This window comes from Epargyreus clarus, unplaced genomic scaffold, assembly GCF_041222505.1.
Source record: "Epargyreus clarus isolate Ecla_fem2 unplaced genomic scaffold, WU_Ecla_fem_2.2 ptg000007l, whole genome shotgun sequence".
In the NCBI taxonomy this organism is placed as follows: domain Eukaryota; kingdom Metazoa; phylum Arthropoda; class Insecta; order Lepidoptera; family Hesperiidae; genus Epargyreus; species Epargyreus clarus.
This window is the reverse complement of record NW_027332215.1, coordinates 19655362-19758351: the sequence shown is the minus strand read 5'-3', so window position 1 is coordinate 19758351 and position 102990 is coordinate 19655362. Positions and strand designations below refer to the sequence as shown.

At 37.5% G+C, this 102990-nt stretch overlaps 3 protein-coding genes across 6 annotated transcripts; 2 read left to right on the top strand and 1 right to left on the bottom strand.

The window, feature by feature from the left end:
* Positions 1 to 22184: 22184 nt before the first annotated feature.
* On the top strand, positions 22185 to 43174 carry LOC140743797 (uncharacterized). Its single transcript, XM_073075384.1, has 2 exons — positions 22185 to 23175; positions 42987 to 43174. Exons 1-2 carry the CDS (start codon positions 22185 to 22187, stop codon positions 43172 to 43174), a joined length of 1179 nt encoding a protein of 392 aa, XP_072931485.1.
* Positions 43103 to 72325, top strand: sca (scabrous). Its single transcript, XM_073075032.1, has 6 exons — positions 43103 to 43393; positions 56199 to 56364; positions 57173 to 57340; positions 68262 to 68717; positions 69325 to 69525; positions 70643 to 72325. Exons 1-6 carry the CDS (start codon positions 43221 to 43223, stop codon positions 71357 to 71359), a joined length of 1881 nt encoding a protein of 626 aa, XP_072931133.1. The 5' UTR covers positions 43103 to 43220; the 3' UTR covers positions 71360 to 72325.
* A 3724-nt stretch (positions 72326 to 76049) lies between these two features.
* LOC140743610 (trypsin delta) lies at positions 76050 to 101323 on the bottom strand. 4 transcript variants are annotated; one of them, XM_073075028.1, is made up of 8 exons: positions 101276 to 101323; positions 100630 to 100736; positions 94487 to 94620; positions 92108 to 92269; positions 90631 to 90724; positions 89479 to 89601; positions 85259 to 85455; positions 76050 to 76751 (listed from the first exon to the last, which is right to left on the bottom strand). In XM_073075028.1, exons 1-8 carry the CDS (start codon positions 101301 to 101303, stop codon positions 76277 to 76279), a joined length of 1320 nt encoding a protein of 439 aa, XP_072931129.1. In that variant the 5' UTR covers positions 101304 to 101323; the 3' UTR covers positions 76050 to 76276. The 4 variants fall into 4 exon arrangements, with proteins under 4 accessions (XP_072931129.1, XP_072931130.1, XP_072931132.1 ...); XM_073075029.1 differs by lacking the exon at positions 94487 to 94620 and having other exon boundaries at positions 100616 to 100736; XM_073075031.1 differs by lacking the exon at positions 94487 to 94620 and having other exon boundaries at positions 101276 to 101308.
* Between the last annotated feature and the right edge of the window lie 1667 nt (positions 101324 to 102990).

Genomic DNA, 102990 nt, shown 5'->3' with positions numbered 1-102990 from the left:
AAGTGAACTATAAAAAGATAAGATCTGAACCGGACTAGATTGCAGTATAAATTTTTTTTATAATGAAAGTATAATATTAGACATTTCTTCCGTTATAATATAAACCTGCAGGTACTAATTAGCTTAGTAATTATGAGTCTTAGTTAACTCAAAAGTTAAAGTAGGCAGTACTAGCGGAAATGGTTGTAACTTAGTTTTAAGTTCACATCATATCTACAGTGAATTGAGATATTTTCAATGTATTTATACAAGAATGATGAACCTAAGTTCTCAAATTTGTCTTGTATTTTACTTGGTGCAGCTGAATATAAAACAGCATACCTACATCGTTTCATATTGATTATAGGCTATAGAAACTGTAGTTTTGGTTATACGTATTGGCAAATTTTCCCGTCACTAATAACATAAGAACATCATAGCGGTGCGTGGTACATTACACTAATGGATCCTAATTAGTGATTTGAAATGAAACGTGCATAATTAAATAGTAAGCTTTTCAGAGCACCCTGTGTTCGCGCGCGGCCCGTGCGCTACTTAGCGCGAGATACGACAGATGTGCGCAACATATGTCGGGAGCGCCACGATTTACCTTTGTAACGACACCGGCAAGGACTTTTGAATGTTCTGTTCGTTCGAGAACTAATTTGATTTTATATCTTATCTAGAGTCGTTTGATACTATGAGTGATGAATACATTCTGTTTTTTAATTATCGGGCCCACATGAGGCAATGGTCACCATAATCTGTCACCAAGGCTTGAATTTCTAATATCAGGCTCATATATATCTAAATATATAAAGAGTTAACGTTTTTAAACTTACGAAAACTCCATTCGATGACTTTTATACTATTTTATGAGTAATTCACCGCATCAAAATTAAAAAAGTTAGATTCACGATGCTGCTATATACCTACCCAATGATCTACCAAGACTCTAATTTCTGATACTAACAAAGATTATTTCCGATACATAAACAAAAAATATGTATCAGAGGTTATGTTTATTTCATGAGGCATTATTGAGGTGATTAGAGGTGCATTTTTACGTAGGATATGAAAGTAGACAGCATTTTTTATAATAGTAGTCAGGAGTAGCAGACGAGCATGCAGTCCACCTGATGGTAAGTGGTTACTGCCGCCCATGGACATCTGTAATCAACCCAAGCAAAGATTAGACCCTGAGAACTAAGCTGGAATACCTAGGAAGGTATACTTCTATTATTGTTTTCATGTTCCATATTACTGACCAACAGGCCAAGCAACTAAATAGGTAATTATCTATTGCTACATAAGCAACTGATTGCGTGAATATCGAAATGAAAAACCTGTAGGTACTATAATTCTTAAGATAATTATATAAAACAATACAAAATTGCAATATCATAAACGTACGTAGAAATTAATTATCAGTTGCATTGTAGCACATTTTAACCATTAAAATAAAATATTTAGTTGTGGGTATATATTATACCCATACATTAATAATGTGTGAGGTTGAATCACGTTAATATCTCGAGTATAATAGTCCTTTATTTTATCTGTAATTGCATTCAATCATAAGCTCAAATTCACACCCAACATCGATTGTGAAAAGTATTTTGTTCACACTCAAATTACGTTGGAATTCAGTCATACCTGGAATCAGGTTGATCATGTGGAAATGTTTCTGTATTTATATTTTACTTTATTAATTTCGAATTCCAATAAAGCAAAATGTAAAATTTATTGTTGGGATATTTTATTCCAATTTTAAAAATATGCTGCTTATTTCATTAAAGTATTTCCAGTGTAATATATGTTAAAAGAGAATATAAATATAATAATCTAAGTTTTACTGAGATTAGTAGGTACATACCTACAGGTATTAATGAAACATAGATAAGTAGCTATTTAACGGCAATCAATTTAATTTTGTGATAATATCTGTAATTTGTAAGTAAAAAGTTAAAAGTCAATGCAATAAAATATTCGTTATTATTTATGAATGAAGGCTTTTAAGTATTGAAGGTCTTAAAATGTATTAATACAAGTAAACGTGACCATGAAGAAACCAAAAAACTGCGGCTCAGGTAGAGGCGTTCGATTGTACTCATTTTTTAATAGGAGCGTGTCTTGCAGCTGTCTTTAATAACAATGTGTTTCAGCCTAAAAGTATCAGAGAGCACGCGGCACGCGGCAACTAATCTTTCTGCTTTTGAATTAAGAACAGCTGCACGTCGATCAATATTCAAAATATTGAAGTGGTTCGCACCTTCAGCCCAAGGAGAGGTTTCGATTCAACGTATTTTGAACTTTATAATTAATAGTACTTGCGTATTATATAATTTCGCTTTTTGTGCAATGTCACTCTATTATAGATACCTGTACTAGGTACTATCATATTATTACCATAGAGATTGACGTAATGAATAATGATGTAAACGTTGCTTTAACATCATCAGTTAAGTATTTTTAGGTATGAGATAAACAGTTTATTAAGTTTATAAAATATTGTGTAAAATCTTTTCAGAGAACGACGTATAGTTCAAGTTACGTTACGTTAAGTTACTTAACGTCAGGTAGACAGTGCAGATACGATATAGGTAAAAGGTACAAAGAGAGTAGAGTTTGAACTTCAAGTTTTCAAGAGGATCATACTTATCTTTGTAAACTTTCGATAACTTTCAATAGCTGAACTGATAAAGTTCTTCTGATTTTTTTACATTCTAGGTTAAAGTAATGTCTAAGTTCTAGATTCGTATCACGTCAGAATGTTGTCTTCCCACCGTCCTTTTTGCTTCAGTACAAGTAACCATAATTTTATAACTGGCAATAAATAATTAAAGTCGCCCGAAGAGGGCTTAATTTCACCACTATTTATACTGAACATATTTGTGTACATACATGTAGGTACTATACATATTTCAGCATCAACCCATTAGTATTCGACTGCTGGGCACAAGCTTCTGGACTGGGTTTCTCCTCTCAGAATGAGAAGGATTTTAGCAAAAAATTCTTACTTTTTTTTCTTTCTATTCAAAATACTAAACCAGAGGTTTCGTTACGCTAATCTACTTACTTATTACTGCGCTAATCGCTTAGTCAGAATTTCTTATATTTTAAAATTGCCTTTCAAACAAAGATTATTATTATCGTCTACTAGCTGACCCAGCAAACGTTTATATGGCAACATAAATAAAAAAATGTTAAGGGTGAACAACCCTTATCACGTAGGGGTACGAAAAATAGATAGTAGCCGATTCTCAGACCTACTGAATATGCATATAAAAAATGGTGAAAATCGGTAAAGCCGTTTCAGAGGAGTACGGTAACTAACATTGTGACACATATATTATATGTGTGTATATATTACGCGCTAAATTAACTCTATAATTCTTTTGTAACATTCCGTCATAAAACTATTACTGGTACGACGTGGATCTTTCATCATTTTAATCAAGAACAAAAATTGCTTAATCTACTTAAAATATATTATTAATTTATTCAAATCATTGAATATACTTGATCTACTGATCATAGTAGAGTCGATCTATTAAATCAGGTACTTCTTTGCCCTTGGTTACTAATAATGAATCTAATGTTTTGCCTGCAAAGTTAACAAAATTATATGTTTGGTAGGCAATGCATTAAATAGACTGCTTTTTAGCGGGTATAGTATTATTGTTCGCGGGCATAAGTATCTACTTAGGGTGTACCTATATAGGCAAGTGCAAGTTCATAAGTATCATAAAACGTTTCTTTCAGAGCTTGCAGACGACATAATTTCGTAAGAGCGAGCTTAATGTACTTTTTTTATTATCATACAGGAGTAGCATACGAGCATGCAGTCCACCTGATGTTAAGTGGACATCTGTAATCAACCCTAGATAGGTTTAGATATTCCTACCTGAGGTCGGCCACATGGTGCACCAATACCCCTGAGGACTAAGCGGGAATGCCTCGGAAATGTATGTCTCCCTTACCACACCCTTCGAACCAGAACACAGCAGTACTTAACACTGTAGGCAGAAATAGGTGTAGAGGTGGTGCCGCCAAGGTCGAACCACAAAGGGTTCTACCAGTTTCAAAACGAACTATGAAAAAAAATTCGAGGGTTCTTAAGTATATCTGTTCATAAAAGATCTAAACGAGAATAAAAAGTCGGTAAATAATAACAATTAACCTTTGTTTTCTCGTGTATACTAGTAGGTACATTATTAAAATTACCTATCCTTTTAGGAAAATAAACACATCCTTATAAATGTTAGATCTTATTAAATACAGTTATTAACGAATTATTTTAATAATTCACATATTTTTAATGGTTTTTTTTACGAATAAATTCATATTCAAATGACTCGGTATCGAGCACCAACCCATATAGGTGGCGAGTGACAGAGCATTGTAATGGCGCGGCTACACGTTACTCCTCGCATTGCTCCTCGAGTTGCCACGATTATTTGCGTTGTGGCCACACGCTGCATTATTCGCGTCGGTGGGGCTGCTACTTGTTTTGAAGAAATAGTATTTTTTACAAAAAAATAGTAGGTACACATTTGGATTTCGCCGAATAACTTTAATGTAACTATGGCCGTACCAGACATAATAAATATTTGAACAAAGACTTTGCTAACACGTTTGAACACTTATTTGTTTAAATATTTTATCCTGTCAGTCATGTCATGGTATCTTAGCAACTGGACTTTGCGCATGTGTAGCAGGCTCCACACATACTTGAAGTTTGATCGCTTTGATGTACTCTCGAAAAACCGACACCGATGGCAAAGTGCAAATATTTAGAATCTGGTAGAACCCTTTGCGGTTCGACTCCGGCGGTACCACCGCCACACCTATTTCTACCTAATAACAGCAGTGTTAGGCGCTGCTGTGTTCCGGTTTGAAGGGTCTAATAAGGGAGACAGACTTTTCTGAGGCGTTCCAGCTTAATCCTCAGGGGTAGCGGCGCATTTGTAGCCGACCTCAGGTAGGAATATTTAATCCTATCTGGGGTTAATTACAGATGTTTATGGGCGGCAATAGCCACTTACCATCAGGTGGACTGTATGCTCGTCTGATACTCCTATATTATAAAAAAAATATGTAGAAAGCTTTGAACAAATACTCAAATACCTGTACTTGACTGTGTTCAAATATGTGTTTAAATGTTTCTGTTATGTCTGGAACGGGCCTATAAGTACATATATTTTCTGATAATTTTGTTCTATAACATAAACTAAGAAGACATATTTTATATTTTCAGATGACCTTTTTTTGAAAATTTTATCATGAAACGAATTTTGGGGATGATCATGACATCAGGGTTATCAATGATACCATATTTTGTTTAATAATTATATCTTTATAATACAATTGACTAAAATATAATATAACACCTAACTAATGTATATATATTGTAACCAGTGGCAACCCTGAAAAACCGACAAAATTCGGTAACCGACCGGCAGGACGAGCGACATGACGAGAGCCCACACGACGTCCCTGCCCACTTCCCTCGCTATTTACCTCGCCACATGACGAGTGTCTGGCCGCGCGGTAAGTAGCCGGTTGCATAAATGACTAGTTTCTAAATGAGAGGCTCCACCTGGCCGCCCGCCATCGCATCTGCTCGCCAAGGATTGGATCGCGCCATTTGAATTTTAATGAAGTTTATCATTCATTAGAACGTTTATGTAACTTACGTAGTACTTACCTGTAATTAAAATGAAACTAGGTATACGTATTATTACGCTTTTTTTAATAACGGTCATCTATTTTTTTATAAACTATAGTCTGATTCATAATTAGGTGTCCAAAATGTAAACAAAGAAATGTCATTGTCAAAATTCGATTACAGGTATTGCAAACCTTAACAAATTAACAAGAAACGAAAAATTCACAAAATTCAACATAAAACAAAAACGTAATAACTGCACACAATTAAAAAAGACGCGCTAAGAAAATTAGAAAAAATTCAAGTTCGATCACGATCACAAAATGAATAATATCAACTACGAAACTTAAAAATGCCGACACGTTGAACATCCTAACTAATATATTGTAAGTTTGTTTGTCTGCCACACTTTCACGCTTTAAGTACATACAGACATGAAATTTTATATTCAGCCAAATAACGCCAAAAAAGTGGCGTGCATTTGCACATGCAAATATGCAATTGCATATAATCCGATGTCTAATCAAATCAAATCAAATCAAATCAATTTTTTTTATTCAAAATAGGTTCTTTACAGAGCACTTTTTGAATGTCAATACAACTACCACCACTTCACAAGGTATTTCGTTATGGAGACGAAACGGCGAAATAAACTCCATAACACACATCTTTTAAAAAAAAGTTTTTTACAATGTCAACTTAACGTAATGGTACATGTGGAGCTGGAGCTAATTCAGGCAACACCGTTTTGTCAGTCAAATAATAACTTAGTTAGTAATTATCATCTTACTGCCCCTCTGTCGGATATTGTCTCATTTTGAAGTGAGAGTGATTTAAGTCCATCACGCTGGCCAAGTGAGACTCACTTCACACGACTTTGAGAACTTTTTTTAGAATCCTCAGGCGCGTAGGTTTCCTGAGGATGATTTGCTTTACTGTTAGTGAAAACAGTTTTTCAAAACATGCCACAATTTGACGTTATGTTTACTCAATCCATTATTCTGTTCCGTTTGCTTCAGTAGACTGAGTAAACGTTACAATAAGTAAGTGCTCAAGGTTTTTTGGCTGCCTCACATGTTCGCAAAAAAGAGAGACAAAACATAAAGCGCCATTTTGTCAATTTAGACATTTAATGTTACGTTACTGACACTATAGTTCTAATACAATCCACTAGGGGCGCTGATTGAAATTTGTATCGGCAAATACATAAACAAATCGCAAAACAGTCATATTTGTCAAAACGTAAAAACTTATGGTAAGGGTACTGAACCTCCGATCCCACGGCTGCCTGCATTGTCATTAAGCTATGTTACATAATTTTGCAAATTTTTGGAAACCAGTTAAGTGGTAATTATTATAATATTAAGTTGCAAGGGTCAATACTAATAAAACCAGATAAGCAGTGAGTTAACTTGGGTGGAGAAGGTTCCGTACAAAGTTAACACTAGAAATGAAACACTTCATAATACGGTAAAAATCCCACATAACCCGGCGTCGCTCCCACGTCGTCGGGTACCTTTTGAAGGTTTCCCCCTCGTTAAGAAAAAAAAGGTCCGACGTATAAAAATCGTAATGTTTGAACGCCACTGTGTTACATAATGTGTTTTTATCCAATAATCCGCGCTCGGTGGTCGTTCTCAGGACTTCATCATTTCCAAAGAGACGCAAATGCAGTCTTCTGAGTGAAAGATATTCGGGCTCTCCTTGCACAGTGCTTGCGCTCATGTCACACCTTTACGTGTATGGGACAAATAAATGGTAAATTTTGAACTCACCTAAATATTAATATACCTACCTAGCTAGCGTGGAGCATACAATGTATACGTAGTAATTTTCTTACAAAAATGCAACCTGCAATTTTTCCCACGAATCACAGGAATCATCGAAACAGTACCGATCGTTTTCGTTTCAATGGCCTTCCATTTGTATTGTACACCATTCGCACAACAATTTTAAACAAATATTTTCTGTTCAGATTTTTCAGATATTGTAATATTGTTTCATGAAATCTCTTAAAATGTACATAATTTAAAATTTTACGCGTAATAAAATACCTTAATTTAATTTCGAGAGCAACATCGGACAATCAGTATCGAACATTTGTATTGTAAAGTACATTTTCATTACTTACACACTTTGATAAGTAAAATAGAAAGATACTTCACCGCCTTGAATTATGGATTGCCAGAAGTTATATATTTAAGCTAAGGATAGAGAAAGATTAAAACTTTAGGATACTTTTATTTTGCGAGGCATTCAAAGTAGCCAACCTCAAGTAAAAATCGAACCTTATCTGGGAATGATTACATGTCCATAGGCGGCAGTAGCTATGTACTTACCATTCGTTGGACAGTATGATTATCTGCTACTTCTATAGTCCGATTCATAATTAGGTGTCCAAAATGTAAACAAAGAAATGTCATTGTCAAAATTCGATTACAGGTATTGCAAACCTTAACAAATTAACAAGAAACGAAAAATTCACAAAATTCAACATAAAACAAAAACGTAATAACTGCACACAATTAAAAAAGACGCGCTAAGAAAATTAGAAAAAATTCAAGTTCGATCACGATCACAAAATGAATAATATCAACTACGAAACTTAAAAATGGCGGCACAAAAAATGTTTTGGATGCCGATTGTGTGACCATTATCACAATTTAATTTTCTCTCATAAATCTTGTTTTTTATTGTTATTACTGTATGAAATGAAATTGAGTTAATATAAATATTGGAAAATGTGAATTGATTTTAATTTATTTAGATTATTATTTTATTATCGATGTATTAATTTAATATTGTCAAAAATAAGAAACCGCCATTTGACACATATTTTCTTGATAGGTCAACATCTTTGTTTACATTTTGGACACCTAATTATGAATCGGACTATAGAAGTAGCAGATAATCATACTGTCCAACGAATGGTAAGTACATAGCTACTGCCGCCTATGGACATGTAATCATTCCCAGATAAGGTTCGATTTTTACTTGAGGTTGGCTACTTTGAATGCCTCGCAAAATAAAAGTATCCTAAAGTTTTAATCTTTCTCTATCCTTAGCTTAAATATATAACTTCTGGCAATCCATAATTCAAGGCGGTGAAGTATCTTTCTATTTTACTTATCAAAGTGTGTAAGTAATGAAAATGTACTTTACAATACAAATGTTCGATACTGATTGTCCGATGTTGCTCTCGAAATTAAATTAAGGTATTTTATTACGCGTAAAATTTTAAATTATGTACATTTTAAGAGATTTCATGAAACAATATTACAATATCTGAAAAATCTGAACAGAAAATATTTGTTTAAAATTGTTGTGCGAATGGTGTACAATACAAATGGAAGGCCATTGAAACGAAAACGATCGGTACTGTTTCGATGATTCCTGTGATTCGTGGGAAAAATTGCAGGTTGCATTTTTGTAAGAAAATTACTACGTATACATTGTATGCTCCACGCTAGCTAGGTAGGTATATTAATATTTAGGTGAGTTCAAAATTTACCATTTATTTGTCCCATACACGTAAAGGTGTGACATGAGCGCAAGCACTGTGCAAGGAGAGCCCGAATATCTTTCACTCAGAAGACTGCATTTGCGTCTCTTTGGAAATGATGAAGTCCTGAGAACGACCACCGAGCGCGGATTATTGGATAAAAACACATTATGTAACACGGTGGCGTTCAAACATTACGATTTTTATACGTCGGACCTTTTTTTTCTTAACGAGGGGGAAACCTTCAAAAGGTACCCGACGACGTGGGAGCGACGCCGGGTTATGTGGGATTTTTACCGTATTATGAAGTGTTTCATTTCTAGTGTTAACTTTGTACGGAACCTTCTCCACCCAAGTTAACTCACTGCTTATCTGGTTTTATTAGTATTGACCCTTGCAACTTAATATTATAATAATTACCACTTAACTGGTTTCCAAAAATTTGCAAAATTATGTAACATAGCTTAATGACAATGCAGGCAGCCGTGGGATCGGAGGTTCAGTACCCTTACCATAAGTTTTTACGTTTTGACAAATATGACTGTTTTGCGATTTGTTTATGTATTTGCCGATACAAATTTCAATCAGCGCCCCTAGTGGATTGTATTAGAACTATAGTGTCAGTAACGTAACATTAAATGTCTAAATTGACAAAATGGCGCTTTATGTTTTGTCTCTCTTTTTTGCGAACATGTGAGGCAGCCAAAAAACCTTGAGCACTTACTTATTGTAACGTTTACTCAGTCTACTGAAGCAAACGGAACAGAATAATGGATTGAGTAAACATAACGTCAAATTGTGGCATGTTTTGAAAAACTGTTTTCACTAACAGTAAAGCAAATCATCCTCAGGAAACCTACGCGCCTGAGGATTCTAAAAAAAGTTCTCAAAGTCGTGTGAAGTGAGTCTCACTTGGCCAGCGTGATGGACTTAAATCACTCTCACTTCAAAATGAGACAATATCCGACAGAGGGGCAGTAAGATGATAATTACTAACTAAGTTATTATTTGACTGACAAAACGGTGTTGCCTGAATTAGCTCCAGCTCCACATGTACCATTACGTTAAGTTGACATTGTAAAAAACTTTTTTTTAAAAGATGTGTGTTATGGAGTTTATTTCGCCGTTTCGTCTCCATAACGAAATACCTTGTGAAGTGGTGGTAGTTGTATTGACATTCAAAAAGTGCTCTGTAAAGAACCTATTTTGAATAAAAAAAATTGATTTGATTTGATTTGATTTGATTAGACATCGGATTATATGCAATTGCATATTTGCATGTGCAAATGCACGCCACTTTTTTGGCGTTATTTGGCTGAATATAAAATTTCATGTCTGTATGTACTTAAAGCGTGAAAGTGTGGCAGACAAACAAACTTACAATATATTAGTTAGGATGTTCAACGTGTCGGAAATATCGGCACGTCATAAATGTAATGTGAAATGTTTGCTATAGTAGGGGAACCCGCGATGCTAAATGTGTACAAACTCGAGCGTCATTGGGACCTATACGAGTGTGTAGATTAGACCTTAGAATAAAGAAAAGGTTATATGATTTTGTTCGATTCAGCGGGAGGTTTTCATATTCTAACGATTTGAAAAAAAAATAGTATGAAAATGTATGAAGAATAATGTCCTAATCCGAAAAATTAGCCTTTTACTTTAGTTTGTGATACATCATTACTTCCCACTTACTATTGATTACTAATAATTGACACTATCAGATAATACAGGGTATTTTTTTCAAAATGACTATTTTTTCCTACTTAGACGTGTGGCAATCGGCAGATTATGATTTCTAGCATTATTTCCTTTATATTAAAAAAAATAGTTGACCGCGCTCGAGCATGTCCAGTGATCATTTTTTTTTACTAATCTGACGGGCTCCCCTGTGCATGCCCCCCGACATAGAAAGCTTATTTATGGTTTAGGATACTCTACAGGGTGTAAGGTATCTCCTATATCTTAGTCTGCCGCGCTCGAGACACTCCCGAAATCCCCTCTTGGGCTCCCCAACTACTAGTGTTGTCAGAGATAAATGAAACGTAAAATGTTTGCTAGTGTTGTCAAAACGTCATGCAGTACACTAACTGTCGTGGAAAGTCGCGCGAGCACCACACACCGTGTAAAGCCCGCTAGTAATTAAAGTACTGCCGCATCTAAATGCAATTTCCGCACGAATGTCAGGCTGCGGCTGCACGTTGCTCCTCGCACTGCTTCTCGCGCTGCTTCTCGTGTTGCCGCGACTATTTCCGTCGTGGCCACACGCTGCCACTTTTTTTGAGGAAACAGTATTTCTTACAAAAGCATTGCAAATTTAATCAATACTCTAGGAAAAATATAGTACCTAGGTACACATTAAGTTTTTGCCGACTAACTTTAATGTAACTATTAGTACGAGTACCATAGATAAATACATATATTTTTCTGATAACTTTTTTCTATAATATACGCTAGGAAGACGTGTTTTATATTTTTCAGATGACATTTTTTTGAAAATATTATCATGTAACGAATTTAGGGGATGATTACGATTATCTGGATTATCGATGATACTACGAGTATAATATATTAGGTGCCAAATGATTCATAGTATAGTTATTTCTCTACAATATACAATTACAGGGTATAGTACAATTACAGGGGAAATTCGGTTAAATAAAACTACTTTTATCTATCGCGTTTTAAATATACATTTTAGCATTTATTGTAAAGTCCGGCGTATCCTCTCCTTCACCCCGCGGCAGAGAGGAATCCATGCAGGGCTTCCCCACGAAAAAAAAGACCAAGTACGAGTCGGTCTCGACGGTTTTGGGGGGATCATGACCCCTGTGACCCCCCGCTTAGGACCGCGCCTGCCGATTGTATTGCACCCGCTCCAAATTTGGCAGAGAAATTATTCATTTAATCGATTCTATTTGTCGGCGAAGGTTCAGCTCAATCATCCACTTGGCATCAAATAAATTTGGCTAGATATCTTATATTCTTTTTTTTCGAACTGGTGATAAAATTACGTTAAGTCTAATATTACTATTTACTATAAAACAAAAACCCAAGTGTTTAATAATAATTAACTGAAAAAGGAAGTAATGTAACCTGTCACTCGATTCGATTTCAATTTAGACGAATAAATTGACACCTCATATGTTACAATCCATTTAAGTCATTTGGGCTGATTATACCATAGATATATTATCCTGCTAACGTAATATATCTATGGATTGTACCAAGAATGTGACATACATACTTTTTAAGAAGTTTTCCATGTCACTGCTATAGGCCAGCGTTAGACATGTGGTTGGCATGACACATATACGGCTTGAATCTTCAAAACAGGCCAGGCTGGCTGTGACAATGAATGCCTACACAATCCTTGCCATTACAAATGTAACTAGTTTTATATATGTAAAAAGCAACAAGAATACATATAATTGTAAGGGGTATCTCCAATTAAAGACTTGAAACCAGCGAGGTGGTAGAACCCTTTGTGGTTCGACTCCGGCGGCACCACCTCCACACCTATTTCTACCTAATAACAGCAGTGTTAGGCGCTGCTGTGTTCCGGTTTGAAGGGTGTGGTAAGGGAGACAGACTTTTCCGAGGCGTTCCAGCTTAGTCCTCAGGGGTAGCGGCACATCTGTGGCCGACCTCAGGTAGGAATATCTAATCCTATCTGGGGTTGATTACAGATGTCCATGGGCGGCAGTAGCCACTTACCATCAGGTGGACTGCATGCTCGACTGCTACTCTTATATTATAAAAAAAGAGTAATTTATAATTAACTCCAAAACCTTCACGTTCACGTAGGTACATCGGCATTGTAATCTGCCGTTTCCCGCCATAATCCCCTTTTTTTTCTTTTTTTTAATCAAGAATACAGCGTTACGTCAAATTAAATATGTGGCCAGCATTTTTTTTATGAAAGGTTTAAAACTATTTTTAATTTAATTTATGTTTATGTTGAACTAACGCAATAAAGTATATCTAATAATAAAAATAATATGACCCGTACACAATGTAATTTACTCGTACTCTCAATTTGTCACAATATAAATACGAATAAGTACTTATTTATTATTATAGTTAGTACTATACGCTGATAATGCATTCTTGACAGGTCGTGCCTGACTGAACTATGTTATTCTGGAGTGGCATCGAATAACGATGGTTAATTTTTCATAATATAGATAGGATATTATGATAATTTGACCATCGTTTATTTGCCGTAACTACCTACAAACAAAAAATATTATCAGAAACATTCATATTTTCTGAATGAATATACAGGTTTAATTATATTTCATTCATAAATTAACCGTTAATTAAGCCGTTAACCCTGAGGACTACACTGAAACGCCTGGAAAAGTATGTCTCCCTTACCACACCCTTCAAACCATAACACTGCAGCGCTTAACATTTCTGTTATTAGATTAGGTAGATATAGGTGTGGCGGTGGTGCCGCCGGTGTCGAACCACAAAATGTTCTACCACCTTTACTTATTTAAATAATGTGTATATGTGGGACTAAATTTAATGTTAAGGTAATACAAAATTAACGAAATAATAATAAATATGCTACTTATATATTTACTTTGGGCATTATAACAATTGGTGTTACATTTCAAACATTAAACCTTTCCTGGAATACGGGTCTGTGATTACAAGTAGATATAGACTTTACAAGTAATATTTGCACAAACTATTATATTAATTTGTTCTATATATATTTGTTATAATTATATGTTGTTTGCGTGCTATATATAGTTAGTTTTACAAATTCAAATGTATAAATTTTACTATTACACCACCGTAGATTAGTAAAGATTAATCACTCCTAACAAGAAAATTTACCCAGTTTTGAGAATTGCAATAGTTGCGTAAAAAAGTTATGCCACGTCTTCGTGCTAAAATGTCCCTAAAATATATGAAATAATTATTTATTTATTATGTAAATTACGCAGTATTCCTTATTTATTCGTAATTTTTCTCTGAAAATGTTTTTATTTGTCAAGAATTCAAAAAAAAGAACTTACTAATAAGCCGTTTGTGGCCGCCATTAAATTTCAAGTATTTTTACTACTCTATGTACATCACATACACAAGTCAATTTTGGTCATGAATTCAATCTGACATTGTGTATCTTTGACATTCTATATCAACGTTATTAGTGCCGCTGGCTAGCTATCGGGTAGTTATGCTAAGTACCTGCGTATAGCAATACCTATTTGTTGCCCTAGGGGCATAAACCTCATGCAATGTGCACCTATTGTGACCCATTCTACACGAGCCGTTCTGGAATCAGGCCAGGTGACTAATTTAGAACCATGCATATGCAAATCGAAAGGCTTAATTTATGTAGGTATTGTTGCTATTTACGATATTCGGTCTCGGCACAAGAATAGGGACGTCTGCAAACTTTCAAAGTCGTAGATGTCCAATATAGAGTTAATCCAGTTTCTGAATTTAAAAAGCATATTATTATGGGTTTTTAATATGTAGGCATATTACCTACGCTATATTAACACATCAGAGCATGACGAGTTAATCCAAAAACACGAGTTAATAATAATAATGATAATTATAACCATTTATTTCAGACAATATAAACAAAGATACAAAAGTATAATTGAATACAGAGGTATTCATACACATATCATATATACTTTACAGACTAACATGCATATTAATATATACCTATAACTAAATCATGTATTTGCGGCGACGTGAGACGCGGGTCTGGTGACTGCCGGGGGTCCTCTCCGTCCACGGAATTTCCGGAACATAACTCCCTTCGGCCACAGCTCCTCCTTCAGGAAGGACGACAATTGCTCGGTTGGGACGCGTATAACAAATGAACTAAAGTTCACTGCGTTACGCGCCCCCAACTTCTCGACCACCAGTCGGGTATTGGTGTTAATCTCCAAGTACTCCACTACGTCAGACGGCTTAATAAGTGACAAATTTGTATACTTGTGAACAAATCGGTCTTCTAATGCATTAATATTTAAAAATAGGCCAACTTGTATCCAAAATTTCATTCTCAATGAATAATGTACATAATATCAAACTCACCCTAGTCTCTGTCTCTAGGAAATCATTTCTTAACATCCAAACACACCGTATTTGTGCTAAAAGCTAATATAATTCAAACAGCTGATCAGGTTTAATTCAAATAAAGCTAGGATCAATCAAATATAAAATCTATCTATCAAATATAAAAGTCGCATCCAAATAGGTTATTCACAGAGCTACGGATACCTTATACTTAAAATACCCGTATTTTGGTATTAGGACTCAAAAATAAATGCATTTTCGCTACACTGTACGAATCGTTAAAATATTTTTTTCTTTTGAATAATTATCTTGTTATTCACAAGCACAACATGGAAGTAATAACAGGGTAAAAAAGTTAACAATTACAAAGGGCGCGCTTTTTTGAAAACATTCCTGAAACTGGTGCAATTTTCAGTTTTTTGATAGATATAACATTTCAAAGTAGTACAAGCCAGATAAGCGACAGTATTGTAGTCATACTATCTGATTATTCAGAGAATGCGGGAAGTAAATGTAGTAATTAATGCCTCTGTAAGCGGACTCCATTCTCGTCGAAATGTCTCTTGCAGGCGTCGCAACAAATGCGCCATCCAGACCACAATGATATACATGGAACTCATCATGAAAGTGCTCCTATCGCGTGTGCTGGCTACACAGAAATAATTCGTCAAGTACGAGTCGAACTCGTACAACGAGGCTTCCGTATCACCAAATGTCCATTATTTTTTACTTATTTTTATTCATTTTTTTATTTTCAACAAAACTTAGTTATGTAAAACAACAATAGAGGGCGTTGAGGTGATTATGAATAATACGTAAACAACGTGTAATAAAATTAAAATGACTATATTAAAATATGTTTTATTGTTTTTATTTGTATTTATTATAATAGCAGTTATAGCAGTAAACGGATTGTAAAAATTTCAACCGTCTTCTTAGTACGGTTTAACAGTTAGATAGAAAAATGCCAGTTTGTTGTATGGAGACCCCCTTTAATACTCAATTTTATTTTATTTTTAGTATTATTTCTTATAGCGACCACCGTTATGCATCTGTAAAAATTCCAAGTTCTATCTATTACGGTTCCGGAGATAGAGCCCTGTGACAGACGGACAGACATCGTCTTAGTAATTTACATTTTTTGAGTTCCGTTTTTAGCCTTTGGGTGCGGAATCCTAAAAATGTGCAAAGCTAACGAAATCGCTAAATGAAATTTGTTTACAAAGGACGCCACTGGTTTTACCGGACGGGATGTCTTTGTGTAACCAAGCTTTGTTCTCCAGTGGTAGTAGGATCTAATGAAAAGTGTTAATCCTATTTATTTATTTTTAAAAGATACCAACAACTCAGTTAGTCGCAGTCGGACATGTTACTTTATAAATGTTTACTTTGTTTTACGTTTTGAGGGCTAATTCATTTAGTTTCGTATCTTTAGGTTTATTTATGGAATAGTTCACTTGAGTAAATATGTCATAAGATCGAAATAAATTTGCATAAAATATACATGTAGCCTACCTATATAATATATATTAAAGGTTTTTTATGTTTGATCGGCGATTACTTCGTCGTATATGAACCGATTTTGATGATTTTTTTTGTTGGAAAGAAAATTTCAAAAGTGGTCCCATTATAAGGAAACTAGGGTCTGATGATGGCAGACCAGAGAAATCGAGGGGAACTTTCAAAAATCGTAGGGGCGACCACTTCGTTTGTAAGTTATTTTCATTAAGTATTTTTGGTTATATTATTTTATTAATATAAACGTTAGCATGTCATGACTAAAAAGGGTGAAAAATATTTTTAACGCTCATATTGGACACGCTGTTTACGCCGTTATCCAACTAGATATGATGAGCGCCGACTTCAGAACTATGTACTAAACCAACATTTATTTCAAATATTTTTTACTTTGTTGTGACATAGAAGTCGTTTGTGTTTTTTTTGTTAAAAAATATTCTCACGAGCGATATTTTGGGGAACGTTTCTTAAAAGATGTCTCATTTACGTGGATTTATTTTTTACTTTTTGAGTAAAATATATGTATACCTACGGCTAAATATATAATTACTATTTTTAATTTGATATCTAGTTCATATTTTAGTTACGTAAACTCATTAACTTAATGGATAATAATTAAACGCTTTCTACACTCACAGCCCCACACTAGGATTCCCTGTGTCGTGGGTGCCATGGACACACACATAGACAAATACACAAACACGCAGACCCAGAAACATAACATCATTTAGATATCTGTCTGGCCGGGGATCAAACCCGGGACCCTTTGCGCGTCAAACCGGTATGGTGGCCGCTCCGCCACGCGGGTCGTCACTCTCTAAGTAACTCTTTAAGTATTGAGATACTCGTATACCTACAAAGGTCCAAAAAGAGATTATTACAGCTGCTCTGGTGTTTCTTAAGATAAGAAATAAGTTAGGGACAGAATTCAAAGGTTTTGATTAAAAATGAAGAATGTGGAATAAATTACATACTGCAAACTTAGTAGCCTATTACCTTCATGCATTTTGCGCTCCATTAATACTTACTTACTTAATATGTAGAAGATTGCAGGGCATTGTAACGTGTGGCATTTTTTTAATGATCATTCGGCTTTTGCCAAAGGCAAAATATAGAAAAATGTCTCTGTTTAGTATCGGACTGACAAAGCTACTAAACAACTAAAGGGAATTATTAAGGGAGTTTAAAATTAAAATTGTAACGTTACACGCTATATCTAGTCAGTTATAAATCAGTATTTGTCCAAAACAGTTCCTTATTGGTGGTCACGGGACCTTTGGACCTTCGGACGCAAGAATAGAATAATAGTAGAAGAGTAGTAATTCATCAGGCTGACTGGTCGCCAAAGCAAACGTGCGGCACCCTCATATTTTCACCTGCCTTATACTAGTACCCGAAAAGTATTATTGAACCAAAAAAAACCTTTTGGGTAAAAAGTACCTTTCGGGGAAGAACCAGCGACACATACAGTTCATTCTATATCAACACTGGTATTAACTTTGTAGTTATACAGCATATGGTTAAGCCTTACTCTTGACTGTATAAAATGAATGAATGATATCAATATCCGGTTGTAACGAGGATTATATTAATAAGCCAGGACCTCGTTGTCGAATATTAGTCACCTGTCCACTTATATATCGACTGACTTACATACAAATTGGTCAGTCACGATGAAAAGATAAATTTAAATTATCGACTCCCATTCAACCCCCACTTAGCACGCAATCTAGTAAATCGGGCGAGTTAAGATAAATATTGAAAATCTTTATCTGTCAGCGAGTGGATTATAATTGTTATAATCCCGGTCAATTTATTGTATGCTCAGGTTGACAATATAATCTGAACAGTAATAAATATACGCAAAATTGCCGACTTCAAAAATAGCGCAAGTATCGTGTTTCTTTTTCTGCAACGTTCGCCAGGTGGACACACGTTGCTCAATGAAGATTTAATCCCACGACAAGTTGCGTGATCAGAACACCAGAACGCATTTTTATGGTTGCCGCGTTTTTCACAAGATATTATTACATTACATTCCTCGAAAAAGCTAAACGTATTAATATTTTGAGGTATTTCTAAACAAACGTAATATAAATTGCTTTAAATGCTTACTACTTTAACTTACTACTTGCTTGGACGACCCGCGTGGCGGAGTGGGCAAAGGGTCCCGGGTTCGATCCCCGGCCAGACAGATATCTAAATGATTAATTTAGATTTTTGGGTCTGAGTGTTTGTGTATTTGTCTATGTGTGTGTCCATGGCACCCACGACATATAGGGATGGGGAATCCTAGTGTGGGGCTGAGAGTGTAGAAAGCGTTATTTATACTAAGCACATAATTTTACATCTTGTATCTCATATATAGGTATCTCGTATAGTCGAAACTGTACGTTTTTATGAGAAATAAATTTATTTAAACCTTAAACCTAAAAAAATTGAAACATAAAAAATATGAATTGGAAAATAAAACACGAGAAATAATTCTATGATAAAATTATTTGTACAGTTGAACCTCCGATAAGACACAGATTTGATCCCTGTACATAATATCTGTGATTTAAAGTTCAGAGTTAATAAAAATTATACCTACTTTATCATTGATCATTAATTATACCTATGATATATTATACCTATAATTAATTAAATAAACGAAATATTTCACATAAAAGATTACCTTAAAATCTATATTTTTGTTATTTGTACGAAATGTTGTAATCAAAATATATTAATTATTTAAACATGACGTGGGTACATATAACCAAAATTATACCTACTATACTTTTATAAATTTTAACGAAATAAAAATTTTCATAGGATAGATAGCAACTGATATTCGTATACCACATTCTATAATATAGAAACATTACATAGTAAATACGTATATAAACAGCGAAATATATGTCTTGGTAAAATTTGAAATCCTGAACAGAAAACTAAACAATCGTTTAATGGGAACAACACCTTCTATTTCATAAGCCAAAAATGACACCATGGAGTACCTTTTTTATTATTTTTTTGTTGACGAAGGGGAAACCTTCAAAAGGTACCCAGTGTCGTAGGAGCGACACATGGTTATGTGGGATTTTTACCGCACTCAAACTCCCCCGGTGGCCATCCTCACCGCTGCAAAGAGGACTCCGGGATCTCCAACGGAACGCAACCGGAGTCCTCTGAACGTGTTGCCCCATCAGGCTCTGCCCAGGAGAGCCCAGGCGCTCTCCACACCGTCTGGTGTTTTCGAAGGTATGTGACCACACATACCGCCGTCCTTCCCGGGGTAACTTGCTGGACGGTTCGAGCTCCCGCAACCCCGGAGCCTCCTTTTAGTCGTCTCCTACGACAGGCAGGAGATACCGTAGCCCTATTTTGATCCCGGTACTACAGGGACAACCATGGAGTACCTACTGTTACATCTATGGTAGTGCTACAATATCATTTTAACCTGCTTTACTCCGTGTCACACTCGCACTCACATCGTCCCAAGGGTCTTTGATCGCTTAGAACTTTAATCTATACGCCAAGGGAGTGACATAGGCTCCCTTTGCATATTCTATATTGATGTTGATGAGAGAAAAGATAAATGTAAAAATATGAAAGAAGAAAAATAGTTGACTTTAGTACGATAAGCTCCAGGTTGGAATCGAACCACCGACCTTAATTTAAAATCCGAACGCGCGCTAGTTATTGCGCCATGAGAGTTATACAAGCAAAGAGTGAACAATTCTTACACTTAATATTCCGTTCATCATCATCATAATCAACCCATTATTATCCCACTGCTGGGCACAGGTCTTCACTCAGAATGAGAAGGATTAGGCCATAGTCACCGCACTGGCAAAGTGCGTATTGGTGAACTTCATATACCTTTGAGATTTTTTTTCATATAAATGTCTCAGGTATGCATGGTAAGTTTCCTCACGATGTTTTCCTTTACCGCTTAAGCAAGTGATAATTAATTTCTAATACGCACATACTTTTGAAAAATCAGAGGTTCGCGTGAACCTCGGACCCCTCGATCGAGTGGCTGAGTTTCTTAACCTTAACTACCCTATCACTGCTTTTTAATACTCCTTTAACTGTCTTAAATTGATTGATCATGCGTGTTAACCTGTAGAGCCTCACATTATATAGCACCAGCTTATTTCAAGTGCTACTTCGTGCACACAATTTATAAAGATAAAATTTTTTAGAAGTTAGTAGAACTATTCTGTTTCGACAATGTCGGTAACATCAGTGCTTTATTTAACAAATACAAGTGTGTGGTTTATATGGATGGAATCAATCAGTGAGTGTTTGAGTGAGTGACCTTTCGCTTTTATATACATCTTTATATATATATTTCTTATGTGCGTGTGTATGTCACTGAACTCCTCCTAAACGACTGGACTGATTTTGATGAAATTTGTTGTGTGTGTTTAATGGGACTTGAGAATGGTTTAGATTCACAATTCATTCCGTGGGAAAAGGTTTTTTTAATTAATTTTTAATTCGTAAGTAGTTGTTGATTTTGGAATGTTTCACATAGGATTCGACAGACTTCGCTATCATCGCAGTTTCAAATATTCTATCTATTTTTCAAACCCGTAAGTAAAAAAAATATTAAGGGTTGTTTACCCATAACATTTTTTTTATTTATATGGCAACACAACGTTTGCCGGGTGAGCTAGTAGGTATATAGATATTTTATTATTTTCTCTATGGATGGAATGAATTTATTTCACCAGCGATGCTTAGCTTGCGTGGATTATGTAGGAGTTATTTCTAATATAACTTCCCCTCCTCCTGGGTCGGCTGACACCCTGAATGCCTTCAGGCATTGCCACCGCTGCACAGTTCGACCGCGGTGCGCTGCAATTCCTTCCAACGTGAACTAAATCATATTACTGCTAACACACAGGGCCGGATTGAAGGGAGCCCACAATAGGGACGTCGGATTTTTTTTTAAAATTCCGACTAGTAAACACTATTAAAAAAATATACATATGTCAGATCGCCGAGCCTCACGTCTGACCGATATAAAAATGCCAGATGGCGTTTCTTCATAGTGCACCAACTGCTTTCGGTTCCAACAAAGAAGCACACAAGAAAATAATAAATTCGGAGCCGATGGATTTACAAGTCCACACGCCATCAACGTCAATTGTCAACTCACTCTCAAAAAACGAAACAATAATCATAGTTCCTATAACAAAAAGGCGACACTTGCAACCCCATCCGGAGTTACCCGCTTCAAAAATATAGTCTACTAAAATAATTGTTAATGAAGTAATTTGAATGGAAATCATAAAATAAGATTAAATAGCTTCAACTCAAAATTAACTAAAATTAATTGAAAATAATAGCTCGCGCCGTTATATTCGGGTGTTGTATGCGCTCGGTGACGGACGCAAACACAGCGCTTCCGAATATTCATATTTCGTATTCGCGATTTGCGCGGCGATCGCCGCTGCACGGAAAATGGCTATGAGATCTGAACAACTCATAGCCAATGAGGTGTTGGCGTTTATACAACACGCCATCGACACCATGGATGAAGTCAGCATCATCCAAATCTCTAAGAGCAACTTTACACGCGAGGAGATCGGCAGTGCCAAGATCCTCCTGTTTGAGTCGCTAGGGATGAGCGACCGGATGCCTTCCCGCAGGAAGGATGAAAAGGGAGAAAAAGGACTCCAGGATATCATCAATCTATTGAAGGTGATTGATCCTGATGACCTGCCTGCTTTTGTGGCGAAGAACATCCACAAGCTGCCGCCCGTCACGTACGACCATGTGGATGTAACCAGGCTGTTGAAGGACATCACAGCACTGAAGACAAGCCTGGCGGAAGTAGTATTGAAGCTAGAAGCCTCGCAAGACACCATCAGCGACCTACGGGCTGAAGTTGCTACATTACGTAATACTGTGGCAGTAAGTAGGTCGCCAGAGGTTACTAACATCAACACGCGTCGTGGGGCATGTCACACCTCGTCAGCAAGTTTCGAGTCTGCGAAACTTGACACGACCCCGACCGCTGCGCTCGCATGTGGTGACACGTGCGTCACCCGCCCCGCACCTCCCCCCGCCGAGGTGTCGCCGTGCGTCGTCATGTCCACGCCTCAACGTGACTACGCTGCAGCTGCCTCCCGCCAGCTACCCGGGAAGCGGAAGACAACGAGGCCAGAGAGGGAAAGCGGGAAACCCCGCATCGAACGCCCTCGCAGTGAGGTGTCCAACCATGTGGCAGACAAGGATGGCTTTATTAAAGTCGAGCGGAAGAGGAAGAAGCCTCCTTGTCGTAACCAATGTGGCACAGCACCGACAGGAGCGGATCATGTACTGCGTCCTGCTGTTCCCGTAACGCTCGTGTATGTCTCGCGGCTTCACTACAACACGAAGCCGTCTGACGTAGTGGAGTACTTGGCGACCAACACCAATACCCGACTGGTGGTCGAGAAGTTGGAGGCGCGTAACGCAGTGAACTTTAGTTCATTTGTTGTACGCGTCCCAACCGAGCAATTGTCGACCTTCCTGAAGGAGGAGCTGTGGCCGAAGGGAGTTGTGTTCCGGAAATTCCGTGGACGGAGAGGACCCCCGGCAGTCACCAGACCCGCGTCTCACGTCGCCGCAAATACGTGATTTAGTTATAAGTATATATTAATATGTATGTTAGTCTGTAAGGTATATATGATATGGACCTCTGTATTCAATTATACTTTTGTATCTTTGTTTATATTGTCTGAAATAAATGGTTATTATTATTATTTATTATTTATATATATATCCTTTCCTTTGATATTTTTTTTCGCTGTTTTACCTTTGTCTACAAGTACTTTGTACAAACATGAATACTCGAAGAATATACCTGCGTTTCACACTAAAATATTTATTGAAAAACTCAACTGAAATCATTGTTCATTTTATTCGGAAAATAATTTGGGGCCAGGGAGCCTGCACTCCTTTGTTGCCCCAAGACCTCTAGACCTCTAAATCCGGCCGTGCTAACACCTTAGTATTATACGCCCGTACTAAAATTGGTACTTATTACTTACTTATATAAAAATACTAGATGACCCGGTGAACTTCGTACCACCTAATTATGAGTGACTATCTGTACCTCGTGGTTTCACTCGTGTAATTTATGTATTATGTCCATAAAATAATGGTAAATATTAGGAAATGGCCACAGGAGAACAGGAAAATAAAAAATACAATTAAATAAAATTCACTCTACCTCTCTGCACTCTGTTATTTTTTTACCGACTTCAAAAAGGAGGTGGTTAGCAATTCGGCCGGTATCTTTTTTTTATGTATGTACACGAATTACTCCGCCGTTAGTGAACCGATTTTAATAATTCTTTTTTTATTGTGTTATTTTTTATTGTAGGTTCTAATGAAATTACAAAGTCAGTTCATCATTGACTATTTAAGGGTCTGATAATGTGGCTCGGAGACAAAATATGTAACTCCTCAACCGATGGGAATAATTGAGTCGTGTTTGAAGATATTTGGTGTAGGAGGTTCTAATGAAATTGCAAAGCCAGTTCATCATTGACTATTTAGTTAGGTTAGGTTGGAACACATAAGACAATATAAAACTAAGCGGGCAGGGCGCCGCAGCGCCCTGCGAGCGGGCGGTTCCAATCAATGTAAATTCAGACCTTACCTTAATTCATGATCACGTTTATACAATTTTATATCTATGTATATAAAAGAAAGTCGTGTTAGTTACACCATTTATAACTCAAGAATGACTGAACCGAGTTGGCTGAAATTTGGTGGAGAGGTAGCTTAGAACCAGGAGACGGCCATAGGATACTTTTTATCCCGTTCGACCGCGTTTCCTTGAAGTCATTTTATAACTCAAGAACGGTTGAACCGATTTAGCTGAAAATTGGTAAAGAGGTAGATTAGAACCAGGAAACGGACATAGGATACTTTTTATCCCGTTCGACCGCGTTTCCGTGAAGTCATTTAATAACTCAAGAACGGCTGAACCGATTTCACTGAAAATTAATCGCGAGGTAGCTTAGAAGCAGGAAAAGGACATAGGATACTTTTTATCCCGTTCGACCGCGTTTTCGTGAAGCATTTTATAACTCAACAACGGCTGAACCAATTTGACTGAAAATTGGTGGAGAGGGAGCTTAGAACCTGGAGACGGACATAGGATACTTTTTATCCTGTTCGACCGCGTTTCCGTGAATAAATAAGAGTTGAAAGTTTGTATTAAAGTCCCCCAGTTTTGATGCAAATCTATATGAAAATTGGTATTTGGGATTTCGATAGAAAGTAATTAAATATCTATTTTACGATATTTGCAAAATCAACCCTTAAGATGGTTAAGTAGGGGTTGGAATTTTATTTTAAAATCCGTTAATTTGGAAGCAAAGACTTAAAATTTGCATTTGGCTTTAGAAGACACTTCGTTTAGAAGTCGGCAGATTTTGAAGCAAAGTCTATGAAAATTGGAATTTAGCTTTTTGGTCCAAAATAATAGAACACATTTTTCACCGTTTTTGGAAAATCAACCCTTAGGGTCGTTTAATCGGGTATGGAACTTTAATTTAATATCCGTTAATTTGGAGCACTAAGAAAATTATCATAAGACATAATGAAGCATCTGAGTCACTGTTTGTTTTTTTAGATCAAAACAAAGTAAAAAATAATTCGAACGAAATATATAGAGCGCCGACTTCAGAAATATGTACTAAACCAACATTTATTTGAATTATTTTTTACTATGTAGTGACATAGAAGTCGGTTGTATTTTTTGTTAAATTTTTTTTTACCCTTTTTAGTGATGACATAATAACATTTATATTAATACAATATAAAATTGTATAAACGTGATCATGAATTAAGGTAAGGTCTGAATTTACATTGATTGGAACCGCCCGCTCGCAGGGCGCTGCGGCGCCCTGCCCGCTTAGTTTTATATTGTCTTATGTGTTCCAACCTAACCTAACTAAATAGTCAATGATGAACTGGCTTTGCAATTTCATTAGAACCTCCTACACCAAATATCTTCAAACACGACTCAATTATTCCCATCGGTTGAGGAGTTACATATTTTGTCTCCGAGCTACATTATCAGACCCTTAAATAGTCAATGATGAAGTGACTTTGCAATTTCGTTAGAACTTACACTAAATATCTTCAAACACAACTCAAATATCCCCATCGGTTGAGGAGTTACATATTTTGTCTCCGAGCCACATTATCAGACCCTTAAATAGTCAATGATGAACTGACTTTGTAATTTCATTAGAACCTACAATAAAAAATAACACAATAAAAAAAGAATTATTAAAATCGGTTCACTAACGGCGGAGTAATTCGTGTACATACATAAAAAAAAGATACCGGCCGAATTGCTAACCACCTCCTTTTTGAAGTCGGTAAAAAAATAACAGAGTGCAGAGAGGTAGAGTGAATTTTATTTAATTGTATTTTTTATTTTCCTGTTCTCCTGTGGCCATTTCCTAATATTTACCATTATTTTATGGACATAATACATAAATTACACGAGTGAAACCACGAGGTACAGATAGTCACTCATAATTAGGTGGTACGAAGTTCACCGGGTCATCCAGTTGTATTAATATAAATGTTATTATGTCATCACTAAAAAGGGTAAAAAAAAAATTAACAAAAAATACAACCGACTTCTATGTCACTACATAGTAAAAAATAAATCAAATAAATGTTGGTTTAGTACATATTTCTGAAGTCGGCGCTCTATATATTTCGTTCGAATTATTTTTTACTTTGTTTTGATCTAAAAAAACAAACAGTGACTCAGATGCTTCATTATGTCTTATGATAATTTTCTTAGTGCTCCAAATTAACGGATATTAAATTAAAGTTCCATACCCGATTAAACGACCCTAAGGGTTGATTTTCCAAAAACGGTGAAAAATGTGTTCTATTATTTTGGACCAAAAAGCTAAATTCCAATTTTCATAGACTTTGCTTCAAAATCTGCCGACTTCTAAACGAAGTGTCTTCTAAAGCCAAATGCAAATTTTAAGTCTTTGCTTCCAAATTAACGGATTTTAAAATAAAATTCCAACCCCTACTTAACCATCTTAAGGGTTGATTTTGCAAATATCGTAAAATAGATATTTAATTACTTTCTATCGAAATCCCAAATACCAATTTTCATATAGATTTGCATCAAAACTGGGGGACTTTAATACAAACTTTCAACTCTTATTTATTCACGGAAACGCGGTCGAACAGGATAAAAAGTATCCTATGTCCGTCTCCTGGTTCTAAGCTCCCTCTCCACCAATTTTCAGTCAAATTGGTTCAGCCGTTGTTGAGTTATAAAATGCTTCACGAAAACGCGGTCGAACGGGATAAAAAGTATCCTATGTCCTTTTCCTGCTTCTAAGCTACCTCGCGATTAATTTTCAGTGAAATCGGTTCAGCCGTTCTTGAGTTATTAAATGACTTCACGGAAACGCGGTCGAACGGGATAAAAAGTATCCTATGTCCGTTTCCTGGTTCTAATCTACCTCTTTACCAATTTTCAGCTAAATCGGTTCAACCGTTCTTGAGTTATAAAATGACTTCAAGGAAACGCGGTCGAACGGGATAAAAAGTATCAAAAAAGGATAAAAAGTAAGTTTGCGACAGTGATGGGTTACTGATGATGATGATGATGATGATGATGATGATGATGATGATGATGATGATGATGATGATGATGATGATGATGATGATGATGATGATGATGATGATGATGATGATGATGATGATGATGATGATGATGATGATGATGATGATGATGATGATGATGATGATGATGATGATGATGATGATGATGATGATGATGATGATGATGATGATGATGATGATGATGATGATGATGATGATGATGATGATGATGATGATGATGATGATGATGATGATGATGATGATGATGATGATGATGATGATGATGATGATGATGATGATGATGATGATGATGATGATGATGATGATGATGATGATGATGATGATGATGATGATGATGATGCTGGTGGTGGTGGTGGTGGTGATGATTTAACGTCGTAAGCGGCGATGAAAAGGTAGGAAAGCGAATTAAGGTGAACCGACAAAACGCATATCGTCGTAAACATCAATACCAGATCAAGCCCTGTCTACCTTCTGATTCATATAAAAACATTCCACTTCATAACTGTACCGAATAATAATAACATACGCTAAGTATGTCCACAACTTCAATGAACCATCAGAATTGATCAGAATATGCAAATAAAGCGACAGTCGCGTCGTGTCTATCGAAATTAAACAATGGCATTATGAAAGCTTTAAAATGTAATTTTAATACCGAATGAATCGGTCGCTTAACGGACGAATTTTCACACGGTGACGAAATTGTCGGCTGAAATTTCAGAATTTAATTTTGAAAATAATTTACAATTCTGTAAGTGAATTCGCTCCATATATTTATTAACAGTACTTTTGGCACCTATGCTTTGACTTGCCCTTTTCTTCTCACGAAGTAATTTGAGTAGTTGCTTTAGAAATCAAAGTACTGATTGAGAAACGCTCTCGAGCGCGTAGAAGCTCTCACCACAAATATATTTTATTTGCGACAGCGTCATCCAAAAACTACCGTCTCTTCTATCTAGAGTTGACGTAGCAGCAGCAATAAGCAGTCATAACCTTTTTTTTTTCTTAACGAGGGGGAAACCTTCAAAAGGTTCCCGACGACGCGGGAGCGACGCCGAGTTATGTGAGATTTTTACCGCACTAAACCCATGGTAGCCGTCCTCAACGCTTGTTGGAAAACTCCGGGATCTCCGAAGGAACGCAACCGGAGTCCTCCAAGCGCGATGCCCCCATCGAGCTCTACCCTGGGAGAGCAGTTTTCGCTCCTCCCACACCATCTCGACGTGTTCACGACGGTATGCGACCACACATACCGCCATCCTTCCCGGGGTCGCATACTGGACGGTTTGAGCTCCCACTTTCGCCGCCCGCAACCCCGGAAACCCCCTTTTAGTCGCCTCTTACAACAGGCAGGGCATACCGTATCCCTATTCTAGTCCCAGAACTATGGCGACAAGCAGTCATAACCTAGTGGTTAAGAAACTCGGCGTCTCAATCAAGCGGTCGGAGATATAAATGTCAGGCACGCATAGTGAGGCACTTTGAAGAATCAGGGGGATTTTCAAATTTAGATGCGTATTAGTAATTAATTATCACTTGCTTAAATGGTAAAAAAACATCGTAAGAAAACCTGAGAGTCCTTTACAATAACTGGATCGCAAGGGATTTACTATTTTATAACTATAAGTCTTATAAAGAAAACTAATAAATATTATAAAACTGCGCATTTAACAATGCGCCGGAGTAAAGGATTAAAAACTTGAAGTCTGCAAACGCAATTACAGAGGATTATGCACGCTTACCGTAAATCCCTAGCGACCTAATCTTTATGGAAAAACGGCAACAGACTTTTAATGAAGATATCTGGTATGCATATGTTGACTATTTGTAAGCTTTAAGGTAGAAACGGAATACTATTACTAAGCCCCCGCGGTCTGTCCGTCTGTCTGTCGCAGGGCTCTACCTCTAGAACCATAATAGACGGGCAATTGAAATTGACATGTATAATGGAGGCCGCTATAAGAACAAATACTAAAAGTAAAAAACATGATTCTTAAACGGGATATTAATGTGTCTCCTAGTTGTTCCACGGGATACGGGGACAGAGCAGCTGAAAATGGGACAGTCCCGTTCAAATCGGGACGTCTGGTTAGCATACAAAACATGCAACAACCAACTACTGTTCACCTCTGAGTTCCGAGGTCTTAGTGTAAGTAGGGTCTAAGCCAAAGGGTTAAGTCCAAGTTGGCTGAACGCAGATTTTTTTAATTTTCATGTCTTGAAAGCTTCACGAAAAACTGAGAATGTTTCTTCGCCATAAATGCAAGTGAATATTCTTCATGGTCTTCTTCACTCACATTTAAAAGGATTAGAGGTACCAAGGATTCGGATACTGAACCCACATTATCACGTATTATTTACGTCTTTGGACACAACGCACTACTGATTTTAAGGGTCCTTTTATTATTTTCTGTAAGCAACTCCATATAGATTAACAGTCCTACTGGAAATCGATCACAGGTGACCTGAGAGCTTAATAGGAAGCCAAATATAATAACTTCATCCCTTATTTCTTCTTTAAAACCAGTAATAGGTTTCTCTAAGGTGTCGCTTTTGAACCTCGCAAATTACCATCTATTTGGATCAATCAACGATAAAATCGCCAGAACATCAAAAGTTGTAATTGGAAAAATAATGAAAACGCAGATGTAAATACCTAATTCTAACCAAAGTCAATGACCCCACGTATAGGGAGTGTCTATCTGTTATTCTGGGCTTTGCAGAGTAGCTATTTTTTGCGTTGATGATTCCCGTTTTGGCCATTGCATCAATTCTGTATGACGTTTTGATGGATTGGCATTACCACTTACCATCAGCCGACAACGAGAAGGATTATGTCATAGTCTCCCGTGAGGGCCTAGTCACTAGGCCCTAGTGCGTATTGGTAGACTTCACATACCTTTGAAAACTTCTTTTTTAGATTTCGTAGGTGTGCATTTCCTCACGATGTTTTCTTTCACTGTTTAAGCAAGTGATAATTAATTACTGGTATTCACATAACTTTGAAAAATTAGGTGCTTACCTAAGATTTTAACCTAGGACCCCTCGATCAATAGGCCGAGTTTCTGAACCACCAGGCTATCACTGCTGCATTCGGTTGCTGTATCGAAAACGCGTGTTCTGGCGACTGCATTTTTTTTTTATAATATAGGAGTAGCAGACGAGCATGCAGTCCACCTGATGGTAAGTGGCTATTGCCGCCCATGGACATCTGTAATCAACCCCAGATTGGATTAGATATTCCTACCTGAGGTCGGCCACAGATGCGCCGCTACCCCTGAGGACTAAGCTGGAACGCCTCGGAAAAGTCTGTCTCCCTTACCGCACCCTTCAAACCGGAACACAGCAGCTCCTAACACTGCTGTTATTAGGTAGAAATAGGTGTGGCGGTGGTGCCGCTGGAGTCGAACCACAAAAGGTTCTACCACCTTTTATCATCGTAAGGATTATTATTACATTATTGCTGCATCGCGTTTTTCGTGTTCAGCTCAGCGTCACGCGTCCGCTCATAAGGTATGCAGGGTGCAGCGTTTGATCCCTGTATCTAGCTTCCGAATAGCTAAATCGATGGTCGTATAAAATTATCATGTTTGCTGAGGCTCATACGAATAACCAAAAATCGACTTTAAAAAAGTTTAAAAAAGTTATCTTCACCTATTTTAAAGATAGTACCTATATATTGCGAAAGGCTAAAAACAGATTATATCAACATCATTTAAAAAAATGTTTACAAAATATAATACGTCAGCCACAAAACTTAGCTCACTGTGCTCCTGAAATCAAATATTAACCCGGTTTATTTAAAGCCTCCATTGCAAAGCCTGATGTATTGGCAACTCGTCTAATGTTTTAAAAGCCCAACGGCGATGGGAATTACTTTCCATCATGTAGCTTGTCTGTCTTATCGTTCGGTCTAACAACAATAATAAAACAATACTCAATAGATTCAAGCTATTCGAGCCGACTTCGATACAGATATACGTATACCATTGATTAGATTGATTAGATGGATTGCCTGAATAATAAAAAAAACTTATTTACACAGCAGATATATATTTTGTTCAAAGAATTGATTCTGATGAGTTTTTTCATTTCTCTTTTCTCTACGTTAAGCTAGAACGGCTCAGGCAAATTCAGCGTACTAAGTGCTACTTCTATCGTATGCAAAGTATCAGGTATCAGGTTTAATACAAACACAGATTGCTTGTTGTTGCGCACAACAACCAACTACAACTTAGGAAGTTGCTACTTATGCGCGAAAGCTTTGCTCTAAGCTAATCAAACTAATAGAGTGAGATGGTGTAGAGTCCGCGTCAAACTTGTAGTCCGTTCTGAATATAGAAACGCGTCGCGTCCCAACAGCAAATTGTAGACATTACGGGACGAAGACAGCGCGGTACGCTCCCCGCAAGTATCCGCTGACCGCCCTCGCCCACGTGTACATAGCGGCGTTAGTATGCCCTTGCTATTGCTACGGAGTATTTCCTTGTGAATGTGTTCGACTCGCACTCTGACTACTCCTGCGTGCCAAAACTTCACAGCGGCCTAGAAGTTTGGTGCGGACTATACCATCGTATATTGACTTCTTGTGAAACCTTAACTGTCTCACTGGTGGGCACGTGGTATCAGAACGAGGGGTGTGAACCACTGCGCAAGTGATAATTAATTTCCCGTCTCACTTACACATAAAAAAATTGAGGTGCGTTCCTAAGACTCAAACTTCGGCCCCTCAATTGAGAGTGTATTTTAATCACTGTCACTTTCTATACTAAGTATAATGAAAAATATGTGTAAAAAGTAAATACCATGTACATAATATAGGAAACACTTCTAATTTTACCACGCTTCATATTAGTTTCACTTGTTATTTAGACAATGTACCTACCATCTATTCTCTGCCCTTAGGCGATAATAATAAATTAAGAAAACTTCGGTTGCATTGAAATATAATTTTTTATCGCTCTGTACACTTCTGATTAGATTTAATCCTACCATGAATTATGTCTAATCTGTACCTTCAGAACTTAGTTAGAGCCTGTTCCTGAGACTAAGATAGCAAGGGCTATCTAGAAGGCTTTTATAAGTCACGACGACATATGATAATGATTTAATAATAATTCTAATCGCTTTAATCCGGACGCTTTGAGTATTCTTTTTTATATATAGAAGCAGCTAACGAGCATACAGTCGACATAGGCAAGTAGTTACCGCCGCTTACAGACATCTGTAATCAACTCCAGATAAGATTGAATTCTTATCTGGGGTCGGCAACAAATACGTCGCTACTCCTGAGGACTAACCGCCTGGCCACAGCCAACAGTGGCGCGACGAGCGGCGCGACGAGCGGCGCGGTGAGCGTTGAGCGGCGAAAACAAATGTAGGACAATGTATGAAGCTGGCCACAACTACGAGCGGCGCGGTGGGCGGTGCGGCGAGCGGCGAGGCGGGCGGTGCGGCGAGCGGCGCGGCGGGCGGTGCGGCGAGCGGCGCGGCGGGCGGTGCGGCGAGCGGCGCGGCGGGCGGTGCGGCGAGCGGCGCGGCGGGCGGTGCGGCGAGCGGCGCGGCGGGCGGCGGCATGCCACAGCTCGCCGCGGCGGCGACCGCGGTGGACGTATTTAGTAATATTTAAATTCAAAAAAATGTCGCCTTTGCCTTGAAACGAGCGCGTTCTGAGCTAAAAATATTATTCAGTCAAGACTCTTCTTGACTGAATAATATCTTATGGGCGCATTCGACACTTATGTATGAATGAAACTTTAAACGCAATGTCAAACACTAGATGTCTTTTTTATCATTATCAATAGCTCTGTCCTTTATATAATATTTGGCGATGTAGTAAAATGGAATATGTGCGTTGCGCTCGTCGTACTCTCACTTTTTCGAGTTGTTTAGTGTGCATGTAACCCATCTTTAGTATAAAACATCAGTGACATCAGTGGTATAACGTAGCAGCGATTGTTTTCTACATAAAAGAAGTTTTTTAACGATTTTATTGCATAAATGCGACATCTGGACAAATTCTCATAGTTTTATGTCATCGTTTATGGTATAACGTAGCAGCGATTGTTTTCTACATAAAAGAAGTTTTTTAACGCTTTTATTGCAAAAATGCGACATCTGGACAAATTCTCATAGTTTTACGTCATCGTTTTTGAAATAGAAAAGCAGTGTTTTTCTGGTGGCGGAAACTAAATTCTGCATCGGTGGGTCTGCACCCTTAGTATGAGTATTTACGTTTTTTAAAAAAATACTGTTTTGGTATTTGTTTACGTATTAGTACGTACATTTTCAATGAACGCTCCTAGGGTATTGTATCAGAACTGATTGGGAATATATGGGAAATACGTAAAAACAAAAACAGTCATTTTTGACAAAACGTAAAACCTCATACTAAGGGTACTGAAGTTCGAATCGCAAGGCACCTATGATTTTTAAAGTTACGTACTAACGTATTAGAAATAAATTATATAATATCACTTACTATAACGGTGAATGATAATATAGGTACTACCTACAGGTCTGAAAGTTATTAAAAAGTTCCTAAATGTATGAAGACTTCCATTTCGCACTTGATAAGTTGGTGGACTATGACCTAAGTCCCTTTCACTCTGAGAGGAGACTTGTGCCTAGCAGTTGGACAGTGATAGGTTGACGACAACTTTGAACTTAACAGACGTCATTCTTATTTCTTTAAAGGCCGATTTCACCAACGTCGAATAAATCTTATTCCCAGAATAAGTCGTTAGTTACTCGCGAGTAAGCCTAATTTACGTTTCACCAACATTTAGCCTAGGGATAAAATCTTCATACTGGAGTAAAGTCGTATACCACCGATTTCGGCCGCGTAAGCTGCTATTCTTAGATTAGTAGTGTCATTGTGTTATTGTAAAAGCGCGAGATCACTGTCAACTCAACTTCAAGATAACATATTATCCGAACAAATGTAAGAATATGCAGCGCCATTGTGCAAGTATACGTCAAACTGTCTATTTTACTTGGATGCATTACGAGTACGTATTCGTTCAATTCATTCGTTCAACGTCACAGAATAACAATGCAAGAGTAAGATATCCTTAGACTAACGTGGTGAAATGAAATTGAAGTTAACCATGGCATAAATTGACAGAAAAAAAGTTATACCGGGATAGCTTCTCTAGTATAAATTATGTGTTGGTGAAATCGACTCTAAGGCTTGCAACGCCAATCCATCGATTGTCCTATTATCGACTAGTTAACGTTCACGGTCAGTGTCATTATTGTACTAATGGACATATCAAGGACACCACAAACCGTGGGAAAACCATGGCAAATATGTGTCGTGAATGTCAGAATAAGTATTAACGATTTTAATGGAATCCTCATGAAGAATCCGCCAAAATTATTTCCTTTTCTTTTTAATATGACGCTTCATACACTCACACTAGCATTACCTGAGTCATGGATGCCATGGACACAGACAAAGAGGAATACACAAACACCCAGACCCAAATAGATATCTAACTTCACCATTCAGATGTCTGTCTGGCCGGGAATCGAACCTGGAACTCTGTGCGTCTAACCAGCACGGAAACTGCTCCGCCACGCGGGTCGCTAAGTTTGTTGAAGTATGTTCTTTTTAACATTGAAGCCAGTGAGTAGCAAATGATCATGTAGTCCACCTGATATACCTGTGAGCCTACCACCATCTTTTAAAAACCTTTAAAGTTTTATTTCCTCCTTAAAACAGTAAAATATTCCGTCATACACAGTTGAACAAACTTAAACCCTTATTAATTTTAGCGTATCCATTGTAAAACCAACTAAAATTGTCATATTTTGCTTAAAAAGTGAAAATTCCTGCAAAAAAAGTAAAAGTATGATTAAATAATAGATGGTAGTAACCTCCTGAAGCTGATCAAAGAAACATTAATATTTTTGAGGGCGGAGATGTTCACCCTTATACATTAGACAGCCGGCAATCACACACGCCCTTTTACCCAAGAGCATGAAATAAGCAAAACTGTTTCATACTGACATTTTGAAGGTGGCAGAAGGTGGCGCTTTGCTGTTCGACTCCGGCGCTACACCTGTTTCTACCTAATAACAATGGTTTGAGGGGTATGGTAAGGGAGACATAGACCGAGGTGTTCCAGCTTGGTCCTCAAGGACAGCGGCGCATCTGTGGCCGACGTCAAGTAGGAATCTAAACCTGTCTGGGGTTGATTACAGATGACCATGAGCTGCAGCAGCCACTTACCACCAGGTGGATTGCATGCTTGTTGCTACTCCTATATTATAAAAAAATAGGAAAGACAGTGGGGCAATTAGGTAAATCTAAACAAATCTCGTTCCCGGGATAAAATGTTTTATTTTTGCAACACGCTTAGCTTCGAGTGCTGTGTAGTGTGTACCCATGAATTTGCCTGTTTAGAGGATTATTGCACTTAAGTGAATTCGTCTAAATATTTGTGCTTGAAGAGTGGAAAATCGGCTCTATTTGTTTAAACTGTTGCTGCAAATGTTTGCAGTCCTTATGGATGTTTAAATTAAAGAACATTTAAGTTGAGTGTAGCTGGTTGGCACGGTTTTATCGCCACATTGTTGTTAACTTTAAAAGCGCGACAAGGTCGTCAGTAACTAATTACTGTCTTTTTTTTATTACATAGAAGTAGCAGACGACCATGCTACTCATCTGAGGGTAAGTGGATACTGCCGCCCTTGTAAGCCAAGCCTTGGCCTTGTAAGCAACCACAGGTAGGATTAGATTTCTACCTGACGTCAGCCACCCTGAGGACTATGAGACTATGAGCCTGAGGAGGATGCGCCGCTACCCTGTGGACTATGAGGACTAAGCATTTTTTTTTGTTCACGAGGGGGAAACCTTCTAAAGGTACCCGGTGCGGTCCGGAGCGACGCAGGGTTATGTGGGATTCTTACGTCGTGGCCGTCCTCGGCGCTGCGTAGAGGGCTCCAGGATCTCCAAAGGAACCCGAACGGTCCTCTTAGCGCGTTGCCCCGTCGGGCTCCGCCCAGGTGAGCTTGTCGCTCGCCACTGGTGCGTACGGTGGTATGCGACCACACATACCGCCGTTCTTCCCGGGGCCGCTGGCCGGGCGGTTCGAGCTCCCACTCTTGCCACTCGCGACCCCAGAAGCCCCCTTTTAGTCGCCTTTTACGACAGGCAGGGAATACCGTAGCCCTATTCTGGTCCCGGAACTACAGGGACACCGCGCCGGGGGCCCTTATCTACGGCCGCGGCGACCCCTCCTCCGAAGGGTTCAGTGCGCTCCCTTTCTCGCTCGGCGTCTTCCTTCGTAGACATGACCGAATCGCAGAAGGTGATCAAGCCCTCCCAGGCTTCGCTGCGCTGAACCATAGCCCCCACGATGGCCGACGGAGAGAGATCCGGTGCCTCTTTTTCGACGAGGATCCGGCGCTGCGACTCCCACGCTGGGCAGTACTGCAGCGTGTGCTGTGCGAAATCCTCGTCGTGCCCGCAATGAAGACACTGGGCCGTCTCCTCTCTCTGTATCCTGTTCAGATACTTAGCAAAACAGCCATGTCCGGTGAGTATCTGAGTGAGGCGGTAGGGCACTCTACCCCTACTCTTCAGCCAGGCCCGAAAGTTCGGTAAGATAGCGTCAACTACCCTTTGGCGTATGATCCTCGGCTTCTGAAGCCGTTCGCGGCAGCACCTCAGAGCGCGCCATCTGACTCTCCTTCGAAGCGCTCCAATCGTCTCTTCGTCAAAGGGTTCAGTCCTCTGACAGAGGACGCGGATCTTACGGAAGACATTCACCACCCTTCACCACCTTCAAACCTACACCTAGCAGCACTAAGCAGTTAAACGGCAGTAGTCAGTACGACGGTGGTACCTCCGGAGTCGAACCTCGAAGCGAAACTAGATCCTTTAAAAATCAAAATTATAAATCGTGCACAGAGTATATTCATTGTTACTTCCATTAGATTTCCGTCCTGTATTCCCTCCAGACAAAGTATGCTATCGTCAAATATAATTCTAACATCAACATGTATATTCACTGAACACATAAGGCGGTTAACAGGCTAACAGCAACATCAAGTAAAAGCTGGCCTGTCTGAGCCCACCCCCTTCGTTTTAGTAAAGGGGTGGATGCTAAAACCCCAAGTAAAGAACATTTCGTAGGTGAATATTTCCGACGATCGTAGTCGTTATTCATTCACTAAAATTCAACATTGAATAAGAATGGACAAAACCTGAAATTTGCCAAAATTATTACCTAATTTTTGTGAACGAGGTCATATTTAAAAACCCTTCTGGACTCAAGTATTAAAAAGAAGTAATGCAACGGCTTCACGGAAACAATGCACTTAGGTATTCGGAATCATATCGTATTCGTATTACTAATTAATCAGTCCACATTCTTTTATGAAGATATATGAAATTATACGAATATTTTTCACAAGAAAAAGTATTCCGCCGCTTTACTCTTTCTTTTGGTTTTCAATAACTCAATCTCACTGCGCATGTACGCATCCTCAGTTTAATTGTCACTATATAGCTTGCAACCGGTCGCCTGCTGTATAATAAATAATGTCCATTTTTTAGTCTGTGATAAACTCATAAATTGGGGAATTAATTAATCTAATAAGGATAATAGGAAACTGTTATCAAATTATTGCATTGTCATCGGTCCTTGATACGTGTGCAAAGTTTCAAATTAATTATGAAGTTTGGAAATTAGTTGGGAAGAGTTATGGAAGTTGGTAAAAATTATGCTCAAAGATTCCGTTACATACATACATAGATACGACCCAGGCTAATAAAAGCATGTTAAAATAGGTTTTGTATACTACCCATAAAGAGGACCGATTATCTCAAAGCGTGGGCGACTAATTAGATACTTTTTTCAAGATAGTCTGCTGAAAATAATACCGTCGAAATCAGTTAAGCCGATTTCCTGTAAAAAATTTGTATCCAACAGGTAGATTTATTCTAAAGAGTTAAGTGGCTTAAAGTGGATAATAAGTGAGTTTTTTAAGTATTGCGTATACATCCAACATAATATTTAAAATTATCGTAAGGAATCGTTGTTTCAAATAATACCCGCTAATAAATTCAACGATGGCTCTATTTAGAATCGGCCTTAGACCGAAGTTATATTTTATTCATAGCTAAGTCCTTATTGACTGTTATGACTACGTTATATCAAAAAGACTGCATGCTTTTAGATTTTATTAAGCTTTTAGATTCGAAAGATTAGGTGAGGAAAAATATTTTTGCTCCACATCAGTAAGAAGTTAGTCTTGTCATAAATTGTTACAATTTCACAATAGCAAATTGTTTCCTTCAAATACAAAACATACTTAGTTAGTTACATATTTATAACTATCACAACATTTAAAATTTTCGTTCACTTGGTGTTAAGAGTAAATCCTAAATTTTAATTTTGTTGTAATTTAGAATACGTTATACTCGTAGGTACTTGACAACCCGCGTGGCGGAGCGGTCACCATACCGGTCTGACGCGCAGAGGGTCACGGGTTCGAACCCAGGCTAGTCAGATATTTGAATGATTTAGATTTCTGTTTCTGGGTTAGTTATACGGTAATTTAAAATTGTGTTTAAGTCAACTTTGCAGTGTAACTTTGCAGTCTTTTTGTCCTGAATTGTTCATGATTAAATCAGGACAAATGTTAATGTTTCTGATGTTGTAAAAAATTAAGACTTCATTTTTAGGCAAATTGTAGATTGTAAGGCATTTTCATAGATTTCTATTGGTACTAAAAGAAATTGTTTGGTACTACTTAAGTATTTACTAATAAGTAATAATACATACAGGGTGGCGCAAAATTAATCACCCTATTTTGTTTTTAAATAACTTGTGCTCTGAATGAAAAAAAAGTGATTTTGAATAAAATATTAATATAGTACTTTACCAGGACCTGTAACTTTTTTTTTGCCTATTAGAAAATATGATATCTGTCAAGTGGAAGACACTTGACAGATATCATATTTTCTAATACCAGCGTTGATACAAATTTGCGCCCGTTGTATCATATTTTCCACGACTTTCCTTTAGATTTTTGCCGGTAAAACTTCGCATTCCAGTCGAATATTCTCCTTAAGAGCTGCGATTGACCCATAATTTCAAGTAGTCCCAAAGAAAGAAGTCTGGGATGGTTAAGTCGGGCGATCTTGCTGGCCATACCATTTCGCCAAATCGGTAGATTAGGCGACCAGGAATTACGTTTCCTTCACAATTCCATTGGGGGTCGTGCTATGTGTGCGGCTGTGCTATCTTGTTGAAACCATATGTTCATCAAGCCCTGATCATCCAATGCCGGTACAAAAAAATCGTTTATCATGACCCTGTAGCTTTCGCCAGCAACAGTCACTGTATTGCCGATGGCGTCCTCAAAAGAATACGGAAATCACTCCTCTCGCATGAACGGCAACAAGAGCAACAAGCTTCAGAAAATCGCAGCTCTTAAGGAGAATATTCGACTGGAACGCGAAGTGTTATGGTCGGAAATCTTAAGGAATGTCGTGGAAAATCGGGCGCAAATTTGTATCAACGTTGGTGGAAGACACTTGACAGATATCATATTTTCTAATAGGCAAAAAAAAGTTACAGGTCCTGGTAAAGTACTCTATTACTCAAAATCACTTTTTTTATCAGAAAAGTTATTCAAAAACACAATAGGGCGATTAATTTTGCGCCACCCTATAGGTATGTACTTATACTTAACAAGAAACTGTTTAGTGCCGATAATTATAGTTAAAAAACTAAAAACCACGCTAAAATCGAACAATCGGAAAATCGTTAATCCTAACGATACTGATGTATGGAACAAAATTATTAAAATCGTGTATTGTCATCATTTCTTGATAAGAATTCAAAATTTTAAATTAATTGGACCATTCAAAGTTAAAATTGGGTAAAAATTGATTCCGTTACATACATACATACAGGTAGAGCTAATAAAGGCGAGATTTCATCAATGCTTAATGCCCTCAATCAAATAAAAAAGTCTTACCTGAATCTGAGAAACTGTTGCTAACTTATTGAGAAGCCAAGATAGTAATTTCAAAAATATGTTTACTTTAGGTATATGTTAACTCATTTCGACATTTAAATATTTAATACATTACAGAAAAATTCTTACAAAAAATAAAGTAGGTATCTATACTTTGTTCCTGTAGCTCCGGGACCAGAATAGGGCTATGGTATCCCCTGCCTGTCGTAAGAGGCGACTAAAAGGGGCTTCTGGGGTTGCGGGGGTCAAGAGTGGGAGCTCAAACCACCCGGCCAGCAATCCCGGGAAGGACGGCGATATGTATGGTCGCATATCGTCGTGTACAACAGACGGTGTGGCGAGCGGCATGCTCACCTGGACGGAGCCCGACGGAGCAAGGCGCTAAGAGTCCTCCGGTTACGTCCCGTTGGAGTCCTTTACGCAGCGCCGAGGACCGGGGGGGGGTTTATTGCGGTAAGAATCCCACATAACTCTGTGTCGCTCCCACGGCACCGGGTACCTTTCGAAGGTTTCCCCCACAAAAATAAACAAGAAAGGTATATATACTTATGCTCGCACTCCAGAAAATCTTAAGACTGGCTGCAGTACTTTTTTAGGGTTCCGTACGCAAAAGATAAATACGGAACCCTATTTCTGGGACTCCGCTGTCTGTCCGTCTCTCCGTCTATCACGTGGCTCTTATAGCTTGTGTACAGTAATAGATTGACACTTGGAGTTTCATAGAGTACTAGCTGACCCGGCAAACGTTGTGTTGTCATATAAATAAAAAAAATGTTAAGGGTGAACAACCCTTATCGCTTACGGGTTTGAAAAATAGATAGAATATTTGAAACTGCGATGGTAGCGAAGTCTGACGAATCCAATGTGAAACATTCCAAAATCAACAACTACTTACGAATTAAAAATTAATTAAAAATACCTTTTCCCACAGACTAAATTGTAAATCTAAACCATTCTCAAGTCCCCTTGAACACACACAACAAATTTCATCAAAATTAGTCCAGTCGTTTAGGAGGAGTTCAGTGATATACACACGCACATAAGATATATATATATAAAGATGTATAATGGTAGCCGCTATAACAACAAATACTAAAAATAAATAATTTGAAAATAAGTGGGGGCGTCATACAACAAACCGTTAAATTTCGGCCTTTTTCGCTTTATCTATTGAACAGTAGTAGGTAGATAGTTCAAATATTCACAATGCATGTACAATCAATTGCTGCTATAATAACAAATACTAAAAAAATGTGGTACGGAATCCTCCATGTGCGAGTTCGATTTGCACTTAGCCATATATTTGTCTAATAGAGGATAGAAATAGCAAACGAGGGTGCAGTTCACTTATAAAACATCATCATCATCAACCCATTATTGTCCCACTGCTGGGCACGGGTCTCCTCTCAGAATGAGAAGTATTAGGCCATAGTCCACCGCACTGGCCGAGAGCGTATTGGTAGACTTCACGTACCTTTAGATTTTATAAAACTTAGTAATGTCTAAAATTTCGATTCCTTTAAACATAAATGTTGCAGCAAGTACCTACACCTTTATTAAGTCCTTGAAGCTGTCAGAGCTGTAAGCCCGCTCGTCCAGGTGCGAGCTTAGACTGTATATTCATAGAAAAGGATAACATCTTCATTAATAACACGTACCTACCTACCGCACTCAATTCTAAAATGCTGTGAGAGCACGTTTTCTATTAATTTAAAAGCTGTAGCAGACATGCTAATTTTTGCACTGGAGATCGACTATTTAGCTCGTTTTTATAATATAGGAGCAGCAGACGAGCATGCAGTTAACTTGATGATAAGTAGCTGCTGTCGCCCATTGACGTATGTAATCAACCCTAGGATTAGACTCCTACCTGAGGTCGGCCACAGATTCGCCGCTACCCCTGAGGACTAAGCTAGAACGCCTCGGTAAAGTATATCTCCCTCACCACACCTTAGAAACCAGAACACTGCAGCGCTTAACACTGTTGTTATTAGGCAGAAGTAGGTGTAGCGGTGGTGCGGCCGGACTCAACCACAAAGGATTCTACCACCTTCCTGAAACCTGTTTTTCCGAAGATAAATATATGGATGTAACGATCAAACGCTACACCTCACAACTACTTTTATACACCCGGTGTAGCATATGTACGTAAAAAACGCAAAATTAATACAGTTTCGTAGTTAAGCGTGTGTTTTCGATACTGCGACCGAAATCAGCAAATCCGAAATCAGTCGACAAATCGTGATGCAGCAACGATGCAATTACCATATCTAAAAGTAGCACGTCTGATACGGCAGTAATAGAATCATGGCATTTAACGGACGTGTGACAGGTGTCATGACAATGTTTTAGCAAAACAATTAATCCGGGTGGGCTTCTACTGTTTATAATAGATAACCCGAAATGATTCGATATGTGTTGTTTTTATACCGCATACCTATCTGAGTAATAGAATTTTCGCAGATTTTTACTATTGTTACTGGTTAACAAAAGTTGAAAATCGATATAATATAAAATAAAACGTGACGATAGTGCAGTTTGATTTATTTATGATATACAGACATGTATGAAGTACAGGTTCTAAATGAGGTGTAGGTATCCAGTGTGAAAGATGCGTGGCTGGAAAACTGGGTGCTAGCGAGTTTCGGGCTTCGGGACAACTGTTGAGCGCATCTGCGCTCGTCGTGACTCCCTGGCAGTCCCTGGCGCAGTGTATAATAAGGCCCCGAGCCGAACGCGCACCATTCCTGTCCCGACCGTCGCGCCGCTCACACGCCGGCTAGCCTCGCGAATTCACACGCAACCCGCACTTTAGAGTCTACCGCGAAAATGAAGTGCGCTACCAAATGTGCCGTTTTGACTTTAATTTTCTTCCTGACTGTGAGTGCCGCTGAAATTAAAATCAAGGAAGAGCTCCAGGCCATGGCAGAGCAGATCGAAATTTTGAAAACTCTTCACTTAACAGACATAACGCGTCTGAAAAAAGAAATCGAGACCCTCAAGTAAGTTAAACATATTTATTTTAAATGTCTTCAAATTGGACTTAAATTTAATTTACTTGGTTTTAATAGCTTTTCTTTATAATTTATACCTCTGCTAACGAAATTACAGCGCGGCGCGTTTATACTTTCATGAAAGTTTGTAAAGACGCATAAAGCGCGCTCGGAGCGAAAGATGTCTAGAAAACTATTTAAAATATGTTTATAAAATTAATATACGACGCGCAATTATTTTGTGAGATAAATGTTAATGCCGAATAAGTACAGAGAGTTCAATTGAACTTTTCATGTACACCTATTACAGATTTTGGAACTTTTTAAAATGTGAACATTCCATTTAGATCGAAACCGTTTTGTAATTGATTAAATGGTATTTATTTAACGTCTGCTGAGCGTTAGCTGGATCGGGGAAGCGGCAATGAATTTTTAACCCGGATGCGGATTTGATCCTTCTACCTGCATTTAAACCAGCTTTACAATTTTCTCCTTTTAAATTTTATTTAATTGTGATCGTCCTGATATTGTATATTTTATTTCAATATATTATGTTTAAAATTGCGTACAAAGTTTGTTAATAATTTGTGATTGTATAAAGTCTTATATGTGATCGAATATATTTATCAAAATTTAAATCTACCTGCACTGGGGACCTGAGACCTTTTACTTCGCATTGTGTTACATACTTGTGACTTGACAATCATTTGTTTCCGGGTTCGACTCCTGGCTGTGTAAATTTGTAAGAAGATTATGAATTCACTATAATATGGTCTGAATTCTACCGTATTTGCCTGCGTTTATTTCTGTTTCTGTGACACCTACTTTATGAAATGTCGGGAATGTCGGAACTGTAATCCGCTTAAAATATGAGCAAATTAATGAGCTCGAAATTTCGACGTATTTGAATGCATGTACGTTGGAGAGGACGAATCTAAATTTCATTAATATAAAGACGTCACTACTAAGTCTAAGTGACGGTGCACATAAAAAATTAAAAATCCATGCTCGATGCACGCCAAAATGGCCGCGTACTCGTAACAATGACGCCATACATTCATTAAATAAAATACTAAACTTGTAATAGCAGCGGTAATGAGATAATAGAAATAATGATGAAGCTGATCCCAAGGCCACGGTGGGGGCTGAGTGCAGGGTGACTAAGTGCAGGGCGCACGGAATCAATAATGCTAGCATCCATTAACTATTAGCCATCAAGATGCCCCGAAGTCAACCAAGCCCAGCTTACGCATATTTTATGCTTTCTACCGAGATTTCACAGTGCAATACTTTTTTATAATATACCTAATTAAAAAACGAGCATGCAGGCCAATTAATGGTGAATGGCTAGTACCGCTTATGTTACTAGCTAGATATACGAGTAGTACTACCTGCGGTCGGTCACATTTACGTTGCTACCTTTGAGAATTGGGTTGGACCGTCCTTACCACACTCAAACCGGAACGCAGCAGCGCTTAACAATGCTATTATTAGGTGAAAAAGGTTCGACGGCGGTTCCTCTGGAGTGGAACCGCAAAGGATACTACCACCTACAAATAAACTGGATGTTATACGAGTACTGTTCCGCGTGGCGTTATTTTATTCCTCCCCTTTTTATGGTCCTAAAAGGGTTGCGGGTTCGATTCCCTGCGGAGCTAAGTGCTTAAGCGACGAATAAAGATTTCAAAGGGTTAGGGTAGGGAGCCACAAGTGCAATAATTAAAATTTTAAGACAAAAGCTAACGGGGAATACATTTCGCAAATAAAAAATATTGTGTTTCTACTGAAAAGCTGACTAACTTTTAAGAGAAATGCTGAGGTTTCTGATCTGCGCTTTTTAGCAAGATGTATGAACTAAACTGAATTTAACTATATGGTAAATAAAGTCCCAGTTTTAAAGACTTTATTTTAAGCCATTCGATCGCGTCAATCGTTACTTGCGAAGTATTCATTTAGCGTTGATTAAGTAAGCTGTGAAAAATATCTGTGCGCCATACTGACTTAAGCCGTATTATGTTTGACTATTGTATTGTATATAGTAGTGGTAGCCTGTTTGAAACTTGGCCTCTAAATCGTGAGGGCCTAGGTTCGATTCCCAGACCTTTGATTCCTAAGTTGCGTGCGTATTTGAAATTATTAGAAATTGCTATAACGCAATCGTGAGGAAACCTAGACGCCTAGAGTTCTTTATAAAAAAAGTTCTCAAAGGGGTGTCACATTTGTTATATACTAATTCGCTCTTGGCCAGCACAGTGGACTATGCCTTAACCAACCCTGAAAGGACGCACGGACAGCAGTGACACACTAATGGGTTGACATCGAAGCCGTCTTATGAAACACTTAGCATTCCGACGGCCGTTTTACGTACAAGCCGACTTAAGTCCCTCAAGACGTGTCATAATATAAAAGTTGGAAGTGGTGTTTCGAGACTGCAGAGAAACAAGGGCCTCTCGACAAGAACCAGGCCATCTGATCGACGCGATTTCTCTTCGTCTCTCCCCCGGGAATACAAAAGGCGTCTTTTACGTTTGCTCTCTTAAATCGCCACTGAAATATGTAGCTTCTCAAAAATTCGTACCTATCAAGCAGGATTTCTTATTTTTTAAAAGCATACTAAGAAAGTTGTAATTTCTTTTACCGAATGTACGTGTCTTGTATTGAAATTTGGGCGTTGAAAAATTAAGACTTTATCTCGAATATCAACATAATTATGTAAATTAAAAATACTCATATGTGGTGATAAAGGAATTACCTCCGTAATTTTCAGGCACTGTATGTAATAGAAACATACATTAAATAAATAATTTCATACATGTTTTTCGCACAAAAGATTTCTGAAATTTATTTTTACGGCGACTTGTTTCATGATAGAGATCATATTCTATAAAGCCTATACTATTCAGGTTTATTATAATTTATAGTATCATCAAGCATCCACCAACAAAGCATCATTGACAAATTTCACCAAATATTGAATGATGTTCGCTCACTCGTACCTTTATATCCAATTCATTAATTTTAATTGAATGCAACTTGAATAGAATGAAACAAATTTTGCGGAATTAAATAGAGAACTAACGGAACGAACTAAAATACGAAACAAATAAAATTATTATTATTATTATTAACAAAGAAATGAATACTAATTAAATTAAATAATGTTGTAAATCTGACATCAATGTTTATTTGTAAATATAAATCGGCCGCTCTCATATTCATTGCTACACCCATTGTGGGTTCATGTGTTTCTAAAATTGTAAATGATTTTTATAAAACAATTTTAAAACCATGATTGCAATAAAGTATTGAGTATTGAACCCGGGAACTACCCATTAACCAAACATATTAAAGACTTCGTGATTTATCTGAGACACACAGGTATTAGTTGGTTTTGTAAATATGAAGCGTTCCGACCTAGCCTTGGTTCTTACCCTTGGTCAAGGGTAACGTCATTAGTGCAGCTTATTATGGTGCTAGCGATCAAGGGAGGGTTTTCTACGTCTCATTAAATAAAAGATTAAAGGAATTGTACATTTTGTAACCATGACCTTTGAAGACATTCAATGCGATTGAATATAATATGTACCCGTCCTTGTGCATGTAGAGACATTGAACACGAGTTCGAGTATTACGTAGTGGAAAGTAATTTGAACACATTCTTAATATCCGTGTGTCATTCGTTTGGCGTTCGTTACTCCATTTTAAATCTCATTTGAATTCGATTTCGATTTCGCATCTTTCGTTCATTTCGTCCAAATCTCTATTTCATTCGAATACATTTCGAGCACGGATTCGAGTGGTTAATGTCCACTATTAGTCAGATATTATTAATAAATTTATCATAAATTAATACCTTATCGGCGTTTGGAAACACCTGCGCGTGCAGTGGACGCAAGAGCGGACCTGCTCGGACTGTGTACGTGTGCGCATAACTATACGCTCACCAACTTAACTACTTGGAAGGCGAAATAAAAATCTCTCGACTTTAATGCTTATCTCCTGGTATTAGCGTGAAGCTGGACCTTCGGCTTAGCGACTTGATAATGTTGCGATAAAGCGGTCCCGGGTATATAAAATGAGTTTGCATACTTGAAATGCTATGTCGCCAGCTGTTCGCTGGTTTTGTTGTTCGATTTTTATCACGTTTATTTTTATCATGAGCGGAGTAGGCTCCAAGTGGTCCTCATCTTATTTATCTCGTACCTTTTGGAAATAACTATTAAACATTTTTGCGCATTTAAACCAACATATTTATTTATTAAGTAGATACCTTTACGATACTACCTACGAAATTCGATCCTACAATAATAATATTTCGACATCAAAGGAAATTAGCCAGGATTTCATAGCATTAAGTATTCCCCATATCATATTTTAAAAAATATATCCGTAAATTGTTTTTCATACATTTTCATATAACGTCGAATTGCCAAAAAAAGTTTAGAGTTTGATGCGCCCTTCCTATATTAATTAGAGTAACGTGGGGTGAAACGTAACGAAAATTGTGAAACTATTATCGCGGGCAGCGAGCTATGTGTCCAAACCCAAATTATTGGCTAACTTGTTGTAACCTGATAAGGTTAGACCTCATTTTGGCCATCGTAAATCGGCCTTACCTAGTTATATCCGATTAACCACGGGTGGGCGGAATTAGACGGTTAGGAGAATTATAATAACTACTTTTCGCATGGATTCGATATTGGAAAATAGTCATTATAGAAAACTTGAGTTTTTTTATTGATAACGTTAGTTGATAGCTATCGGGAGCCTAAGCTTCAAATCTATCGGGAGCCTTAGCTATCAGGCAAATTATAAGATATTATTAGTTTGCCCAACTTATCTATGGTGTTTATAGATAAATAGAGCAGAGTAGGGGAAGTTGGAAGTTGGATACGCGACCCCTAAATTAACAAATTTTATTTATCCATTTTTATAAATAAATTTTAACTAATGAAAAAATTTAAAAAAATATATTGATTAACAAAACATACAAATATTCTTAACTGTATCATCTCAGCCTATCAAGGTGACAAAAATAATAATACAGATATATTTGAAAATAGTAGACTGAAAAAACTATTTGCTTACGAAATCAAAGTAAAAAGGGTTCAGTTGGTGCTTATAGGGGCGAAACATCTGGCTTAATGGGATGTTTATTTATATACCAACCGGAAGTAATGTGCTACGGGCCCACATCCGGTAGCTGACAAACGGCGCGCGTGCGCAGCTCGGAACAGCTAAAAAATTATACATTAGCGTTCCAGCTCGTTGTTTTTTGTAATCGACTTCATAAAATAGAGCGGGCTATGCGAATGCTTAACGATCAAGTCGCTATCTAGAATGGAAAACAAAATGCTATGACTAGATGACAAACATACAAAATCATAATAATAGTCATAATATAGTGTTAATTGTGTCAATATGTGACAAACTTAAAAAATATGAATAATAGACATTATGTTAATAAATCCAGGTATCTTTTAAAATTATACCGTATTTGCAGATTTTCGATGATCGGAAAAGCAATACGTCATTTCCATTACTAAGTGAAGGTAAATGCCAAAAAGCCGATATTGGGCGGTAATGATGAGCGAGTAGTATTATAAACCATTAATGATGTAATTTCAGCTTCATATTAAACCTTCGATGTCGATATGCGTAATGTTCTCGTACTACCTTTCTCAAATGAAATCAGTACCAGAAAAATATACAAAAAATCGTAAAACGTTTATTATTTAAACGTTGCGATTAAACTAACGACACTGAGAATGAAAGTTCAAAAGTGGGACCTTGTACTGAAGCCTCGAGTTGGCCGGAATAACTACAGGGGGGTTACCACCATCTCTTAATATTATTTTAATCATACTTTTACTTTTATTGAAGGAAATTAACTTTTTAAACAAAATATCACAATTTCAGTTGGTTTTATACAATGGATAAGCGAAAAATTAATAAGGGCTTAAGTTTGTTCAACTGTGTATGACTGAATATTTTACTGTTAAGGAGAAAATAAAACTTTCCTGAACTATGATGGTTTTTAAAAGATGGTGGTAGGCTTAGCTACGTTTGCGCTACGACGCTCCGTAAAATTAAATGACCGAAAGGTAAATTTATTTCCTATTGTGTTGTATATAATTGTGTTGAAATATGAAATTAAGTACGCACCTATATCAATTAGCACAGACGGGTATTTACAAAAGTCAACAAAAAATATTAGCTACCATAGTAATATATTGTAAGTAGTTGAGTCACTATAAGGGTTAATGCATCTACGGACATAGAACATGTGAAACGTCCTAAGAATCTCCCATGTGTGTATTAACTTATTTAAATTTACTGTAACACATCCGCATAGACAGGTTATGCCTGTTAAAATATTATACTTATAAAAAAAAATGTCTGACACGTTCTATTTAATAAATTAAACGAGTTTAGCATTCAGTTACATCTACTGACTTGATATATTAGTGTAAAATAAATCTTAATACAAAATATAAAATAGATTGTGTGGTATAGAAAGTACGAGTTGCTAATACCATTAGTATTTAGTATTCCAGCTATTCGTTCCCTAGACTAAGATGCAGTGAATTCTATTACTAAAAGCCCCATAACGGATTAGAACACGAACTTAATCCGATCTCTAGCGCAGACTTCGACATCTAATCTCAATATTGAATCAACGTTGCTCCGGATTCGTCCTGGCATTTCCTTTCAGTCCTGTTTATTTCTATAGCTGCTTAAGCCATGTTTTGTGCTGTATTTCCAGTGCGGTTTTTACCATAAAGGCACCAGGGGCCCCGACTCCACAGGGGCCACGAAAGACTAATATAATTACTCTTAAAAGCCCAATATTAGAGTAATTTGGTGCCGTTTGATTCTATTGTAACTAACGATACAAATTGATTTAATGTTTGTTTCACTTTATTACTTTGGGCCGAAAATTCTTGTGTGCCTAAGGGCCCCGACATTCTCTAAGACCGCGCATACTTCATATGTATATCTCCACAATCATAGATACCCTTACGTTTTTATTCACCGAAATCGGAGTGTTCCTTAATTAGAAGTTTCTCAAAATACACAGCCGGCTGTTTTTCTAACGTCTAATTTAAAAAGCAGGTGCGCGGACGCATATTTATTCGACGACATTTGGCCGACGTTAGTTTTTTTGAGACGCGTGGCCATTAGAAAAGTGACCCTATAATTTGACCATACGGTCTATTGAATATAAATTTAGAAAAGAGTTTTTTACGAATGCTTTATATCTTGTATTTGGGAAAGTGGAACTCAGGCATTACGCAGCTTGCTTCTAATTAATTACGGTGATCTGCTTCTACTAGTTTTTGTAATAAGGACATTAATTTGCAATGCCTATCTTAATTTATTTTATTAATTTATTTTGATTAAATTATAACTCGTACCTACGCAGCAATACAAAAGTAGGATGCAATAAACGTATAAAGATATAAAACTAAATTTTATATTCATTTAAAAGCTTCGTCGTGTATCTCCTGGTCATCTACTTCGGTTGTCTTTATATAGATAGAAAAACATGATAAAAAATTAAAATCTAATAAAAAATAAATGCAATATTTCGCTTGATAGTTTGAATTATGCTCGCCGTATGACGTAGTAAGACGATCGAAGGGACCGGTTTTTTCTAACGCCGCGCGCGCATATGGCGGTTGCATCTGTCGGTAAATAACAATTTTACATCCCGACGGGCGATTATAGAACGTGATACACTTTAATTGGATGTGGCTAGAGCACCATGAACTAAAATATTCCATAACATTTTTGTTTGAGGTTTATTTTTGTGTAATTGAAGTAACGAACGTGTATGTCCACTTGGTGAGTGGTCGCTGGAGCTCATACACTTTATAGGACTCTATAGGTACGTGAAATATTCGTGGTGTGTTTGTGACAAACGAAGTTGCTGACGTTTCAATTTACGTAGTTCTAAACAATAGAGTTTGTTATATTTTGATAGAGACAATTTCATTTTTTGCTCTTACAACAAACCCTTTCAAATTTGTTATAAAAAAGAGTAAGTGTGTGGTTATGTGATTAAAACAGGAATATGAGTTGATTTGTAGGGTAAGTAGGTACAGACCGGAACATAACTAGATTAGAATAATATTTACAATCATAATGAGATGTGTTTACGATAATTATTATGTATAGTATCAATAATACATCATTGTGCTTACAGCTATATAATATATGAAATGTATGTAGTTTTGTACCTATAAAAGCTAAGTAATGAATATAGAATTACTGCAGTGGCAAGGTTTCTTTTAAATCTAAGCATACCTAGACTCTATCGAGCTTCTATACGCAAGAATGCCTTTACATAAATAATATGCCGCCTCCCCCACACCTATTTGTGTCTTATAGATCCGGTAGATGTAGCTGCGATCCGACTTAAAGGATTTGTATGAAACACGTACAAATTTGAGTAAAAGTTTCTAATATAGTTCTCCGTATTCATTGTTATCAAATGAAATATCTGATCAATTCAGATACACTAGCAGATTACTCAAGTTTGCTTCTCCTGTAATACATATTACCAATAATTTTGCTCCGAATAGGAGGTGCATTCAAGGAATTAAATAAGTAAATATCTTAAAAAAAGTAACCAATCTCTTTGATACCGGTATTGAATGTCTCCGATCCCTTTATTTCGAAAATCGTAGGAGGTGACTGAGGAATCAATTCAATGGACGGAAGCAGCATTTCTGACAGTTATGACAGAGTACTTTTTGGCGACTCCGGTACAATTACCGGAGTCGCCGAAAAGTACTCTTAAGCACGAAAATTATTACGAACAGCGCTCTATCTTAGAACGGTTATAGCTATATTTTTACAGAGTATGTATATCTGTGGCTACTACAACAAATATTAAAAATTAAAATATCTTCAAAATAAATGGGGTTCGCCACACAAGAAATCACCATTTTTCGACGTTTTTCGCTTTACCTTTTGAACCGTAAAAGGTAGACAGTTCAAAATGTCAAAATGTATTCAATTCTATAGCTGCTATAATACAAATACTAAAAATGAAATAAATAAAAAAATAGTGGTACGGAACCCTACGTGTGAGAGTTCAACTCGCACTTGGCCAATTTTATAACGCTGGCGTAATATAAGACCTTTGTGCAGTGTGCGTGCCTTGCGAATATTATAGTAATAAAGTGCTGATGCTGTAAAGATTCCTGTTTGATCCCCGGCCTGTCGCGAACAATTTCTTATCGAGACAAAGAAAGACGCTCATTACCTTACTTCCTCTGCTGTGCTTCCCTCATTATGTCACTCCAGCACAAGATATTGTTTCAGTCTCTAAGCTAATACTTAAATAAAAGAGCTTTACAGGTAAATGCAATCTTTCAAACAGTTTTCATAATATTAATGATGAAAAAACTTATAATAATTAAAAGATTTTTGCCTTAATTATTTATTAATTGTGGTCGAGTTAAACCTAAATGTAGAAATACCATCGATTTATAACTACTTATAAATATTCTGAAAAAAAATATGAATAAATTGACGAAAATTATTCAAACCCAGTATTTACTAGCACTGTTTTTTTAACGAAATATGGAACCAGCAACCCGCCATACGAAGTACGATGAGTAATTATTTGTCAAGCAAACATTCACCACTATCAATATGTGGTTTCATATCAAAATAAATATTGAACTTCGAATACTGATTGAACGATAAAATACTTTTAAGTCTCCACCCGATAAATCGTACACCAAATCGAGCGATAAACGAATGACGAATAGGTTTAAAAAATAAAGAAATATTTTAATGAAACATCAATTAATTTTTGGTTTTAAACATGTGGAGAGTGAATTAGATAAATATACTAGCAGTAATCGCCTTTATTTTTGGTTTACCTCGAAAAATATGCATTTTACAGCGATTCCCCCTTAAGGGGATCATCTCGTAGGGGAAGGTAGTCCCCTACATTGTATACGCATATGAGTAACTATCTGTATAATAGTAAAAACATTGGATAACCGCAACGTTCAAATATTTTTGTATTCATATTTTTAATCTATTCATGCTGGATGAAATTTTAAGAAGAGTCATAATTAATTAAAAACTATCGTACCTACTTGTTACTTGTAATTAAAATTGTCGTGTTACAAAAAACGGAACACTTAAAACAGGATCGTTAGCAATGTTTTAATCAAAAATAATGTCATGAGTAAATCCGGGTAGAGTTTCTACGGTTTTGCATATCATGAGAAATAACTGTCTTATTAAGCGTTGTAAAACTCGGAAACTCCATTATAGGCCCACTGCTGGGCATGAGGGTCCTTTAGAGAGGAGTTACGTCGTAGTAAAGACGAGTTAAAAAGTCAGCCACCTTAAAAGCGTTTTTGGTTTAAAAAGCTTTCAGGCGTTAGATCGTCACAATGTTTTTATTCCCCGTTAAAGCAGGTGATAAATTTCTAGTACGCTCATAATATCAAAATCCGATACGTGCCGTAGAGTCGGACCTCGGACTGCTGAATGAAAGACTGAGTTTCAAACAACTAGGCTATCTCTGCTCAAATCGTTTGTGGAAGTCTGCATCCCCGGTAAATTTGTATTACATTACTTGGCAGTGCAGGTAAAGCTCATTGGCACCGCAATGCTAATCCTAGCGCAGTCTACACGAAAACAGATACTGAAAACTAAACTCGAGCTTACTACGTAATACCCGAACTAGGGGTGGCGGTTATTTTTGAAAAATATCGATTTATGTTGATTCAAGATGATTCGAATCGAAGTGTGATAAATCGATTTATAAAAAAACTCGACGACTTTCCAAAAATCGATCTTCAATCTATTCAGGGACGTAAATAGCGAAAGAAAATGTCATCAGGATCAAAACAATCACTGAAATACGTATCCGTCAGCGTAAAATTGCTATATTACACGTTTGTAAAGTTAGTAATATTCAATCAACTTCGAAAAAGCGAAGTTTAATGTTATAAGATGAAAATCGATCCATTACTCCTGATCGATTAAAATAATCGAGGAATCGTTTTTTTGATCCAAAACATCGATTCTTCGACTAATCGACCTCAGATCGCCATCCCTAACCCGAGTTTCATATGCAAGTAAATTGAGATAATTCAACTTTGCCGTGGTCAAACGTTGCGTTGGCTTTGAAATCGGATGAATAATCTGCCCCGGGTATACTGTTTATATTGGAATACGTCCTCGACAAAATAACTTATTTCATTCCGCTTACAGCCCGCAAATGTATATTTTGTGTCATATTTGTTTGTGAATATTTGACAGTCAACATTCGTTATTTGATCATGAGTTTTCAGTATAATACACTATGTTTTCGTCTACTTCAAAATTTAAACCGTCATAATTATACAAGTATGGAACTTCATACTTTATTATAATGCATACTTATTAATTAAGAAAGATAATAATATACCTACCTATATAAAATGAACAATATACTAGAATATATTATTTTATATACGTATTCCCAGTAACAATTTTTATACTGTTAACATCGAAACACGATCTCGACTTAACATGAAGTACAAATCAGTTTCTTGTACTAAAATATGACCCGGCGAAGGAATTGTAAGTGAAGCGTCTTCGCGATTAGTTTTTTCCTTCGAGTCGGTTGCACCGGAAGTTAATTTAAATTTGAGATCGGTTAGCTAATAAAGAAATCGAGTAAAAGTTTGCTTAACTGATACAATTAGTTATCTAATAGTGTGACGAGGCAGGGGAAACTTTATTATTCGCTGCCGCAGGAGACCCGGTGCCGCCCGCCCTTCGCCCTGCGACCCCGGCACTGGTGCGTTCTTGCATAACATCATTTCCTGTATTACATTTGTGTAGTTAATGTTCTCTAAGTGCCACTCAATGCAGTGACCTCAGTAACTCACAAAGCGCCACATTTCAAAAAATGTGTATTAGCTATGATATTGTATAATAATAAACTATAAGAATATTTTGCATAGCACTGATGTCAAGTTTATACTTGTTCCTGAAAAGTGTCGGACTGAATAAGCTTCTTTTTCGTACACTAAGACGCTTGTTTCGTGGTAGCGAGTTCGTCGTGATAGGATTATCTCAGAACAACATTGGCTCTGTCTGTTGTTAAGAGTTTCACACTAAGCCTTTTTTCATATAGCCTTTTGTTAGCGGCTGCATATTGGATATTGTGTACGAGTCAACTTTCAACTCTGGTGTTCCATGTTCCATCGTATTGTTTTTACATCGTTAATTTCATTAAATATGTAGACTTTTTCTATTCTGAGCTGTTTTAGTTCGTGATTTATTATTTGAATATTGATTCAAAGAGGACATGCTGCTAGCATCTTGGATAGCTTGAACAGAGATGAAAATTCCACTGATTTTGTTGTTTTTTATTTTTTTACCTAGCTATACAGCGGGTCTATATCCTACAAATAATTTTATTAGTGTATACATTTTTTGCGTTTTTTAATTAAGTGTTAATTTGATTATTTGTTACAAATAAATAATAATGGCACCATCATAACTATTTCTGCCTAGTAACAGCAGTGTAGAGCGCCACTGTATTCTGGTTTGAAGAGTGTTTTAAGGAAGACGTACTATTTTGAGGCTTTCCAATTAGTCCTCAGGTGTACCAACGCATTTTTGTCTGGCTTCAGCTAGGACTCTTATCTTATCTGGGTTTGATTATAGATGTACTTTGACAGTAGCCACTTACCATCAATGAACGGCGCGTTCGTTTGCTACTTCAATATTATAACAAAAGCAAAAATATTTGTATGAGATGCCTGACATGTTTATATTTGTTTAGGCAACATGCGTCCGCCGTGCCTACTGACAACCATGACCGTAACGAGCAGACCACGCTGCAGTGGGCCAAGACCTCCATGAACGAGCTGCGCATCGAGATGAGGGAGCTCGGCGAGAGCGTCAACAACTCGGCGCTGCTGCGTCAGCTCCACGTCATCCGCAACGATGTAAGTAGCAAAGGCATCGAAAACATTATTAGGGCCAACTTTATAAAGGAAAAAGCAATGATACTTAGTGGATAAATTCGTTCGGAGGAATCCGGGGTTCCTCGTGGGTAGGTTTAGGCGATTTGGTGCTGTATGCCGAAGTTGAACCTAGTGTAAGGAGATGATTTCAAACAAACGCCCAAATTTCTACGTTGCAACCAGCGACCTCGCAAATTTTGGTACCGCACGGCACCGCTTTTGTGTACCACATCTTCCAACATTGACAATTCTTACTAATACTAAAAGTAACTCTGTCTGTCTGTCTGTCTGCCTCTTCTTCACGCCTAAACCACTGAACCGATTTTAATGAAATTTTGTACAAAGATAGTCTGAGACCCGAGAAAGGACATGGAATAGTTTTTATCCACAGGAACTAGGAATGGATCTAAGATCGATTAATCGGACAACGCGGGCGAAGCCGCGGGCATAAACTAGTATTGAATATAAAATTCCCTTTAAAAAGTTGATAGTCTCTCCAGGTCAAGGAGTTATTGATCAAGATTCATTTATAGGGCTGCACTGGCCACTTGCAAATTGATTCTACCTTCGTTACTCCTATTACATTCAACTTATCAAGGTATAGAAATGAATTTAAAAATCATAAAATTTTCATCGAGGAAAATATATTCCGATCGCTTCGCAAAATAGCCTCAATAAAGTCATGATAAAGTCAAGTGACTCTTCAATTTATTCCCGCGGAAAATCTCTTCCAATTGCCCTAGTAATTGCATTGCTGGGGCACGATAAAACTTCATAGCGTTCGTTGCAGCTGAAGCAAGCTCTCACGGAGACCTCCGACCTGGCTCACCTGGCTCGTACGCAAGAAGCTCGTGTGGACAAGCTGGACAGCGAGGTTGGTCGCCTCAAGTACGAAGGCCAGCAGATGAGGAACATGGTGGCTGAAGTGCGCAGCCACTTCGCCAAGCTCTCCAAAGAGGTAAGTGTCAGAATCCTTATATGCTAGCAAAATGTTTTTCAGGCGTACATTCAACTCCGTTATTGTCAATCGAATCAAATCCCAAAGTGTTCCAATATACAGTGCAGCCGCCGTAACTCGACAAAGGTTTCGCAAGGCTTTGACGGATTAATAAATGTCTCAGACTATAGAGCACTGCCCCTGACTGTACTCCACTCTACTATACTATCTTCTATACTTCTCGTCTCTTATTGAACAGGGGAAGGTACCTTATAAATTGAATAAATAAAAAAATGTGACATGAAATGTGTGTGAAAATTTCAGTTAAAATAACATGGTTTGGTAAAGAATTATTGATATTAATCTAGATAATAAAGAAGTTAGTTGGCATTGACGCATTTGGCTGATCAGAATACAAGAAGCGCCGGATTAGACAGGATACGTATTAAACAGGATCCATATTAGTCAGGGGCAGGATTAGACAGCGGCCGGATTACCGCGATTCTGAAACATAAAATGGTGTTCACATATTTCAATTTAATGAAAATCAGACGAGGTTAACAGGGCAGGCCACCGGTAACCCAATTTGATTGTCGTAGCCGTCGACGCGAGCCGCTGCGTTAGAGTTCTCCCGATCTCCTTCAGCTCAATTTAGTTTAACATAATTTTCAGTGGCAGTCCATAATTCATTTATTCCCGTAAATGCTACTGCGCGGTTATTCCGTAGTTCCGTCATAGATATTATGTTGACATTTTAATAGGAATATTATAGCTGAACTGTGTACTGTCGGGTGTGATTAGTAATGGTAGCGTCTCAATCTGAAAGCTCAAGGTTCGAATCCGGTGCATTATATATGATTTGAAAATTGCTAATGAATTATGACTTGCTTTAACGGTCAACATGATAGAAATATCCTTGCTCAACAATTCTAAAGATACATTTCAAATTTGACTTACCTGGTTGAATATGATCAAAACCTTCCTCACTCTGAGAGGTGATCCATGCCCAACAGTTGGACAGTAACTGGTTGATGACATGTACTCGTAGTATTCAGCAGCTGATCTAAACACTTAAATATTGTATGTACACATGTTTACTTATGTAAAAACACGCACACACATGTAGTTTTAGCTTAATCATAATAATATTACGATCATTACCTCCTAATTAAAGGAGTATTTCCAGGAATATCCCGGTATTTTTGGTGTAATGTGTAGTGTGCGTATATTGTCGTCGCTCGTGGAACTCCGAAGTAACCTGAAGTCTCATGTTTCGCATAGTTCTCGAGGCAGTATACAAAAGATTAACTTGAGCGTAGGTACCGAAGATGCGTGGAAATAACTCTTACAATACATTGTAAGAAAATTGCAAACGCCTCCTACACGTCAAAGTTTCGGTTCTTATAAGATACCTACACGTTTGTGGTTTCTAAAACATTTTAGTTATACTAACATAATTTCAATTCGATGAATAGGTATAGTATATTTTTGCTTATGCGAATGACAGACATAAAATTCTCAGGTGTCCATGGGCGACACAAGCCATTACTTTTACATTATTTTACAAAATTAGGTGCATACTTGATTGCCACTTAAAAATCATAAAAAATGTATGAAAGATATGAATATATTGGAGTATATATTTAAATGTCTTTAAGTTAATTTAACTAGCCGTTCGTAACTTCACTCGAGGGCATTAGAATTTGAAATGACAAGCGTTTCCGTACGTTTACCTTACTCGTACCTCTTCTCTCTCGTACTGTGTTCTTATTATTCAACCCCTCAAAACATTACAATATTACACATTTTCTTCCAAACTTTATCAACATAAGCATATACACCCAGTATAGATACATCTATCATTGTAGGTACGCTTACCTGAAGGATATTTTGGTAGATTTCATATATTTGATATCCTCGAGCGTACCTGTAGGTACACGTGAATTTTCATATTTGAAGTTCTCGCGAAGCTAGACGGCAGTTTATTAGAATTTTCCTTGCTTTGAGCGAGCCGGAGACAGAGTTGTTTTTTGAAAAATTCCCTTTACAATATTGCATAAATAACAAATATTTACGGGACGTCGCGCAAAATGCGTTGTGCAGGATCAAAGCACTCCTAGAAACACAGGAAGGATCCTTCTCACCCCGCGTGAAGGCGTATTAAAAAGAATAGGGTTCGTTATAAATTATGTGAATAAATCGTAAAAGTACGTACAACTAAAGCTTCCTAGTGGAGCTCATGATAAAACACAATATTGCTTGCGTTTGTGCAACAACAGGTGGCCCGGCCCTTCACGCTCGATGGTCATAACCGTCGTCAACGGCCAACTTATTTACCGGTCACTATGCGTTCGATTGAATATCGTTTGAATATTAAACTGTAAAATCCAGTGGAATAACTCAATAAAGTCCCTCGAACTAAATAAAAACAAAAGTAGTATCCGACACGATTTTAAATTAACTGATAGACATTTCTGTGTATTTTTATATTGGTAAATTCAGGTTAAGATTAAAACATCGATTCTAATTTCGCTTTTGAGATAATTCAGACATGACTTTCGTAGTCGACTCGTATGTACAATTTTACATGCCTTTAAAAAGATTCGTGCAGTAGTGCGTAGGCCTACAGCGCATTCAATTTACATCAAAGATCAGTCTCGCAACGTGCAGATACCGGCTGATTGAAAATCCGACAATTTTAATTCCAGCGGCGACCTATTCAACAGCTTTGTCAACGTCTGCCTGAACGAAAACTTTTACAAGCAATATTCATTGGCCGAGTACCGGGCAAAAACTCGCTAAATCTGAATAGCAAATCCACCTGCAGGGGCCAGTTCACAACACGGAAATCCCATTGAGCAGTCGCACAATAGGGCCATGTGAACAGCAAAGCGAGCCGACAGACTAGTGATGACGATCTCAGATCGATTAATCGAAGAATCGATCTTTTGAACCAAAATCGATCGATTATTTTAATCGATCTCCAGTAATGGAACGATTCAGTGAATCGATCTTTCATCTTCGAAAATCGAAAGTCGATGTTTTTAAAGTCGAACATTGACAAATGTGATTCGATTTTTGGAGATTGATTCTTTTGGCTTCGATTGTTTTGTGAATCGATTCATCACACTTCGATTCGAATCGATTCAACAATTTATTTTTTGGGAAAGAATCCCCATCCCTACGACAGACAGGGCGGGGTTCCAATAAAATATATCAATACGCTCAGGCAAAACCGTATAAAGTTACGTTTATATCAAAATAATTTCACGAAACAACGCTATGGGTCAGATTACAATAATAACGAGATATAAATACGAGATAATTACGATAGGATTGCCTTTCATGACGCACTTTGACTTTGTACGAGTATTAATATGTATAAAGTTAATAAAATAAACTATAAAGTTTGAAAAAGTATAAAACAAAAGACCCAAAAAGGTAATAACACTAATAATACAATAACAAAATTGTTAAATGTTAAATGGAAATTAAATATTATAAAACGCTGCTGGCGGTGGCAATAGTGTATTTCTTTGTGAAATTGTCATTTGTTTTCGCTTGCTGCGCCATATAATATTTAATTTCTATTTTATATTAAAAGCAGGCGCTGTATTAAAAAATAATATAGCCTATGTTACTCGCAACATCGAGACGAATTCTACGATGCCTCATATCCTAAAATCCATCAACTCTTTTAATAAAATTAAACCTTTTCTTGATATTGATAATTTACAACGTTCATTATTCCCGCGCAAAATACAACTCTAACGTCAAAAGCGTTCTTTTTCTTTTTTATGCTAATGCATACAGCCAGTAACTATATAAATAGGCACTTATTATTATAAAAATAACACATCACTAAAATAACACAAAATAATTAATTAAAATAATATCTACAATAATAAAATAATTTGAATATATTTCCAACACTTTAAAAATGTAAAGCATGCTGAAGAAATAAACATACCTACCCACAGGCAAGCTTACATGCTCGCAAACATTACCCTCCTTCTGGTGAATCGTATAAAAAATTAGGACGAGCTTTCAACGCCTCGATGCGCAACCGAAATTGCGAATCCTGCAATAATTGGCCAAGTGCAAGTCGAAACTACACGGGGGTTCCGTACCAATCTTTACGTGTTTTTCATTTTGATGTGAAACATCTATAGCCGCACGTAAAACCGATTTCTGGCGTGGCGACGCATGCCGTGCACGCTATACGATGGTATATATATACAGTCTATATGCAGTAGTGTGTACGGTGTGGCGACGCGTCGCCATGCGCAAAAATCGTAATATTTTATTTTATCATTATGACATATTTAGTTCCTATCACAATATGTTCTTTTCTGCATATTACTTTTACAAAATAATGTCGATGTTTCACATCTGCCAGGCGTCTCGTGATGGCTCACATTGTTTTTTATAAAAATTCCCCGTTTCAATTTTTACAAAATTTTCATTATAAAATTATTTTTAGTATTTTTATTTGTTATTTTAGCAGCCATTAATGTAAATGCATTGTGAAAATTAATACTCGTCGTTAATACTCGTCGAAAAATAGCGGTTTCGTGTATGGCGAGCCTGTTTATTTTTTTTATTATATTTAGTATTTATTCAGGAGATAGAGCCATGTTGCAGACGGACAGAGCGGAGGCATAATAATAGTCCTCCGTTTTTACCCTTTGGTACGGAACCCTAAAACGGACCTCACACTGAACGATACAAATTACACGAAATCCGATCCCCGGCAGTAATTAGCGAAGTCGATGACAAACTTTTTTTGACCGAAGCTTATGAACAGATTTACAACCTGACGGAGTTTACACGTTACACGATTCTAGTGTTACTTTCTCAATTTTCAGCCTTTAAGCACCTGTTGACCGGAATTCGTTAACTTAAGTCCAATTAGAACAATGTTGTAATATATTTGTTTTGTTTTACAAAATGAATTACATCAATCATTGTTTAATTAATATGACTGATAAAAAGTAATGATAATGATAATGATAGTTCAAATCCCAGACCTCTGATTTTTCAAAGTTATGTGCGTATAGACATTAATTATCAGTTGCTAAAACGGTGAAGGAAATTATCGTGAGGTTTCATACCTGAGAAATCTAAAAGAAGGAAAAGAGTTTGCAAAGGTATGTGAAGTCTACCAATTCGCAATCGACCAGCGCGATGGACTATGGCCTAATCCTTCTCATTCTAAGAGACCCGTGTCCAGCAGTGGGACCGTAATTGATGATGATGATGCTGATAAAATTAAAACTTTAAACGTTAAATTGGTACAATCATTTAGAAGGTCACTTCACTTGCAACCGTGACAAAAAATTGAGGCTATCAATGGCTCTTGTCCGTGCATTGAAATTTTCTGTGAGCGCTGTAGAATCGCCATTAAAATTATTAAAGAGCATTGTGAGTACGCTACAATCGGTAATAGCATCCTCTACATTGCGTGCCTTTTGTCCGTAGACATACTGCACACATGCAAAAATTCGTTTGATGCGCCCAGATAATACGCGCAACGGAATTCGGGTATTTTTTCCAAAAGGCTTCAACGTAAAATTCTTAGTTATACTCACCCTGGATGCAAAAAAACATACACATGTACCGTTCCGAGAACTTCATACACTGCGAACAATATCGTGGATCGATGGATTTCTATTGTGCCCTAACATAAAAACATATTTGAAGTATTCTATTATTTGGCCGCTGGGGTACGGTATTTCGTGTTGTGAAGGTATGTCCTTTAACATCCATTTATATTGCGATAAAAAGCCATTATTGTATCATTTGTTCGATAGTTTTACTATTTGAGACGTACGAGTACATTTAATATTAAATGTATGTATCACTGTTCTTCGTCGAAAACTGCAGTCGCTGCCTGGTATCTGGCTTTAATTTTATGGGAACATGTTATGGGAGCGAATTTATTGTACCTTTTGATGTTGGTAGATCTATTTATGGTTCGACTACGACGCCATCACCGCCACACCTATTTCTGCCTCATAACAGCAGTGTTAAGCGCTGCTGTGTTCTGGTTTGAAGGGTGTAGTGGGGTAGAGCGGGTATCTGTGACCGACCTCATGTAGGAATATCTAATCCTATCTAGGGTTGATTACAGATGTCCATGTGCGGCAGTAGCCACTTACCATCACATTGACTGCACGCTCGTCTGCTACTACTATATTATAAAAAACCTCTAATAAAATCAGCAGTCCTATAGTAATTGGCGATTGTTTTAAAGACACTACAATTACCCTTACGCGTCCTTGAAACAATGATCATTAAAGTCATTAAGTAGATGACGTTACATTATTAAAACAACAAACGTGGAGGCGGTTCGTGGAGTGATATTAAAAATAGCTTACATCTGCTCGTGCACAATAAATGAGATACCGGCATATGTGCAAACTGGTCCCGCTTCCGCGGTCACATACGAGTATATGTAGGTAGCCTGAATAAGAAGTCTTGTGAAGAACCACTTTTGTTTTTTCGTTCAAAATCCTAAATAATAGAACGGAACGGATGCGGCCGCGCCGAATCGCACCGAGAAACGTGAAACGATGAGTAGGTTCTCTTAGTGCTCCCACGCTAACTATTGGTATCCTTTATGAACTTTACCATTATAATTCACCAACGGAGTACTAGGCGTGATCTTATAACGTGTTTTCGTCTTTATTGATTTCAAAATCAAGTTTTTGTTGATCAAAATTTTACACAAGGTACTTAGATTAGGCTGGAAATCAGTTAGAAATAATATTAACTCTTTTTACTCATTTTAAACACATGTTATTTAATACACCGATGTACACCATAATCGCCATACGACGACTCGAGCCGTCTTGTTCCTATAGTGTACAATAAGATGGAAATTAATAGAAATAATTGTATAGATAGTGTTGCCACCTGCTACTCGTAATGTATGCGTGTGCCATATAGCGCCATACAAAGAGAAATAAATGGTTACATCTCATTGCCCGGAGCCGTGGGCCTCACCTGGACCGCCACATGGCGGCTCGGGAGACCTGCTTCAACAACATGTCACTCCGTATTTTTATTTTTTATAAACATCCATTGTAAAGAGGCTTCCTTTTACGTTTATTAAAAGTTACTCTCCATTTACTTGTGGTCAACCACTTTATTGCCCTACTTGGCACGGGTCTTCTCTCAGAGTGTCAGTTACACCAAGTCCGAATTAATAGACTTCACACTTTGAGAACTTTATTTATAAAGATCTCTCAGGTTTCTTTATGATATTTTCTGTCAGGTTTGGCATCTTCGGATATCGGACCTCCAACTTCGGAGTTCCACATTGAGAGGCCGAATTTCAAAGCTAGATTATCATTGCTAGTTATTAAATAAAGATAGTAATTATGTAAAGTAATACTTGATACAATTCTTATAGAAACCAATCGGATAATCGGCATAATGTCGAATAACTAGATAGGTATTTACTCATTACTACCTATTGGTGCATATACATAAATTCATGGATAATAATATGAAAGAGTAAACAATATTTCATAGATTACACGAAAAAGCATACATATACTACTAGTTTGAACAGAACCTTAAATAAAAATTTCGATGTGTTGCAATTTCATGAGATTTATTGAATTTGAATATTGAACCTTCAATTTTACCTCAATTACCAATTTAAACGTTTTTGGTAACCTGAAAAATAATATTTTAAAGTTGTTTTCATTTATTACGGTGAGATATAGGTATTTTCCATAATATAGCATTTTTACAAGCTATTGTCGATTGTTTAGTTGATTTACACCGCGATCATAAAGATAGGTTAGAAACCTTACAAAATAAAACCTACTCTAAATAAAACCATAAATAGTCATGCATAGTCACGTCCGTCTCTAATTTTAAAATGCTTTATAAAATATATAAGACGCTTCTAACTCATACACAACGTACCCACGAACAGCATTCATTAACAATCGTAAAACACGATGCATAAAACAACGCGAAAAGTATCCTAGTACGTAAGCAGAATGGACAGCCGTCTCAGGATTTCAACAGCCTCCTGGAACCTGTTCCCGCGAGTGCCTTAATTACAGTGCCGACGTTTTGAAGCAGATGGCAAAAGCCACCCAGCCCGTACCTACCCCGACCCGCCCACACCTCTCTCCTAAAGCGCATTAAGGCGTACTTTTGTCGCCACAAATTTACAAAAATTCCATTGTTACTCCGAACAAGACATTATTACCCCCGAGGTTAAGTTTTTTCGTTCCGTGTATCTACCTGCCCGCTGCCCGCTGCGGCCGCGAACATATTTAACGAGCGCAATATTTGGTTAAATTTAACAGAAAACAAACAAGTAACGATCTCATTAAACAACCAAAGCGGCGAAATTTTATAAATATTTATAAATATATACCATAATAACATTGTTAAACCAGTGGTGAAACGATGGCAAACATTATTATCAAACTGTTATGATTTACGAAGTGGGCAAATATTTGCTTTGCATCATAATAAAATTCAGCGCTGCAGTTGTGAAAACAAATGCGAAAACGGAGCGAAAATACTCGGGGCTATTTTCTACGGAACATTCTTTGTTCGTCGCCGCTGCTACACTATGCAAAAGCGCGGCGCATCTATGGCCTAATACGTCTATGAATATTTCCACGTTATCTCGTATCTTGCAGCCTTCTAGTGTGTGGCACCTCCACCGCTCGCCTTACAACTGTTCTCTCGCACACTATGAATATTCCCGTCGGTGCCACTCGTTTCTTCATTAGCGAGCCAGCTTCCCTCTTAGATCCTCATTCCGTCTTAATTTTTGCATTCCGCTTTGAGATAGATCTATTCGTATTATGAGACTTTAATATAACAGATACATAACATATTACTATGAATCAAATTAGGTATTTTTTGAACTATAAAAACCAATTGCGATAATCTTTTTTTGCATATGAATAAGGTTCCTGGTACATCATGATGTTATTTCATAATTATAAATCATCTTATTTGAATGAAAACAGATATTATTACATAGTTTCGGGAAAATGTTATTTTTAGGAAATAAAATTATTAACCTCTACGTGTTATTCGTAAGGTAATTAATTACTATAGGAAGTATTCCTTACAATAATTTGAAATTATGTGTTACCATAATTCGCATGAATACCTAATATTTTACATATACGCCATTACTTTTGTCAGTTTTCATATTGTTAATATTAAGAATAAACTTTACAAGGAACTTAAAATATTGAGCATACCTACATCCGGTGTTTCCATCTAACATTGGTCTAGATATAGATTGGAACTCATTCTCGGGAGCGCTACAATAGTCGTACGTACCTACCCTACACAATATCTCGAATCGAACGGCTTCAATACGTGACGGAATATCAAACGAAGCTGATCTTGTATTTTTAACCACAACATCGGCATCTCACTACGTGTATACTAGAGGCTTCCCGTGCAATCCTTTGTATTGTACATTCAAATAGGGTTGTCACGTATGAAATGTCGCACTATTAAATTGTAGTTTGCAATACGATCATGCTATTCGTGCGTCATGTTTTTTTCTTATAGAAAAGTGAAGAGATATATATCCTTTACGTAAAGGACTATAATATACAAAGTATGAGCTCTGCCTTTCACGTATGACGCACTCTACGAGCTACAGACTGTATTATTTGAGAACAGCACGGAAATATAGGTACATATGTGCTGGTATAAGAATGCCTTATTATTCTTAGTCAAAACGTATCGTCGATAGTGATTCTAAGTTTCACTATAATTACTCGGGATATTAGACGGAATTCACGCGACTAATAATTGGTAATGATTACAGTGAGAATTCAGAGCATAAACCACAATTCATGGAGATACTGGTTGTATGCAAATAAACACGATTAATTAAATTATTGCTGGTTAGATTACCGTTACGCGGCGTACTCCATCAATTTTAATTAATATATTTATTCAACTGCCACGTTTACCACAAGCGGTAGAGTCAATTTGTTTATTAGTATTGAAAATAATCATAGTCAAAGTCAATTAGCTAGATATTAAATTAATTTTAATATGCTGCCAGCATCTTGGGTACCTTGCCCAAGGACAGCGATGGTGATCATTTTTTATGGTAGTTTTTATGTTTTTATATTTTTGTATTTCGTTTTTGTATATATGTACATTTTGTAAATAAGTTTCTATTAGTATATAATTTGATTTTTTTTTGTTTAATTAGTATTCAATTTTTTTGTTTCAAATATTGTATATAACCTTATTATTATCCAATAAATTATCTATAGCTTGTTTAAAAAAAAAAATATACCAAGCACACAAATAAAGTGAATTTTATCTTTTAATGATCCAAAAGCTATTAAGCTCGATTTTTAATTATCACTTAAAGTTTGCAAGTCCTACTATAGAAACCTTATTACAATGAGTTGTTGATGTTTCCTTATTTCTTCAAGGTACAACCCTCCAAAGTTCGAATTCAAAGGTACTACAGCCACACCAATTTAATGTTTCCGAAATGTGCTTTAAGGAAAATATTCAGCATTAAATTATTTATTGTTGCTTTCTAACTTAGTTTTTAGATGTAGAGATACTGTGATCGATTTCTGGTAATATTAAAATAAGTACATAAGTATGTAACCATGTGCAATTTATTTAAAACCTCATCGTCTGTTACTTATTTCGGTTAAAATACTAGTGAATATATCTATACTAATATTATAAAGAGGAAAATTTTGTTTGTTTGTTTGATGGTAATGAATATGCTCAAAAACTACTGGACCGATTTTAAAAATTCTTTCACCATTCGAAAGCTACATTTACCACGAGTAACATAGGATATATTTTATATGAAATATCTTTGATAAATAGATTTTGAAGCGGTACAATGTTTGCCGGGTCAGCATATCATTCATATATTTATAAAAAAATATTGTCGCAGGTCAAGACGAAACAAATGGCAGATATGAACCTGGGCAACTATAACGACGTGCTGGACGGCCGCGAGGGTCGTCACGGCGAACTGAAGCATGCCCACAAAATTCGTCACAACAAGATGGTGCACACCCAAATCTCACGTCTCGCCCGCACCCAAAATCAGCTCGATGAGTACCAACAGAGCCTGCAGACCCAAATCCTCGACGTTCAACGCCGACTTGACCGCTTCGAGGAGCCAAACTGGAATCTCCTGTCCGCTAAAGTCGAGTTCCTGGAACTGGAAACTAAAAACTTGCGCGATGAACTCCAGAACACCTCGCAGAAAGTTTCCGACTTTGACAAAGTTCACGCCTCCATGCTCGAACTGCGTGAAGATTTGGAGAGCGTCGAAAATAAGGCCGACAAAACCGTTCCCGAATTCAGAAAGGAGATCTCCAAATTGGATATCAGCTTCGCTAAAGTGAGTCTAGTAAATCTTTCAGTTTATAAGCTCATATAACCTACGGTTGCAAAGTACATCATATCGTATAACTTTAATTTAAACCCTTCTTTAATAAAAATATATTTTCATTATCTATCTACCTAATTCTCACATTAGCATGAAAATATGATAGTAAATCCTTTACAGCGTTTACGGTCCGTTAAACCTGTTTATGTCCAACCTTTTTAATAAAGGTTTGCCGTAGAAATGCATGGACTCTTTTATGAAAAAGAGTACGAAACTCCTAAGCTTCAGGCAACAATTAATACGTCCCCTTTGTGTCTCGAATGTAAAAATATGTTTTTTAAAATTGAACGTATTCTACGGCGAACTTGTACACAAAATTTAATATTATTTATCAAATAGAGTATTTCGCGTAACATTTTTTGCGGATTGTTTTTGAACATAATAGTAATATATGCAGTTGTTGTTTAAACTGAGGTTTAGTTACTTGTACATTATTTTTACACAAAATGCAAATTGATTTATCCAAAATAAACTTTGTTATTTACGTTTGGTATTAAGGTTTTAGATATTTTTATCGACCTTAGTTCACCAATACTAATTATACCTTTTTGCTTCTTAGCTGAATGCTCAGTCGTCATACCTGAAGGAGAATCAAGAGAACTTACGTCAGTCGGTGAAGGCCATCGCCGTGAGCGTCAGCAACGCCATCGACCGCGCCGAGATGGACCGCCTGGCCGTCAAGAAGATCAACGACACCGTAGCCGACCTGGAAGCCCGCTCAAAGCAGCACTACTACCGCCTGAATGACCATATCCTGAAGGTAAGTTTTATTTACTAGGATAGTCTGGTGGTCGAAATTCGACCGTTTAAAATGACATTTACTACATCAGTCCATTTTTCAGGACAATCACCTTCCCACTCTAATAGCTGTCTCCTGCGTTCCATAGCACGCATCGTGTTGAAACATACATTCTGCAAATTTGCATTGTAATACGAAAATTACGATAAAGTTATCATCGCAATACGTGGAGGCAAGAGTCTAAAAAACTTATTAGTTAAGGCACCTATAGATAAAGTGAAACCTCCATCGACTACGAGCGAATATGTCAAAAGTAACGTATTCTGCTAACGCTAAGGTGGCATTGGCTTTCAATTCTCTACTGCTATATACAATAATGTTACTAATAACGAAGACATTTTTAATACGCAGAAATATTAGGAAAAAGTTCTTGAAAAAACTTACTAGTTTATTTACAATATGATTATTAACGTAGCAGTACGGTTGTTTAGAATAATGACGCCGACTATTATGAAAGCAGAAACCAGCCTTATGAGTTTTATAGCTTCTGTTAATTACTTGCATAATTACACTGGCACATTGAGTGTTAAAAACGTTGTTCCGCAAATCTCTGGATTAAGTCTTTTGAAATTTTAGCTTCGCGAGTCAGTTAACTAGGGTTACCATGTGCATTTTATTCTTCGTACAAATTCAATTTAGTCAAAAAGTATTTTCAAGCGAAATAAACCAAACTTTTTGTATAATACAGATTTGGAATGAAAAAAAATGATTTTTTCCAGGATTTTTATTTGTCTGTTTGTCCTATTCTAACGAGAGAACTTGGTTACTCTGCAATGCCCTATTTTGAGTCACGTATTACACGCGGTAGTAAATTCGGTTTGTTGTTCATTCGTGGGATTAATGCCGCGCAGATAACACATAAATTTATTATTCAAACGGCAACTCTATTTGAATCTAAACATAACTTCAACTCGCAGCAATTGGGGGCTAATACCTTAAGTATCTACGTACACAAACTTAAAAGCGGAACACCAAATGTACGTACATAATTGCAGATAGAAGATTATTCTACTTACTAATGTTTTAATTAACTCTTTACTTGTACATTGTGTTTTTTAAGTATTGCCATTATTTACAGAGCGAGGCAAGCAACCTCGAAGCTAACGCGACTGAAGTCATTCCCCTGCCTCAGCTGATGGGAGAAGTAAAGGAACTGCAACCTGTCCAACGCGAGTACGAGGATCTGGTTAACCAACTGCCTAGGGACTGCTCCAGCATCTCTGGCCCAGCGGGGACATACTTAATCCACCCTGGGAACTCACCCATCGATACCTGGTGCAGCAAGGGTAGCACTCTTCTCCAACGTCGTTGCAACGGCTCCATCGAATTCAACAGGAAGTTCTCGGAGTACGTCCATGGCTTCGGTAACTCTGCCTCCGAATACTGGATGGGTCTGGAAACTATGCACCAACTTACCTCCGACAACTGCTCCTCGATGAGAATCGATATGACCGATATCTACGGTGGTGGCTGGTACGCCCAGTATGATCACTTCTCCGTAGGCAACGCTGACTCCGGCTACGTGCTGGACGTGGCCGGCTTCAAGGGCAACGCTAGCGATGCGTTCGAGTACCAGAACCACATGGAATTCTCGGCTATCGACCGCGACAGGGACATCTCGAATACCCACTGCGCGGGCAACTACGAGGGTGGCTGGTGGTTCTCGCACTGCCAGCACGTGAACATAAACGGCAAGTACAACCTGGGCCTGACCTGGTTCGACTCGGCCCGCAACGAGTGGATCGCGGTGGCCACCACTGAGATGCGCATGTACCGCCGAGCCGGATGCTCCTAAATCATAGGACCGGGGAGAGCTAGTAGGATATAAAGTAATAATGTGTTAAATCATACCAAAGATAACCTAGTAATCGATGATACTTTTAATCAACTATGTATTACGCGTATATGGACGGGCGATAGGCGTAGGCTAATTTATGCTATTTCTGACGTATATTAACAGTAAGAGCACTCATTTCCATTGTATTCTATGCTCCTGCTTCATGTTTAAAATATAGTCTGCTGAAAAAAGCAACTAAATCGATACCTACATAGAGTGAACTTATGCGCAGGTCGTATATTATTTTTAATTCGTCTTGTTTTATATTTTAATAGTATGTTGGCACCTACGCCGTAAGTTACAAAGATATTTCCGTTATGTATAATAAGATAAAAACCATGCCTTTGATGGAATGCATAAAATGCAAGAAGACTGTGAAGTTTCCGTCGACGTTCACAAAAGAAGCGCGACTTTCGTACTTAATTATTTCTATCTTCTTATATTACCTGAAAACGCGTTACTAGCAAAGAACATTCCAATTTAAGTGGCGTTAATAGAACCCGTAATTATGTGGTTGTAAATAATTATTTTATTATTAATAGATTATTACTTCTTAGTTCTTAATATTTATAAAAATTAAGACTGTTTTCACTGCGCGGTCGCAGTAAAATATGTTTCTTTTCGATTAGGGTAGGTACGTAATGAAACGCAAAATAACGCTAAATAAACATATATTTGCAATTCAAATATTTCGCATACTGAAAAAATGTGTCACATGTGTGGCAAAATCGATCGCCTATTCAGATCAAGCAATTGCAAATATAACAATTTGTTTCGACTTTCCTGTGCAATTATCATGTTATAATAGAAAGTAATAAAATATTTAATCATTAGAGCAATTTTGATCTTTCACAGTGTTTCGATGTTCAATTACAGTAGAAATGTACCAATGCATTTAAACCAAATAAAGTTATTAAAATGAAACTGTGTTTATTATTTCGTATTCCCTGTTAGTTTCTTACCTTTGACATATTAAACTCTTAGTGCCAGCGACAACCTCCTCCTCCTGAAATGTAATCAATTTGTTTCAAAGTGCAACAGACTTTAATCGACGCACAGATATATTTTTCTATAAATAGATAACTAACCATAATTACACTTGTAGATCAGAATATTTATATTGGTAACTGTTAAAAATCTTGTTTCGTAAGGTACACAAAAAAATTTTAAAAATATAATAATACTAAATTTAATAAGGCCTAATAGCTTGTCACTGAAGTAGAATCTCCAAAAAATACATTAACAGTAATTTTAGATAAGTATATTGATTTTATAACTAACCCTTTTGAAGTCAGTAATTTTCTCGTAAAGGAGGTTGTTTGGTGAGTCAAAAGATATATTCTCAAACTTTCCGTCTAATAAATAACACACAAATACAAACGATACACTTATATACACAAGATAATCTGTAAACGAACGTTAAGACATATAAAGTAACTGATAGGCAAAATCCATTTTCTTTAATAGTAAACAAAAATATAGAAATTTACACAAATATAAACTTGTAAATATACCTACATACTTATACATAAACAGTAAACATTTAATTTAGAATCCAAGTCTATATATCTCCGCAAACTGGGGTCTTTTCTCAGGTATGAGTGCACAATTAACATTACAACGATTCGGTATCGATCGATTCTTATAATGCTTAAATGGCTATCCTATCTGGGGGATATCCTATCTGGGGTTGATTACATATGTCCATGGGCGGCAGTAGCCACTTACCATCAGGTGGACTGCATGCTCGTCTGCTACTCCTATATTATAAAAAGAAAAAATGGCGACCAAATATTGCCCGATATAAGTCTGTCGTTTGCTGAGCGCTCGGGGTCATCGTTGGGAGGTTTCTCCAGTAAAAGTTTCTCCAGTCTCTCCTAAGCGCCTTATTTGAGAATGTCAAAATAAACTCATTTATTAAAAAAATATTCAAACAGGCTCACTGTAATCCTCACAAAAACCCTCTCCCATATAATAAGATACACCTATTACACTATAAAAAATTACATCAAATTCAACCGAACGCCCACATATGCCACGGAACTTCCAACGTTGATACTCTGTGAATTGCACGGATAATAATTAAAAAAATAATTAAATTCCAAGTACCCTTTGGTGTTACTGAGAATAGCGAAAATGTATGACCACGGTGGTTCTACCATCAGTTACCACCGCCACGCTAGTGGTCGTGGCGGTGGTAGCTGTGAGAAAGTTCTTGCCTTTTCTGTAAATGTGTGAATTCCGGTTGACTTATGAGTCGACCATCATTCTTAGTTCTCAGTAGTGGCAAGGCCTCAGAAACCTGCTTTAGTTATATTGTTTTACAGATGTTGGTTACTCCAAAATACAGTTCAACAGGAGTCACTGTCGCCAAGGCACCCCTAATTCTAAACAAGGAGTACTAGTTGAAGTTGATCACACTTCCTACGCCTGAGGACTAGGATGGAACAATTAAGATAAAGAATATACGATATTATACTTATCCCATGCAATGAAAGAAATAGTAGCGCAACAGTGTTACAAAGCAGATAAGTGTTCGTGTCACAACCATAACCTAATCTTCTTATATATAAAATTCTCGTGTCACAATGTTAGTTACCGTACTCCTCCGAAACGGCTTTACCGATTTTCACCAAATTTTATATGCATATTCAGTAGGTCTGAGAATCGGCTACTATCTATTTTCATACCCCTAAGTGATAAGGGTTGTTCACCCTTAACATTTTTTTATTTATATGGCAACACATCGTTTGCCGGGTCAGCTAGTAAGTCTATAAATATCCCTTGTGCCATAATACGTTTTACGTTGATTTTGTTCCCACAAAAAATGAATAACAAAAAGGATCGTAGACGTGAGAGCGACCTTTACACAGGGATAGCGTTATACTATTTATAATATTTTTGCTACACACATAAACAAGTAACCAGGTAGACTCCTAAAATATAATTACAGAAAGTTGCAAACGTAAAGTAGATACTACCTTACAACCAAGTCGGTAAAATAATTAGTACTTAGTAACCCAAACAGTATTTGACATCTTTATGTCTTCAATAAATAACGCAATGTATCCTCGGCGACTGAATTTGAGCTTTTAGCTTTAACTACAACGATTACCCTCTATGACAATAGGGGGTCGAAAATGCGCCGAGTGACTTCAAGAAAAGATGGACTATGCCCTTTGTTTTGTTTTGCTCCACTTGGCGAGGGCACTACAGTGCCCTCAGATATGCCTATGTCTGATGCGAATCATCAAAGTAAGATACATTTCAAATGCCAAATCAATTTAATCAATAAGAAAACCAAAAATAAAGAACTCCATATCAAGTATAACAATTACGATAAGCTAAAAGAAAGTCTTATAAAACGTAACCAGAAAATGTGCAGGTATACTGTATTAGGAGCCTATTTGTTGTTGCCAGGTCTGCGACTACCTAGATGCTAATATTATAAAGTGGTACGCTTTGTTTCTACATTACCCGAGTATGTCAGAGTAATCTCAAAATGATATGGCATAAAGCTTTAAAATGTAGCCAAATTTATTTCACAGTAAATTGAATCGGCGTACACGAAATACTCGTATAGTTTGCTGCAACTAATTATCTTATTGCGAATTTCAACATTTATTATTAAATCCCTCTGTTTTAAAACATTACGTGAGTAGATGCCTCAAGGGAAATATTTCACTATTTTTTTTTTATAATATAGGAGTAGCAAACGAGCATGCAGTCCACCTGATGGTCAGTGGCTACTGCCGCCCATGGACATCTGTAATCAACCCCAAATGGGATTAGATATTCCTACCTGAGGTCGGCCACAGGTGCGCCGCTACCCCTGAGGACTAAGCTGGAACGCCTCGGAAAAATATGTCTCCCTTACCACACCCTTGAAAACGGAACACAGCAGCGCTTAACACTGCTGTTATTAAGACCGAAATAGATGTGGCGGTGGTGCCGCCGGAGTCGAAGCACAAAGGGTTCTACCACCTTCAAAACTATGTTCAATATCTACGAGTATGACTATGTTTAAGTAAATTCGTCATAGGTGGTGAGGAAAAGTGTCATGCACGACTTATTACCGTCTGTAAACATTTCAAGTGTCTATCTAAAACGGCTCTGGATAGAGCCCTGTGACAGACAGATAGATGGACATCAGCGGAGGCTTAGTTAGTTAGTTAGCCGTTTTTACCCTTTGTGTACGGAACCCTAAAAAAGATGAATAACGTTCTGTGCATTGCAGCGGGTACTATATCTAGATACGTACACTTCGCCCATAATCTTAATTTAATCACTTTGTCACCTACTACGTTACTAGGGTTGCCGCGCATACTCCATACATAGTTTTTTTTACTATATTTCCGTAAATATTTAAAAAAAGTCATAATCAATCGACATATTATATTTTCATTGGTCATCTAGATGTAACCCAGAATCGCTAATAGCTAAGCCAAAAAAATAGGTCATCAATTAATGTAATATTTTATAGTATTTTTTCATAAACATATTTTCATAACATAACTACTATATATTTTCAATGTTTCTATAAGAAATAGTTGTTCTTGAAAAGAATTTGCAACTCTATAAGACACCCATGCTAAGAGAGGTGTTATTCTAAGCAAACGTAAACAGTTTTATTTTCTTATATCAATTTATTTACATTTAAGTTTATATTGACATAGAAATAATGAAGCGACAAAAGTAATTATAAAATGTGTTGCTTTCAATTTATGAACGAAACAATCTTAAAATTAATCGCGGCTTTATTCAATTTTAACGCGCCGCCGCAGAGTATCCGCGGTCAGTGGTATTTCACGCGTGATATGTAGTAGCTCATAGTATTTTAATTTTACCCAAACAGTAAAAGTTGAGAGATGTCATTTAATCATCGTAACTGTGTACATTGTTTTCATCACTGTCATCATTTGCATCATCACTGTTATCATTTGTATCATCACTGCTATCATTGGCATCATCACTGTCATCCTCATCGCTGACAAGAGAATCTTTATGAATAAAAGGTACGACCTCTAATTTTTTCGTACTCGCTAAACGCAGTTTCGACGTATCATTATTCTGTAGCTTTATATACTTTACCATTTGTACTTTATTATCGTGAAACCGTCCGTTGTCTACGAAGTCTCTGATATCATAGTAGTCACCCCATAATTCCGCCAATTCTATATCTAATTCTGTAGGTTGGAGTACCTTCGGGAAATCGGTATGCACCGCTGGCGTGTGTAACCTAGTCTCCTTGAGCCAGGCGCAGGATACGTAAGCTGTTGTCGCCTGGAATAGTTCTGTGTAGTTGATATTGGTTGATTGAGCAAGTATTTCCACATTATGCGTTATCCACCTGTAAAATATTGTTTATTAATATCAAGATGTGGATATTGGATACTCTTAAGACAAATCTTAAATCAAATCTGTCATCGTTGTCAAATCTTAAAATTTAATGTAAGTATTCCTAGCATCGAAACACGTATTTTGAATTATAATCCTTCGTATCGTCTTTGTCGACACATTAGTATTACATTGCTGGGCACGAGGCTTTAAAAAAAATCACACCTTTGAAAAATTTCAAACAACGGCACCATTGCATAGGTTTCCAAAAAAACAATTTTACATGTTTTCAATTTCGAATTGGATTTCGAAAAATAAAAGTTTAGGTGCAAAATGTGGAATGAACTTCCTCCTGAGGTATTCCCTCAGGACTATGACATGGGGCTCTTCAAAAGAGGTGTAAAAAGAACTCTCCTTCAAAGCTGGCGATTCCTCTGGTGTTGCAAATGTCCATAGGCGACGGTGACTGCTTTCCATCACGTAGCCCGTCTGCCTTATCGTTAGGTTGAATATAAAAAAAGGGTACGAATCTTACATCCCCTGATAGGCAGACCGAATTGTTGTTTTACTGTTATAGGAACAAAGAACAATTTCCGCTTTGATCGATATGTAAATTCAAAAATAGACTACTATGTATTTCCAACAAAGCATACGGTCTGTTATTAACCTTTCGCCGTCACTCCAGCAAAAAAACAAAATGTCCAAAATGCACATTTACTTATATTGCTTTCATGGACACAACTTTGTCAACACAAAATACGATGGGAATTTCACCGATTTCGTATTTTATACGTTTTAATGTTTGCATTTAAAAAACTACCAACAACAATTAATCGAAATATATAAAACGTACTTTGTAAATAGGAACAGCTTTGAAACTGAATTTAGGCCCCCGGGCGGCAAAATTTTAAATTTAAAATTGTAGATGCATTTCAGATCATATCAGGCGGTGAATTCAACATCCGCCGCGGGCGATGTGGGCCCAAACTACACCGCTGAATCTATGTACGTTTAATTGAAATGCTATGATGGACAAAAATACGAGACTGTTTATGGTGAGTCTGGTAGGCATAATTAAATTGTCCCTGTAGATTCGGGACCAGAATAGGGCTACGGTATCCCCTGCCTGTCGACTAAAAGGAGGCTTCCGGGGTTGCGGGGGGCAAGAGTGGAAGCTTGAACCGGCCGGCCAATGGCCCCGGCAAGGACGGCGGTATGTGTGGTCGCATACCGTCGTACGCACCAGACGGTGTGGCGAGCGTCAAGCTCACCTGGGTGGAGCCTGACGGGGCAACGCGCTAACAGGACTCCGGCCATAGTCCAGGCTGGCAAAGTACTTATTGGTTGACTTCATCTACCTTTAAGAACTTTTTTTTAACCAGCAGGTTGCAGGCGTTCCTCACAATGTTTGCCTTCACCGCTAAAGAAAGTGATAATTAATTTCTAATACGTGTATAACTTTTTAAAATCAGAGGTGCCTGATTTGATCTCGGGTCCCCCGATCGTAAGGCCGAGTTTCAATCGCGGATTCAGGTGATCTACCTTAAGTTAATCACTGATGCGTGGCCACTCCTGCCTTTCATGGTGGTCGCTTCATATGTATTAACTCGACATTCGGCATTTACATCTGTTCACAAATACACATGTAGTGCACGAGAGCTTTGCAATCAAGCTTTACATTTAAATCATTCAATATAACGTTTCGACTAAGTACACAGAGTTGAATACGTAGAAACGTGTAGTATTACGCGTGCAATGTTTATAAAACAATAAAGCAGGTCGGTACGTCACAGCTCACAGGCGCTGTACGCTCAAAGCTCAAAGTAAACCCGTGAACTGCTCATTTGCAAACGGACAAACAGTTTGTGTAAACGAGGCTGACACCGAGCTTTCAGGGCTTTCAACTATTTAGCGAAAATACTGCCTGAAAAATAGTCGCTTATTCGTTAAAATGGCGGGGTATTGATGAAAAATATGGCCGCCACAATACGATTGGAAGATGAAAGACCGAAATTCGTGGGTATTGATAAAATTCAAAATGAAATGAAGGAGTAAATAAATGCGGATTGTACTTAATAAGTAAGATATGCTTACAAAGAAGTTTATTAGTAAAAATGGTAGTAGATACACACTTACACAAAGAAGTAATATGTATAAAGTAAACACATCACACACACACATGCTCGCACGAAAGTAGAAAGGTACCGCCAGGCCTAAGGCCTTAGGTTAGGTTAGACTTTACAAAAAAAAGTTTGCAAAGAAACTTTACGTAAAGTCACTTTGTAAAGTCTACCAATTCGCACTTGGCCAGCGTGGACTACGGCCTAACCGCTCTCACTCCGAGAGGAGACCCGTGCCCAACAGTGGGAAAGTAATAGGTTGACCTTGATTCCTTAAACTCGAAAGGCGTTACTTCAAACACGCCAGAAGTTTTTTCTATGATTTATGAAATCAAACAATAAATGTTCATGATCCAGACTCGTCTTTATAGGTGACTATGAAAACTACCTCCAATGTGACAGGATTCCGTTTAACAGATTTCGGAAAATATTCCATTCGATTTTACGCTGTGCCGACAAATAAATTGGTAGAGTTTTAATCGCAATAAAGATATGTGAAATGACTAGTAACTATTAACACAAGAAACATTTCCTTGTTACTTTTTTATAACATAAGAGTAGCAGTAGAGTCCACCCGATGGTATATGGCAACTGCTGCCCATTGACATTATCAATCCCAGACAAGAATCTTACCCGAGGTTGACTACAGAGCGCCGCTACCCCTGAATACTAAGTTGGGATGCCTCGAAAAAGTATGCCTCCTTTACCACACCTTTCAAACAACAACACAGCAGCGTTTAACACTGCTGTTATTAGGCAGAAATAGGTGTGGAGGTGCCGCCGGAGTCGAACCACAAAGGGTTCTACCACCTTCAAAATAATATTGAATATGTAATGTAGTGAATAAATAGCGATGTATTAAATAGTAATTCTGTTTCACAAACAACCTCATTTATATTATAATAAAGATTGAATATAAATCTTATTATTAATGCATTGCCGCTTACAGGAATTCCCGGGCTGGCTCATGTGTGTATTGCATGTATATCCCGTTGTCCTAATGGAATTTCACAAACAACGCTAAAATCCATTATATTACGGCGTATGGGGTTTCCTTTGTTTGTAATAAGAATGATTCGAATATTATGTGGTCTGACATGAATTAATATGATAATTATTATTGGAAGTACTCTTAAATCATAATCACAAACATATGTTTTTAGGGTTCTATACCAAAAGGGTTTAAGTGGAACCCTATTTCTGAGCCTCCGCTGTCCCTCCGTCTGTTGCGGGGCTCTATCTCCTGAACTTTCCGATGGTACTTTTCCGAGGCGTTCCAGCTCAGTCCTTATGGGTAGTGGTGCATCTGTGGTCCACCCGTAGACTTAGAATTTTTTCGCTACGCTACGTCCACCTCAGGTTGTCCCTGTAGTTCCGGGACTAGAATAGGGCTACGGTAACTCCTGCCTGTCGTAAGGCGACTAAAAGGGGGCTTCCGGGGTTGCGGGCGGCAAGAGTGGGAGCTCTAGCCGTCCAGTAAGCGATCCCGGGAAGAACGGCGATATGTGTGGTCGCATAGCGTCGTGTACACCAAATGGTGCGGGAGGAGCGAAAACTGGTCCCCCAGGGCAGAGCCCGGTCGGGGCATCGCGCCTGGAGGACTCCGGTTGCGTTCCGTCGGAGATCCCGGAATTCTCCAACAAACGTTGAGGACGGCCATCGGGGGGGTTTTAGTGCGGTAAGAATCCCACATAACCCGGCGTCGCTCCCACGTCATCGGGTACCTTTTGAAGGTTTCCCCCTCGTTAAGAAAAAAAAAAGGTCCACCTCAGGTAGATATATCTAATCATGTCTGTGGTTGTTCAGGTACAGATGTTCATGGCCGGCAGGAGCCACTTACCATCAGGTGGACTGCATGCCCGTCTGCTACTCCTATATTATAAGAAAAAAATGGCTACGTAGGTTGATTTGATCTGCATACAAGAAGTGAATGTTATATTAAGAATTGAGCTCAGGTCTTTTTCTTATATAGTCTACACGTACTAAAACCTACAATGTGTAAAGCGAGTGCATATTGATAGGTAAACATTGGCGCCGCCAGGATTATTTTCTGGGAGATGCATCTGAATCTATACATACTATTAACCAATATAGAAATATTCACGTACGAGTACAACACGTATACCTTATGCGCGGTCCGTATTTCAGTGAATGTTTGGTTCTGACGACCCTATTAGGGTTCCGTACCCAAAGGGTTAAAACGGAACCTTATTACTAAGTCTTCGTTGTCTGTCCGTCTGTTTTTTCTTCGACATTCCTAAAGAGATTTTTACGCTGACACACAATTCAGAGATTTCTTCGCCTATGTACTTTCTATCCGGACAGGAGGGGTAGAATTACACCCTGCTCCCTGCCGCGCCCATGTATTGCCGTCCAAATCATCAATAGAGTGTAGACGATACTAACCGCAAAGCAACCACAGCGGCTACAAACTGCCGCCACCAACACAACTACATTACGGCAACAAATCACAGTGCAACCACAATCTAACCATTGCTTGCGGACATTTATCCGCTGTCGTGTGGCATGTTGTTGTAACGTGTGAGCAGACACTAACAAACGAAACGGAACTTAATTACTTCGTAGTATCAACAGGTTTAGATTAATACATAGATTGTGACGACCTTTTGCCCGCGGCTTCGCTCGCGTTATGAAGTAATATTTTCATCCCCTATTTTATCCCCTTGGGGGTAGAATTGATCAAAATCCTTTCTTAGCGGATGCCTACGTCATAACATCTACCTGCATTCCAAATTTCAGCCCGATCCGTCCAGTGGTTTGGGCTGTGCATTGATAGATCACTATGTCAGTCACCTTTGAGATATATTTTATTATATTTGAGATATATTTAGATTACAACGCACCGGACTCCTTTGAGACTCTGAAGCGTAGGATTCTTTACAGAGTTTTTACCATTAAAAATTTAAGATAGCCTTAAAACAAATAATATCTAAAATAGTCACGACTTCTAAGAATCAAACATTCGAGTCTGAAATTAGAAGAGGTCCGAGTTTCAAATCCCAGGCCTCAAAACCTCTAATTTCTAAGTTATGTGCCTATTAGAAATTATTATCATTAGCTAAAAACGGTGAAGAAAAGCATCGTGAGGAAACTTGCATACCTGCGAAATCTTAAAGAAAAAAGTTTTCAAAGGTATGTGAAGTCTACCAATTCGCACCTGGCCAGCGCGGTGGACTACGGCCTAATCCTTCTTATTCTGAGAGGAGAGCCATGCCCAGCAGTGAGACAGTGATGGGTTGTTGATAATGATGATGATGACTATCAGACCTACTTAATCACAACTACTAATTACGTGTGACAAACTTTAAAGTCAATGTACGTTAATATACATAGGAACAGTTAATTGCCAAGCTTTCAGAGCTTTTAAATATTTCAACGAAAATGGCTAAAATTACATTCCATTTAACTTTAAAAGCTCAGCCTTTATGTCAAACAATATAAACAGCTTCCGTACCGGTTTCATAGTTACTTTTAATTAAAACGTCAATTAAGTGTACTGCACGTGCACGTGGGGAAAAGGTAACAAACAAAACCATTTGGGTGATTTAATGTTGGAAATTGATATTTTTGCCTAGTAACAGTGTTAACCTGTGTTATACCTTTTTTATAATATAGGAGTAGCAGACGAGCATGCAGTCCACCTGATGATAAGTGGCTACTGCCACCCATGGACATCTGTAATCAACCCCAGATAAGATTAGATATTCCTACCTGAGGTCGGCCACAGATGCGCCGCTACCCCTGAGGACTAAGCTGGAACGCCTCGGTAAAGTCTGTCTCCCTTACCACACCCTTCAAACCGGAACACAGCAGCGCCTAACACTGCTGTTATTAGGTAGAAATAGGTGTGGCGGTGGTGCCGCCGGAGTCGAACCGCAAAGGGTTCTACCACCTTCAGAATATATACTTGTAGTTGTGTGCAACAACTTCACAACGGACTAGCAGTTTGGCGCGGACTATGCTGTCCCACTACTGGGCACGGTAAGTTTACGAGCTTAGGCCATAGTCCACCGCGCTGGCCAACTGTGACTTGGTAAAATTCATACAAGTTTCAGAACTGTGTGCTCTGTGAACTTTCAAGTGTCTACACATTTCATTTCAACTTTCGATACGATATTTTCGAGGGAGCTTTTCGCGAGGAGGCGACTTTTTCTAATTATGTAATTTTGAAAAATCTGAGATATGTATCTCGGACCTGTCTAGTCGCATTTCGATCAGTAGGCTATCACGTAATGTAAAATAGACATTAAAATAATTTTGACCCGTATGAAGGTTTCATTAAATATTTACTTATATTTAATACTTGTGAAGGTAGTAGAACCCTTTGTGGTTCGACTCAGGCAGCACCACCGCCACACCTATTTCTGCGTCATAACAGCAGAGTTAAGCACAGCTGTGTTCCGGTTTAAAGGGTGTGGTAAGGGACACATACTTTTCCAGGGAGGCTTTCCAGCTTAATCCTAAATATCTAAACCTATCTGGGTTTAATTACAGACGTCCATAGGCGGCAGTAGCCACTTACCATCAGGTTGACTGCATGCTCGTCTGCTACTCCTACTCGTATGTTATAATAAAAAAAATACTAATTAAATAGTACCTCATTAACTGCACGAAAGTTCAAAAATCTTGACATTTTAAAGTAAGCGAAAGCTGAATATTGTAGTTCTAGAATTTCTAAAGAAATCTAGCTTACAAAGAAAAAGTAAGAGAATCGTAAAGCACTCATCTGCAACATAGAGTTCATAACAAAAGCTTTATTTTGACATTTAGCTCTATTGACGTTTAAAGTTGCAGCCAATAGGGAATATGCATGTGATTTAGAATTGCTTGTTATTTTTTTCCTCGGTACATTACGGTCCTGAAATTGCATCTAAACCATTATTTTTTCTTTATTTCGTAATAAATTGTTTAAAACTTTAATCAAAAATCGTAAATTATGCGAGCGAAATTCAAATTTGTAAAACGCATTCCCATTGGTCGAATCGAAAAATGACGTCACATAGCGTGTTACGATGTTTATCAGCGTCGATATTCAAACTGTTTGAGAGAAAAATTGTTTTTGTCAAAAATTGTTTATATTTTTTACTATGTTTAAACGATGTGATAAGTGGTTTAAAATAATAAAATAAAAATGTACATATTCCCTATTACCGTGGCAGATTCCTATAAGCCGTATTAAAATAAATTATAGTTAAAAAAAATGAAACTATACTTTTATAATTAATCAAACTAAAAAGTAATAATTGTTGCAAATTAGTAACTTTATCTTAATAATTAACGCCATCTACCAATTCGATAGTGAACTTAGTAGACCGATAACAGCATCACTTGACTTTACACCGTCTCAAAAACGTTAATCCTGATGATCCTGATAAGGACAATGGGACAAAGATTCTGTTACATACATACCTAGATACATACAGGTCAAGCGTATAATAATAATAATAGCGTATAATAGTAATAATAATAATAAAACTAATAATAGCGTAGTGAAAAAAGATAACATAAGTTTTAGGTTTAAGTTTTAAAAATAAACGGTTTTAATTAATTGACCCAATTACAACAATACGAGTACATCAATATCATCATATAAACAATATTCTACATTTTACATATCATCATCAGCCCATTACTGTCCCACTGCTGGGCTCGGGTCTCCTCTTATAATGAGAAGGATTAGGCCCATAGTCCACCGCGCTGGCCAAGTGCGTATTGGTAGACTTCACATACCTTTGAGATTTTTTTTTATAAATCTCTCAGGCAAGCAGGTGTCCTCACGATGTTTTCCTTCACCGTTTAGCTAGTGATAATTAATTTCTAATACGCACATAACTCTGAAAAATCTGAGGTGCGTGCCTGGGATTTGAACCTCATACCCCTCGATCGAGCAACTGCTCGTCAAACTGCTCGTTTTACTTATACATGTTGGTTATTCATGCGTACCACAACCGCCACATCGCAACGACAAACATTGGACATTGGACAAGCAATGTTTACAAATGGATAAACTCACTGCGGCTTGTAGATGTGTCGTACCGTGTAGATGTTACTACAAAAAGGTGTTTGCGATGGGGCTGCAGTTCGCATGGCTTTGAGCCTTATAGATGTGTTTGAGTCGATCCTCTATCAACAACAACGATCCACAATGTCCGAATAAAAGGTGTGGACGATTCCACACTGTTGATTCTCACACCAAAATATGGTCCGTATAAATAGAATAATGCATATTCACGCAAACATGCGCTCGACAAAGTTCATACAAAAGTGAGCCCGCTAACTTAATTATTATAGGTCTGGTGTGATTGTACTCTGATCTAGTTTTGGTAAATGTGAATAGGCTCTTACTTACATTGTCAATTTTCTTGGACTAAAAACTTACGTTTTGTAATATTGAACATTTGTGTATACAAGTGGCAGGTCATGGACGTAACCACAGCCGAACCCCCAGGACTGGATCCCCGACAGCAATCCGCCGACCACCAGCGGGGCTCCGGGGACCGCGAGGCACGACGTGACTGGGTTCTCTTCTCTGGCGACACCCAGACACAACATCCCCGGGTAAACTGTAACTCCTGACTGAAATATTATATTACAAGTCTTTACGAAATTTGAGAGAAAGAAAAGTCATAACTATTGACAGTGGCGGACTAACATCGGGGTGGAAATTTTGAATGGAGGCCCGGGGCGACAAGTTAAATAAAAAAATTGATTTAATTTTACAAACTTTTACCAATGTCTTGAAATACGAATGAAATTCGTATTTGTCGGCAAATACGTATGTCTGTCATAGTTTGACTCTGGCGTCCTTTTTTGACGCTGATATATACACATGTATATTGGTCCTAACGAGGATTTTTCCAGCTAATGACACATTACATACGAGTACACCTTTCCGCTATCCCTCCCCCTCTTAGTCCGCTAGTGACTATTAAAAAACTTTTATCAATATTATTAATAAAAAAGATAGTCTTAATAAATAATCTTAATAAAAAATCTACATATACCGCGGTGTTATTAACACCACAATTAATTATATACTTAGCATCAACCGGGAATCAGGGGCATAGTACCTATCAGAGTCCCAAAGGTGCAAAAGACGGCCCATCCAGACGACAGTTTTAGGAGACGGCAAAATTATGAATAGGAGGAGCTTTTTTGTCGACATGTTTTAAGGAATTTTCGTGATGTCATTTTTTTCGCCGACTTATTTGTATATGGTACAATAAATTTACTTTGTTGTTGAAAATGCATTAAAAAGTCTCGTCTACAACCCATTCCTGTCCCATTGCTGGGCACGATTCCCTCCCAGATTGAGTGCGAATTGCTAGACATTACGTACCCTTGAGCTTTTTTCTTCTTCGAAATTTTCTTCACGATGTATTCCTTAGTTGTTTTATGCAAATAATAATTAATTTCTAATACGCACACAAGTTTGAAAAATCACGCTTGGAATTGACCTCCTCAATGTGAGGCTGAGTTTCTTAATCACTTGGCTACCACTGCTTTTTGCTATAAAAAGTGTATCTCCGCGCAATTAGTTGCGAGCAGATGCTATGATGACGATGATTCATTTCCATATTAAGAGCGGACTAGCAATTTTACACGGACTATACCTACATGATATGGACCAGGGAAACACTCATTAGTGGCCGGCAACAGACAGATGAAACTTAATCTGTGCACAGCACAAAGCTCGCATACCCCAACCCATTGCCGAACCCAAATAGGCTCCAATGCACATTATCAAGAGTATCTGTTTTAAACTGATTCGACAAAAACTTTGTAAAACTGCAGAAGCTTATGAAAATATGGAACCGAATTTATTTCCACGTATTGGATTTTATTTTTTTATTGCTCCACACATTTATTCGCAGGAAAACCCAGTGAAAAGCATTGTCAGTCGCTGTTATGATGGATGGGGCGGTTTTTACCGAACGTTTTCTAAAACAAAAAATAAACGAAAACAGACACCTGTGCAAATTCTATCTTTTGTTCGGATTTTTTCTATTTTCACAACACACGCCTATTGTTGTAAACGTATCGGAAAATGCACACGTATGTTTTTCAAATGATCGATGGAAGAACTAAGGGGATCACACAGGATTTATAATAATTCATTAATTATATCAAAAACCCGACTGCAAAAATTACGAAAGATACGATACGAAATTTAATACGTATGCCCTAAAAAGACCGAAACAAGATTGAAAATAGAAAACAAAGTTAAAATAAACTATTCGGTTTAACACACTATATTATGAGCTGGAAGCCTAAATTAAATATCCGGATTAGTTTTAATAGTAGGCAGGACCCAATAATATCGTTGCGGTTTCTATCTATCTAAGGACTTCTATCTGTCTATGTATCTAAGGACATTTGGGTATTTAAAACGAATATAATGACACCTTAACTGTCGAAATTCATCCAACCGTTTGTTAGATCCGAGGGTATAAAGAAAGACAAACATACAAGATACGCGCGAAAACATGATTCTTCCTTGGCAGTCGGGTAAAAAACATTTTTAAAACTGTTATTTAATTTCTGGCATATATTAAAATATAACAAAAATCAAATGTACTACTTTCGACAAGTTTTTGATGTGAAACATCTAGTGTCCGCATTCAGACGCCCGTTGGCGTGGCGACACCTCAGGGGGTACTATCATTTATTAAAACAATATTATTTTAATCATACTTTTACTTTTATTTTTGCAGGAAATTTAACTTTTTAAGCAAAACATGACAATTTCAGTTGGTTTTATACAATGGATAAGCGAAAAATTAATAAGGGCTTAAGTTTGTTCAACTGTGTATGACAGAATATTTTACTGTTTTAAGGAGGAAATAAAACTTTTCTGAACTATGATGGTTTTTAAAAGATCGTGGCAGGCCCCCAGGCCATCGCGCGAAAGTTCTTCTTGTACACATTTCGAAATGTACTTCATGAATACTAACTTAATCATCTGTTTATTATTATTTACACCCATTTAAAACTAGGTTAAAACATTTAATTCGTTTTGAATTGTAAATATTTTCAATTCTTATATTTAAACTATAGTTGATATAATATCGTAAAATCTACAATACTAACTAAAACGAGATGGGCACATAACATTATATGTGCCCATCTCCTATTATTCTTAACTTTTAAAAAAAAATCTATTGAAATTTTATATTTAACTATGTATTTAACAATTACTTTAGATCAACTTCAACCGTCACCTGTTTTAATTGGTGGCAGGTGGTAAAGTAAGAATGGTGGTAAAACTTATTGTTCGACTCCGACGGCACCACATCCACACCTATTTCTGCCGCAGTAAGAGCAGTATTAAGCGCTGCTCCGTTCTGGTTTAAAGGGTGTGGTAAGGAAGACATACTTCTTCGAGACGTACTCAGTCACATGAGAAAAATCATTAGTCAAAACACTAATGATCGTATTGAATTCCGAGTATAAAATACCGCCATTTTAATTTTTAAGAACAACAATCAACATTTCGTCTTATTTTATCTTAAATGGAATCCCCTGTTCAAAGAAACTATTCTGATCGAAAAATTATGTAAAAAAATCAAAAAATAATTTTAATATACTTTCATTTTGACGCATGAGAAAAATCAGTACCAAGGATGGGAATCCTTTGTGTATAATTGGCTAAATGAAAATCGATCTCACATAATTTATGTAGGATTATAGGATTTCGTATTTTCATTTAATTTTTATTTTTAGTATTTGTAACGGTCTATATAAGGATATAGAGATAGATTCAGGAGATAGATGCGTGCAACAGACGGATAGACAGCAAAGGTTTAGTAATAGGAATCTGTTTTTACCCTTTGGGTGCGAAACCCTAAAAATCGATGCTCACATTCAAAAACTATTTCATTACTCTTTATAGGCATATAGATTCATGGTAGTAATAGCTTTCGAGTGGTGAAACTATGTAGGGTGGTGTGGCTCTATAGGTACATGTAGAAGCAGGGCCGGATTTAGAGGTCTAGAGGCCTTGGGGCAACAAAGGAGTGGAGGCCCCCTGGCCCCAAATTATTTTCCGAATAAAATGAACAAATTCAGTTGAGTTTTTCAATAAATATTTTATTGTGAAACGCAGGTAGATTCTTCTAGTATTCATATTTGTACAAAGTACTGTAGATAAAGGTAAAACAGCGAAAGAAAATATCAAAGGAAAAGATATATATTTTTTTACTAGTGTTTACTAGTCGGAATTAAAAAAAATCCGACGTCTCTATTGTGGGGGCCCTCTTTTGTGGAGGCCCCGGGGCTGCCGCCCCGGTTGCCCTCCCTTAAATCCGGCCCTGTGTAGAAGTCAGGCGTAGATATAGCTTTGTTATGCGAGGGGGAAGGTCCAGAAGCAATGACATAGACGGGAGTTGGCGAAAAAAATGAACAGTTAGTCTGTGAAATTTATCGGCGACATTCTAAGTGTCCGGGATGAATAATCTCAAAAATTTTTGTACGACGAAAAAGAGTGGTCTTCATGCTACAAGAATTTTTCATTCCTCGCCTGTGCTAAGGGGGTAAGACCCCCTAACCGTTCGCATTCTTACATACGCTTATACTCTAAGTAGATTGTTTCCAGCTTACCCGTTTATATCCTTCACAGTAATAGTTAGGCAAAGTTATGTGAAACGTAATTGTCCTCAGCATTGGATCCAACTTTTCATCAGGGTAATAAATGGATGCACGGGGCAAACACAGTTCCGTGCCCTGAAAAGTTATATTGCAAAACTGTGTAACTAACGAGACGCAGTTGTGAGTAGAATGCAAAAAATTACATAAAATTTAGCTCTGATGAACTCAAACGCAGCCCTTTTGGAGTGAATAAAACTAAAAGTTTTATGAATGTATTATTCGTTTGAGCGAAGTTGTCAACAATTTACAAAGTTTAACATGCAACACAACGTGTATGAAATTCAAATATTTTCCACTCGAAAACGTTTTTAACTCAGTATTGAATATGAACCGTCCTGTACCCTTACCATGAGTTTTCAAAACATCCCACAATTTTACGTCTCGCTTACTCAATCCATTATTTTGTTCCGTTTGATTCAGCAGATTGAGTAAACGTAACAATAAGTAAGTGCTCAAGTCTTTTTGTCTGCCTCACATGTTCACAAAAAAGAGAGACAAAACATAAAGCGCCATGTCAATTTAGATATTTAATGTTACGTTACTGACACTATAGTTCTGATATCCGCTAGGGGCGCTGATTGGAATTTGTATGAGCAAATACGTAGACAAATACCAAAACAGTCATATTTGTCCAAACGTAAAAACTCATGGTAAGGGTACTGTTATGTTGAAAATTCTAACGTGACCTATAGTATAATACAAATATCTAATGTTAAAAGTCCTTGCATTTCTGGAAGAGTGTGAAAGTCGGTTGACTTACACATGAGACGATCGTCTTAGTCTTCAGGGGTGGCAATGCATCTTTAAACGACCTTGAGAGGAATCCTTCTTCTGTGCGGATTAGGTTATAATTTTTTAATGTCCTTGGCGTGCAGTGACACTTAACAATCAGGTGAATTCAAAAAGCTGCATGCAAAGATCTGAACGTAAATTATTACACTGAAAATGTGTTACATTTTCATGAATATTAAAATGTACTTGTAGCATTATTGTGTGTCTAAAATAATGTGTGTTCATTTATTTTACTACCGCAGTTACATAAACGGGATTGATATAAACCTTAGAATTTGTCGAAACAAAACAAATACGTTTTACCCACAGTACCATTGTGTCGCATCTGCCCCATCCAGTGACAAAGGCATTGTTATTAACTAATGGCCTCGTAGCTGAAATCAATCCAATGATTTTCACCGTAGACCTGAATAAAAAATATATGCCGTTATAGTTTCAGGCCTTAGAACAAGTCAGTACATAGTAGAAGGTTCTAGGAAGTTGCGTAGTTCCAAGGCGCGTAGGCGGAAGCACCCGTACACTATTTCCGTCTAATAACAGCAGTCTTAAGCGCTCCTTAAAGTATGTCGAAGCATCGAGACTGGCTTTTCTTATCACGCTGGTTTATGTCCGTGTGCGAAACTCACCGCATGAGTGATAAACCCGCTGCACTCTTTCAGGCACTCGGTTACGTGACAGGAAAAGTATTTGTAAAACAAAAGAAGCCCAGTGTCACGCGGGCGAGCCAGACCCGCACGCGGTCACAAACACGCGTGATGGGAAAAAGGCACTTAGCTGCAACTGCGTCCGATCCAGATTAAATTCTAATTAGAGTTGATTACAAATGTCCATGGGCAGCCACTCACAACGATGAACGTGTAAATGTACTCTGATATCATTTGTGTGCACATAATTAAGTAGGATAGGATCGCAAGGTATTTGAATTATAATAGACACTATCAAATATTGGAACATTTATACTTCTTCATTAGCGATACGTTGAGCTTGATGGAATAGCGTTTGCGCCACTCAATCACAACTCGTTATACTTACTTGTAATTTTAATTTATTACATTTAATCATCGTAATAACTTAAGGTATTTTTGTATGATGTTTTGTTTTGTTCCCACTAATAAATTTCTTCCGTATTTAATTTCAATCGTTTTCTTTAATGGAAATCTTCTAAGTATTACCAGATTCTGCTTCCTAATTGCAATTATCCAAATTTTATGGTTCGTTTATCCATTGATTTTAGTGCATATATTATGTACTTACATAATTTATTTCAAGTAGGAGTCTTAACCCGTCGACATTTAGTCATTACTTTGAAAGTTTGACAATTTTCTGGGCAAACATTGAGATGCATTTATACTAATGGGTTTCATTCTATTTAAATTCAGTTCCTAATGAAAATTGGCGGTTTGTGGTTGGATTTCACGACCAGTGGCTGATGCGACATAAAATTTATCTTAGATTTCGCACGGATACTCAGGAATAGTATCATGAATGTTGCTTGAAGTAATATTAGCATAGTTCGAAATACGACCTCTCGAACTGGGATACGAAGTTTGAATTTCATGCCTATATTTTGGGAATTGTGTCCTGATTAAAATTAATAATCTGGCGATTAACGGCAACATAGCTTATAAAAAAATCTGCAATCCTGAGAATTCTTAAAAAACTTTCTTAGAGATATACTTAAGTTTATTAATCCACACTTGGCAATTGTCTACGACGTAGGCACTGTCACCTTGAGAGGGGACTCAAGCACAGTATTAGAACAGTAATTATTACGAAGCGTATACTTTACCTTATGTTTAAGGTTTCATAGACTTTTAAGATGGCAATGTCGTTCTGAAGGGTGTTCGGGTCGAAGTCTTCGTGGATCACGACCAGGATGACCGAATGTAATAAGGTGCCGCGGTCGGCGTAGTTCTGACCCATCACCACCCTTAACTCGTCTATGGGGACGCTTGAACAACATAAACATGTTCATTACACCAATCTTTATATATATATCTCTATGTGAGTGTGTGTCACGGAACTCCTCCTAAACGACTGGACTGATTTTGATGAAATTTGTTGTGTATGTTCCAGGGGACTTGAGAATGGTTTAGATTCACAATTTAGTACGTGGGAAAAGGATTTTTTTTAATTAATTTTTAATTCGTAAGTAGTTATAGAATCGGAAACTATGCATTTGATCAAATGATGATCTTTAGCAAAGTTGTTGTCCAAGAGCCCACGAAGGTTTGGGAGTTGGTAAGACCAATTTTCGACAGATGGCACCACTGTCATTCCAATCCAGGTACAAATTTTCTGTTTTATGTATGTCATATTATTTCTTTAAACTGCGGGCGAAGCCGCGAGCACCACTAGTTAATTATAGATATCCATCGCCAGCAGTGACGGTTAAAAGGTTATGTAGGTAAGCATTTTATACATACATACATATATTTATGGGCTCAAAATATATAGTATGATTCATAATTAGGTGTCCAAAATGTAAACAAAGGTGTTGTTCTATCAAGAAAATACGTTTCAAATGGTATTTTCTTATTTTTGACAATATTAAATTAATACCACAATAATAAAATAATAATCTAAATAAATTAAGATCAATTCAAATTTTCTAATATTTATATTACCTCAATTTCGTTCCATACAGTAATAATAATAAAAAACAAGGTTTATAGTAGAAAATTAAAATGTGATAATGGTAACACAATCGAAACCCAAGACATTTCTTGTGCCGTCATTTTTAAGTTTCGTAGCTGATGTTATTCTTTTTCGTGATTGTAATCGAATTCAAATGTATTATCGTTTATACGGCGCGTTCGTTAAATTGTGAATAATTGTAAAGTTTTCGTTTTTTGTTGAGTTTGCGAAAGTTTTTGTTTCTTGTTAATTTTGACAGTGACATTTGTTTGTTTACATTTTGGACACCTAATTATGAATCAGACTATAGTTCACATTGTGTACAACGTAGGTACGTCATTTAACCCATACATAAGTAGGTAGGTACATATATTTTATACGCTCAAAAATATTTTACGTTGTGGACATATATTTTGTTTTAAATCAATATATTGTAAAAAAATAAAGAAGTTAACGACTTTATTTCTTCTATGAATCCTGCCATGTTGTATAAGTTTGCATTTTATAATTATTTGAGATGTTAATTATTTATATTACAACCATACTTACACAATTTCATGCCATGAAGTTGGCCGCATATTTACAGTTAACTGTAAATGTAACTATATCGCTCGACGTCTGGTCAACGATGGTAATTACTTAGATCATTTTACAGTCGATCGAACCCCAGGACAGTTTCGTTTAATTTGCTTAGCACTTGACTAAAAATGTACGACCCCAGCCAGACTTAATACTTTTAGCATCAGCTATTCGGTATAGAAAAGGGACCGTTTGACAACTCCATTAGTGCGTTGCGTTTTTCATGTACACTGCCAGTCAGTCAAGATACGAGTACAGTCAGACGTCAATTCAATCAAAATAGCTGCGACCGGCGCTCAAACATGTACAGAGTGTAGCGTTTGATCGCTGCATGTAACGAAATGAAGCATGACAGAAAAACAGCTAGCGCAATATTTTCCCTAACAAAGATCGGAATGAATATTAACAAAGTCTGCGTATTAGAAATTGCCAAAATTTAGACTTTCGTATGCATAGATTACAACAACTAAGTAATAGGTTAATATTATTAATGATCGTCGTGCTAAAAGTGCCTGGGTCATGTCTGGGTCCGGGACTAGAATAGGGCTACGGTAACTCCTGCCTGTCGTAAGAGGCGACTAAAAGGGGGCTTCCGGGGTTGCGGGCGGCAAGAGTGGGAGCTCTAGTCGTCCAGTAAGCGATCCCGGGAAGGACGGCGGTATGTGTGGTCGCATAGCGTCGTGTACACCAAATGGTGCGGGAGGAGCGAAAACTGCTCCCCCAGGGCAGAGCCCGATCGGGGCATCGCGCTTGGAGGACTCCGGTTGCGTTCCGTCGGAGATCCCGGAGTTCTCCAACAAGCGTTGAGGACGGCCACCGGGGGGGTTTTAGTGCGGTAAGAATCCCACATAACCCGGCGTCGCTCCCACGTCGTCGGGTACCTTTTGAAGGTTTCCCCCTCGTTAAGAAAAAAGAAATAAAAAGGGTCATGTCTGGGACCCTTAAAACTAACCGATGTAATGGGTGGGCCACCGTGAGCACGAGGGTCCTGGCTATCAAAGTGCCGGTGAGGAAGTGTGAGAACTGACGCCGGACGCTCACTATGTACGGATGTTCCCTTATACCCACACGGACTCCTTTAAATATCTGGAAAGTTTCGAACTGTAATTACTTTGGAAAGTTATTTAATAACTTGTATCCTAAGCGGAGTTATGACGCAATGCATGCAGCCGCAGCTACCATACTTCGTATGGACTGCGTAGATGTATCCTGAAAAAAAATGGGCTCGAGTCGAACTCGCAAACACAGGGTGCCATCGACATTTTATTTTTGTAGATCAATATTTTACTCAACATATGTCTAAGTTATTTGAGTAAATCGTCGTCTCTTTGCCATCAACAATGTGTAATAAAGTAATATTTAAATAAAAATGTGTTTGTTAAATTTAAATTCTATTCTTTTCTTTCTAATATTCGATTCTATAGTTATTTAGACAAATGCCAATAAATACCGGTTTCTTGATGGGAACCCCCTTTCACTTATAACTTTTTTTGTTTTGGTAGTTATAAGGTATAAATTACCAAAAATAAAAAATACGATATACGAGTTGCTGTAACGGCCATAGCGACACATGCTCTTAAAAAAATCAAGTCTCTTATCTATTACGGTTCAAGAAATAGAGCCCTGTAAGCGAATGGCCACAGCCAACAGCGGCGCGGCGAGCGGTGCGGCGAGCGGCGCGGCATGAATCGAGCGGTTTAAACAAATGCCGCGCGTCGGCGGAATCGGATTGACGTATTTGAAATTGAAAAAAAGCGTATTAAAATGGTTTCAATCGCATGTTAAGTTAAAATGTTTGGATACGAAACAATTTATCTATGACGTGCTCTCGTATAGAACTTGCTCTCGTATATTAAAAAAAATATAGGGATAGTTCCTGTATTCATAGTAAAGAGTGTGAAATTCGCCAAGTTCTCTTCTTTTTTGGTCAAGCGGGGCCCTATTCTTGACTGAATAATATCTTAAGCTAATAACGCACTCGTTTCAAGGCAAAGGCGTAATTTTTTAAAATTTAAATACTCACTCGTCCGTCCGCTCGCCGCGCCGCTCGCCGCACCGCTCGTAACAGACGGACAGCGGAGACTTAGTAAAAGACTAAAGCGTAGATCCCACAAAATACAACACATAAAACCCACTTATTTAATATTCCAACATCGGATTTCAAAATGAAATCTGTTGTTCAATGTTAAAATAATTATTTTCTGGAATAAAGGTACGTTTTGCTCCAGTTAACCTCTCACTTTTCAATATCTCTCATTTCCTGGAAAACGGACCGGTGTAGTTCAAAATGTTAATTTTCCTGCATTATTATACTGTTACCTTATACCATAATTATACTAGATGCAGTGAAATATGAGAGAAGTATAATCATACCAATAATAATAAGATTACACAGCAGGATAATTACTTAGTTCAATATTATATCTGTATAATACTTATGTAATACGTAGCTACCTATAGGAGTCAGTTTATAACCCCGACGCAACAAGAGGGGTGTAATAAATTCATCTGCGAGTCCATCTGTGTTCTGAAGGTGGTAGAAACTTTTGTGGTTCGACTCCGGCGGCACCACCGCCACACCTATTTCTACCTAATAACAGCAGTGTTAGGCGCTACTGTGTTCCGGTTTGAAGGGTGTGGTAAGGGAGACAGACTTTTCCGAGGCGTTCCAGCTTAGTCCTCAGGGGTAGCGGCGCATCTGTGGCCGATCAGGTAGGAATATCTAATCCTATCTGGGGTTGATTACAGATGTCCATGGGCGGCAGCAGCCACTTACCATCAGGTGGACTGCATGCTCGTCTGCTAACCTAATATTATAAAAAAAAAAAATCTTAGGTCTCACCATCGTAGGTCAAACTTCAATTTTCCCTTGAGTTCCGGGACTAGAATAGAGCTACTGTATCCCTATCGTAAGATGCGACTAAAAGGGGGCTTTCGGAGTTGCGGGCGGCAAGAGTGGGAGCTCGAACCGTCCAGAAAGCTACCCCGGGAAGGACAGCGGTATATGTGGTTGCATACCGTCGTAATCACCAGATGTTGTGGGAGGAGCGAACGCTCCCCCAGGGCAGAGCCCGATCCGGGCATCGCGCTTGGAGGACTCCGGTTGTGTTCCGTTGGAGATCCCGGAGTTCTCCAACAAGCGATGAGAACGGCCACCAGGGGTTTTCAGTGCGGTAAAAACACATAATATAACCACATAGTATAACACATAATATAACGCCACATAACCCGGCGTCGCCCCAGTTCGTCGGGTACCCTTTGAAGGTTTCCCCCTCTTAAACAAAAAAAAAGGTCAAACATCAATAACAGTATTATTTAAAAAAAAACTAAAAACCACGCTATTAAACAGTTAATTAAACTAAAAATTAATATTTTTTGCAATCTAGTAACTTTGCCATGAACTCTCTCTAAGGCGCTTGTACGGCGACTCGAAAATTGTTAATCCTGACGATCCTAATAAGACAATGGGACTTTATTATTAAAATCGTGAATTGTCATTGATTCTTGATAATTTTTCAAAATTTCAAATAAAACTGTCCGGTCAAAGTGGGTAAATATTTTTCAAGTTAATAAAAGCGTGGTAAAAATGTATCCCTACTTGCGCCAGTTGTAGTTTATTTTAATAATATATCTTAGCCAGGCAAAATAGGTTATTTATTAGTTAGACGTTAATCGATCACTGAATAGAAACAGTCCGTTTCACTATTACCTACCAAACGTAGATACCGACTAATGAGTCAACTGACCTATTACTCCCGTAGCATCCATTAAGGTAGCATTACACAATTAAATAGGTCATTATTCGTAGAATATAACTTTCAGCATGAAGTATCACTATTATGCAGCAGTGAAACTTAACCCAATTGTTAGATTATGTTCATTAAGTTATCATTAAGCTCTACTTGAGATCTTGTTCAGAAACGTTCAATTCATTTTTAGGGTTCCATACCCAAAGGGTTAAAACGGAACCCTATTACTAAGACTTCGCTGTCTGTACCCTTACCCTGAGTTTTTACGTTTCGACAAATATGACTGTTTTGGTATTTGTTTACGTATTGGCCCATACAATTTCCAAGTTGTGATATAATCCACTAGGGGCGCTGATTGGAAATAGTATGGGCAAATACGTAAACAAATACCAAAACAGTCATATTTGTCGAAACGTAAAAACTCATGGTAAGTGTACTGGTCGCCGGTCCGTCTGTCAAAGGGCTCTATCTGTAGAACCGTAATAGATAGACACTTGAAATTTACAGAATATACATAACGGTGGCCGCTATAACAACAAATACTAAAAATAAAATAAAGTTTAATATTAAAGGGGGTTGGTCTCCATACAACACACCGGTATTTTTTCGGCATTTTTGAGATCAAACTGTTAATCGTACTAGGAAGACAGTTGACGTTTTACAATCCGTTTACTACTATAACTGCTATTATAACAAATACAAATAAGAACAATAAAACATATTTTAATGTAATTTTAAATTTATACATTGTAATTATACGTTTACGTATCATTCATCATTTCCCCAACGCTATCTATAATGATAGATAGATACAGTGATAGATGGCGTATGTATCGGTAGTTCTGTAAGCTTAACTAAATGGCGTTGCTACATGTAACTGAGTCTCGTTGAAAATAATAAAATGGATAAAAATGAGTAAAAAATAATGAACATTGATGGTATTTTCATGAATGGTACTCGTAGGTAGGTAGGACGACGCGTGTGGCGGAGCGGTCACCATGCCGGTCTGACGCGCAGAGGGTCCCGGGTTCGATCCCCGGCCAGACAGATCTCTAAATGATGAATTTAGATTTCTGTTTCTGGGCCTGGGTGTTGGTGTATTCGTCTCCGTGTGTGTCCATAGCACCCACAATACAGGGAATCCTAGTGTGGGGCTGTGAGTGTAGAAAGTGTAGAACGAAAGCGTAGGTACCTAACTATCTTTGTTAGAGATTGAAATAGCAAATTAGCATGCATTCCTTACGGTAAGTGATCACTGCCCAGTACGGATATCTGTAACCAACATATTGAAAAACGGTTCTAACTAAAGCCAGTCTCAGTCGTGCTCAGATTCTTGTGGACTAAAACAGTTTCCTCGTATGTTACTTAGCCGGCAGCTGAACCCAGCCACCGAAATGCACTTTATAAAATGAATATTCAGATACAAATAGTTCTAGAGTGAAAAATATTTGAATTTCATGTACGTATTGTATGTAAAACTTTATTGTCGGCATCTATACATTTTCACCGTAACTGTTTTCTTTACTAATATTATAAAGAGGAAAACTTTGTTTGTTTCATTGTAATGAATAGGCTCAAAAACTACTGGACCGATTTTAAAAATTCTTTCACCATTCGAAAGCTACATTATCCACGAGTAACATAGGCTATATTTTATATGAAATATATTTGATAAATACATATTTGATTGAGGCGGTACAAAGTTTTCCGAGTCACCTAGTACGGTACAAATAGGAACGGTCATATTGTTTGCACCACCTTTATTGTTTTAATGAGATATCAATAGAGCGAACAAGATCAATTATTACACATATAGAATTAGACATACCAACTAAAGCATCTAAATTGGTAGAACAGTTCTTGGGAGTCCGCACTCCGGGGAGTAGGAGGAAGGTGGTTGTCCCTGTAGTTCCGGGACTAGAATAGGGCTACGGTATCCCATGCTTGTCGTAAGAGGCGACTAAAAGGGGGCTCCCGGGGTTGAGGGCGTCAAGAGTGGGAGCTCGAACCGCCCGGCCAGCGGCCCCGGGAAGTACGACGGTATGTGTGGTCGCATACCGTCGTACACACCAGATAGTGTGGCGAGCGTCAAGCTCATCTGGGCGGAGCCCGACGGGGCAACGCGCTAAGAGGACTCCGGTTGCGTTCCTTTGGAGATCCCGGAGCCCTCTACGCAGCGCAGAGCACGGCCACCAGGGTTTTAGTGCGGTAAAAATCCCACATAACCCGGCATCGCTCCCACGTTGTCGGGTACCTTTTGAAGGTTTCCCCCTCGATAACAAAAAAAAATAAAAGAGGAAGGTGGTATCAAAACCTCACCGACCTGTACCTTGTAATAGTCATCAGACTTGAACTTGGATAGGAGTTTAAATGAACTGCAGGACTATTTGCTATTTTCATACGTCATAGGGCTGGCCGGGAAGGTGGCTGCATGGGTCACCTAAGGTGGGCTCATTTTGCCGATCACAAAAAAAGATCGTCGTGTCTAATAATTCTCCTATAATATTCCGATAAGCTTAAGTTCATGTTGCCAGGGGTGTAAAATAAAGTCTACAACACTGTTTTCACGTATCAACTAGGATATCACATAGGAACAGACCGACAGGTAACCCAGCGATTATAAAACTAAAAAATCCAGTTCAACAACAACAAAAATCATTTTTCAAAACATTGTTAGCAGCGCAAAATTCAGCGTAGAAGAAACTTTAACCCGCGTTTACGAATATATCGAATATCTCGACACAATAAAATTAAAAAGGAATTTTCAGTTTTTGTTCCATAATAATAGTTTCAATTTGATACCCCTTTTTCGCTGAAATTTCGTTTGTTATCCTTTGGTCTTTATTATAATAATTGTGTGTTGCAGACTTTTTGGAAACAACAAAATGTACAACAGTGAAAGGAAAATGTGTAAAATTTCACATAATGTAGTGTAAGTAATATGATTACATTATATGAAATGAAATGAAATGAAAATACTATATCATGATAGGTACTTACTCAAGTGTTAGCCTAGTAACTGGAAGCTCGGGTTCGAATCCAGGCGAGTAGATACCTCAGATTTTTCATGATTATGTGCGCATTCGAAATTAATTATTATCAGTAGCTTACACGGTGAAAGAAAAGATTGTGAGGAAACCTGCACACTTGAGATATTGATTAATAAATCTCAAAGGTATCTTAAGTCTACCAATACGCAGCGCGGTGGACTATTATGGCCTAATCCTTCACACTGAGAGGATACCCGTGTCCAGTTGTGGGACAATCATTGGTTGTTCATGATGATGATTTTCAATATTCTTTTATGAATGTGTAAAAACTTTTAAACTAACCAATATTCCCTTACTTTTCGATTGAGAAGAGGTATGTCACCAGTATTTGGGTAACCGGAGATCTCAAACAGGGAGTCATAGGTGTCATCATCGCTTTTCCGCATGGTGTCCATCTCGGCGGCTGGACAACAATGGGTCCACAGGCAGTACACTGCTTTACAACATTAGAACGTTATCATTGAAAATATATGAAATACTAAAAGCCTCGCAAGGCAAATAATCGTTTTTTTTTCAACATAGGTACACGTAGCAAACGAACAAGCAGTCCATCTAACAGACCTCTGTAACACCCCAGATAGGATTGCAGTAACATAGTATAATGAAAAATACAATAAGTACCGTGCGACGTTCAAATTTTATTTTGTTCAAAGTAGATTGCAGAATTACTTTTGCACTTCATAACAATGTTCATAAGAAACATATCATACAAATTACTACATTTATACCTTTTTTTTTTTTTTTTTACGAGGGGGAAACCTTCAAAAGGTACCCGACGACGTGGGAGCGACGCCGGGTTATGTGGGATTTTTACCGCACTAAAACCCCCCCGGTGGTCGTCCTCAACGCTTGTTGGAGAACTCCGGGATCTCCGAGGGAACACAACCGGAGTTACTACATTTATACCTATGGTATGATGATGTATGATTGATAAATACTAACATAATATGACTGTATCAATATGCATCATATTTTTCCGTCTCCAACCAAGCTCCACAAAGCGCCATGCCCGAAGTGTCATTCTCAATTCTACGTGGTTGCGATCGCCACGTTCACGTTGCCCAGTTGCCTATGAATATGTTAATAAATTCGAACCAAAGAAGATTTAAAAAATACATTACAACCAAACATAGAACCTCCTCATTCGAAAACGGTTCATAAGTGATGAATACCCGTACAGCACCATATTTTCTTGACACATTAACTACTATAATTATTTATTATTATTAATTGTGCCTATGAAATTTGTTTTAGGTTTATTTACTTAACTTATTTAAATAATTATGTCTTTATTTTAGGACCTTGTTTAATTATAACTAATTACTTACAAAATTATTTTCATGATTATAAATACAAGTACGTGTGTATATGGCGTTACAAAGTATTTAATTAAAACACATCACAATAGGTAGGAATGTCATTGATTCAAACCGACAGGCTGGTTATTAGCGCGTAACCAAAGACAAAAGTCAAAGAGTATGTATGATTCAGGCTAACTATGCAACAAAAGTCGTTTATATTACACTAGTTGACCCGGAAAACTTTATACTGTCTCAAAGTCTATTTATCAAATATATTTCATATAAAATATAGCCTATGTTACTCGTGGATAATGTAGCTTTCGAATGGTGAAAGAATTTTTAAAATTGGTCCAGTAGTTTTTGAGCCTATTCATTACAACTAAACAAACAAACAAAGTTTTCCTCTTTATAATATTAGTGTAGATAAACTAACTCTTCAGTGCGCTTATCCTCTCGCGTGTTTACATCCGCACGCGCGTCTCAGGCGTGCCACATGCATCCTATCATTCCTATGGTATCGTACTACTCGACCAAGCCAACTAGACGAATGAGGAACGTGACGTCACTCGAAACCGTATGTGCGAACCACTGGCAAAAAATAATACCTAACTTGTTGTGAAATGTTGATTTATACCTATGAAATGTAAATTTTAATAAACTAACGAGTACAAAAAATAATATTTAACGTAAAACTCGCAATATTATTGTTCGCTCTCCGCTATGAATAGTTTTATTTTTCTCCAGTTTGATACTGTCTTAACACGGCACAGTAAAATCTTAACAAATAACGTACTAAATAACAAAGAAAAAATAACTATGTACACAGATAACAATAATAAACATTAAACAAATATAAAAACCAGAAATTATTTGTGAATTGTGAGAGTGAGAGTTTAGCTGCGAACAGTACTAGGATATGAGCGGGGCATGGGGTGGTACACGAGGAGGGAGGCCGCATTCCACGAGTTCGTCTAGTTGACTTGATCGAGTAGAACACGAGTAGTCACAAAGAGACGGCAGTGAGTTTATTCAAGTGAGCGTGTGGAACGCGCGTGAAGTCGATAAAACGCGCGAAGGGGAATGCGCTTTTTATAACTGCAACAAATCCCAAATAAACAATTATCTTACCTAAAACTTAGTTGCAATGTCTTGTAATAAGTGAAAATGCCAATATTGATATTTGAAAACAATAGAAACCTACGGCGGAATAAAACGTAGTTATTCACGTAATGTGTATTCAAATATAGTCTAGGATTTTGTTCTACTGCAACATAGATTAGTACTACAACAACAAAGTGTACTTTTTCCAAAATGTATAAAGAGATTTCCGGGAAATTGAACGTAAATTGCAACGAT

Coding starts and splice junctions, on each gene's coding strand:
- sca (XM_073075032.1), top strand. CDS start 43,221: ATGAAGTGCGCTACCAAATGTGCCGTTTTGACTTTAATTTTCTTCCTG. Junction 43,394..56,198: donor AAAGAAATCGAGACCCTCAA/GTAAGTTAAACA, acceptor ATATTTGTTTAG/GCAACATGCGTCCGCCGTGC. Junction 68,718..69,324: donor TGGATATCAGCTTCGCTAAA/GTGAGTCTAGTA, acceptor TTTGCTTCTTAG/CTGAATGCTCAGTCGTCATA.
- LOC140743610 (XM_073075028.1), bottom strand. CDS start 101,303: ATGATGCATATTGATACAGTCATATTAT. Junction 92,270..94,486: donor GTGGCCCACCCATTACATCG/GTTAGTTTTAAG, acceptor ATGTTGTTCAAG/CGTCCCCATAGACGAGTTAA. Junction 76,752..85,258: donor AATGTTCAATATTACAAAAC/GTAAGTTTTTAG, acceptor AATATTTTACAG/GTGGATAACGCATAATGTGG.
- LOC140743797 (XM_073075384.1), top strand. CDS start 22,185: ATGGCTATGAGATCTGAACAACTCATAGCCAATGAGGTGTTGGCGTTT. Junction 23,176..42,986: donor GGTCGAGAAGTTGGAGGCGC/GTAACGCAGTGA, acceptor AATGAGGTGTAG/GTATCCAGTGTGAAAGATGC.